Source organism: Salvia hispanica, chromosome 6 (assembly GCF_029641045.1).
Source record: "Salvia hispanica isolate PSC_SH4W2 chromosome 6, Shi_PSC_v1, whole genome shotgun sequence".
NCBI lineage: Eukaryota > Viridiplantae > Streptophyta > Magnoliopsida > Lamiales > Lamiaceae > Salvia > Salvia hispanica.
Genome location: NC_142697.1, coordinates 36,512,483 through 36,627,642, shown reverse-complemented (window position 1 = coordinate 36,627,642; position 115,160 = coordinate 36,512,483). Strand labels below are relative to the sequence as shown.

The window sequence follows — 115,160 nt, the reverse complement described above, 5'->3', positions numbered from 1 at the left end:
TCGAACAACTGCTTCAAATACAGTATCAGGAAGTACTGTTTGTGGAACCTCAATATCCATGGGTTTATTAGCTAAATGACAATTGGCACATACAATACGCCCAGTCGCTTCTCATGGATTTTCATAACCCTGCTGTGCAAAAATCGGATATGCACTTGAAACGGGTGCCCGAGCTATGATATATATCATGAGCGGTACGGAAATAAATTGAGTAATATGTTCCTTTATCCAAGAAAAAGTATTTCTAGTTTGCATGGTCTAATCATTGGTCTGAAAATTTCTACAATAAGTTGGGTAGGTCGCTAGTATAGTTTCCTATCCACGATTCTGCTATTTATTGGAATCATTTTACTGGAATACTATAGTATAACGTATAAAAATAGTCTGAAAACCACCCGGATAGAATGTTTTTAATACTTATGTAGAACTACAAAGTAGGAAACGTTCTAATTGGATTAATATTGGTTGGCGATTTATCAATCATTCATTGAATGGTAAATAACTACAAGTGATGGAGATACATGATTTAAATAACGAAAAATCCAATATTTAAAAAGAGTATCGAGAATAACCGGAAAAGTGGAAACAAGACCAGATATAATTTGATCATTATGACCAAATCCAAAATCTTTGTACACAGAACCAATCATTAGTTCCCAGCCGTGGGGTGAATGAAATCCGATACATAAATCGGTTAATAACAGAATTGAAAAGGCTTTTACTGTATCATTTAAGTTATATAGGAATTCCTGAGCCCAAGAGTTAAGAATAATAAGTTCTTCATTACCTAAAATCGAATAACAACTTAGAATAACAAAACAGATTATATTTGTCGAGAAGTGTAAAATTGTATGGATATGATCCTCGTTGTGTATCTTGATTAATTGGATCGTTTCTTTGTGGATTCCTATAAGAAACTTTTGTAGATATGTCTTCGAGTATTCCTTGATCATTTCTTCCAAGAAGACGATTTCGTCTAATTCTATAAACTTTTCTAGAATACTTTTTTCTTGAATATCAGTCAAAAAAATTTCGGATTGGCCGATATTCGCCCAATTAATAACCCAAGATTCCATACTTTTAGTAAATGAGAGAGAAATCCACCAGGGCAGAAATACTATAGATGCAAGATACAAAAGAGGAGTGAAAGCTTTCTTTTTTGCCATTTTTCGCCTGTTAATTTTTAATTAACCCACTCCATCTGTCGACTTTATATAATCGAATCTTTCTTTCAAACATGAGTTGTAGACAAGGCATCAAACCTATGAATCTATTTGATTTGTGATTTTATTTTGAATCTAGAAAGAATACAGAAATAGACTAAGACTCCACTTGGAATTTGACTAAAGAAATAATACAAGTGTTTCCAGATATCTCAATTCATCAAATTCCAAACAAATGTCTCCTTTCGATGAATGGCCGAAAGAAGTACTTTAAGTAATGAATATTCTTGATATTTTGAGACGAAAGAACCCCTTATTCTATCAAAATATCCAATATTTCCAAAAAAAAATTCCAATGATTCCCCATAGTCAAGAATAGACTAATTGGGAGAAAGATATTGGGATGGTCAAAAAAATGAGCGGCAAAACAAGACAGAACCGGGCCAGTTATCATTAAAACCGATTTTTGGGTAGTAAAGAACCCAAATGAAAGGATAAAAAGATCGATTGAATTTTTTTTTACAAGATATGGTTTATCTGTATCTGTTTATCCTAAAGTATCACTTAGTTATAGAAAAAACAGGATTCTTGCGTTTTTTCCCTCCTGCTGAGAAAGCATTCGTTATTCAGCCCAGTTCCTTTTCTCAAAATACTTCAATCGGTACGCGCAAGAAATAGGCCAATTCCGCGGCTTTTTGTTCAATTTCTCGTGGAGTCAAATTCTCATCAGTACGAGTCAACGGAACAGCCCCCCGGCCTCTGATATCCATATAAAGGACAGGACGAGCAAAAATACCCTCTTTAACTTCTATTCGAACGGATTGAATATCTTTTATAAGGAATCGGAGGAATATGCGACGATTTTTTCCAGGAAATCCCCAACGAAAAATACACACTATTCCTCCCTTTCTATCGAATCGATCATAACCACTACTTACATTCCAGGAGATTGTGCACCACAAATAGGAACTAATAAAGAGACCCGCAATCCCGTAGAAAGACATCACGATCCCCTGTGGAAAAAAAAGGATTTGCTGAGACGGAACAAAAGATATCAAATTTCTACCAAAAAAACTGGAAGTTCCAACCAATAAGAATCCTAATGAACCTAAAAAAACGATAAGGGCCCAGCAAAAATTACTTAGTTTTCGAGACCCCGTTATAAGTTCTATCCATATATGTTCTGATCGCCAACTCATACTTCATCCGATTGCATTTTATTGAAATTGAGAGAATACCCCAAATGATTTTGACTTTACTTTTTTTGTTTCCGAATGAACTTTCATTAACTGGCACTAGTTTGGTGTGAACTAGCACTAGTTTAATGGGAACTTTTAGGGGTAATTCATCAAATTTGTTTAGATCTAAAATAATAACATACCCTTCATATGATCCCAATATACATATTGATATACATATAAATCGACCAACTTTACATTTTAGGCATCCAACGATCCTGATCTATTTGAAACTGGCTAGAATTCAGTTAGCTATAGATCATTTTCTGCAGGCATAACAGCTTTTTCCTTTATGTTTGGCAGAAATCACATGTTCTATTATATTTTCTTTTCTGAAATAAATATCTATGTTATGCTACAAGTATAAGTTTAAAAAAAAAAACGAATGAGATTGGGTCCCCTCAGATCTAAACAATCTTGTTTATTTGAACATGAAGAAATAAAGAAGCCATTGCAATTGCCGGAAATACTAGGCCTACTAAAGGCACAAAAATAGAGGGAAAGTGGAAAGTTGTCATAAAATGGGGTACCTCGGTTTATTATTTGTACCTGTTCTTATTTTTTTTAATATCATATTTTATATTTATACTAATTATAATTAATAATTGTAATTAGTATGAATTCGTAGTTATTATTAATTAATTCAATTTGCAAATTTTGCATTAGAGATATTAAGCATCTAGGTGAGTATATAGAATAAGTCCAAGGAATGGAATATATAACTAAATAAACGGACTTATTCATCTATCTACATGAAAGATCCATATGATAATTCATTTTTGTCTTCGTTTCTTTGTGTTTTGTTCTTGTCTTCGAATTTAATAAAGAAAGAGTTATCCGCAACTTTTGATTTTGATTCTTTCTAAAATTAGATCTTAGGTCGCCAAAGAAAACTCCCCTTTTAGTTACTTTGATTCCGATAAGATTCGGATAAGCTAACTACTTGTTTGCTACAAATAAAATATAAAAATGGAACTTGGTGCACTCTACAAATTCAAAGGAAAGAAGGCGTGGAGCTTAAATAACTCACTCAGAACACTTTTCAAAAGATTACGCGGTACGATTAGGTCAAATAAGCCATTCTGGAATAAATATTCAGCCGCTTGTGAACCTTCGGGTACTGTTTTATTCAATGTTTGTTCAATTACTCTTTTACCCGCAAATGCAATGTAGGAATTTGGTTCGGCAATAATAATATCTCCCAACATACCAAAACTGGCTGTTACCCCACCAGTAGTAGGAGATGTAAGGATTGATACATACAATAACTTTTTATTTGATTGATAATCATATAAAGCAGACGATATTTTAGCCATTTGCATCAGGCTCAAACTCCCTTCTTGCATGCGCGCTCCCCCCGAAGCGCACACTATAATAAGAGGTCGAAATTGATTGGTAGCATACTCAATCAAACGGGTTATTTTCTCCCCGACTACGCATCCCATACTACCCCCCATAAACTGAAAATCCATAACCCCAATTGCTACGGGAATACCATTTAGTTGACCTATGCCTGTTTGAATAGCCTCAGTTAATCCTGTCTTTCTTTGATAAGAATCAATCCGATCTTTATAACGCGCCTTCTCCGAATGAAATCCAATGGGATCCATGGAGATCATGTCTTCATCCATAGGTTCCCAAGTCCCGGGATCAATCGAAACTTCGATTCTTTCTGAACTACTAATTTTCAAATGGTATCCACACTGTTCACAAACATTCATTTGTGATTTCAAAAGTTTCTTATAATTTAATGCATAACAATTTTCGCATTGAAGCCACAAATGCCTGTATTTTTGAGTTGCAGCGAGATCACTAGACCTTTCTGTTAGAGTTAAATCACTACTCTTAGCACGGGTTAGTATACTGGACCCCCGGCCTTGACTATAAGTTTTACGTTTATTAAAAACGCACCTAGAAATGTAACCGTCACTACTATCACTTAGAATGGGCGTATCAATACAGATTCGCGACTGAAGATCACTTAGAATGGGCGTATCAATACAGATTCGAGACTGAAGATAAGCGTCAATGCAACCAGTAATGTGATTATTCCAACTAGATTGAGTATCATACATGTTGCGATAACTAGAAAAATAACTTTGTAGTTCATTCAGAAAAGAATGATTGCTGTCAATCTCAAAAATCTGATTTTCTATATCAAAATAGATAGAATAACTATCTCCATTACTATCCCTAACTAAAAAAGTGTCATCAGAGATGAAATTCCGAATGTCTTTGATGCCAAATAAACGACCAACATCACTGTAACTAGAATTTCCATGACCCCTCCAACTATGAATGTTTTTAGCCCTACCTTTTGGATTAAGATCTTCACTTTCACTGGTATTTTCAAAAGGACTAAGATTGTCCATTAATTTCTTTATCCCATACCCACGTTGTAACTCCTTCTTAAACACCGTTGAATTAAACCAACACCTTTCCATAGAGTTTTCTTGCCCCCTATTTGTACTATATTATATAAAAATACAATAGATGAATAGTCATTCGATCCACAATTCTTTATTTTGATTTGAATATCTTATTTATTATCAAACTAAACATAAAAATTCAATCACTACTAACAGGAAGTGTGAATAGGGATTCTCTTTTGTGGAAATCCGGGGATAAGACTTCACTATAAATATGATATATGAATATGATGGAATCCCTTTTTATTCTTCTGTCTCTTTGCATCGAACAAAAAAAGAAATGTTTGTTCTCTCCTAGAAAGAATTTTTTCGTAAAATCTCGTCTAATAACAAGTAATAAATTAAGACTCTATTCGAACACGGAACGAAAAAGACAATATACAGGATGGGTCGAAAGATTTATGATACTTCGCTTGATTCAGAGAAACTACAGGATATATAAAGAATATACCAATCCCAAGGATCCATAGGTTTAATTGTGGATCCAAGACAACACTAGAAAAATTCGAGTCTTATATTTCTATTTCAAATCTTCTATATCTAGAGATATGTGTATTTATCCAAAATACGTGCAATGCGCTAGAATCTTTGTATTCGGCTTAATCCTTTTAGTAAAAGATTGGGCCGAGTTTAATTGCAATTCAATTAAGAGAACCGAGAGTAATTACTTTTCATTTTCCTTATTTTTATTTATCCAAAGTATCCACTGCTTTAAACTCAAATTTGATTTCTTTCCATACCTCACAAGCGGCAGCTAGTTCAGGACTCCATTTGCAAGCTTCACAGATAATTGCATTACCCTCAGCAGCAAGATCACGTCCTTCATTACGAGCTAGTACACACGCTTCTACAACTACTCGGTTAGCTACAGCACCTGGCGCATTACCCCAAGGGTGTCCTAAAGTTCCTCCACCGAACTGTAGTACAGAATCGTCTCCAAAGATCTCGGTCAGAGCAGGCATATGCCAAACGTGAATAGTCGCACGATCTAATTCAAAAATTTCACCCAATTGAGCACGTCTAGCATATTTTTTCACAGTAGCAGGATCACTATAACTGACTCCATTAAGTTCGCCACCATAAAACTCAACGGTTACACCTACTTGTTCAACACTATACTTAGATTCTGCCCTTCTAAAAGGCACATCCGCTCTAACAATCCCGTCGCCGTCTACCAAAACGACTGGAAATGTTTCAAAAAAGGTGGGCATACGACGTACAAAAAGCTCACGCCCTTCTTTATCTCTAAAGATAGGATGTCCTAACCATCCTACCGCTATTCCATCTCCGTTATCCATTGAGCCTGCCCTGAATAATCCTCCTTTTGCCGGATTATTGCCGATATAATCATAAAAAGCTAATTTTTCAGGAATTTTAGACCAGGCTTCTGATAAACTTTGATTTTCGGCTAGCCCGGCGCTAACTCTTCGATATATCTCTTGCTGGAAATAACCCTGATCCCATTGATAACGAGTGGGACCAAACAATTCGATGGGAGTAGTTGCTGAACCATACCACATAGTTCCAGCAACAACAAAAGCTGCAAAAAAGACAGCTGCGATACTACTGGAGAGTACAGTTTCAATATTTCCCATACGTAATCCTTTGTATAGACGTTGTGGCGGTCGAACGCTAAGATGGAATAGACCCGCTAATATGCCCAGTGTACCTGCTGCAATATGATGAGAAGCTATTCCTCCCGGAACAAAAGGATCAAAACCTTCCACGCCCCACGACGGATTTACAGGCTGTACTCTTCCCCCTGAAGCCACTGGAATAACACCTGGCAGGGAGACCCAATCTTGAGTGAAATAAATACCGCGACTTCTATCTTTTTCAACAAAATCATCACGTAGTAAATCAACAAAGCCTAAAGTAATGTCTTTCTCTCCTTCAAGTTTACCTACTACGGTACCAGAGTGAACATGATCTCCACCGGACAGACGTAACGCTTTAGCTAGTACACGGAAGTGCATACCGTGATTCTTCTGTCTATCAATAACTGCATGCATTGCACGGTGAATGTGAAGAAGTAAGCCATTATGTCGGCAATAATGAGCCAAACTGGTATTTGCAGTGAATCCTCCTGTTAAGTAGTCGTGCATTACGATAGGAACTCCCAATTCTCTAGCAAATATAGCTCTTTCCATCATCTCTTCGCATGTACCCGCAGTAGCATTCAAGTAATGCCCTTTGATTTCACCTGTTTCAGCCTGTGATTTATAAATTGCTTCGGCACAAAATAAGAAGCGGTCTCTCCAACGCAAAAATGGCTGGGAGTTCACGTTCTCATCATCTTTGGTAAAATCAAGTCCACCGCGAAGACATTCATAAACCGCTCTACCATAGTTTTTAGCAGATAACCCCAATTTAGGTTTAATAGTACATCCCAGCAGAGGACGACCGTACTTGTTCAATTTATCTCTCTCAGCTTGGATCCCATGAGGCGGGCCTTGGAAAGTTTTAACATAAGCAATAGGAATTCGCAGATCTTCCAAACGTAGAGCACGTAGAGCTTTGAATCCAAATACATTTCCTACAATGGAAGTAAACATGTTAGTAACAGAACCTTCTTCAAAAAGGTCTAAAGGGTAAGCTACATAACAGATATATTGATCTTTTTCTCCAGGAACGGGCTCAATGTGGTAGCATCGCCCTTTGTAACGATCAAGACTGGTAAGTCCATCGGTCCACACAGTTGTCCATGTACCAGTAGAAGATTCGGTAGCTACCGCGCCCCTGCTTCTTCAGGCGGAACTCCAGGTTGAGGAGTTACTCGGAATGCTGCCCAAGATATCAGTATCTTTGGTTTCGTATTCAGGAGTATAATAAGTCAATTTGTACTCTTTAACACCCGCTTTGAATCCAACACCTGCTTTAGTCTCTGTTTGTGGTGACATAAATCCCTCCCTACAACTCATGAATTAAGAATTCTTACAACAACAAGGTCTACTCGACACGAATGAATTGGGCGTTAATGAAACTTTTCCCAGGAATCTTTCACAAACTTCCTAACTAATACTAAATATTAATATTATCAACTAATCAGAATGTTTGATTATTAGACCATGGTATTTGATTTACCAAACACATCATTATTGTATACTCTTTCATATATATAGCGCAACCCCATTTTTCCTTTTGATCTTTTTTGGAATCGAAATACCTAACCTAACTAATAAGAAATTTCCTCTTGACAGTGGTATATGTTATATATGTAAATCCTAGATGTGAAAGTAGGGCTAATTCATCTATGAAATGATGATGAAAGGGTATAAAAAAACGAAAAGAATAGGCTATAGACCTAAATCGATATGCTGAAATAAAAAGAAAGAAAAGCCAATAAGATATAAATAATGCATCGTAATGTAAATAGAGTTCGGGTTCGAATTCCATAGAATATTTTATATAATATAGATGGGATTGTCTATAATAATAGACAAATGAAAAACGTTCTCAAGATCTTTATTCATCCACTTGAAAATTTTAAAATAGCTTGCTTGAGTTTGAAAATTAACTCATTGAATCATTGAAGAGTAAACGATTGAATTGGATTCGATTGGAGGGCACCACCAAAATTGAGTGCTAACTCCCATTTGTTATTGAATTAACCGATCGACATACTATCGGACATTTATTTTGAATTCGATAATTTTCACAAAAAAATTTCGACTATTTATTTATTTATTATATTATGAGAATGAATCCTACTACTTCAGGTTCTGGGGTTTCCACGCTTGAAAAAAAAAACCTGGGGCGTATTATCCAAATCATTGGTCCGGTACTAGATGCGGCCTTTCCGCCAGGCCAGATGCCTAATATTTATAACGCTCTGGTAGTTAAAGGCCGAGATACTGTTGGTCAACCAATTAATGTGACTTGTGAGGTACATCAATTATTAGGAAATAATCGAGTTAGAGCTGTAGCTATGAGTGCTACAGATGGTCTGATGAGAGCAATGGAAGTGATTGATACGGGAGCTCCTCTAAGTGTTCCAGTCGGTGGAGCGACTCTAGGACGCATTTTTAATGTGCTTGGAGAGCCTGTTGATAATTTAGGTCCTGTAGATACTAGTACAACATTTCCTATTCATCGATCTGCGCCTGCCTTTATACAGTTAGATACAAAATTATCTATTTTTGAAACAGGAATTAAAGTAGTAGATCTTTTAGCACCTTATCGCCGCGGGGGAAAAATCGGACTATTTGGTGGAGCTGGGGTTGGTAAAACGGTACTCATTATGGAATTGATTAACAATATTGCCAAAGCCCATGGGGGGGGTATCCGTATTTGGCGGAGTGGGTGAACGTACTCGTGAAGGAAATGATCTTTACATGGAAATGAAAGAATCTGGAGTAATTAATGAAGAAAATATTGCAGAATCAAAAGTGGCTTTAGTTTATGGCCAGATGAATGAACCGCCGGGAGCTCGTATGAATGAACCTTCCGCTGTCGGTTATCAACCCACCCTGAGTACTGAAATGGGCTCTTTACAAGAAAGAATTACTTCTACCAAAGAAGGATCCATAACTTCTATTCAAGCGGTTTATGTACCTACAGACGATTTGACCGATCCTGCCCCTGCTACCACATTTGCACATTTAGATGCTACTACCGTACTATCAAGAGGATTAGCTGCCAAAGGGATCTATCTGGCAGTAGATCCTTTAGATTCAACCTCAACCATGCTTCAACCTCGGATCGTTGGTGAGGAACATTATGAAACTGCGCAAAGAGTTAAGCAAACTTTACAACGTTATAAAGAGCTTCAGGACATTATAGCCATCCTTGGGTTGGACGAATTATCCGAAGAGGATCGTTTAACCGTAGCAAGAGCGCGAAAAATTGAGCGTTTCTTATCACAACCCTTTTTTGTAGCCGAAGTATTTACCGGTTCTCCGGGGAAATATGTTGGTCTAGCAGAAACCATTAAAGGGTTTCAATTGATCCTTTCCGGAGAATTAGATGGTCTTCCTGAACAGGCCTTTTATTTAGTAGGGAATATCGATGAAGCTACTGCGAAGGCTATCAACTTAGAAATGGAGAGCAATTTGAAGAAATGACTTTAAATCTTTGTGTACTGACCCCTAATCGAATTGTTTGGGATTCAGAAGTGAAAGAAATCATTTTATCTACAAATAGTGGTCAAATTGGCGTATTACCAAATCATGCTCCTATTGCTACAGCTGTAGATATAGGGATTTTGAGAATACGCCTTAAGGACCAATGGTTAACGATGGCTCTGATGGGCGGTTTTGCTAGAATAGGCAATAATGAGATCACTGTTTTAGTAAATGATGCGGAAAAGGGTAGTGATATTGATCCACAAGAAGCTCTGGAAACTCTTAAAATAACAGAAGCTAGTTTGAGAAAAGCTGAAGGAAAGAGACAAATAATTGAGGCAAATCTAGCTCTCCGACGAGCTAGGACAAGAGTCGAGGCCGTCAGTGCAATTTCATAACTAGTTGGTGCGTTCAAATAATCAAAAGAGTTTCTAAACCCTATTTTGATTGCATTCACTCGACAGAATCCAATTCTGATACAACGCAATTCAAAAATGAAATAAATAAAACTATAAAATCTATAAAAAGAGAAAAGGGTGGGGCAAAAAACTTATTAGATACCATCGACTCCGGTATCTAATAAGTTCTACCTACTATTGGATTTGAACCAATGACTCCCGCCGTATGAAAGCAATACTCTAACCACTGAGTTAAGTAGGTCATTTATCATCCTCAAAAGAACCAAATGGAACCCATCCCGTCGATGGATTATAAATATCATATTCTTTATAAGCAATAATAATCGAACCAATACCACTCAAAAATTTAGGATGTTGAATCATAGAATATTCATCTTGACAACAAATTATATACATGATAAAATATGCATCACAAGCACTAAGGGCTATAACTCAGTTGGTAGAGCACCTCGTTTACACGCGCGCCAATGTTTTTTCAGGGGAATCCACCATCCAACCCAAAAAATGGATCTTATTTCGAAATCGACGTCTTACTCTATAATAACTTTAAGAGAACAATAGCCTGACGAGAGGTTCGGTCCTATTTGAGTGCCCTTTTAGGTATCAAACAGACCCCATCTTGAGATATTGATAAGGTGAATACCCGTATATTCAATGCCAGGCATAATGAGTATAAGGCCCTCAAAAAATCTCTTTTCGTCCTATGAACTTGAAGGTGTATGAAGTTTCATATTGGATTTTTTAAGCCGAACGATAGAGACTTCATTTAACTTCAAATTCGAGGCCAAAGGCAGACCTACGTCAAAATAACTTCACCTTTGAAACACTTTGGTAGTGCTCCTGAGTTAGAATCCAAAATAATGAATCAGAGCACATGGAGCCATCTCCTTATTTTTTCTGGCAAGAAAAAAATATGGCGGATTGACTGATATTTCTATCAGTTAATGAAAGAGCCCAATGCAAAAAAAATGCATGTTGGGTCTTTGAAACAGTTCATATCATTTTGATAATAATAAGTTTGGTCTGTTTTACCGAGAAGGTCTACGGTTGGAGTCCGTATAGCCCTAGAGCCCTATAAAAAAATGAATAAAATTCATATTTTCATTTTAAATAAAAAATTGTATAATTTTGATTTCTTCATTCTTGTTTGTTGCTTGTAACTGACCGGTTGGTTCATCGAAACCAAAGCCGACAATCAAGGGGTTAAGCCAGTGATACTCCTTTCCTTTGGTATACCTTACCAATACCCGGCGAAGCAGACCAAAACAAAAAAGGGGGGTGGTCTTCTTTTTCTGTATTCAATCAAGAGAAAACCCCACCCAGATCTAATAAACGGAATATACCAACACTAAGATTAAGATATTTGAAATCCTGAGATGGAAATACCTACCCATTCTCGTACATTTGAATACTTGTTCTATTCTAAATTACTAAGAAAAAAACCCCGACTCTATTCCTAAAAAATGCAAAAATTAAAATACCGAACTCACCTTTTGATAAAGAAAATTAAAATAATCAAAAGAATAAGAAATTCGAAACTCTTAAACACAAAATAATAATTCTATTTGCTTTCTTTAGGAAGAATCTTGGGCGAAAACAAGAAAATTTGTCTAAGTGTAACATCTAGAGTTATACTAACTAAAGCAATTAACTAAAATTGAACTAAAAAAATGAAGTAGACTGGAAATAGGATCCCCATCAAGTCAGTCGATAAATCTTGAAATGAGATATGCCCTACAATAATCAAAGGAAACTAGACACTTTCGTCAAAATGAATTCTTGTTTTGACTAACCAGTTATCGATGACTTTACAACTTCAATTCGACTCAACCAATCCGGTATATTTTCCACGTTAATAGGAGTGCGTCTATGTTTTTGCTTTACGAATATGATATTTTTTGGGCATTTCTAATAATATCAAGTCTTATTCCTATTTTAGCATTTTTTATTTCTGGGATTTTAGCCCCGATTAGGAAAGCGCCGGAGAAACTTTCTAGTTATGAATCGGGTATAGAACCAATGGGCAACGCTTGGTTACAATTTAGAATCCGTTATTATATGTTTGCTCTAGTTTTTGTTGTTTTTGATGTTGAAACGGTTTTTCTTTATCCATGGGCAATGAGTTTCGATGTATTGGGCGTATCTGTATTTATAGAAGCTTTAATTTTCGTGCTTATCTTAATTGTTGGTTTAGTTTATGCATGGAGAAAGGGGGCATTGGAATGGTCTTAGCTCCTGACTATTCAGACAATAAAAAGAAAAGGGAAAAAAGATTGAAAAGTTATGAATTCCATTGAGTTTCCTTTACTTAATCGAACAGCCGAAATTTCAGTTATTTCAACTACATTAAATGATCTTTCAAATTGGTCAAGACTCTCCAGTTTATGGCCGCTTCTCTATGGTACCAGTTGTTGTTTTATTGAATTTGCTTCACTAATAGGATCACGGTTTGACTTTGATCGTTATGGACTAGTACCAAGATCGAGTCCCAGACAAGCGGATCTAATTTTAACAGCTGGAACAGTAACAATGAAAATGGCCCCCTCCTTGGTAAGATTATACCAGCAAATTCCCGAACCGAAATATGTTATTGCTATGGGAGCCTGTACAATTACGGGGGGATGTTCAGTACCGATTCTTATAGTACTGTTCGGGGAGTCGATAAACTAATTCCCGTGGATGTCTACTTGCCGGGTTGTCCCCCTAAACCGGAAGCAGTTATAGATGCTATAACAAAACTTCGTAAGAAAATATCTCGAGAAATCTATGAAAATAGAATTGGGTCTCAACAAGAAAATCGGTGTTTTACGACCAATCACAAATTTCATGTTGGACGCAGTATTCATACTGGAAATTATGATAAAAAATTCCTCTATCAACCGGCACCTACTTCAGAAATCCCTACTGAAAACTTTTTCAAATATAAAAGTTCAGTATCTTCTCACGAATTTGTGAATTAGGCAGGACTCCTTTTTGTACAGAATAACAAGCAGCGGGTCAATTTTCATCAATTTGATCGAGAATGTGAACTATTCTAACTAAAAATATAAAAATGTGGGAGATAAAAAAGATGCAGGGTCGTTTATCTGCTTGGCTAGTCAAGAACGGGATAATTCATAGATCTTTGGGCTTTGATTATCAAAGAATAGAGACTTTACAAATAAAGCCCGAGGATTGGAATTCTATTGCCGTCATTTTATACGTATATGGTTACAATTATCTACGCTCCCAATGTGCCTATGATGTAGCACCTGGTGGACTGTTAGCTAGTGTGTATCATCTTACCAGAATAGAGTATGGTGTGGATCAACCAGAAGAGGTATGCATAAAAGTATTTGCCTCGAGGAGGAATCCTAGAATTCCGTCTGTTTTCTGGGTTTGGAAAAGCGTGGATTTTCAAGAACGAGAATCCTATGATATGTTGGGAATCTCTTATGATAATCATCCGCGCTTGAAACGTATTTTAATGCCTGAAAGTTGGATAGGATGGCCCTTGCGTAAGGATTATATTTCCCCCAATTTTTATGAAATACAAGATGCTCATTGAATGATAAGAAAGCCACTTCCACTTATAAAATTTCAGAGATTCAAGGATTCGACTTTCCGTTCTAGATTAACTAACTAGAATAATTGAGGTCTCTTTTGTATTAGCTTAGGGAATTGTGAATAGGCCAGCAAAAAAAGTAGAATTAGGAATTCGTTGGGATTCTTAGATTTATTTGGATTTCGTATGAGCCGAATTAAGAAATTGAATAGGAACGAAAATACCAAGAAATGGAAGGGTATCAAATTCAATTTATTTGTATTGTAAATGATAGAAAAAAGAGAAAATAAAATTTCATTTTATTTATTTAAGAAACCTTTCCCATCTATTTTAGAGTATTTTATAGATGGGGTATATCTCGCCAAGATAGATAAAAGAAAAGTATGGATTATGATCCATATTCGAAATCAATAAGTATCTCGCTTCATATCAATTACTTTATATTTATAAAAGAAAGATTAAAAAAAAATGAAACCATGTGTCAGGAACCAGATTTGAACTGGTGACACGAGGATTTTCAGTCCTCAGCTCTACCAGCTGAGCTATCCCGACCATTTCCAATGTAGCATCCCACCCTCATTTTAGTAGATGGCTGGAGGTGATGTCAATTAAAGGGACACGGGGGGTTACAAAGTTTCTCCAAGTCCTGTAATTTCAATCAATGGTATTCATTCGGCATTCCTTGCTTCATTTGCAATGTGTCTTCTATATCACGTGTGATAATAAAAAGTCATTTACACCCAAATGCTTTTGTCAAAGAATCCGAAAGATAAGGGAATTTGGAACCCCTAACGAAAAGGGGGGGTAGGGTAAATATTTTAGGGGTCAAATAGGCTTTTTGGGGATAGAGGGACTTGAACCCTCACGATTTTTAAAGTCGACGGATTTTCCTCTTACTATAAATTTCATTGTTGCCGGTATTGACATGTAGAATGGGACTCTATCTTTATTCTCGTCGGATTAATAAGTTCTTTAAAAGATCTATCGAACTATGGAGTGAATGAGTTGATGAATATTCGATTTATTCTTCAACAGGAAATAAATTCACATCGATTTTTCCATTTTCATATTAAAAAACAGATTGGGGTCAACATTAGTCATTATTAATCATTTGATATAGTATTCAATAGGTGCGTTTATCCTTCATCCTTTCTAAAGTTTCTGTGGAAAAATTCCTCTACCGGCGCAGTCAACTCCATTTGTTAGAACAGCTTCCATTGAGTCTCTGCACCTATCCCTTGTTTTTCGTTTTTTGAACCTTTGTTTTGTTTGAGAAAAAAGGATTTGGCTCAGGATTGCCCATTTTTATTAATTCTGGGGTTTCTCTGAATTTGAAAGTTATCACTTAGTAAGTTTCCATACCAAGGCTCAATCTAATTAAGTCCGTAGCGTCTACCGATTTCGCCATATCCCCCTTCTTTTTGTCTTTTGTTTTGAGATTCAAATTTTATTAGAATATTATTCCCTTTTTCTTTCATTTATACTGGAACCTTTGAATTTATTAGATAACGATTACTATCTCGAAAAAGTATTTTTTACTTACCTATAGGAAATCCATATTTGATTGAATCAAATTCAATTTTATCATTTATGTATCGGCAATTCAATATAGATTGATATATATCCTTTATATATCTTTCTCTTCGTGCCTTTTTTGCCATGCAATTGGGATACTTAAAGGGTCGATTCTTTTTTTTTTTTTCTTAACTTCCCCTTTTACGAATGAAAGCTGAGGAATGTTTGATTAGTTATAATTAATCAAACAAATTAGGAAGAAATAGAGAGAAATTTTGTAGGATAGAAAAGGGAGAAGTGTAACAAAAATAATTTCAAATATCATGTGAATTCAAAATAAAAAAAGTTTGACCATCCAATATTATTTTATTCGAATTTAAAATTGTGATAAAGAAATCCAAAATTTTATATCGCTATAGATATCGTTATGTTCTATAATATCCAATATTTATTGGTAATTGTGGATTCTATTCTTTTCTATATTTCTAGAGACACTATACTTATAGTAATAATGTCTTGAATTCCTATGCATAGAAAATTTCTATTACTATAATATGGGCCCGCTTAGCTCAGAGGTTAGAGCATCGCATTTGTAATGCGATGGTCATCGGTTCGATTCCGATAGCCGGCTTTTTCTATTTTTCATTTTTTGATTCCATTTTTGAAAAATGGAGAATCTTCCTTTGAAATCAAAGAATATTGAAAAGTGTCTTCCCCTCTTTCCAATATCCATGAATTTATTAAGTTATAGGGGGAACGCATGACTATAACAGGAAAAGGATCTTATATATTCTTATATATATATAATAATAGAAAGTTTGACTATTTATCCAATTTATCTAATTCTTCTGTATTGTAATAGTACAAGTACACTACTTCAGCAAACTTCGCTTCATTTAGTTCAGTTTGAGTTTAGATTTATTCTGTAAAATAAAAAAAAAATGAAATGAATTCTAAATAAGAATTAAGGAGTCTTTATTTTATGTCGCGTTACCGGGGACCTCGTTTCAAAAAAATACGTCGCCTGGGGGCTTTACCAGGACTAACTAATAAAAGGCCTAAAGCCGGGAGTGATTTTAGAAACCAATCGCGTTCCGGGAAAAAATCTCAATATCGTATTCGCCTAGAAGAAAAACAAAAATTGCGTTTTCATTATGGTCTTACAGAACGACAATTACTTAAATATGTTCATATCGCTGGAAAAGCCAAGGGGTCAACAGGTCAAGTTTTACTACAATTACTTGAAATGCGTTTGGATAACATCCTTTTTCGATTGGGTATGGCTTCGACTATTCCCGCAGCCCGCCAATTAGTTAACCATAGACATATTTTAGTGAATGGGCGTATAGTAGATATACCAAGTTATCGCTGCAAACCTCGAGATATTATTATGGCGAAGGATGAAGAAAAATAGAACTCTGATTCAAAATTCTATAAACTCTTCCCCTTCAGGCGGAAGTGCCAAACCATTTGACTCTTCACCCCTAAGGATGTAATTGTATTTGTATATTTTAAAGTTGAAACAAATTGAAAAAAAAAAGAAATAAAGGAAAAGGACTTGAGGTAAACGGTTTCTGACAGAAACCGGCGGTTTCTACACCCTACGCCTGCATGCCTATACCCTAAACCCTGAAAAGCTACCGGAACCGCCGGTTTCCGGCGAACCGGCGGTTACGGTTCTTGATTTTTCGCGAACCTGAACCGGCCCGCATAAACCGCCGACTCCTATCCGGTTCCGAACCGCCACCACGGTTCCGGTTCACGGTTCTGAACCGCCGGTGACGATTCTAGGCCGGTTCGGACGGGGCTGTTCGGTTTGGTGACGTCTACCCGCAACTTTGTACCAAGAAAAAAAGAATATTCACCGTTATTATTTATTCACAGCATAACAGCTCTAGAAGTATACCAATTATAAATGTGATGTGATTAGAAACTATACTGTTATTTTCAAACCTCAACTGGTATGTTGGTGCAATATATTGTTGTCTACAAAAATTTTGCCATCATTTGTTGATATTTTTAGATGGGCTTAAGTAACGTGATTGTAGATTGGGCTCAGCTCATATTATTTAATGAGTATGGGCCTACTACTTAGTTCTGCTCATACTTCACGTACGCGCATAGCGCAATTCCCTTCCAATAATTTAAATTTTTTAATCATTTAATTTTGTATGATTTGATCCGAATTTTCAATCATAATCATATCACGCGTATTTCGAAAGTCACGAGTAATTCCTTGCTGGCTGCTGCTAGACTCTGATTTTCCCCAAATGCATATGTTATTCTACAAATTATCATAGTACTCGTTACGAGATTGTGCGTATGTGTTTAATGTGCTTTTGCGAATCGATTTTGTTTATCTTTCTTACTATAATCGGTGCGGTTAGTTGGAATTCACTGATTAAATCGATCGGCCCTTTCTCGGCACAAGTTTCATTGAATTTTGAATGAGATTTGTAGGTGAAATTGTGTTTTGGCGTGGAGATCCGTGAGGTTCCATGATCTACGGTCGGCGGCGAATTTGAGGTGCTCAACTACTAAAATTCATCTTCAAATGTTTATACGAATGTGCAATTGATTAGTGAAATGATTTGATTTGACATCTGAGTTGCGTATGTCGATGAACTCTCGATTGCCTTATGAGCTAGGTAATGAGTTTTGATTAGTCTTAATGAAGGTAGAATTTGATTGGTTGAAATCAGAATCCAAAGTTTAATATTTTTATAATACTATGTGATATTGATATCTTAATAAGCACAAGTAAGCATGAAATATGGAGTATTTCACAAATCCAAATCTGCATAAATAAACTGCAGAAAATGATGATGTTTGAGAGTTCTAATTCTTTCCTAGGAAGTTTAGTGAATTATACAATGCTATCATTCTTGGGGCTTAGTATGCACGGGAGGTTGTTTATTCATACTCCATAATATAATTCCATCCGATCCAGATTGAATAAGGCACGACAAATTGTATGGTGTTTGTGGAGCTTCATTGTTCCAATTTTGAAATGCCTGTTTTGAGTTATGTTACATGACCCTTCTGAAGAGGTTCATGCAAATGATCTGTTTGCATAGAGAAACTCGAGATATTTTCCTCTCCACAGCTGATAATATGGAACTGAGATTTCTGCTGCTAAACACTCTTTCCTTACACAAGTAGATTATAAAGTATCCTATCTTCCTTTACTAGAACAAGATACGTTGCTTCGTCTAGTGCAAACTAGAGGCTTAAACAACAGCAATTTATAGGATGAAGAGTTTTTAGGTATCGGCGTCTAAGGGAACAGGTGAGTTCAGTTTCTATAGGAAAATGAATCTATATAAAGATGAAATACTTTGCAGGCTCTTCATGTGCAACCTTTTCTCTTATTAACTATGTAAAGATGATGGGTTGGAGCAGATACTACTTCCATGAATTTGAAAAATATACTATTACCTTTACTTGCAAATCATTCTTTTCTTTTATGGAGTGAGAACTGGTTCATTGATACAGTGACTGGGGATCATATCAAGTGATCCAATGCATATCAGAGCAACACGTAGAGTAATCTTTTAATTTTTTTATAGCTAATTCACCTTTATCAGACTGACAAATAAGTTTGTTTAGTGTAGTTAAATGGTGAGTGACTGGACATCAACTATCTTTATCAAAGGGTTGGAGTTTCGTAGCCAATCTGCTCTCTGTAAAATATTGGTTTTTATCCTCTGTTTATTCGCTATCATAGTTGGAAGATATGGAATTAAATCTTCTATCTGAAAATCTCTCTCTCTTCAGGGTTCGTGTGCTTTGCCACCTAGTTTATACCATGTCACTTCAAGGTTTGATCCTCCTTGGATAGTCTCCCATTAGACGGTTCATGACCCATCAAACGATACTCAAATAATCACTAACAATGTCAGATGCAGAAAGTAAACCTTGAGAAAGCTAAAGTAGAAAATTGTCAATGAAACACAACTCAGTTGGTAAGAGATGCCAATAATATGAATACACGTCCAGGGGTGTAGGTAGACAAAAGGTGCTAAAATAAAATAAAAATCCAAAAAAAAAAACACAAAAAATATAAAGTGAATGTTTTGGGTTGAGGGTACTTCAACTGAACCTATCACCCCTAAATCTGCCACTATATATATACATCGACCATCAATTTCTATCAAACCAATATCGATTCATAAACAGTTTTGATATGTTGTTTGGCACCTTAACAAAAACATATACTCCTATTTTCAATGTATTCTAAAGTTTTGAAATGTTTGACTTTGGTATTAGGTAAAAATGTTGGATCTATATATAGAGTGCTTATATACCGAGTAAATATTGAATTTACAAAAGTGTCACTAATATTGTAGAACACCCCAAATTAGTGGCGTGTCTTGAGGAGACTTGCTTACACTAAACCAATAATAATACTTTAAGGAATAATCTCAACTTGCAAGGAGATGCAACTATTGATGATTCGGATAGATCAGAAGATGCCATTTTTGGTTATGTGATAATAGACATCTCAACACACCAAAGTACACTAAAATATAGAATGTAGTACTATATATATATGGTTTGAAACAAGAATATTTAAATTTAGGGGATGACCTAATGCACAAATAACAATTCACTTGAAACTACAGTAGTCTTTGGTTGGGAAATTTTTCTTGTCGTTACCAAACTTTATCTACTTAATTTAATTTTGTTGTCGATCTCGAGACACTTAAACGCCACTTGTATTTTTTCTATTTGCCCAAATCATAAATGCCTCCAAAATCTTGTAGGATTTGTTTATCCAAGGTTCTTTTCTTGAAGTAAGGTCACCATGTTTTCAGGTGTAGAAATATATTATAATTCTTATCTCTAGCTAGCAAGGTAAGACTTAGTCGTTCACATGCATATGCATAATATATATAGTTAGATTCTATTGTTTGGCATAAATTGAATCTTATAATTCGTTGATTTGTCGATAGATGTATGCCTTTATTGTACTACATTTTTAATCTAATACCTAGTCAATAATATTCCCATAAAAATTCGACCGCTCCATTTGTGAATATAATTAGATCACTAATTAGTGATTTCAAATCAAACTACTAATGCTAATGTGAAAGCATCCTAAATTCCTAATTAAAAAATAAAACTATTGTATCATGCTGATGTGTATATCCTATATTCGACGTGGCAGGATAAGTTGGGAGTTTTGTTAATATAATTGCTGACAAATGACCAGAACCAGAAGTTGTCCACATGGCAAGAGGTGCTTTGTTGAAATACTCCATTATTTAAAAAACCAATCTATCTAACCAATGCATAATTATTATCTTAATTTCTGTTTTTATTAGAGTTTCAAATTGCCAAGACTCCACTTAACTGATTTTGAGAATGGATAACCTTAGCTTTTCTATTATGGCTCATCTTTTAGAATAATTATTTTTCTTTCCTTAAAACTCGAAAATTCATGAATTTGAGTACATCTAACAAGTGTATTTTATTCTAGTATTATATCATATGCCCATCTACCAAAGTACACTTACTATATTTAATCCCGTGGCATGTGCTTGCGCCTCATAACTATTGTATTTCAAATCATCGTGTAACAAGGGTTTTTATGTTGCCGTCTAACCAAGTGTGTCCACTCTCTATAAACAAATCCAATCACATTTGATTTGTCTCATTTATTGACCAGCCCACCCCCAATTGTTTAAACTATATTAGACATCCTAGCTATAGGGGCAACATTGGCCTAAGACACAAAGCTAATTAGAGTAGTACTAATACTATTAGTATATACAATTATAAATTTATGTGTGTTTAAAAGTACAAATATATATATATGGAGTCACTTCACATGACTTTAAAGCAACTCCACCCAACCCAACTACTTGTATATGGATCTTGATTATTTAATCAGATGAATTAATTAGGTTGGTAGTGTAGCTTGGAATACATGAAGAGACTTGTAGTACTATTAATTATTGCAGCAAGATACCACACTGTTTGGACAAAACTCAAAATATGCTTTGAACATATCCAAAAAAGGGGGCTTGCAACTTGAAAAATAAGCCACATTTGGAATCCTTTTGGATGCTTCCAAAGTAATGGCTGAGAAAAAAATAGAAGAAAGGATGATGAGAAAAGGTTAATTAATGGTGTTGATGTTATGTTGTGAAAGGATTATGTCGAAATAATCTTGTGCTAAACCCATGTAAGGATCTCTCATTGGCTCAATTGTCTTGATTAACACGAATTAGTGGGCCATATTGAAGATTTAGGCAATCTCAAGAACATGATAGTATTGGCATCACTTCTATCAACAAGAAAGATTAAAGACATGATTAAAGTCACTTGAAATTAAAGTGTTTTGTATTAGGTGGTGAAAACCATTAACAAGCCCATTAATTGGTAGTCGATGAGGACATTTGTTGATTAATCAACAAGCTTGGAAAAGTTGGATTAGACATGGTAATTAAATCACTTCATACTATACATGTGCACTTATATAAACACTACAGTAATTGTGGACCTACACCTACAAAAATACTTATACCTAGGAGTGCATGAAGCAAAAATGGTTGTGGGTGTTGTATTTATAAAATTATTGTTATCAAGATCTATATAAGATATCATTTCACAATAAAGGAATAAACTTTTAAAAGAATTGATTGGTGGTATTTAAGCCTTCTTTTCTTCCTATTTTATTTTTGACTATTTTTTATAAATGAACCTCATATTTTGTTAACTCATTTCACCCATACTTTATTATAGATTAGTATATAAAAGTAGGACTTATAGTGCAGTAACTTTTTTCATCCGGTTTTATTTACATTTCTTAAAATATGTGCCACATTAAAGTGAGATACTTAATCACGGATGAAGGGAGTAATATATATGGATTCAACGTGGAGAATGTAGAAAGGGTTAGTGAGTTTGTCTAAGGAGGAAGAGACCAATTGTATGGAGAAGCACATGTAGTTTCCCTACAAGAATGGGGTAAGCATGTGCTTATCTCTTTTCTTTCTTTCTTTTTCCTCTCAAACCTTAACTATGTTATTTATGTATCCCTTCTGACATTGTTGTTTCACCGCCGCATGCTTCATTTAAATATGTCAGTGAATTTTTGTTGCCCTTCTTTCCTTGTTTCCCATCAGGAGTTTTTTGCTTTACATTATTAATTTATCACTACATATATTCGAGTTAAAATGCAAAAGTTAGACATAACACTCACTTTATGGTTGTTCCTCTTTGTTTATGCTTATACTGCTGATCTCTAGGCTTTCAGCACATTTTTTTTTTAAGTTTTGATTTTTTATCACGTGCATCTCAAATTCGTATATCATTTTGCGTATGCACCTATTACTATATGATACTCCATATGTCAACATTTAGGAGCCCCTTTCTCCAGTACTGGTTTTAGAAATACGAGTTAAAAGAATAATGAATGCAAGTCCTATTTATATATATTAATTTTATAATAAAATGCGAGTAAATGAGTTTGTGGAATATGAGATTTATTTATCATTTATTCTAAAAGTGAAATAAGATTTTATGGATAGATGGACTAAATGGAAAAACTAAATGGAAAAATTAATAGGACTCCTATTGTTGAAGGGAAGAACTATATTGTATGATGTGTAGGTGGAATAAATTTAACATATATACAAATTTAAAAGACTTGCAAGATTTGTCCTCTAAAATGGATCTCGATTATTATAAACTTTCAAATGTTGTTGCCTTATTATTTGGGAACGGAGGAATTATGTGTGATTCATGAACCTCTTTACTTATAGAAAAAGTTTTAATCACTTGGTTGGCTCCGAAAATACTTCAAAAATGTTATGGCTTAAAAAGATACTCCCCTTACTTATGTTAAACAAATACTCGTTCAATTTCATGGATTAAGTACTGTATTCAATTTTATGAGTGTCTTTTGTTAATGAATTGTCAAACCAAGTTGTTGAGCCCCTATAAAGCGAGTGCCCAAATTATCATCAGGAGTGTGTTAAAGATACACATTAATAAAAGATTTTTTTAAATCGCAGTTAATAGGATCATAGGACCTATTTAAATAAATTATAAACTATTACCAAAAACCTAGTTCACTATGACTTGTAGTTCCGTTAGGGTCTCAATGTTCAAAAATAACTTGGGCCCACGAATAAAGATGCATGAATCTCAGAAAAAATAGGTGCCATCTTATGCAGTTTTTATTTAAACTAATTTTAAGGGATAAAAATAAAGCAAAACTTTTGTCACTAAGTAGATAGTCGGCAAGTGACAGAACAGAATCGAGTACTTCTTAATACATACTCACAATTGATATGTATAAACATAATTCTATTTTTCTGATTAAATACACATACGATTGATACATGACCTAAATATTCTAGTGGGACCCAAATCAAGTTTTATTGGTGAGTAAAATCCTGGAATTAGACCCAAGTTAGGGAATTAGATATAAATTAAGTAGTTGTGATTTACATAGACGTAAAGGGGGAGACAAAGGTGGGACATGGTTGGAGTTGTGGTGAAGACTTTGGAAGCCACTCTGATTAATTTAAAATAATTTAGAAGATTATAACTCATTTGAATCAAGTATAATTAAATTTCTCTCTCTATCATATGATGTAGTTAGTAAGATTCGGGAGATCTTTCCCATGTAAAGCAAAGCTTAAACAATTATAGAGTTGAACGTCAATCACGCAGACATCCTAAACAATAATTCATCATCAACAACAAGTTAATGGTCGCCACCCCACACCGGCCCCCACCTTTATTTGTTTAACACCTCATAACCATTCATTAATTTTTAGTATTTTTTATTTTATTTTTCTCATACTTCAAACTACTTTGTTTATACTTTATACTACGTATACATATATTATTATGAGATCGACCTATCGTTTTGGTTCGATCCAAATTTAGAATTTGACATAAATGTCCAGATTTAGATAGATCTGAAACCATTTATGCTCGAACTAATTCAAACAAAATATGAAAACATAATTGTAAACTTTATCATTATGCACGAGTGAATCAAGCTATGTACTTAATTTCTAGATGTGTATATATCCAACGAGGTATTATAATTATATTGAGTATTAAATGTTGCAGTTTTTTTTAACATATAATTAAAGATGAATATGTGAGAATATCGGTGTACAAATGAGATCATGGAGTGTAACTAGGTCAAGTATAATATGAGTTGTACTAGTATATATATTTATGAGTTGATTATGTATGTTAATTGCTAGAAGTTTAAATCATATAACTAGGGACATGATGTCAGCACGTGGGCCTTGATAATATTTGATTAATTGTTCTACAGCTTAAACGCATATAGAATTATAATGTGATTTTACTTTTGATATTTGAAAGGAAGACATATTTGCCAATGAGGGCATTACAGATTGGTGATTTGACTTTAATGGAGTTTATGAGGGAGAGATGTTTAGGTAGTTATTGTCGGCTAATTAAGCAAGAAGAGGGAGACCTGTTCAACGCCTTAATTTAGGGGGAGCTCCATTTGGAACACTCATTTCTTATGCTATTTATGTAGATTCATCTACTTATATATCAACTCAACTTATACTACAATTTTATTTTTAATTAATTTCTATACATAGTAAATGTTACTACTATTCAATAAATATATAAAGGTCTAATTCAAAACTAAGAAACAAATTCAGGTTCAAATTCTATACACCACCCTAATTCCACAATTGTTTTATGATGGAAACATTTTCTATTCTATATATTTATATCGACAAAAAGAAATTAGAAAATCAATTCGGAAATTTGTCAAGATGATGCCCATTTATAAACATTATACCAACAATGAGACAGTGCATGATTGTGCAACGATTAAAGGTAAGACAGAAGTGAGAAATGGGCTATGGGCATCACGATTACACCATGGGGCTACTAAATTTGCTGTCTCTAATATTTTAAAAAATCGGAATATTATCAAACGTCTATAAAGTTAAGCTATCAAAAGCACTAAAACACTAAATTGGTTATACTTGAGTAAAAAAAAATGCACACCATAGATATTTACAGTACACCTTGATTAAAAATATTCACATGTTCTCACATTGAGAAAAGAATCAAAGATTCCCATTAGAACTTCTCCCTATATATACCATAAACATAGGTTAGTTTAATTGGTGTTTAGGTTAGTTTAATTGGTGTTTGAGCAGTCGATTGAAAAGGGCACTTACAAAGCGCACATTACCACATTTATGTGTTGTTTGATTCTCTGACAACCTATGCAAAGACAGTACATGATATGAATAGAGTATGCCATTTTCATGGTTGCAAAAGTAGTATTCTTATCATTTTGGGGAACACGTTACATTACTGGGATGCATATGCATTTGTTTGATTCCCGATCTACAGACACCCCATCCTCCTCTTATTTACTTATACTACTATAATTCACTTTAGTAGAATTACAAAGTGACTTATCATTTATTTACATGTGAGGTTAATTTTAAGAGGAACAAGCTAAATATCTTTGGTAGCTAGCTGTTTGATAGTAGTATTAAATGATGATTGATGATTATGAAGTGAATGTACAAGTAGTAAACAAGAAAGCAAGACATTCTGTTTTTCAAGAACAAGGGGCAACCCCTTAATCATTTCTTAGTTCAACAACCCTACAATCCTCACATGACATGATGCATCTTTCTCTCTCTCAATTTTTATAATAAAAGTTAAAATCACATGAAAGAATGTTTGCAAGGGGCAATCTAGGAACTTCCGAAGACAATGGAAAGTGGGAGGAAAAATGAGTATGAATATATGAATGATGATCAAAAGACAAGATCAATTCAGTGGGTCCCCATATGTATTTTTAGCTCTTCTTCTCAATTCCCTTCTCACCTTTTCTTTCCTCCTCTTGGGATGTCCGCAACTATCTCTCTCTCTCTTTACAATTTCATGTATACCTTTTTAAACTTGTATAAATAGCAGCAAATATGCAGCAACAACTCCCTTGAAGTTGAAGTTGAACAACACTCCTTTCTGTCTCACTTTCTCTCACTAAAAATAGTAAAAATCACACGTCATCATATTCATATTCATAGTCATATATATCCATCTGTGTTGTGTGTGTGATTTAGCAGTAGCATATATGGCAGAGATAGACTACCAAAACAAAGCATGCAACAATGGCCCCTTAAAGCTATTCGGCTTCAACATGATGATAGAAGACCAAGAAGAGAACACCTCCAAATCGCCGTCTACTTCGCCGGAGTCCGGTGATTTCCCGGCCTCCGACGGGCGGAAGTACGAGTGCCAGTATTGCTGCCGCGAATTCGCGAACTCGCAGGCCCTCGGCGGCCACCAGAACGCCCACAAGAAGGAGCGGCAGCAGCTCAAGCGCGCGCAGCTGCAAGCCAGCCGCAACGCCGCCTCCTCCTACATGCGCAACCCCATGGTCTCCGCCTTCGCGCCGCCGCCGCACCTGCTCGCCGCGCCGTCGTGGGTCTACGTGCCGCGCCCGGCGGTGGTGGCGCAGCCCTTCCAGGTGTCGCACGGCTGCGTCTTCCCCGCTCCGAGAGGAGAGCCGAGCCACGGGCAGCAGCAGAAGCCCATGAGGGCCCACGGAGGGAGGCTTGATGGGCCGTCTCTGAGTAGATTCTCGAGGGTTGAAGATGGGCCGGGCTTTCATGATGGGTTTGGGGTGGATTTGCAGCTCAGCTTGGCTCCGGCCGGCTCCTGAGATCGGACTCGGATTAGATCTGACTAGTCACCTAGATACGAACAAGCCCTGTGCTTTGGTAATTATATTTAATTTAATGGACTATCTGCCCATGTAGTTTTTATTTTTGTATATTTTTTTTCAGATTTATTTTAGTGGAAAAATTTCTCACTAGCATGGATTCCTTTGGGATTTTGTGATTCAGTCTGGTGTTTGATCTCTTTATCATTTTTGACGAGTTCGTGTCAATTTCTTGAGGCGAGGTTTAGTATATGTGTTATGATGTATTTTATGAATATAAATTGACTAGGTTTACTTGTGAAGCCAGCTAAAACGCTGCTGGAAATAGACGTTAACATGATTGAATAAATGCAATTATATGACTAAAATAAGTAATTACTTAATTTCGATAAATAAAGGTTGATTAATTAATATAGAAGGGTATAAGGTGATGGAGTAGTGAAATAATATGGAAGAGAATGGGGCACGTACTGAATCTATAAGATATGTAAGGTAGGGGTTTTGTTTGTTTTCTTTTACAGTGTTACTTTGTTTCTTACTTTAGTGCTTATGGCATTACTCGGAGTGTCTATTGGATTGGTTCTTTTGTTGTTAGTTGTTGTTTTACAATTTTATGGCAAATACTTGTCCGATGATTTATTGAACTCCTGCTCACTAACTTTAGTAATTTGAGTTATTTATTTACATAAAAACATATAGACTAATAGGATAGTGAAGATATATGTAAGGTCATCCGTAGTGGCGCCACATTCATGGCAGTCGCAACTATCCATGTTAGCTGGGAACGCAGGATAGTGAAGATATATGTAAGGTCATCCGTAGTGGCGCCACATTCATGGCAGTCGCAACTATCCATGTTAGCTGGGAACGCACCGCGGCGCCATCCGTGGCTAAAAGTCGGTGAATGGTACTTTTAGGTTTCATATAAGTACTACAGTCGGTGAATGGTGAAGAACCTAAAAGTACTACAATAATCGCAAAGAGAACTTACAAAGAGTTGTTGGGTTATTGAAGATGGTTAATGGGGGTACTAGGTAGTGAATATATAAGATCTACAAGGAATGGCAAGCTAAAATTAAGTTATACTATAACACATATAAAGTTGGAATATTTAAATAAACGTAATTGGTCCGTTAAGTAAAGTTATTTTGTGTATTCTTTAAATGTAAATCTAACTATCATTGATTCCAAATATATGTAGGGTACAGTATGTATATAGGTATATATCTTACATGCACATCATTTTGGATCTTATAGAATTCATGTCACGTAACTTTATAGGTGTGTAATTATGAGAGAGAGAGCAGCTTCTTTATTCAAAGTGAGTTGTACTGTAATTTAATCCTAAGACTAATATTTTATAAATGAATGACGCCTCACACACCCTCTTTATGATATACTACATATATATGCACAAAATTATTACATATCTTTAAAAGATGATTAATATTAATACATTTATAAAGAGGCTGATTGAAATAAAAACTTTATGAGAAATTCTAAGAGTAATAATGAAAGATAGTCGTCAATACATTTTCATTGAAGATACTACCATGGTATTAAATCACTGACAAACTATTAGTGGTGCATATATATATGGTTCTATTATTTTATATCTGCAAATCTTTAATATTTTAAATGTATATACGGATTATTTTGTAACTAGCGTGGGACCTTTATAAGTGAAGACTAGTTCTTTAAGATTTAGGTTTGTTGAATTTTCATTACATTAATTATAATAGTACCTATATTCAAGAATCGGTTAATGTGTTTGTAATTACTCATGACACCCTTATTGTTCAAATGCAACATAGTCAAATAGTACTTTTAGCGATTATAATAATGCTTAATGGGTAGCTGTCCAAACTTTTGTTATATACCTAACCAATATCAATATGAGTTAGATATAGCTATAATCATTTACATTATTGTACTCTTATTGTCACAATACTAAATATCCGGTAATATTATATAGAATTGACTAATATAGTAATGTAGCTGTGTGTGTTTGCGTGTCTCACATAAGAGTAAAGAGTGCAACCCGTTGTCGTATCTTGGTTTAAATGGTAAAAATTGTATAGAATTGACCAATATATGTGGGAAAATTATATGCAAGAGGTCAGCTAAACCAATGGTGTGTGTGTAAATTAATAGGCTGGGGAAGCTTACTTGTAGGCACTAAACAAGATAGTGCAATTCCAAGATCACATATGCACTTAGACTGAAAAAGGCAGCCTACAATTATTAATTAGTACACTGCTACGTACATAAAAAAAGAACAAAGAAGTGAAAATGGGTAAAAAATTTATTTTCGGTGCAAAGTGAAAATTATAGGTGTATGTCCAAAGTCGGCGCTTAGTTCTCATGTATCTCAACTTTAATTAGTACTAGCAATCATGCACGTTTCAAACAGCATTTTACATGAATAATAGTACAAACAGTTAATTTGTGTACTTTTTTATTTATTTTCGGAGGAGGTCGGTTGCTGCTACTGGCCGCCACAATTTACTTGGGTATACATAATTATGTGTATGAAATGTGATCCAAAAAAGGAAAGCATCTATGATTTGGTGTAGATACTATGGGAAGGGTAGTTGGTGAAAGAGAGATTTTCGAATGATTTTATAAATAAACTAAAACAAAATTGATGACTAATTAACCACACACTAGAGAATGAAATAGTATGAGATATATATTTAGGAGCAGATGCTTTTCTTGTCTTTTGAGGGTTTTGATGACTAAGAGTCCATATGTTGGTGAAAAAGAGAAAAGAGGGATTTCGCAGCAACACAAACAATCTTAGGTTTGAAAACTAGGGCATTTGGTGAAGAAAAGTTTCTTCTTACCTTGAAGCTTTTTGATATATGTAAAAGAAAGCCGGAATAGGACATAAAGTGAAGATTATTGCATGATCGCAAGTGGTTCACAAATAATATTATTCAGTCGCAATTTTTAGGCTTTGTAGTGCTAATCGTTGGTAAAATATGGAGTGAAAATTGAACTTGAATGATTGCAAGTAATATATTTTAGATTTTCAAAGACAATCCTCAATTTGTTAATCTTATCAACCCCAAAGTAAACAGTTCATGTGAATAATCAAGATAAAATCAAAGCAAAAGTTACTTCAAATTAGGCACGTCGAAATGGATATCCACACCCGAAAAGGTCGAAATGACATATTTAATCTAATAAAAACAGTAGTAATATTAATTTAAAAATTATTAAATGATTAGTGCAACTGATAACCGACTTCACCATGAATCTACTAACTGAGACCAAGTAGATGATTGATATTGTCGGTTATCGATTAACCGATCGAGTTTTCAAAATGATGGCTCTGGACCTCATTGTATTGTCTTAGATTATTTGTAGAGAATTCCTACTTATATTAAAATAAGTTATTATTAATTTTAAATTTAATCCCTCAACAATCACATATATGTGGTGTCTATATTATTGTTCCATGATATTATGATACCTTTAGTTTAATCAAAATCATCACTGGGCACTTTACCTGGATCTTGTAACGCATCTATATGACTATACGCACATTTAATGAACCTATGTGAAGTTCAAATTAAACTATCTGAATAGCTATAACTTATAACAAAATAAATTTGAAATTTGATTAATTGTGTAGGAGTGGGACTACATGTATCTATATAAACTTATCCACTCAATCGAAATTACTCGCAATTATATTCCAGCTATGAGTAGGCCACATTATTTTCCTTAATCAGTGCATTGAATTTGAGGCAGACAGCCACCTTATCACATAATGAAGAACACCCCCTAAGTGCCCCACCATCCAAACCCCAAACTGCTCATTATCTAACTGCAGTTTCTATGTACAAATATAGAAGTAAGAGAAAGCAATGCCAAATTATAAGTCTTAAACTTTTTGTGATGCTATAGTAAAAGTATAACTATTTGGTGAATTAGACCAACCTAGTTTCCAACAAAGTGCGACAATCATGTCATTTCATGATCAATTGTACTAATTCAATTTTCATGATGCACTCACACACAGATCCCTTGATCTTCAACTTCAGTGTGTGTTTCTTCTTAATCCTAATAGATAGTGACCCTTCATCTTAGGCTACTACATCGTACACTTATATTCAATACATGGGACATAACAAGTGATATACTAGGCCCACATTAGTATGAGGTATACGCAAAAATACACAATAATGACTATATTTGGAAATTAATTGCATGTTACATGATTTTGGAGTGTCAAATTTATAATTTATCATTCCACAAGAAAATAATTCCTCACTCGCTAATGCAATTAACCAAGTGCCCTTTCGTGATCATAGTTTATTTAAAAAGAGAAGAACTTGAAACTATATTGAATATATCAAATACTGAATTTATTAGTAATAATCTACAGCATAAAAAGTAATGAATAACACCAAATAGCAAATATATCCATATTGACCTACAGATTGTGCAGATGGGCCTGAGCTGTCTACTACAGATTGCAGAAATTGAATTTTGCAATTTAAGTAACCAATTCTAATATAATAGGCCCAATTCGTTTAGGGCTTGCTAACTAAGCCACGAAAAATTACCAGCACTATTGGAGGAATATATAGTTTGGATATTTACTTATTTAAAGTGGTCATTATAAGCAACAAAAAGATTGGCCGAAATAATAAACATAAGATATCTATACCAGTTAATGTATGCGCAAAAATAATAGTACAAAAAAGAAAGCTTAAATGGTTCAGTAAAAGATTGAGCTTCTGTAGTATGTGGATGACATTGCCTCCACATAACGAACAAAACACATATAATTTTACATTAATATCTGTACTCCATTTCAAATATGAAGAGCATCACTCTTACTTGCAACGGCAGAAAATATACCTCATGGGCTATAACAGGCCCATTTGAGACATTAAAATGGATTTTGAATTTTGCATTTTGGCTCTTAGTCAAAACTCTTGAACCATCAACCAAATTCTCAAAATGGATCACTCTTTTCAAACTTCTAAAAATGGGTCTTTAATTAGTGCTAAGCGCCTAACATAAGCTAATGAAGCCCGAATTAAAAATGAAGTAACCACTCCATGCATATGATATTAAATTGCAATCACAATTACAAAGAATTTCTCCACGTCTTTATAAAATAGGGTGGAGACTAAAACTCAAAGCAACAACATAAAATAACAAAATCAAACACACATTCCCTCCAAAAGATATATAAAAAAAAGATGTTCAATTTAGAAGCAGCAATTGAGAATTGGATTCTATCCTCTGCCTCCTCATCTCTTGATAAAACCTCTGAATAAATATCTCCGCTCTCTCATCAACTGACTCGTCGTTATCATTATCATTTTGATCATCGTCTTCGGTCGATGATAACTCAGTACCAATCATCGCCATCTCTCCTGCGCAAACCAGCGACGAACTCAATCCCATTTCCAATTGATAAATCTCCTTATTCGATCCCATAACACTCCTGCAAATGAGCACCAAATTGGAGTAGAGCTTCCTCAAGCTCAATCTCCCGTATTTGGAGATTCGACGAAACTCGATGATGGGAGTGGTGGAAGGGGAGAATTCGTATTCCTTGGCGTAGGTGTAGTAGCTGTAGTGCTCCAGCAGCTTCAGCTTCTTCTTCAGCTTCTTTAGAGAGAGGAGTTTTCGGAGCAAGGGCTTTTTCAATTTGGCTAGTAGAATTAGGATTTTGAGCACAAGGGATGAGTTTTTGGTGGCCATTGCAGAGAGAGATTTGAAGTTGTAGTAATGGATTTGAATATGGAGCGTGTTTGAATTTATTGGGGAGGAAAAGGGGAATCTGGTGGAGCTAGGCTGTAAAAGGGATCCCACCAAGTAGCCGTTATTCCGCACCTTGCTTTCTAAGTTTTCAAATTTTCCATTCTACTTTTTTTTATTTAATTATTTTCTTAACTTCGACTTCTTGGATGGGAATTTGAGTTGTTTGTGCTGTTCTATTGCTTCTATGGATGTGGCTACATTGGTTTAGATTTTTGAATTCTTAACAAAATTGTGTTAAATAAATTGGAAAGAAAATCAAGTGCAGAGATGAAAAAAATAAAATAGGCTAGAGATGTAATGTGTTGTTTTTCGTAAAAAAAATTCACTCAATCATAGTTGGACGACGCAAAATGAAATACAACTCAACTACGTGTATGGATGATATTGACAGAAATTTGTTTTCTATACTAAGTTGGTTAGTTATTTTCTTTAATTAATAGAAAGCTGTCTAAAAGTTTGAGGGCTCTATTCATTAGATTTTAACTTGGCCAGAGAAATTTTTAACCGGTGGATTCATATTAAAAGGTTGTTGTTAAAGGGAATTTGTGGGAATGTGTTACCTCTTTTTGATATGTAATTTTACTTATCTATCAAAAAATAATACTCCTACTATTCCTTGTCTCCTTTTGACTTTCCTAAAAAAAATTACCGTCTCTCTTATGGGGTTATAATTTGTGTTCAATTTCGTGGAAGAATATGGTTTGATTTTTTGAATAAGCTACTTTAAGTCATCGGACCTCATAAATATTGATTGCAAGTAAATTTGTAGAAGCCTAATCAAAAGCGCTCAGCTCCGAACTACATTACTAATTATTATGTTTGCGAGGCAAGTTAATTAAGTGGGAAGTTAAATCATGGTTTTTGCATCGTTAATAGAAAAAAGTGGTCTGATTAGGTATTAGATTATAACATATGCCTTGTCTTTCAATTCTCCCATCGAGCTCGTTTTCTTGGATGCGACCTCTTAACTATATTTTCAATTCTAATGTTAGCTTAAGTTTTATTTTATATTTATTGTACTAGTATGAAGTAATGTATACAATCACATTCAAATTTTATTTCGTTATTCAGCACTTATTATTCTAGCATTGGCTCGTTAATAAATTTAAGAGGCCCTACTTTCGTACTTGTGGAATCTATAGTGATAGAATAACATAAAAGCCCATTTCATTTTAAAAAGCAAAAAGGTACTCAAATTACCGAAGTCAAATTCTTTACAATAATTTGCTGGGCAAATCTCCATAAACTTTCTACTCTTCTGGGACACTGTGTATCATTTTACCCTATAAAGAAGTTGTTTAGAATGATATCAAATTTAAATAGTATAAAATTAGTAAAATAGGGGATATAAGATTAAAAAAAAAATGAAAAAGTGCAAAAACATCTTAAATGTAAATACATGTAAGTCAAAAAAAAAAAAATCCATAATAATTGTTTTCAGGATCCACAAATGAATGCATAGCAAAGTTTATGCATATTTATATAATTCCTTGATTAATTAAATAGTTTTAGTTGGTTATAAATTAATTAAAGATAACTGTGTTTATAGTTTTCTTTTTGTTATGATGATTCCACTATGATTATATCTCCTTAACTGAATTGTTTTCAAACTATTGATAAATTAAGACTATTGTTTTAAAAATAAATACTACTATAACTAGCGGAGTCAATATGATTTTACTTCAATAACTTCAAAATTTTGTAGCTTACTTAAATTGTACTTACTCCGTATAGTATTACTGTATTAAGTTTTTCATTGTATTTGATTTTACGAGTAATATCTTTTAGATTCGTTAATGCTTTTTGCTGATAATTTCAGTTGCCAATTCAATATATATCCGGTGAAAGTAAAATGGGAAGAAAATTAAAAATAATAGTACAAAAATAAACAATGAGCACGTTTAACAAGTGAAATCTACGCTTGTGTATGGTTCTTATAGAATCCCAAAGAATATTGCTTCGTTTATAGAGAATAAACCGTGATCTAATTAATTTGTTTTTTTAAAGGTCGTCTAAGATAATAACTATTATTATTATTATTATTATTATTATTATTATTATTATTATTATTATTAAAATTTTAAACAATCTGAATTTTGGGTTCTGTTAATTTGGGTATTGTTCTCAATTACTAATTAAAGAAAATTGGAATTAAGAGTGTTATATTTTTGTTGTATTTCCACATAAAACCAATACATTTGCCTCCCCGGAATAGAGAAACAAGCAAAAATACCAGATACTACTATATAAATAGATCAATATTTACACCCTATATTTTATCATTACAAAAACATATTAATGTTTTATATAAATAGACAGTTTTATATTGACTAGAATAGGTTATATCTAATCATTAAAAGAAACCATTATTTATTAATATTTTTATTCTATATTTTCAAGGACGTGAAATTTCTTTATTTTTGATTTACAACATGCGTTTTTATTCTGATTTCAATATCATGTTTACATCTAGCTATAAATAAATAAACAATGGACGATTACTAATATATTCATTTTAATCTCTCAGATCATCAACGATCGCCAACAAGAACCTAAATGATAAAAACCCTTTTGGTTATGATTCAACAATTAAATTCCTTAATTGTGGCGGTCTAGTCAGTATTGTCCTTCAAAATAAGAGATTAGTTACCATTTAATAATTTATTAACTACTCCTTCAGTCTCACTCTAGATGTCCACATTATTAATTGACACGAAATTTTAGAATGAATTATTGGGTGAAATAAGTAGAAGAAAAAAGGTATTATTGTAGTTGAATATTTTGTGGAATAAGTAGAAAAAAAAAGTACTAGTTGAATATTTTAATAAAGAAAGAGGAGAGAGAGATTTATTTCCAAATATAGAAAATAAATATCTTGAGTGGGACAAACTAATAATGAAAGATGGTCATCTTGAACGAGACGTAGGAGTATATATTTATTCAAAAAGCTTATTGTGTGGGCTGAGGTCATTCACTATAAGAGCATCCACAATGGATCCCCTAGTGAGCGCCCTAGTGGTTGCCACATCAGCATTTCTTAGTCTGCGCCTTCTTTCTGCAATGGTTTCGCCCTTAATGTCTGTCCTATCAATTAAACTCAATTATCATTTAATTTTTAATATTATTACTCCCTACGTCCCTGAAAAATTGTCATATTTCATTTTCTACACTTATTTTGAAAAAATGATAAAAATAGTTAAAGTAGAGAAATGGTAAAGTATGAGCGAATATAATGTAGAAAAGACTCTTCTCTATATTATTATCTCTTTTACTTTACTCTCTCTCCACTTTAACTATTTATTATCATTTTTTCAAAACGAGTACAGAAAATGAAATGTGACAAATTTTCAGGGACGGAGGAAGTATTTTTTATTTTTATTTTAATTACTAAAATACCAAAATATATTATACTAAACACCAAAAATTTTAAAAAAACAACTATATCACCTAATTATAAAAAAAAACCTACATCATACTTAGCTAAAAAAAACTACATTACTAAACTAAATTCATAAAAACCTAACTAGTCATCTTAATTTAACTTCTGGCTCATAATCTTGATCATCCTCTCAGTCCTCCGTCGTTTTTCCGGATCGGTTTCCTGATGAAGGTTGTTTTGTGCATCAAGTATAAACCTATACTCGTACACCTCGCGAAAACCACCGAACTCCTTGATCGTTGAGGCCACAAACTGTGTAGATGGAAGAGGCGTAGCCTGCAGGGGAGCCGATCCAGACGCGGCCGCCTTCGCCTTCCCTTCGGCCTGGGCTTTGGCAGCCTTGGTGCCAATGGGACGTATAAAAGTAGACGTAGGCGTGTCGGAACTCCCTTCTGGCTCAGCGTTCAGATCCACACAGGAGATGGGCCGCTGCTAGTGTAACCGCAAGTGGCGGTGTTCTTCGTCCGCTGTCGAGGATCCAACCGGTACGTACCCCTCCGTTGAACTTCGTGTTGTCCTTCAAGATCGGCCAAACGTTGTAGAATTTGAATTGTCTGTACTCAGACTGGTACTTGGCCATCGACTTTTGAATGACATCCTTCATGCTCTCACTGTTGCCTCTTCCGTCCTTGTTCTTCGTATAGATATATGCGAAGTTGTTGACGTGGACCTTGAGCCGATCCCAACACTTTTGCAGCTGATCCTTGATCCGCTTGTACGCCCAACTCGGTTTCACCGATCGTATCTGGCCTCAATACGATCTGACATCCTACCCGAAGTCTGGTTGGACTGTATCGAATCCTCCGATATATTGACTCAACATTGAGCCACCTTTATGTACTCCTCCATCTCGTAGTCAGTACGCCCTGTGGCGTATTCTTCATTGGATGGGAGTAGGATTGGGACGAATGGTGTTTTTTTTCTTTCGCGCCATCTTCTCCTTCCTCCTCGGCGGCGGCACAAGGGCAGGAGGTTGCCCACAACTGGGCTCCATGTCCTCAACCCGATACGCGTCGGTGTTGAAGAACGAATCGAACTCAGAGTCAGAAACGTAAGTGAACCCTACAAATCCAAGAGTCTTGACCCGGTAGTCCTCGTGGTTGGGCCAACGGGCGGCGCCGCCACCGCCAAACATCGGCATATCGTCGTCGATATTATGCGGGTTTGGAAATTGGCTCGGATCCATTCTTGAAAGTGTGAAAGTGAGAAAAGAGAAGAGTAAGAGAGTGGAGTAGAGAGTATTGTGTGTAAGTGTGTGAAAAGTGAATGAGGGTTTATGGTATTTATATTGGTTTAATAAAGAATAAAAAAAATTACGAAATCCGCGAGATCGGGCTCGGGCACGTCCCTATAATCGGGCGCCTAAAATGGCCCGATCTCGCACCCATCGTGATGCTCTAATGTGGACTGTATACCAACCTTATTTCCATTTTTCATTTGTCAGTATATTATCTTCCAACTTATACACCTGCAATAGCCTGGACAATATATTCACTTTATCTTTTGACAACCATTTTGTATTTCTTTTTATTTTTTGTGTTTCAAATAAAAAGAAGTAGCAAAATAAAACAAATTTAAAACCACAATATGAAAATATTCGTGATATCAAAAAGACGAATAAGTATAACGCTAAAATAACTTAAAAGAAGCTACAAGCAAGTTTCAACCGTTATTACGTGACCAAATTTCTTTGATCATATTGGTTTGGAGGCGCGAATGAGCTTGTTCGTCATGCATTGTAGTCCTTGCTGCTAGAACCTCATTCAAGCCCGGTGGTAAACCTCGAATATGGACCATGTGCTCATAATACCACATACTGTAAATCCAAGAGGGCCCGATCAGTGGCCGATTTAGGACTGTCAAAGTCGCATCATCGCCGGAATTCATTTCACTCGAGTGAGAGAGGAATGAGTTAGGGAAAAAAGATGGGAAGGTGTGAAAAATGAAGGTGAAATTGAGTTATTTATAGAGTGGGAAATGAGAAAAAAAAAAGAAAAGAAAACCATCATCCGAGTAAGCTCTCGGACTATACATAGGGCGGGTGGATGGGATGAGGCCTTGTCGTAGGGATATCAATCGAGCTAACCCGTTCAGGTTTGGGCCAACTCACTCGGGTTGCCGGGCTATTTGGGTGTGGGCTATTCGGGTTATGAATTTTTCTGCTCATAAATTTTCAACCCTAGCGCTAACTCGACGGGTTTTGGGCTAACTCATTAGGCTATTCGGGCCTAAAAACTTTTAAAAATGATCTCTTGTATCAAAATTTTACTCTATGAGATGATTTTAGATTTTAGATAATTTTTTATTCTTAGTTTTGGAATCATATAAAATCTTCAAATTTTCATAGTTTTCTTCAATAATAGTTGGAAAGAAGCATTTCATGTCGATAAACTACAACATCAACAAAGATAAATCAAAATTAAATCAATTAATTTGAATTAAAGCTTGTGTTCGTGTCATTATTTTGGTATTGTTCATAATTAATTCTTTATAAAAATTTAAAATCATATCTTACATGAATCATTATTAAAATGATAAATATTTTGAGATTTTGATGAGTTAGTTCTTAATTTTGTTTTGATGGTGGTAAGACAATAGTGGCAAATGATGAGACGATGGAATAATGAGTTGATGTGAAACTTGAAAGTTGATAGTGTGGGATCAAGTGGAAAAGTGTAGAATGAAGATTGAAGAAGACTAATGATTGTGTCACATGAAATTATTAAATACAAAAAACCCAGAATTAATATTTTAAATTAAAAGTTGCAACCCGTCGGGCCAATCCGCAATCCGTTCGCGCCAACCTGTTTAACCCACCAAATCGTTCGGGCCAACCTGTTTAGCCCGTTTTATATTCGGGTTACAAAATTACAGCCTTAACCTACTAATTTTACCGGGCCGACCCACAAATTCCAGGTTGGATTGACATCCATACATTCCTTGAGGTGGGCATCCTTTATAATGGATAAAGCCCGGATGATGCAGTCGTTCGAACATCCACTGTAGTGAGTGCTCCTGACGGTTGACCCATAGTTGAGTCAAATGGGATTAGAATACTTATGTTATAGTTGAAAAAAAAGGAAAAGGATAATGATTTATTAATCACTTTTTCGTAATTTTGTACATTCGACTTAAATTTAAAATTGATCGAGTGACAAAATTTGTGTGTTGACGTCAATTTTTCATCCCTAAAAGGTATACATTCTTGATTCCTAGTATTCATAAATAATGTAAAAATAAGTATTTGACGAGCAAACCAATAAACCATTAGAATTGCATTAATATGAGTGTGAATAACACATAAATAGCAAGGGGAGTGATCAATTGCTAACTCATTATTTAATTGCAAACTATAATTAATTTAAGGTCATAGGATTTTAGAAAACGTGTGGTCTACAATTTGCCATGTGTAATTTTCGTTTTTATTAATAAAATATAAAAAACAAAAAAAAAAAACGTCAAATTAGGGTTTTAGATGAAAATGTCAATATAGTGTTTCGGAAATATCAACACAATGCTTTGAGAATGTCAACACGATGCTTTAAGAATGTTAACCCATTGCTTATATTGACATTCTACATATATTATATTGACATATTTTATATAGTATGTTGACATTTCTGCTTTACGAAAAAATTGAAAAATTTTCAAATTTTTTTTCAAATTTTGACGTCGAAACATATGCATATATGATATCGTTGAAATCCTTATAAAATTATCTTTAAGTTGATATATGTTATATGAATTTAAAGTTTTGGGATTTCTTTTAAAAGTTAGTTATAACTAAACATGTAGTAAATTGACATTAATACCCCTATTGATATTTTATGGAATTAATCTTATGACTTTGTTGACGTTTTTTGTTGATCGTATTGATATTTCTTGGTTGATGATCTAAGCCCTTAATTTGAATATCTAATGGCTATTATTTAGTTGTAGTTAACAATTAGGTATTGAGTTAGCAATATAACACTCCCCTAAACAGCAATATAATAAAAATCATAAGCATAATTTTTGTTGCTAATATTATGGTATGTTCTATTTTAATTGCATAGAATTGATGCTTATTCATGCTTTATACTCCACCTATCCTATAAAATTAGTTTTTCTTTTTTATTTTAGGGTGTCCCACAAAATTAGCCACCATCTATGTTTGGCAACTTTTTTTTCTCTCCTATTTTCCATTAACAATCCTACAATCACTTTTTCTTTTTACATCTCTCATATTTTATCAATTTTATACTAAAATTCATGTATTTTTATGCGACATAGGAAGCATACGATAATATCACTAGGTTCACTAATGGTAGATGTAAAGAGCTGTAGTTTTGTTGTTGTCATCATGATTTTGGACCAATTAGAGGTGTCTATCAATTGCTGATTCACAGTGAAGAGGGTGTGTGTGTTTTGATCTTTGAGTTTAACTCTTCATGTGACATCAATTGAAATTGAAATTTTGTTGTTGATTTTTGTCACATTATGCCTATACCTACTATAGAGACGATCAATTTTAGAGTTTCACTAGTTGGCTCTAGCATGATACATCAGGTATTTTCAATCCTCGTTAGTTTGCTATTGTATCTGGAAAAATACTGAAACAGTGAAAATATCGATTTATGGTTCAACCAAATAAACTGGTTGAATATTCACCAGTTAAATTAACTTATTGTAGCAAATATATAATTAAATATATACTCCATCCGTCCCGCTTTAGCAGTCTCATTGACTTTTCTGTCCTCTTTTTGTAAAAATGATAAAAAATAGTTAAAGTAAAGAAATGGTAAAGTTAGAGAGACAATAATGTAGATAAGACACTCATCTATATTATTCTCTCTTAATTTACCATTTCTCCTCTTTAACTATTCTTTTTATCATTTTTACAAAAAAGAGGGCAAAAAAATCAATGGGACTGCTAAAGCGGGACGGAGGGAGTATTATGAAAATAAATCAAATGATTAAGAATGACAAATACATAAAGAAAATTAAATTATCAACCCTAGTAGATTTTGGGTTTATTATTAATTTGAAAAGTAATAGTTTGATGATTTTCTAAATATTAAAATTACAGCTTCAAAATTCTTGCATTTTATTAGAAAAATTACAAAAAAATGCAATGATTTACATGACAACGAAAAAAAAAGGCCAAAAATTTGTAGGAATACAATCAAATTAATAAGGATGGCTATTGGCTTCATAAAGAGCATTTGATATTTGATCTCTGAATTAATTTTCGTCTTTATACTTCCACCTAGTTTGTAAAAGCAAACTATATTCAATTTCATAATTACACAAATTAAGAGGTTGTTATGATCGAAAATTATATATGCCCTTCGAATTTAACACGCAAGATATGGATTGCTCTATAATTCGGATATATCTTGAATAATGAAATATTAGAAAAGAAGTAACCTTTTTTTAATCGTTATCAATCCGGAATAAATTTAATATTTATTTCTAAAAGAATCACATATAATATTCATGAATTGTAAAACAAGTTGACCCATAAACATAACCTAAATTGGAAAGGGAAGAAGCGCAGGAGATCATGCTAAAGTCGTGTTGGGGAGAAAAGGGATAGCCGCGCACCCAAACCATAGAGCGGAACTCAAAATGATTAAAGTTGAACGTTACGCGAGGCTCGGATGGTGGTGAATTGACGAAAGTAGCCTTCCACCTCCGTATATAAAAGTGGTTGCTTCCCCTTCCCGGCGATTTTCCCATAATTTCCTCACACCGCAAAATAGGAGATTGGGAGAGAAAACAAGAAAACGTATATAAGTATAGAAGCGAACAAACAAACCCTTGTTTGCTGAGAAATCAATCGAATTGAAGCTTGGGGATTCCCCGGAGTGTGTGTATTTCGTGAAGAAATCTTCATGGCTATGGGGACGGAACGATCCAAGGCGTTGCACAATTTCACGATGCCGTGCGGTCTGCGCTGGGGAAATCACAGGATCCTCCGCTGCATGAGGGTCAACTCCGACGGCCAGACCTCCCCGCTCCGCCGCCACGCCGCCGGATCCTCCGATCACCCAATCCAGCAGCGCCGCACCACCAGGGAGCGGGACCAGGACGGATTCGCGCACCCCTCCTACGGCGCCCGGAGATTCTCCGACGACGCCGGTGACGGAATTGCTGCGATCAGGGAGAAAGTGATGCTCGATCTCCAGACGGCGGCGGATAAGATGAAGGATGCGATTTTCAAGGACGGCCTCGAGGAAGGGGAGGTCTCCGCCTCTCTGCCGCCCCCGCCCCCTCCTCCTCCGCCGCCGCCGCTGCCGGCCGAGGGCGAGGGTTACTGCCCCTGGAATTTGAGGACGCGGCGAGCTGCGAGCAGGACGGCCGCGCTGGGGAGAAGCGGTGGTGGCTCATCCTCCGGCGGCGGGAGCGATGGCGGCGGCGGGAAGAGTTTCCGGTTGGATTTGCCGCGGGCGGCGGGATCTTCTCAGATTCGGGCGGCGGCGGGGTCGGGGCAGAAATCGCCGATGCATAGGAGTGACGGCGGCGGCCCGTCGGCGGCGAGCGGTGGGAAGAAGAGAGAGCGGGAGAAGTTCTCGGTGGCGCTATCGAAGAGGGAAATCGAGGAGGATTTCTACGCGATGGTAGGGCACCGGCCGCCGCGTAGACCGAAGAAGAGAGCTCGGATCGTTCAGAAACAAATGGATGTAAGCATCCTCCAATTTTTCAAATTCCGAATTGAACAAACTTCTTCTTCGCCTGATTTGTGTTTCATTGATCCTCTAAATTACGTGCATCACTGTTCCATTGATTGATCCAATTCTAACGAATTATTGAATTATTGAATTTGGGCAGACCTTATTTCCTGGATTGTGGCTCACCGAAGTTACACCAGATATGTATAAGGTTACTGAAGCTGCTCCATGATACTAAAGAGGTAAAATTGAAATCCTTTGCTTTCAATTGCAAGGTTATGTTGTTTGAAGTCCAGTTCTAGAGTCTGATTCATTGCTCAATTTGCAGTTTTCAATGGAGATAGGATTGTTCTTGCTCGTTACTCTGCTAAAACATGGTTGATTGTGCTAATATAGAGGCCTATTACACCAGCATTGTGAATTTCAGGTTCACGCCAAGTGCTGCATTCATTCCTCTTGGTGTTGAAGGGAAAGGTTTAGCTTCTTTGGGGATTCTGATTTTTGTTTCTTTCACTGATTATAATTGTTCATATATATGTTTCTTTTTTTCTTGGAATAAAGTTCACATAGTGGAAAAGTTGGTGAGGAGTTTTTTCTCTCTAGTTTCTCTTATTTGAACACTTATCCTTTATGATATATCCAATCTCAAAATTCTCGTTTTTAACAAATTGCAAGCCTTCCTTAGTGTCTTTTCCCTATTGATTGGACCCCCATTGTTGACGCATTTGGTGCTTTATGATATACTTAGTGATGATAGCCTGTGATTTATGCACATAGTTGCTCAGTTCGTATCAAATTTCTGAGAAATTTGATTGTTTGTTCCTGTTACATGTTAAGTAGTACTTGTTAGTTTGTGGGATATTTATGGATGTTAATTTGTGCTTGTCATTGGCATTTCTCATCAGAGATGGGAACTAGAACTCCTTTAGGCTTCAATTTCTTAGCAATGCCCATTAAATTCGACTGATGGAGAAGCCTCAAGCTTGTTCTTTTCTTTGTTTCCGCATAAACCCATCCTGATGAAACAGAGTTGAATTAGGCTGATTGACTGAAACTATTCATTCAAGTATTCAACTGTCTTTCCCAGCTACATATTTTGTGCGTTTGTATTGTCGATTTGGTCATCACCAGTGAAAGCTTCATCTCGGAACAGAAACATTTGCTGATAAGTTAGAGATGGACTTTCTGGTTCTTGAGAGTGAGTTTTCTTGATACTTCATATCTCTGTTTCTCCCATTTCCTTCCATCTTCAGGCTTCTGTCAAATAATAGCATTTTCCACTTTGATCCTAAGCCCTGCTTATGTTTCTTGGTGCATCCGTTGCCTAATTTTGCCTCTTCATTGATCTGTTTCTGCACCATTAGTAGATTTCAGATATCATGTTCTGAAATTAAAGCCCGCAAGGCAGAAGGAGGTACGTCGTTGCGACATGGCAGACCGTTGTAGGTGTTTTGCGTAACTTAAAAACATTCCCTCACACTGATTCTTAATTTGATGATCTTTTCGTATAAGATCACTATTCTGAATATTGAAATTTTGGGGTATAAATTTGTCTGTGTACTTTGGTTCCCGCCTTCCCTAGATTTGTTACTAATTATAAATTCGGATGCATCTTGAGTTGATGTGGTTGGATGTGATTTGTTTAACTTTAAAAGGAAAAGAAAAATATTTGGACTGGTAAAAATAAAATCAAGTCTAATTGGTTCGTACTTTTAAACCTAAAAAAACTTATGTGTCAATGTGAAAGAGGTGTTTTTAGTTGATAGTCTACATATGCTAGGAGTATTTATTTTGACTACTGGGAAGCAGTCATGCATTCCACCACTATGTCTATTAAGAGGTGCGCATTATTTTTTGCGTTTATTAGGCTAATCTTGATTCCCAAATTAATTATGTCACCTAATTTTGCTATCATTGATTGATTTATATCTTTCATTCCTAGTACAATTATTATTTGGTGACAGGAAATATGCAGTCAAGTCTCAAATAGCACTATTTTACATTGTTACTATTAAAGTTATTCGCAGTCGATATCCAAGAATGCGTTATCACCTAATAACAAGCATATCACTTCTGAAAAATGCAAAAAATATGAAGATATACATTAGAGACAAACCATAATTATTCAATATATTCGAAAAATTAATTATCGAGCTCGTTAGTTTACAAACCAGTTTGAGCATGATGGTGGCTGAACTCAGGATATGAATTAACCTGTAAGTTTAGGGGTGCCAAATTTATGTGTTAAAGCACATGATTATTTGAATCCCTATGAATGGAGGTGAGGTGCTAGTCAATATTATATGTGAAAGTAGAATTCAATTTATATACAATAAATCAGTGCAGATTCTTTTCTTTAGCGTGTACCGTTTTAAATGCTACGGACATTCATGTAGATTTGGGGCTTATTTAATGCAAATGAAAGCAACGCTAATTATTTCTTAATACTTAAATATTGGGCCTTGGAATGGGCTCTTTTGACCTCAATTGGGATTACCGTTCCAAGTAATTTTATTATTCTAAGGCCCAATTTATATTTATGTGTTACAGTTATGATGACTCAAAAATTGGCGAGAAGGTATTCATATCTGAGCTATCATGTTAACTCTATATTTCTCTCCTTTGTTTTGAACAAGGGAAAATAATTTGGAAATTTAATTTTATTGTCGCCTTAAAGAAATGAAAGATCTCACCATACCGGGGATATATTTGATTTAATGTTACTATGTATTGCATACTGCGTATTATGTTCCATTATTACCGATTCATTAGATATTCTTTAGATTGTATATCATGGAAAAATAAAAGCAAAGTTTTCAAAAATATAGTGTTTGGAAATTAATAAGAAAATACTAACGTAATCAATATTAAATTTAGTTTAAATAAAACCAATTCAATTCAATTCAATTTATGTAGATTTTTCTTTATTATTTATATAAGTATATTAGTATATCATTGTATTGGATGCCTTAAAAAATGTAACACACGATGTAACAGAAGAATCAAGCTATTTGGTGAAATATACGAATTAGTGACAAACTCCTAAATAATTATTGCCACTATATAATTGCCTCTCTCCAAATCGGAAGGAAATTCATTAATGAAAAAATACAGTACATTCAAATTCATACCGGAAATAAATTTTGTAGAATAAACCTTTTAATTGACCAGTCAATGTTGATGTAATTAATCATTCAAGCATAACTTTCTCTACATTGATCATTTTCTTTATTGACTTTATTCCATCCAACAGAAAAATAATTACTACGAAAATAGCCGGCCCTATAGATTTAGCTAATGTGGTATGCTAGGATTTTATTCATTTATTTAATGCATACTATTATAGCATATTATATCAATGATTATATTAACAACGAAAAAGAGAAGAAATAACCAAACGTCTTTATAACTAACTCACTTATCGGTTATCACCCATTCTTTACTTAAATCAGTGGAATTTCAGATTGCAAACCCAAGAAGTGAATGATACAGTAGGGGCGGCGCGCCGGCCGCCCCGGAATCGCCTTAGCCGCGGCGAACTATAGTGGAGGAAGCTTCCGGCGCGGCGTGGACATCTGGGATGGGGCGGAAGGCCCTCCGCCACTTACTCGCCGAGGACGCGCCGAGAGTCGGCTAGCCGCGGCGGTCTATTGTGCGGTGGGTGAGCCGCAGCGGTGCGATTTTGAATTTTGATATGAAAAGTAGGGTTTTGAATGGGTTAATTTTGGACTTTTTTTAATGAGGAAGAATATAGATTAATTTTGAGCTTTTTTTAATGGGTTTTGATTACTTTGGGCAAAATGATTTGGTTTTTGGGCATTAGTTTTAATTCTTTTTTAATAAAATTATTTTTTTTTTTCTAATTTTTTTGGCCAATAATTTTAATATTCATTGTAAAAATAAGTAAAAAAAAAAATAAAGTGAAATGTGGCCAAATAAAGCGTCCCCTATTGCTGTGGAAACTTTTTTTTATAGCCGTGGACAAATTAGAAGTGGCTGAGGACAAAAAAAAGTGGCTTGTCCGGGAAGTGTCCTCCCTATTGTGATGCTCATTTTTTTGTCAAAAGTTGAAGGCCTAAAACATGCAATGCTAGGTCAGATAGGCATAACACTTTTGCAATCATTGATCAGTACAATTTATTGGATCCCATTCAAATCTTGTCTTGATGTACAACACCACACAATTGAACTATACATACACATACTCACTTAAAAGCAAACCAACATATTTTCAACTAATCCAGAAAAGAAGCCCCCATAATTCAAAGCAAAGGGAAGAAAACAACAACTAGCTTAAAAGGGGGATTCAAATTAACCAAGCAATCATAAGAATCCTTTAAATTTGGATGCCCTTTTTCTTTTGGTTGCTTAGTTTTTAAGTTTTACTACTAGTCTAATTTCAATTATTTTATTTGCACATGAGCACAATTAGTGGACAAACACAAAATTATGTGATTATGTTCGATAATAAAATAAAATAATGAGTGAATAATTCTTTACATGTGACTGTGGATGCCCATAATGTCCAGATCAGTGGATATACAATAATTCAATCACAAGAAATATGTACATTTCACAGTAAAACTTTAATCCGTACAAGTTCAAAATTTTAAAAAAATGAAAATGAAAATGAAAATAAAATTATATCATCAATTTCTCTTCTTCTTTGATTTTTTACTGCAAAATAGAGAGCCGATTCCGAATAAACTTACAGTATAATTTGGGGCAATGTTCAAAACGGGAGTAATCCGAACTCCATTGCCGTACGATCTGCTCTTCCCCAACGACGGCTTATTGTAATGGTAGTATTGGTTGAGCCCCGCCGCCGCCGAGGTGCGCCGATTAATCGGCGCTTCCCGCAGCGAATTCTGCTTCTGCATCACTTTCGCCAATCCCGACGGCTTCGGATTCGGAACGGATCCCGTCGAGTTGCTCCGCGTCAGAAACTGCAGCGATCGAAGCAGGCCGCCGCGATCGGAGTTGACGCTGCTGCTGCGGCGGAATTGCCAGAACGATTTCGCGATCGGCTTCCCCTCTTCCTCCTCTTCGGCGGAGAGGAACTCGATGAGCCGCTTCTTCTTGGTGTTTTTGTCTGGATCGCAATCGATTTTTTCGATTTGATTGGGCGGAGCGGTGGTTTTGATCTGGACGGGGAGGATTTTGCCGTTGGCGAAGAGCTCGTCGGCGGAGGAGATTTGGAGGTTTTGGGCGAGGTATGAATCGAAGTCAATTGTTGGATTCAAATGAAGATGATTGTGCGATTCGATGGGGACGAAGTCGAATTCGTTGAGATCGTAGGAGAAGGAGATGCGAGGGCTGGAGATTTCAATGCAGACATCGACGGCCATTGTTTTGATGTGAAGGTTGTTAAGTGAATAAGAAGAGTTATGATAGTTAAGTGATGTAGATTAGAGTAATGAATTGGTTAGTCAAAAAAGGGAGATGGAAAATGAGGAGTGATGGTGATTTTGTGTCGAGTGGTGATGACCAAAATAATGGCAACGCTTCAATTTAAATAGCCACGCCCTACTGCAGGGAGAGAGTGATGACGAAAATAATGTACTTATATAATTTTATTTTCCGTAACTTGGTTTAATTTTTTTTATTCAGGCTGCATTGCTTTTAATTTGGGCTCTACTTACTATAATCGAATCAATTTTTTGAATTTATAACAACATGTGAAGACAATAAATATGTTGGAACCCGGAAAAAAATTCCAAGCATTAACCTACTATTACAAAGCCATAATAAAAACACGTTGATATCATAATTTTAGGAATGAAGTATGGTATGTACAACAAAGAATGATTATATTAGTGGTAGACATACATACGCTACTTGAAATATGTATGGTTAAAGAAAATGAATAAGGATTAATAAATGTAGTTTGAATTTTAAATTTAATAGAATTGCTTTAAAATTAGTTTTGTTCTATAGGAATAAAAAAGTGATACATGAAATTTATGATATATTTTCGTATGATTTCAAGCTTGATTTGAAATAATTATCCAATATTTAATAAAAACTTATTTTTTATGAAATAAGTAGATATAATATTTTTCTAAATTATTGCATAGTAATGTAATTTACTTAAATAAAATGATATTTATAGATTGATTTTCAATATAATTAATTTATTTGTGAGTATACTTTTTTCTTTTTCATTTCCGGCAAAAAATGGTTCTCTAGCGTTTGAGGCATAGATACATCAACTTGAATTATTGCATTTTAAACAAATTAGATATTATTTAATTCAAAACTCTAGTGATTTATTGATGTATTCGAACTGTAACTTGCGTACCAATAATGGTTTTTATTAGAGAGATTGGTATTACTAGATTTGGAGGGAGAGCAACAAAATATTCTAGATCCATCAATATGAATTAATTATATACGATGTACGTGTAAGTGAGATATGGAAATGAGGGGACATACACAAACATGATGGACTAACCTTATGTTAGCTAGGCCAGCTTAAATGATAAAAGTGATTATAATAAAATTACATTACAGTATACTATGATTCTATATTATTTCTAAAAGCAATTATTTAAATTTCATGCACGCATAAAAAACTCTTTAGTTTAATAGTTCATTGGGTGGGCTTAGAAATTAGTCATTAGAGATTGGACCACTTATAAGGCCATAGAAATTACTTTGATAGAGCCTATATTGATAGGTACTTTTACATAGTACTAACTTTATAGTAGTATTTAGATAAATTTAAATTTTTTATTAAATTTATAAAAAAAAAAAAAGTTTCGTGAGAGCTCTAGGCCCTTAACGCTTGTGCTTGGGTCCAGCCATGAGCTCACTAATACCTAATTCCTATTGCTTTTATTTTGGTTGTATTTTAAATTGTAGTAGTACATATTATAATAACATCTACCAGAACCAAAAATAACTAATACTAGTATTCAAGTAACAATGACTAATTTTTACATATATTATTATGATTGTGATCACTTCTTATATTTTCCATGGCAAAATGACTATCTTTAAAGTTGCACAAAATTAAGTGAAAATAGCTAGCTGATGTATGGAAATTGGAAAGTAAAAGGTTTTAGGTTGTTCTACATTAATTTACATACATAAATTAAACTCCAATATATTATATACAAATTAGACTTGGAAAAGCATGGTGTTCAGTTGTCGTAATCTAGGAAAATTATCAAAAATTCCAATTCTTAGTGCAAAAGCATCGCACATGGTGTAACAAGAACAACACTATGTCTAGTATATTGTCTGTCCAAGCTGGACTTTTGCACATATTTTTTAAGCATAGTCATGTTACTTGACCCCTCTAATCACATTGTCTTTGGGAGACATCACTTTAAACATTTTATTTCTTCTACAACAATGATTGATATACTCCAGTATAATATGGTTTTATGCACAATAATATAACGAGTGTGCTCATCCTTCATCCTTGTCATGATAAGGAAACTTCCTTGCTCTATTAATGGATCAGTTTGTATAGATAGCCAAATGCTGCTTCCACGAAAGATATTGATCTATATATGTTCAATGTGATAAATATAATTATTTAGTTTGAAAATATTTTTGAAGCTTATGTCGATCGTATCGACCTAGCTCAATTTTGATAAATGTAATGATCCGAAGTCCATTAAAAAGTAAAAGGAAACAAGTTTGATTGACAAGATTAAAGTAATATATTGATCTACCAAACTGATTGGAATGATAACATGTATATATATAAGTACTAGTATATTTTAAGACCCTTTAGGTTGTGTATGTTGCACAAGATATAATTTTGTAATTTAATTTATGCATCTTACATATATGAGTATGCTGTAAAGGTTGACTATATCCAACAATATTATAATTTTACGATCATAGTATATGTTAGAGTGAGATGGAGATGTGAGCTGCATTATCATTACTGTCTCATATAAATTTATTTTGCATTACCCCTACAAAAAGGAAAAAGAAGGAGAAAAAAAAAAGAACATAGATTTTGTCGTTTAATGCTTTTTATCCATTTAAACATGTTATTTGTTGTGCATCATTAGATCTTGATCATGATTCCAATTTCCATAATCATTTTCTTGATTGATATGAGGATAGATGATCGTGTTCCACAACCAATCATCTGATCACACGTGCTACTTCCAAAATGTACAGAGGCACATATAATCATGTTTGAATTCCATTATTGCAACCATGTCACATTGAACTATAAATTATTACTACTCCTATCATTTACTTTTTAATTAAAAAAAATTAATGATTATATATGAAGACTTGAAATCCTTTATAATTAATTTTTAAATAAAAACCATTTTAGTAGGAGCAATATTTGCACTGATTCGTTTTACTATGTTCCTTAATTTAAGGGACATAATTTCTTCGATAGCTAATCATATACAGTAGTGTTATTATCACATACATGCATGATGATATTATGTTAGCCATATGGTGATGTATAATATTTTCTCACCTAAAAAAGTGTCTTTTTGTGCCATTTTAGTCTTATTAAATTAGTTCATTTTTTATTTTGAATAACTTTTTCTTCACTCATTACACTACCAATAATGTTGATTTTAATATCTAATAACATTACTTTGATTATTTTTTTTCCTTTTCTTTCGTAGTTTACTAATTTCACATTAAAATTCATATTATCTTAAATAAAATTATATGCAATCTCCTGCAATAAGGCCAAAAAAATGCAACAGCGTCATTTTGTGGTCCTCTTAGGTATGATCATAGATAACTAGACTGTAAATACCAAAGAAAATGCCCAAAGTGGGCCTAACAAAATTAACGTTGTATTATGGGCCTCACCAACTAGCATTGTACAAAGTGGGCCTGCAAAATTTAATTGAGGAAAATGAGAAACCCCACAAACAATCTAACTCATTATTTATTGTTGTTGAGATCAGTTAAAGCAATTTTATTGAAGATCTTACAATATTTAAGAGATTGTGGTTGTGCCTTTTTACTGTTTCCGTGAAAAGTCTTCCCTTTAATTTCAAATTACTTAAAAAAGATAAAGTGGAGGAAAATTAATTTTGAAGCTGTTGATTTTGAACCAAATTTTATCCCAGCAGGAAACATTTTCTATGGAATCCGAAAAGGAAACTTAGCGTAAAATCTCCTAAGAATTTTCGAAACTCACGTGCACATTCTTTAAAGACAAAATTTATGGATATATTTTCTTTTCATTGATAAATTTCGATATAAAAAATCACAAGTCGCATTCTTAGTCCCGACATTATAAGTAGAAATTTCCAGTTCGAAATTTGGGCATGACTTGTGTATTAAAATAAAATTTTAACAAAAATGTTATGGATTTTTCAGTTTAAAATTGTGTTCTGTAACTAAAGTACTTTAGAAATGGAAAAGTAAAAGACAATGTGGTGTCGTGTCGCAAAAATTTAAACGGGAGATATAATTAGTTTGGAGTTTACTTTTTCTCTAACCGAAAACTTCGTACAATTAATTTCTCAATCAAGAATATGATGCATTTATTTAATTTTAATAATAGTTGCTAATTTTTTTATATACAAGTGGCTCTCTTTTGTTTCTACGGAGTAGAATATAAATCGTTTAGATTCTATCAGATAACTATTTAATTAACTTTTCTTTAGGAGTCATAAAAATTCTAAATTAGGCCACCAATCTGCATGAATATTTGTTTCCAATTTCGGCAGATTCGAACCATTGAAGCATTATGACTATGATTAATAGATATTTACAAGAAGCTGATCATCATATGTTCGATGATGTCAAGATGATTGACCTTTTGATAATTTCAATTTTAAAGTGACAGTTGCTACAACATATTCTCCGATGGAACTTCATTTTTATGGTATTTTATCCAAGAGCTAACAAAAGAGCACCATATGTAGTGGGAAATGATAGAATTCACTTCAAGTGACCCCTACTACTAGATCTAGATGTCATTCCTCCATCATAATCTCATTCAACTTTTAATAATGTCCTCACGAAAATTTCCTGTCCCAATGGATTAAAATTATATCACAAATATCACTGAACTATAAAAATTGATTAACTTAGTGGAATGTATTATTTACAACTTTTAGATGTGATCAACTAAGAAAAAAAAAAAAAAAAAAAAAATCTCAAGTTTGAATGAACTAATTTTAGGTTTCTTGATAATTGGAATCTAACTTTCCGATTAATAGACAATTTCTTATTACCCCCATTAGTCTTTGGATATGTGGTATAATCATGTTGGAGGGACTTTTGCATTACTTCTATATATTTTTACCCTTTTAACTATTTTTTGAGGAATGGGGAAAAATTGTCCATTGACTATATATCCACTAATATGAATCATTCAAAGGGTATCTGGAACGATATTAAATGCTTCACCGGGTTCCTTCTTTGTGATTTTGGTTGTAATGAGTTTTTACTTATTTTTATTATTTTTCTTCTTTTTCTATTTTATTTATTTTTTTATTCTCTAAATATAAATTTGAAATAAATTAGTTATAAAAATCTGAAACTGCAAATCAATTAAGGAAATTTAAACAATAATGACCAATAAATATGTGAATCGACAACTAATGAAAACAGCAATTCCCTTTTGAATGGTGAAAATTGAAAGTAAAGTGAATTGACTGTAACCAAAGTCACAAAGAATGTAACCGAAAAAGTATCTAATACTATCATTTTAGGTTCCCTTTAAATGATGCATATTAGTGGATATATAGTCAATAGACAATTTGTCACAATTTAAAAATATCTAAAAGGGTAAAAATATCCGGGAAGTGTGATGGCACTAATAAAATTGTCCATGTATCGAAAAGGTTATATCTCAATTGTCCAAAAACCTAAAATGTATAGTTCACTCTTTTAAGTTTAGATGCTCGAAAATTGTGTATAGAAAATGTGAATACACATATATTGTAGAGAAAATTAATATACGAAAAAAAAGGAACACAATCTCCATTGATCCATGATGAAATGGAATATGCGCGTGAGAAATTTGATGATTGCAATAAAAGGAGAATAAACATACATATAACATATTGATTTGATAGAAGAGTTGGATTGGATGCTGGATGGATAATATGCCTCTGATTTCACATGAAACCTTAGCCTGAGAGGATGATATGCCCCCATTAGAATTCTTCTTTTTTCAACGAAGTGACTACGCACACACGAATATCCATCACCTTAAATATATTAATAAAATCATCTTATATTTATATGCAGATGCTGATTCCGTCATTGAATCACGATTCATAATTAATTGACACCTTCTGTGTAGAGGATAAGATAGCATTAGCTTATCAAATCAAATTTCCAATTTTAGTTCATTTATTAGTTTAACGCCATGTTTAAGAATTGTCAACCATTGTATAACCACTTTAAATTCGAACCTAAATCGTAAAACAAAATATAGTCTTTAATGTCTATGTTTGATTTGAAACCTAACAAACCGAATTTGCTAGTGTTAATAATTCGTTTAGGGCATCCACAATGGTGGCCCTCTTGGGCATGCCCAAGCCACCATTTTTTGGGCATGCCCAACAAACTTGACCCTTGCCCTCAAAACTTGGCCACCACAATGGTGGCCCTCCGGGCCACCATTTTTTTTTTCTATTTCAACAATTAAAATTGTTTTTATACATTTTTGGTATATTTTAATATTCCTAGAATAAAAATTATATGCATATAATAAGTAAAAAATGTATAATTAAAAAAAATGCATACTTTAAAAATTACTTAAAACATTTGAAATTTTTAGGGTTTAGAATGGAGGAAGATAAAAAAAATGGAATGAATATAGTATTTATAAATATAATTTTCGAATTTAAAAAAAAAATAAAAAAAAATGGAAATTCGGTGGGCAGGGCCGCGGCTCTCGGCCCTTGCAGTGGCGGGCCGAGCCGCCTGCCCAAGAGCCTCGGCCCGGCCGAGCGCTCGGCTCTCTCTCGTCCAACCCCCCCGAGCCGCGGGCTGCCCTCGCCTCAGTAGTGGGGGGCCGCGGGCTGCCCAAGCCCGGGCCGAGAGCCGCGGCTCCCCCACTGTGGATGCTCTTAGTAGTTCTTCTTTTTAAATTTTGAAGGTTTTTCAGAATACCCAGAAGGGAAATCAAGGACGCGCGGAGCCAATTTAATTTGGTTAGGATCGGCGAATTCTCTGTACTCTGATTTTCCATAGAGTGAAATGCTATGATACCTAGCTTATGTGAGCATATATGTGAAAATCACTCTAATATGATGTACATTGTTATTTGTTTTATTTTATATATTTATTTTAATTTTAATATATTAGGGGTAATATATAAATTTGCAATTGTTAATAAAAATCCAAGTTCAATTATAGAGAAAACGAATAAAATAGAATTTTTTTTTTTAAAAAATTTTATACGGAGTAATTAGAAATGTCAATAACAATTTGTAATATATTAGAATTAACTAAATATATTAGAAATGAATCACTCACAAGGAAGGGTTATCCACTCTTATATAGATAACATAGGATAATTACCAAGTAGATGTAAACAGGATTTAAGATATTTAACACACACCCTTCTTATATACGAAATGGATAAATTTGATGTTAATATATATTTAATTGTATATATGTTGCTCCCAACCAATATTTTCACATGTATTAATGTACTTTTAGTCAGCAGAAAATCATGGCTTCCTCCACTTAGGCACTGCAATATAAACATGAATAGTAAAATTACTCACCTTAAATAAATTTCGAGAATGTTTTGTTGACAATATTTATTATTCTGGAATTCATGAATTTAATTATAGGGAATCTAGAATTACATAGAAGAGGTTTAACCATGATGTCAAATCATGTCTCGTAAAGTTGTTTGCAAACTATATTGACGTAAGAATCAAACGCAGAGTACGTAGTTTTTTACGTAAGAAACTAAGAATTAAGTTAAAGTATTCGAGAATATAGCTTTTACTATTAAATTTAAGTGTGGAATGCGGGGGAGGATCCCTGCTGTGGTGGAAACACAGCAGGGGCTGCTGTGCCAACTAAACGGCACCGTTTAGAGTCAATTACTACACCCCTTTCCATTATCTATTTAATTAGTTACGGTACTTACTTTTACTACACCCTTTTTCATTGTCAAATTTTTTTATTATGCTTATTTTATTCAATTACTCAAGTTGCAACTTTATTCTTCCCAAATAGCTTCAATATATTTTAGGTGGTTTACGTTGAATAATAATTTTCTTCAAATAACGATTAATTAGAACTACATTACAATTTATGAATTATTTAATTTACTATTTATAGTTTCATAATTTTCTATTCAGTTGCATGATCATTTAAACTTTATCTATTAACTATTAATATTATGATAAATTAATGCAATATTAATAAATTATTATTTAATAGTATTAGAGTTGTGATAGCAATTGGAGGTTACCAAATTCAAAAAGTCATTTATATTAAATTTTATTAATCTAAATCACTAATTGTATTATTCCTTAACTTATTTTTAGGTTAATATTGTTGAGAGTTAATATCATAAGGTATTTTTTTGGACTTCTTATTGATTTTATAAATTGAAATATAAAATTATAGTAATATTTTAATTTTTCTTAGTTGTCTCACATTGCTAAAAATAAAAATTAACATGAAAAAAAAAATCAAATATGATAAAACAACAATATAACATGGTCTCTTGATAGAGTGATGTTATTATATTTGGAGTGTTAATTAAAACATGTTGATGTATAAAAAATGATACTATGATTTTTTTTCATATCATACTTTTTAAATTTATTTTGTTATATTAGTTCCAATTTCACCATTATGGAACAATTAGGAAAATTGAAATGTTATATTCGATTAATTGAGTTCCAAAGTTATGGAAATGGCCAAAAATTCAATGAAGAATTATAATTTAATAATATTTATCCCTAAATTCAAAAATAAAATGAGTTTTCAAATTTGATAAATTTTTAATCAAAAATATATTAGAATTGTAAAAGCAGTATTCAATATATAGATATTACATTTATATAATACTCGATATAAGTTAAAATAATTTTAAGTGATAAGATTTATTTACTAAAAGTTAATATTCCACAAAGTATGATTACTCCTATGTAAGTAAAATCAATATTCAATATATTATAAAATAATTGTGATTTAACCGCCTGTGTGGGCAATATAGTAGTGCAATATTAACTTAAACCATTGATCACATAAATCATGCAGCAAGTGAAGTTAATTTAAAAAGTAATCATGTGTAAGCTATTATCCAAAATATGTTGAAGCTATTTGGGAAGAGTAAAGTTGCAGAAGTTAATAAATGAAAAAGTAAGTACAGTAACGAATTAAATACTTAGATAATGGAAAGGGGTGTAGTAATTGACTCTAAACGGTGCCGTTTAATTGGCACAGCAGCCCCTGCTGTGTTCCCACCACAGCAGGGGATCCTCCCCCGTGGAATGCTTCACAAAAGAGAGGGTAAAACAAATTGGTCTTTACTCTTTAACCTCAAACTCGATTTCTGTCGCACTAACTAAGAAAAAATGATTTCGAATTATTTCTCCATATCGAAATAATGATTAGACAACACCTTCATCTTGTGATGTGAACATTCACTTCAAATGTTGTTTCCACGACTGACTCCCCATTTTATCTTTTCCATACCACTATTGTGGTCGTGAATAATACTTCAATAGTCGTCTTTCAACACACATATGGAGTATATATTGTGTAATAATCATTAAAAATGTCTATATTTTTGGAACACTCTCTACGTCAATTGTTAAATATCTTGTGGGTTTTGAGAAATACGGTTAGTATAATCGTGTGAATCCTAATTTTATATCACTAGTACGTACTCCATATTGTCATAATAGAATATAAATATAATTAAGATTTATCTATAATACTTAATTAAGTACTGTAGTAAAATAAAATGAGACATTTAATACGAGACATATATTTTTTTCATACTTAGGGTTAAAAGCCATGCTGGCAATAAAAAATATATTGATAAAGATACCAAAAAGACAGTTCTACATATATATTCCCACTTATAATGATCATTTTACGATATCCAAGTGAAATTATTCTAAAAGAAAATTGTGATAAGTAAGGAAGTACATTTTAAATATTTTTAAACATTTAAAAAGTACTAGAAAGAGATACTAGTACTACTCTAGATATATGTAAGCAGTATTCCCTCCGTCCCACTATAGTAAACCGTTTTGATTTAATTTTGAGCACTCGTTTTGAGAAAATGAGTGCTCAAAACAAAACGTCTCTACTACAGTAGGACGGAGGAAGTATGATATTAAAAACTAGAAATTGATGATGTACAATGTACTAGATCAAAATGCAGTCCTGCCGAGTCAAAATAAGCGAACAAGCATTAAAGTGAGACAAACACTTCATGTGAGAACAAAGTTTGATTAGACCACACAAAGGAGAAAAAGTAGAAAGCCTTACATTAAAGATTAGAGAACACCCCAATCTATTACTACTACATAGTTAGAACTAATATAAAACCTAAGTTCTTGATTAAACCTAATATACATCACTTAATACAGACCTTTTTGTTGGCCCTACTAAAAGCAAGAGCCACTTAATTACCTATCAGATTAATTAAGAGACTTCCTAATTAGGTAAGTAGAAATATCTATCTACATGGATCTTCCCAATTCTGATCACTTCCTAAACTGCCACAACTCATCCGTGTTCCAAAAGGTGCTGCACAGATCCTCCCCGAACCAATCAATCTCCGCCACGTGGCAGTCTGGGACAAGGATCTCCTGCCCCTGCATGTCATCGTAGCAGCTCGGAAATCCCACGTTGTAATAACTTTCCTCAATTGGAATTTCCGGCTGATTTTTCACCGCCGTTAAGTTCATAGAGGGGCTTGAGATTTGCTCGAGCAGGATATTATTAGTGTCTGAAATTTTCACCGGATTCAGACAGAGAGAATCCGGAGGCGCCAGCTGGCTTATGGCCGGCGATGAGGGGACCGCGAAGGGAGGTGACATTGGCGGCGAAATTTGCTCCATTTTCTCCATTAATCTTGGCATCCAAAACGTGCGGATTGCTTCGAGGAATTTCTTGCTGTTGGAATCCACTTTGAGCTGTCGGGCTTGCTTCTGCACCCTTGTTCTCCAATAATTCTTGATCTCGTTGTCTGTTCTTCCTGGCAAATGCTGTGCAATTTTCGACCACCTATCATTGTAATTAAATTAAAATTATATACACAACAAAATTGTCAAATTCGAATTTATAAATGTGTTAGTATGTCAAAAAATGAGACCTATTTCCCCATTTGGAGTGGAGTTCAAGAATCAAGAGCTGCTCATGAGGGGTGAGGTTTCCTCTCTTAATGTCAGGCTTCAAATAGTTGAGCCATCTTAATCTGCAACTCTTTCCTGTTCTCTTCAGCCCTGCACACAAAATACATATGAAAATAAATTATTTATTTTTAGTCTTTTCATAAAGTTTGTATAGAGATTTAAGGAATGATGAAAAATACCAGCAAATTTGGCTAAGGAATTCCAGCGGCCTTCACCGTGAGAAGAAACATACTGGATGAGAAGATTGTCTTCTTCAAGAGTCCATGGCCCTCTTCGTAGCTCGCTCTCGCATTCATACATATTCATGTTGCTTTTTGAATTACTGTTCATTTTAGCAAAATAGAATGAGTTGTGATGAGGTAAGGTGGTTTTCAGCCCAGACCCCACAACATATTTTTATAGTGTGGTTGGTGTTTTAATTGAGATTTAAATTAAATTAAAATTAATGAGGTAAAGAAAAGATCATGGGTAGACCCCAGTTGAAAAGATATTATTTTGTTTTAGTATTAGTAGTACTAGACTTTGGAGATAGCCCACATAGTAGAATTTTCTATGATTTGAACTGAAGAGGAATACTCTTTGAGTGAGCATCTAAGTCGGCGGAAACTCCACCTACTTTATTGGAATAACTAATTGAATATCATATATGAGCGTGTATTAATTGGATTTTATTTATTCATGAGCATCGATTATTCAAAGAAATAACCAATTATAAAATACTAACTTGAGATTAATTAAGCAAAGTGTAGAGAAATTGGGTTTGACTGAAATCAATGATAATTGGTTGAATTTGAATAATCCTAAGAAAATTAAGGATTGCATTTCATTTTGTATATTTCGATACAATCAATACTTTTAAATTTACTAGATATTGGTTGGTCGGTAAAATCGTGAAAAGGGAACTTTAAAAAATTTTAAATTAAAAGGTAAGAACAAAGGCAAATTAAAACCACACACCAAGGGTGGGATTTATTGCGTGATTAAACAAGCTGCACGCTATTTGTGTTTATCCGGTTAAAGTGACATTTTATGTGATGAGAAAATAAATTATGTTGAATTAATGTATTGAAGTCAGCTGTCACATTCTTGTGGATTCATTTTTCTTCACTTCTTTAGATTCTAATCACCTCAAAATATTTTTGATGCTTAAGTAAATGTGGAAAAAACGAGGCCTTTAATTTGGTCCAAGAGAATAAGGATTATTTAATCTAGGAAATATATGTTTGATTTATATTTTTTGCACTAATGTTAGATTATTGACATTTCAATACCATGTTTTCATCTTTATATCATCACTTTATCAGAATAAAGTATTCCATTGGGAAATTAAGGTAATAAATATGTTTAGTATTAATCTCACAATACAACGTACGAGTAAATGTAATATACTATAGGGGAAATTTTGAATAAAAAATAAATTTAGTTGAATATCTTCATTAGAAATCCTTTCCCATAAACAATTGTATTAATTTGACTCTTTTATACTCCACATTTGAACTACTTAATTATACTAATCTACGTGAAAGCTTTGACGTAGAAGATTAAAAAAAAAGATGGTCTTACAAAACACATCATAGAGAAATTAGCACATTACTATAGTAATCGAAATTGTGCATTAATTGAATGACATTTATACACACACATACCTCTGAGATTGATTTGTCAACTCATTCAGATAACTGATCAAAAAACGACAAGCAAGATTTGAGTCCAACATAATTATATTATAAACGAATCAATATGGAATGATGATGTACATTGTATATAAATGTATGCCGCAGCCTCTCATTAATTAAAATGGAAAGAAATAACAAGGAAATGAGCAGGAAAAGAAAAAAAAATGAATGTTTCTAAATGAATTTGTTATGTCGTTTTGTGAAATCGATTTCTGTGGCTCTTCGTATGCAGGGAAATTCTACTTCAAAGAAACGTCCTTGACTAGCTAGTCCGGTTAAGTCTGTATTGTACCTTTTTAATTCCACAAACAACGTGCTATAATTCACGTTAATGAGTTCTTTCTGTTGACTATTAATCATTAATTAGATTAACTACTCAATTAATGGCGTATTATATTAAAAATTCAAATTAAAATCATTTACTATTATGAGAATAAGAACTATTTTCAACTCTTTGATCATGAAATTTACGTTAAAATACGCCCTATATTAATGTTTCTTAAAATTTATACTATTAAATAGGAGTATATATTTATATTTTTATACATGTAATTAATTTCTTTTATGTTGGTGCTTCTTGTATGTTAAACAATTTTATACATCACGTGTATTTTTATGAAAATTGTAGATCATAGAAAGATCAATAGGACTATAGGAGTATATTAATTGCTAATCTTAAATCGACTTAATTTGGCGATGTTCAACGGTTGTCTTAATCATGGCATCATGCTGTTTTTTCGGACTCACATTTTGAAATAAATGAAGTATGATGCGATCTATATAGAATTTTGTGTCATGAGAAAATCATGAGCTGAATCAGAAGAAAGTGAAGCAAAAACTTTTATTTATTTGTATCCACACCACATTGCATTTTGCACGTAATTGTATGAAATCTTATACCCAACGTGCTTATATATGGAGTTCCAAGCATGTATCAAAATGTGTACTTAGGTGTAGAGATCTCAATTAACAAGACACACCATACTTTTATTAGATGAGTATAGCCAGAAAAGAATGAGAAATATGAAAACTCTTAATTTCTATTGATAGATTTGTCAAATTTGACCAGGATTGAACAATGAGCAGGCTTAGCCTGACCCTACCCAAATCAAAAGGCTTCGGTCCACAAACCACCGTTAATTAGGTCGCACGACAAGACGCTCAGGCTCAGAGGCTGAGCCCAAACTTTGACACCTCAAAATTGTACTTTAACTAAATAAACCAAGGATGGAAAAGTTGAAAATGGATATATAACTAAAAGTGAGAGAGGATGAGAATCAATTATTGATGTGAGATAGCTTGACTTGATCAACATTAAAGAAGGAGTTTTCTAGTTTAGGTAGTAGGGTATGTGCACTGTTGAGATTGATGCTTTGTTTTTTATCCATTTACATCTCTTATGGGAAATTGATACTTTTCATGTGGCCTGGGAAGTGTATTTCTTGTATATGATTCATATTCCTGCAAATTTCAATAATTGATTCAGTGGAGAAGATATAGGTGGACAATGTAACGTGTATGGTGGAGTCCTTGGATATGGAGGATCAGATAGTCGAAAGTTTTTAGGTTTCCATCGCAGCGATGACATATTGTCAGGCGGCTGTCGACTTTAATAATGTGAAAATTTTAATACACGCATGATAAACAATTTTGTCCTTTTTTTATATAATCTATTTATGGATATATGGAAGGTTGATACTTTTCATGTGGCCTTAGAAATGTAATTCTGGTATTCATTCAAATTGCAATAATTGATTCAATGGAAAAAGATATAGGTGGACGTTAATGTAACATGTGAGGTGTAGTAGTCCATGGATATGGAAGATCGAGTAGTTGGAACTTTTTCCCTTGTTCATATCGGAATGATGGCGCTGTCGGCCGCCTGTCGATAATAATAATGTGAAAATTTTAATACACGCATAATATCGATCGTATCATAATACAATCAATGAATGTGTACAATCTCGAGCTCAACAAACTTTATTAGAAGTCTACTGAATTATTAGCAACAAAATGTATATGAATTCAAACAAATAAAGTAACACATTTGATTTGAAATATAGTGAGGTAATTCATTGCACCTGTTAAAAGATGTTGAACACGTTCACATATTCAAAGAAAAAAAATGAAATTACGATGGCTTGTACGGCAGTACGGGTATCATTTTGCATTTATTTGATTGAGCGTTGGTTGTGGTGACTTTAGAGTTGAGACTATAATAATTAATAAAGCTCTTCTTTCATAATTAATAACGCTGTCACACACACTGAATGCGACAAAAAGTATGATAATATCATATGGTAAAATTTCTTGCACCCAATGCGGTTTAGTGAAACAATTGATCAAGTTACTCAATCATTAGTTACTACTTACTACACATAAATTAAATCATAATCGGCTTCTAATCTATAAATAAACAAATAAAATAAAATTACATAAAATAGTTCGCGAAAACCTATGTTTAATACTTAATGTTGCTACTGTTTTAATGAAATCAAGATCGATGAGAGAATTGAGAAATAGCAAACGAAAGAAATCAATTTAAATTTAAAATTATATGGAGTATATCAAAAATAGAGATAAATATAGAATATAACTTTATACTATAAAGAGTTGAATATAGTATAGTGAAAGCATCATAAGTTTAACACTTAAAATGTACTATTAATTTCAGTATTTTTTCACATTTCGATTCATTTTTCTATCAATGAGTCATATATACGTAGTAGTTATCAAAGAATCATAATAGTACTACAAAAAAAAGAGGAGATATATATTGTGCGTGAACCAGCTTGATCACCAAAACATCAAATATAAAAACAAGCCTAAATAAAAACATATGGTAATTATCTAAATAACAGACCGGGTATAATTGATTGAATATTCAATTAACCAATAATAATCGAAATAATTAATCGATTAACCAAAAATAATCGAAATAAACTTTTGAATTTGTTGCTTGGTTTACCGGTCCCTCTTTATTATTCAATCTGCCCTCTTTCCTCACTATTATTGATGGGGGAAACTCAAAATTCAAAACATCCAACTGTACAAATTAAAGACAATTCTTCCAAGGTAAGAAGTTCAATATGCAAATGAGGTTGTTTTGGCTCAATTTGAAACCGTCCCACTTTTAATTCTCAACATCGATTCTTTACTTTGCATTTTTAACCCATTACTTGAAATGAATATATAATGGTGAACATTGTGACATTTTAAACTTTGAAGCAACACACTCAAACAATTCCACCACATGCCATCTTGATACATTCTAACATATGGAGTAGTACTTATTACTAACATTTTAATTGTTTTATTCAGTTATGAAGTACTCCATTAGTTATTGATTATTAACTTTAACTGATTTTTTTTTTTTTAAATAATCGGAATCAAATCAAAATCAAAATGTTAGCTAATGATTAATTGTTAATTATCTTATTTGGTTTGATTATCTGTTAATTAGTAACTAACTAATTGCATATGAAATACAGTATATTTGCTTATAGTCATTAATTGTTACTCCTATATAACTAGGCTGACACACAATTGTTTTTTTATTTATTATATTTTCAATAAAATAATAATTAGTAGGGGTGTGTACTTTAGTGGGCTAGAAAAAAAATTTAAATATTGTTTGGTTAAGTGTGTTGGGTCCAATAGTAAATCTAAAATAATGTTACACATAATTAATGTTGGCATATAACAACATTAATTCGCAACAATCTCAAGTAATATACAGCCTTGTTAAATTTTGGAGTGAACTGCAAAAATAGTCCTTAAACTATGCGTTTATCTCGCTAGTGAATTCTATACTTTAAAAATATCCCAAGACAGTCATAGACTAAGCGTTTATCTTGAAAATGACCCGTTTTCACTGTTTCGTGACGAAAATACTCTTTCACGGGGTTTTGGAGGGTTTGGGCAATTTGGTATTTTTACAATTTAAATCTGATATTATTTCAAAATTATCATTCTTCCTCCATTTTGTCATCCTTCACTTTGTTTCTTTATTTCAATATTATATTTAATTTTATAAAATTAAATTTTAAATTTCGATTCTTAAATATCAATAAAAAAATTTAATTATTAAAATTACTATTAAATAATAGATTAATAGTTTTAATCAATATTTGATAGCGTCTAATATTTAATCAATAAGGTACGACGACACCTTAGTTTTAATCATAAATAGATCATATAACACGATTTATTCCGAATAAATATGCATCTAATGTAAGACTAATATAATTTTCGTTTATTAATTTGAAAACAATCAAAATTAACTAGAAAATTCCAAAAAAAATTCTCATATATCAAATTTTTAGTCAACTTCATAATATTTTTAGTCAAATTCTCTTATACATTAGATGCATATTTATTTCAGAATAAATCGTGTTATATGATCTATTTATGATTAAAATTATTAATTATTGATTAAAACTAAGGCGGCGGCGTACCTTATTGATTAAATATTAGGCACTATCTATGATTAAAACTATTAATTTTTTATTTAATAGTAATTAAAAAAATTATTGATATTTAAAAATCAAAATTTAAAATTTAATTTTTAAAAGTAAATCTAATATTGAAATAAAGAAACATAGTGAAGGATGGCAAAAGGAAAGAAGAATGATAATTTTCAAATAATATCATATTTAGTACATCACAAAAATAATGCTATCAGATTTAAAATATAAAAAGACCAAATTGTCCAAACCTCCAAAAACCCCTCAAAAGGGTATTTTTGTCACGAAACAATGAAAAAGGACCATTTTCGAGATAAAAGCTTAGTCCAGGTTCGTCTGTGAATATTTTTAAAGTTCAGGACACATTGACGAGATAAATATATAGTCCAGGGACTATTTTTGTAAGTTCACTCTAAATTTTGTAAGCCCGAAACTTTTTGTCTCGCTACACACCCAAATTCTAACAGAAATGGACTGTTTAACCAATGTGGGCACGCACGTGCCCGTGCAACGCTCACGTGACAACTCCGTCGCCGTTCACTATTCGCGGCCCTCTGTATATTTTCCGGCCGATCCCCGGCAGAAAAACAGCCTGCCTCGTGTCAGCTTGTCCTACTCACGGGTGACGAGCTGCAATGCTCTGCCGTTTGACTTCGGAGGTGGAAAAGGGTACTACTCACAATTTCTTTTCCTCTTCTAATTTAATTGCTGTCAGGTTTCTTTTCCTCGAGATCGATGGCCTGTTATGACTCAATTCTTGATTTGAGATTCCTGGTGCTCATTATTCTACTCTATCTAGTCTTGATTGTATCGAAGATAATTAGATTTTTGCAATGCTCTTAATTTCTTGCTGTCTAATATCTGCAAATTTTGCTTCTATTGATTGTGCAACGGTCTGTCCATGCTGCTAATTTCGTCTTTGTATTTCAGAAGAAAATCTAAATGTTGTGTTAAAACCACAATTGGGGCAAAGTTCAATTTTTTGGTTCATTTTAACTTAATTTCATGCTGTGTTGGCAGTGGCTTATCTGGCAATGCCTAAGTCGGAAATCTTGATGCTTTACATCATTTATGTTTCCAGAATGCAAGGGTTCCATGAAGTTGAACTGAAAGTTCGAGACTATGAGTTAGATCAATATGGTGTTGTGAATAATGCTGTTTATGCAAGTTATTGCCAACATGGTGAGACTGCTTTTCTAATATCACTGCAAAGTTATAAGTATTACATTGGTTACTGCAGTGCGCATCCCTCATGTTCGAGCAGTAAAGGTTGAGGCTTTTTAAAGACTAAGTTAAAGTTATAGAACAAGAGTAATTTAGTCGACATGCTTTTTAGAAATAAACAATCGGACACACTAAAAGGTTGTTTGACTGAGCTCCAAAACAGCTTAAAAGCTATTAAACTAAGCTTACCAAACTCCTTCTAAGATAGAATTGTAGAAAGTATTATTTGGCTTTAAGTAGCTTGCCTTTGCAACACATAAGCAGGTCGTCATGAGCTTCTGGAGAGGATTGGAGTGAATGCGGATGAAGTGGCACGAACTGGTGATGCATTGGCTTTATCAGAATTGTCACTCAAGTTTCTTGCTCCTCTAAGGGTATGATATCATCTAAATATTATGGTGTGTTTCATGGATTATGCATTTTTTCCGCCACCAAAATGATGGTTGAATTTGTTTTATAGAAAGTAAAAGAATGAGTCACTAGCATTCTCATTATGGTTGAGAAGCTTATAAACCACTTGCCATTTGTTATGCCAATGTGATTTTTCTAATCATACCTTATATGTCGTATTTTAACAGAGTGGAGACCACTTCGTTGTGAAGGTGAGGGTGGCCGACTCATCTGCTGTTCGACTCTTCTTTGAACATTTCATCTACAAAATTCCTAGCCTAGAGGTATCTAATATGTGATCTTTTTTTAATCATTATTTGATACTAGCATTAGCTGGAAGCTTTCCAAGTGGCTGTTATTAATGCTCTAAACGTCTCTGCCCAGCCTGTTGTGGAGGCAAGAGCAACAGCAGTTTGGCTTGACAAAAACTATCGTCCTGTCCGAATCCCTGCTGAACAGAGATCTAAGTTGGTTCAGTTTCAAAGGCACGAAGAGGCAAACTGAACTTGGTGGAATCCATTATTGGAATTCATATGGGATGTCAATTGTGGGAAGAGACAGCTTACAACCAATTGTTTCATCAAATTTAACCTTTTTAATTATGTATGATGCTATTTATATTGATGACTCTTTGAACTCTTCTTTGAAAATTTGAAATAAATAAACTGTGATAAATTTGAATTGATCAGAACTTATGACATTCTTGCAATAAAATGATTGTTTGGGACTATCCTCAAATGGAAAGCTCCTTAAAACTGTAACAGAATTTCACCAATTTATCTGGTTGAAGGCAAAGTTTAAACATAATCATCCAAATATTCGGTTGAGCGTGGCTGCCAAGCGAACTCCGCCTTGAGCTAACCGCAGATTGACCACTGGCCTACGTGACAGAAAGTAGTCGTCTGCACAAGTAGCAAAAATTATTATATGAGGAGGATTACAAAAGATCGTTGCAGGAAAAACAGGTATGTATGTGCCTACCTCCAAGCACTGAATCTTCCTCGACGCCTTTGTATGCCCAGTCACATGCTGCTTTGATACCTTCAGATGCATATCTGCATTATAACCAAGTGTGTTCAGTTTTTAGTTTGTGAAACATCTGTTGTTTCAAAATTGATTTCCAAGGCATTTGTGCTTGCACTTACACATCTGGGCAAGATATTTTGCTGCAGGCTCCCCACGCCTTAGCTTGGTTGGACCATACGGTCTGGAATATTTCAAGGGACAGAGTGTCAGCACGACTACATAACATTGACAGAAATGGTGGGACTCTGGTAAGGTAGAATAAGGTTACTTACTGTTATGTTCTTGTCGAGTGCACTGATTAGTTCATCCACTTCAGAATTGTAAAATGTTTCCTCTGCTGTCTCAATAATGCTAGAATCCCACACCTGTAGAATTACATTGAGTGCATTTCTATGTGAAAAATGGGATCTTGAATATGCGGGTGTGTTTCGTGGAAAACTCACATGATGAAGATTTGCTTTCCTCTTGTGCCAATGAACATCAATAGTGTTAGCCCCTTTATCTGAAGTAAATCCTACATGTAGAGGCTGCATGTTTTCGGGAACGAATATTTAATAACATCGTATATACTGTGAGCTCGAAAAGAATGAAGTGGCAGCAATTACCTGATGAATGTCCCCCATGAAATGTGACAGGAAAAGAAGTGCTTCTGTCAGATTATCTGAGGATTGTAGAGTTCAGATCATTACATATTCAAGAAAGGCAAGTATTGAAACTCAGAATTTTTTCAATAGAATTACATGTAGACGAAGTATCTCGATAGCTCAGGAGCTGAGTGGTGTAATTGTTGATTGCTCCTGCCACACATATGTCTTGTATTCCATCTTCATCCTTGCAATCCCCTATGTGCAGAAAGAAAATTTATTTCATTCACATTTCAAGAATCTTTTCCTGATGATAACAAAAGGGGCTGGAATTTCATGCTCACTGTTGTACTGATAGTTGCAGAGATCGTCTGGGGTGTTGATATAATGGAGTGGCGACGACCAGTGATATCTAAACTTGACACGGTCTGCCCACGAGCACAGGCTGCCGAGATCATTTTCTGCATATGATGGCAAAAGTTGTGATACAGCATCTTCTGCTGCTTTGCTCAACCTTGGCTGCAACAGAAACACAGCCATTGAGACGGGGTTTTCGTGTCATGAAACTGAGTAAAAGGTGAAATTCAGGAAGGTAAGAACCTGTGCAAGTTTGCAGACAATGAGATGGCCATCGATTCCCCAACAATGGGCAATTGGTATGTAGAATACAAGTACTGCAAATGCTAATATCTCAATTTTGCATAAAGCCATTTCTTAAAACTGTGTCTTAAATTTGAGGTGTATGCAGCACCTTTATAACAGAGTAGCAAATAGCATAATAGTAAATGGTTTACACCAAAATTAATGTTTTAGGATTTAGTATTCTGTAAAAGTCCAATTTGAATTGGAAGATTATTTATTAAAATGTCATTAAAATAGTTTCCATAATCTTGGACAAAATTTTAGCCCCAAAATATGCAAATCCACCTTTTTTCTAATTCAGGGGTAACGGTAAGAAAATTAATTAATGCGTTCCTATTGTCACAAATTTGAAAGTTGCAAAAGGATCTCCGAATTTAAAATCAAAATCTCCAATATGAGATGGATATAAAGGATCCAATTAAAATCAATAAGTATCCTTGGGATGGTGTATTAATTGAATTTGTTATGTATTTATGCATTAACTAGTGTAGATGGATACGTCTTAAAAATCTATCATAATCCAGGTCAATAGCACTAATCACAATTCTAAACAACATTATTCACATGTTTCTTTAAATTAATGAATATGATCTTATGAATAATTATAAAAATTAGACTTTGAAATGTGGAGGAATTTTATTGGGCAATGAAATGACGTGCTCTTACACGCCACGACCTGAGAGGCTCAGTGTGCTCTATGTCCTACAATGTCGCTGGTATAGAGTAGTCCGATATGAGCTTCAAAAGTGCCGTGTTGTGCATGATCTATGCAAATAATTTTCTCTTGAAATCATAAAATAATCTACATTTGACTCGTTTTGATTGCATAGCATTTGAATTATAATTCTTTTTTTTTTGCGTAAATGAACATAAATTTAAAAACCGCGCTACGGGGGGACTTGAACCCGAGACCTTTGGCATCAGGCATCAACATCTCTATCGTTTGGCCAACTCACACACACAATAATGATTCTATATTACATACAGTGACAAAACCTGTAATATAAACAAGTCGGTATTGAAAATTTTATTATAATAATAATAATAATAATAATAATAATAATAATAATAATAATAATAATGAAATATTTATTTTACATGTAATATATGTACAATTTTTAGCTTTTTACGATATACTAAAATGATAATATTGACGAGTCAGTCGTATCTTGAAATTTTCAAAGAAAAATAAATAAATTTTGAAAACACTAAGGGAGAAAGATGATGTTATAATCAATTTCATTTGAATTGCTAATTTGCTAAGAATTAAGAAACATAATTTTATCGGGAGAAAACATTTGCTTTTCAACATCCTCAATATACACTAATAGAACAAAATTAAATTATTTAGAGGAAAACAAAATTTTGATGAATTTGGGCTTCAATTACTTCAACTTCCAAGGCTTTATTCACATACTCGTTAATGACCCCAACAATCAAATAGATAGTGGCCCAAAATTAATAAGCCCAAATACTAAAGATTAATAAAACTTTTTCGACTTTAGTTCATAAGTACATCATTGATCATTGGAACAAAGATTATAAAACTCAATATCAATGAACAAGAGTAGGAATAAATTAATAAAAATCTCTCTCGATTTGCTCGATCGAAATGCCGAATCCTAATCTTAATTCACAAAGCTCGATTTAGTAGTCCAAAGCAACATGTATATTTTTAATATAATTATATATCTAAGGCCTTCAATTTCTGGATATATATAGGTCGAGACACTCACAAAATTGTTTTAGTTTTATTCAGTCTTCAAATAAAGTTTACTACTACTATAAATTATGATCACAAAAACTATTTATGAACAATAATTTGTTTTAATAATAAGCAAATGCAACAAAATTGGTGGTCGTCCTCTGCCACCAGCAGCCTCGTCTCCGCCCCCAAAAGTTAATAAACTATAAAAATCCGAATTGAACAAAAACAATAATTAAAATGATAGTAGTAATAAAGTATTAGTAGTAGTAAGTAGTAGTAGTATATTCCAATTTAGCTATTCCCCCATCAAGAAGCGCTTCACAATATTCCTACTCGGTTCGACCACCTCTCTCTCCCAATGCTCCGCCGTCTTCCGCCCGGCCATCGCCGCCCTCAGCGCCTCCGTGGCGTCAACCCTCTTCAAGTCCCACCCGGCCGAGTCCCTCAGCCTCAGGATTTTGGCCAGCTGCCTCTTGGCCAGCTGACACGTGTTGTCCTTGATGGCCCGCACAGCCTCCACGTAGGCCTCCCTCTCCGCCACGTCACCATCCCCGCGCGCTTTTGTCTGGAAATATCTCCTGAATTCGGGGACTCCAATCGCCCTCCCCAGGCCGCGCCCACTCACCGAGTCCGACTCGCCGCTGCCGAAAAACTCCTCCAGCTCGTCGAGCATCCCCGCCTCCATCATCTCGTCCACCCGGCTGGCCAGATACTCGGTCAGCACCGCCGGCGAGGCGTCCACCCAGATGAAGCAGCAGCGGTACCTCAGGCCTTTGCAGATGGGTGAGTTGGAATGGGTGAAGACGTCCGAGTCGGGGCGGAAGGACTTGGCGAGGAGTGCGTAGATGAAGGAGTTGGATCCGCCGACGATGATGGGGGTGTTGCGGCGGGAGAGGATTTGGGAGATGAGGGAGGAGGCGGAGAGGCGGAAGTCGGAGGGGGTGAGCTCCGGGTGGGAGGGGGAGGACTGGAAGGAGCCCAGGAGGTGGTGGGGGATTTGGAGGCGGTCGGAGAGGGGGACCTTGTTGGTGGTGATGGGGAGGCCGCGGTGGGTCTGGATTTTGTCGGCGTTGATGATCTCGGAGGAGGGGAAGAAGCGGGAGGCGAGGTCCAGGGAGAGCTTGGTCTTGCCGCACCCGGTGGGGCCCATTACTATAACTACCTTCTTGTGGCGGCGGGATGCCATTTTGCTGAGTTTGTTACTTGTTTGTTATTAGGATGAATGAATGAATGACACTAGTGTGTATGGAAAAAGGAGTTTTTTGTCAGAGGTTGGAATCATTTGCGGTTACATTTATAGGACTAACTTCTGCCGTGGAAACAAGGACAGATCCCTTCATTCATTCAGATCACTCAATTATGGACAATCCAATCATACACACACAACATTATATATATATATATATATATGCTCTTCTTCTTCATTCATACATACGCATTCTCAAACTTCATAGATTCAACTTTTCCCATTGTTTTTAAATTCTGTAATTCTATTACGAATCATTTAATTCAACAAGCTTAGAAGATATGATCTCTGTTTATAACAAATCAAAATAAGTCCATCGACGCATAAATATTGTGGATTCTTAATGGGCTGCTTTTGTAACAAAGTTTGTACTAGTACAACAATGATTTCACCGACGGAGACACGATGGCGCATGGACATGGAATATTAATAAAACAATATTTTTGTAATTTGAACAATTAAATAATACTTTCTCTGCTACCTATTAATTAATGTCCCATATTTTATTTGTGCGGGCTTTAAAAATTATTTGAATTTATCAAGAAAAGTGGGTGATAAAAGTTGGTGGAATGTGGACTTTTTTTATAATAATTGTGAATAGAATGATGTTGGGGTTCAGTGGTGCACACCCGAACTTCACCCTCATGGTTTTACTCTTGGGGTACTTTCCAAAATGCCTCATACTAATGGAATTGGAATGACACATATATATACTTGCAACTCTTGTTCTTTCGCTAATGTGGGTTATTGTTTGCCCCTATAAATGAATTAGGAGAACGGAAGGTGAAATGAGATTATTTATCGGAGATAATCCAAATAATCTCGAAATAAATTACTAAGATTAAACTCCAGTTATTAAAAAGAGGAAGTCTCATGTAAGCGCGTGGTGATGGTGAGCGCATCCGTAAACATCAATTGTTTGAACGTGAAATTTATGGAGAAAACAAGAATTTTTAGTAAATACTAAGTGCCTATAACTTCAATTGCAGTGCATAATTTTAAGAATTTCAGTCAGCATGGATCTCATGTCATCTTAAACGTCAAACTTAGGACTAAACGTTGAATAATCTACGAATTCCATGAAAATGGTCCTAGTTTAGGACCTATATATATAACTAACAATACTAGGAGTATTATTTAGAGAAAGTGACTGCTGCACCTATTACAGTTTATTTGACATTTATTTCATGTCACCAAAATTCAATAAAAAAGATAAGATTTGGAAAACTAAAAGGCTAATTAATCATCGATCGATATCGATACAATGCCCAGGACTTTTAATTCCACGCAACCTAATATATATGGTGTATGTGGTAGAAAAGTATATACTCCATCTGTCCCAAGGAAAATGACCCCTTCCTTGGGCGGCACATGATTTTATGCAACTTTATGCAACTAAAAAGGAAAGTGGATCATCTTCAGTGTGACGGAGGGAGTACATGATTTAGGATATAATCAGATCCTAATCAACTCGATGTGTTGTGCAGAAATAGTTATTTTGTTCAACTTTTTAACATCTAGAAGATCTTTGAGATGATTAATTACTATCAACTTATGTCTTAAACATATTTGCGTGTCAAACATAAAAGGATCATAATTCATTATGCTTATCTTTAGCTAGGGTTCAAGACTTTCCTTCAAATCACGTGGTCAAGAGTTAAATTAATGTACTATTATTGAATGGTTCAGACTTCAGTCCACTTCAAAATGTTCAAGCTGTGCATGCATTATATGATCAACGATAAAGTTGAAGTACAATTAAGGGTTACTTATATAACAAAATCATAGTCGTTTCGATTAATTGCAGTTTTGACAGACTTCTCGTGAGAATGCGATAATCATTTTCAGCCCTCGGATTTCAAATATTTACGTTAGATCATAGATCATATGCATATTTTTATTTGATAAATGTGGAATTGAAATCCGTTCGAATTCTAAAGGTGAAAAAGTATAGTTAATTTTTTATTGAAAGCAAATATTTTGTGTGTTCAATGTACTCAGATACAGTATAATCAATCTCCTAATTCGGACATATCAAATTATAGTAATTAATTATAACAATGTTTAATTATACGTAATTCATCTTTTTTATGTACGGTGGGTGCCTTCACTGCTACACATGAAACCTAAATTCGTTCATCGTCATATTGTTTAGAGTATAGGTTTGTATTAAAATGACACTGTGACATCACTTATATAGCAATATTATAAACGCTACACAGCAATATTACAAACACTACACAGCAATCTATAGATTGCTGTATAGTGTGTCGGATATTGCTGGACAAGAAAAATTGCTGGATAAAGAGCAACGAATTGCTGGCCGTTTTTTTCAGATTTTTTTTTTTTGCCACGTGGCAGCTTATTATTCGTCCACGTGTACAAATGATTGGCTAGAAATAGTGGTATGGTGTTATTTTAAGGGATGGTGGCACCCTAACATGCCCCTATGGCCCTATGTGTATATATATATTTTTCACAAATTATTTGCACACAACCAAATGTCAAAATCTAACTACTATAACAGAGGAGACTTTAAGGCCGGCTACGATGCCGATATCATCCCATTACAAATGTTCACAAATAATAATAGAAGTTGTTTTTCTCACTCTCACAATCACAATTCAATATCAATTCAACAAGTAGGTGAGCAAATACAACTGGCATGAATTGGCCGACTGAATAAAGATCCATGTTTTTTATCACGTCCCTATATTTTTATTTAGGGATATTCGCGACTAATATTATGTAATTTTAAAAAAGTTGGATTTTTCCCAAGGATTTTGAAATTGACAAATAATATCACAAACTTTATTCCGATTTTATTATTTCTCACCAATAAAAAAATTTAGGCTATATTACTATATTGAAGAATAAATTTAGAGGGTGTGCTACCGTGCTTCAAGAAAAACTATTCTCAAAGATTGAAAATCTTGAAACTCTCGAAGTTGTTGTCGAGAAATTACGAAAAAAATGATATTATTTGCCGGAATTTTTTCATTGGTGGGAAATAACAAACTCAGGCAAAACTTCGTGATATTATTTGTCAATTTCAAAGTTCGTTGGAAAAATCCAATTTTTTGAAAGTTACATGATATTAGGTGTCAATATCCCTTTTATTTAATACTAGTACATCGTTAATATTTGATCTTTTATTATACTTAAGGATTTAGTTATTTATTAAACACTACCATATACTTCCTTCGTTCCATAGTAGTTGAGTCATTTTGGTACGCCATAGTAGTGGAGTCATTTTCCTTTTCAATAAAAATCAACACATTTCTTACCACTTACTTTTCTTTCTCTTACTTTATTCTCTCTACTTTTTCTTCTCTCCTATTTTATTAGTATCTTTTTATTTAATACGCTACACATATTTTTCTTATTTAATACACTACACATATTCAACATGACTCACATTATTTATGATTTATGAGCATATATCATGAACACCCCGATATTAAGTCGGCGCCAACATTTTTTTATTCTTTGGTTGATGCAATTTTTTGGGGTATAGATATTTAAAATTGATTGTGTAGTTAATCAACTGAACGAGAATGAAAGTACTTCATCCGTCTAACAAAATTGTTTAACTTTGATCGGACACGAGTTTTAAAAAATATAATAAAAATTGAGTTAAAAAATTAATAAAACATGAGTCCTACTTTTATATATTAATTTTATAATAAAATATGAATAGACATAAGTTAGTGGAATACGTAGTCCACTACCAAAAATAGTAAAAAGTGAGATGAAGACAAATTTTTAAAATAGAAAAATGGGACAGATTTTGTGGGACGGATAAAAATGGAAAAATTGGACACTTTTTGTTTTAAAAAAGAAAGAATAAAATAAATAATTTAAAAGAGAATATGAGTAGAAGAAAATAAAATATGAGTGATTACACGTGTCGCTTTTTGTTATAAATAAATTACTTAGCTACGAGGGAAAACAAAAGGTTTCTATAAATGCAATTAATACAATCATATATTCTAAAGTTTGCACACTATACAATCATCTCAAACCGACAGTTGAAAGATATCGACTGATTAATTCCTTATTCAAAGTTCAAACTGTTCTATTCATCAACTTAATTACTAGCAATTTTTGTTGACATTTCAAATTCAATTGGATTCAGTTGACGCGTCACTGTTTCTTTCTGGGAGAAAATTCTGACACTGTAACCAATATTCTCCTACAAAGACGACTCCATTTATCACTGTCGATCAAACTAGAATATACATATGTAAATTAGGGGTAATATATTATATATGTGTGTATACCGTTGAGAACACTCATTCTAGCTGCTTGTCCTATAACGACTAAGAAAGGATTCTGTTTTATTTACTATTGTATAACTTTAGATAACTCTTCTCTTTTAGGTCTTTTAAGGGGTGTGTGATTCATTTTCATGGTATTAGACCAAGTTCGAGTTAATGTTGTTGAATTTTGGGATCATATATTCATTCAACTTGTTTAATTGTGAAGGGGACTACACGCCTAAATAGCCTTAGGGTTAATTACATATGGTAAGATTTACCCTAGCTGCAAATCAGGAAAAGAATAATTACAATTAATTATGAATCAATTCTCTAATCTTGCGTATCTTCTTGATTTATTTCCAACACTCCCCCTCAAGTTAAACAATGGGATCACCCATTTTCAACTTGCTCAATACTCCATGAAAACTTCTTGAATCCACTGCTTTAGTGAGGATATCTGCTAACTGATCTTCTGACCGAACAAAGGGAAGATCTATCACTTTTGCTTCTATGTTTTCCTTGATGAAGTGGCGGTCTACTTCAACATGCTTGGTTCGATCGTGTTGCACTGGATTTTCAGATATACTGATCGCTGCCTTGTTGTCACAAAAGAGTTTGCACGGTTCCTTAGACATCAATCCAAGTTCTGTCATCAACCTCTTCAGCCAGAGGATTTCAGTCAACCCACTCTTAATTCCACGAAACTCCGCTTCGGCACTTGATAGAGCTACCACCTTTTGTTTCTTACTCCGCCAAGTTACAAGATTTCCCCCCACAAAGGTGAAATATCCTGCAGTCGACTTCCGATCATTTGGGTTTCCAGCCCAATCTGCATCAGTGAACCCATGCACTTCCAAGTTCCCATGATTCTCGAACAAAACTCCATGCCCAGGAGTCCCCTTTAGATACCGCACAATTCTCAAGGCCGCTTCCTAATGATCGACTTGAGGCTTATGCATGAATTGACTAACTACCCCCACGGCATAGGCAATGTCTGGCCTAGTATGAGAAAGGTAAATAAGCTTACCCACAAGCCGTTGGTATCTAGTCTGGTGTGTCAGTTCAGCTCTTCTGTCAGTCGAAGGCCGTGATTCTGCACCATTGGGGTCTCTGCAGGCTTACAGTCAAGCATTCCGGTTTCCGCCAAGAGATCCAAAACATACTTCCTCTGACTTATAAATATCCCCTTATTGGACTGCATTACTTCAATTCCCAGAAAATACTTTAGGAGACCCAAGTCTTTCATTTCAAACTCGGTAAAAAGGTTCTTCCTCAACTGACTTATTTCCTCATCATCATCCCCTGTGAGAATCATATCATCGACATAAATGATCAGACATGTGATCTTTCCTCCTCTCTGCTTGAGAAATAGGGTGTGATCTGAATTACTCTGCTTGTATCCATATTTCTTCATCACCTCAGTAAATCGTCCAAACCATGCCCTTGGTGACTGCTTCAAACCATAGAGCGTCTTTTTGAGTTTACAAACCTCCCCTCCCTTGAACTCTCCATCAAACCCGGGTGGGGCCTCCATATAGATTGGTTTGGTAAGCTCGCCATGTAGGAAGGCGTTAGTTACATCAAACTGATGTAGTGACCAATTCTTTGTTGCAGCAATAGAGAATAGCACGCGGATTGTGCTCATCTTCGCTACTGGTGAGAAGGTCTCCGCATAATCAACTCCATATGTTTGCGTGTAACCTTTTGCTACCAATCTTGCTTTATAGCGTTCAATCGATCCATCTGGTCTTCTCTTGATTGTGAACACCCAACGACATCCCACTAATCTCGATCCCTCGGGTCTCATACATACTTCCCATGTCTTATTTTTAATTAGTGCCTTCATCTCTACAATCATCGCCTCCCTCCAATGTGGAATTCCCATTGCTTCCTCGGCAGTTCTGGGAAGCTCTTCATCATATAGGGCAGCAGAGAATGCCCTTGCCATCTCTGTCAAATTAGCTTTAGCCAGATTTGCCACTGAATATCTACTCCTCTTCGTGACACGCTCTGGACTGTATCTCTTTGGTGGAATACCCCTCGTGATCCGATTTGGGAGTATATATTGCCCAGTATCCCCGTCAATCGCAGCACTCTCCTCTGATCCTGTGGCAGAGTCATTAGGAACAACTGTACTATTGATGCTGGTTTCAGAAATTACCTCAGACATCACTGGAAGAGGACTATCAGGCGAAGACGATTGAGGAGGCTCTGCTGCCGACAAGACAGGCTCGGCGGGAGTGCTAACTGTCTCTATTGGTTCCACGGCAGAGTTGCTTGGTAGTGGCACAAACCAGCTTAGGGGTCCACTCGACCTATCGACAGTTCTACTCTCCCCCTGGCCACTAAGGCTGGTGTAATAATATTCGCACTCCAAAAAATTACAATTCATAGTAGTTATTATCTTCCTAGACGAGGGATCAAAGCATCGATAACCCTTTTGATTGATTCCATACCCCAAAAAAACACATTTTATAGCGCAAGCGGAAAATTTTGTTCTTTCGTGTTTAGGAACATGAACATACACAGAACACCCAAAGACTTTAAGTGGTAGTGTAAGAGGTTCGGGTACTTTGGCTAGAGAAGATAAAAGTTGGAGCGGAGTTTTCATATTCAATATTTTTGTAGGGAGCCGATTTACCAAATAAACCGATGTAGCAACTGCCTCGGGCCATAAAAATTTTGGGACTTTCGAGTCAAAAAATAAGGCACGAGTGATTTCTAGAATGATCCTATTTTTTCTCTCAGCAACTCCATTTTGTTCGGGGGTATACGGACAAGAAGTTTGATGAACTAACCCTTTATCTTTGAAAAAATTTGACATTTCTCGATTGACAAACTCCCTCCCATTGTCAGACCTAAGCACCTTGATTTGCGTCTGAAACTGAGTTTGGATTAATTTGTAAAACAAGACAAATTTTTCATAAACTTCAGATTTATTTTTCAAAAAATATACCCATGTCATCCTTGAACAATCATCCACAAAAAGTAAGAAATATTTAAAACCATGATCACCAATAACGGGTGCAGGGCCCCAAACATCAGCATGCACCAAAGAAAAAAGACTCTTAACACGAGTTTCAGTAGACTTAAAAGATTGTCTGTGGCTCTTCGCCAAAACACAAGATTCGCAAGAAATATCCTTAAGATGAGAAAAATGAGGAAAGGGTAACTTAAAATAACCATGAGATGGGTGACCATAACGTCTATGCCACAACCAAGCTTCTCGAGTCGCAGATCCGTGAGCTAGCATTGCGGCACTACCTTGGTGAGCCATCTCATCAACATAGTAGAGACCTTGACGCTCAGTGCCACGCCCAATTATCCTCCTCGTCCTGATATCCTGTAATACACAGAAATTAGGATGCATTAATAGTGTACAATTTAATTCCTTCGTCACGTGGCTAATTGACATCAACTTATGTGACAATTTGGGAACATAGAGGCAATTCGACAATTTTAATGTAGGTGAGATCTCAATTGTCCCACTACCCTCTACTGATGTTAATTCCCCATCTGCAGTCTGTATATGACTTTTCATGGAATCACTGAAATTTACAAAATCACTCTTATCATGTGTCATCGTATCTGTTGCCCCACAATCAAAAATCCACCCTTTCTCCTTATCACTAGGTCTATGTTGTACAGTACAAGCAATAGGTAATTTTTGCAGAATTTCAAAACTATTGGGACCAAAAAACATATTATCACATGATATAGGGTCATTTTTTGAATTATGCAGAGTATAAGGTCTAGATTGTAAGGCATGGGGTATCTGCTGCAATTTTTGAAATTTAGAGGGACTAGGCACTAAAGTATAAATTGGGCTAGGTTGTGTAAACCCTAGCCCATTACCTCCTTCACCAGACATGGCGCCGCCGCGCCCTCCTCCGATTCTGCCGGCGAGTGCGCCACGCCCTCCTCCGATTCTGCCGGCGAATGCAGCCTTCCCCACCTCCTCAATCTGTCTATCACCGCCGCTGGATCGGCTCCTCTCAATTGCGATTCCGCCGCTTACAGCAGCATTCTCGGCGGTGGAGTGTGGTGTCTGCTCTCCGGTGCGCGGCGGCGCTGATAGAGGGAAGGGGCGTTCGTTCCGGTCTCCAAGTCCAAAGCCCACTCCGCCCGATGATGATGAATCTCCGTTTGTTGCGCCGGTTTGGTCGGGGTTCGCCGGCGGCATGATTTCCAGCCGTGTGGCCTCCCGTTTCACCCAGCCGTACGCGACGTCGACCGGAGGCGTTGGGCTTTTTTTGAGAATGTCTCTTCTGATTCCCTCATATTGAGAGTTTAATCCAGCCAAGAACTTGTATAATCTCCGTTGATTGGTGATGTCTCGATACTGACATATTCCTTTGTCGCAGTGGGTAATGGGTCTGCCTTGGCAGCGGTCGATCTCGACCCACACACCGTGCAAGGTCCTCCAGTAGGTTTCCAGATCCGTGTCCCCTTGGACAATCCGGCTGACTCTGTCCTCCAAGTTATAGATCAGATACGGGTCCGACGTACTCTGGTACATCTCGGCCAAGCTAGGTTTAACGTCTTTTTCCTCTCTTGACATTCTGCAGGTCTGGGTTGTGATGAATTATTTTCTGAGTCTCTGATTATCCTGCTCTGAAGCCATGTTGAATTTTGGGATCATATATTCATTCAACTTGTTTAATTGTGAAGGGGACTACACGCCTAAATAGCCTTAGGGTTAATTACATATGATAAGATTTACCCTAGCTGCAAATCAGGAAAAGAATAATTACAATTAATTATGAATCAATTCTCTAATCTTGCGTATCTTCTTGATTTATTTCCAACAAATATGAATCTCTTTGTCTGTGCGTGTAGAAGTCTGATGCGCTTTCCGACCCACACATACGGGGGAATGTTGAAAACCTTCACTCTTGTGACCTGGTCCCACATTGATTTAATAATTATCCTGTCTCATTTATATAATTTTGGATAACTCTAACATCTTAGAAGCCCTTCAAATATTGAGTGACTCATTTTAAATATACTACATCCATCCCATAAGAATATGCATTTTTGGTTGGACAAGAATTCTAATGTACAATTAGTAAAATAAGAGAGAAGTAGAAAGAAAAAGTAATTAAAATATTTTGTTAGTAGAGAATGAGTATTACCTTATTAGAGAGAAAAGAGTTTTCAAATTTAGAAAGTGTATATTTTTGTGGAACAACCTAAAAAGAAAAGAATGCATATTCTCGTGGGAGAGAGTATATTGTATTAAAACCTCACCATTGTGATTGCAACGCAATGACCATTGGAAAAACTTATAATTGTGACTAGTGCTCCATTATTATCTAATAATTTGATGAAAATCACTTAGGACTTGACAGTGGGTTCCATCAAATTAAAGTGGGAGATAGTATTGATATAGATTTGGGAGTTCGGTAATTACTTCTCTCAATCATTAATGATTAATATATGCATATTTAAGATGATAAATGTGCGCGTGCGAACTCGACTCGAAATTAAAAAAATTTATTCTTCTCTTTTTTATGGTCCATTAGGCATTAACAGATATATATATATATATATATATATGTAAGGTGGATTAATTGAATGGGTGCCGAATTTAATAAGATTTGAACTGAAAGAAGCCTTGAGTTTTAGTTGGAGATGCTAGCAAAGATAAGATTAATTACAGACTCGTATAGTATCGTTATCAAATCATTAATCATGAGATGAAAACAAATTAAATAGGGTAAAGTCAAATCAAAAGATCGATATCTCCTACGGAGTATTATTGAATTAATCATACTGGCATCAAATATTAACAATTAATGGGAAATCTTGTCATGATTTTGTGCTTAGACGGTTCCTTTCACCTTTCATAAAAATAGAAAAAATCACATAATTTGACATGAAAGATGCAATACTGTACAAAAAAACATGCTACCGCTAAATAAACAAAAATGTGGTAAAATAACTAACGAGCATATATTTGATTTGATTTATTTTAATAAATTATTACAAAAGCAATAGAAAATAATAATAAAAATATAATTAAGTGTGTGCAATAAATAAACGAAGGTAACTTTATTACAGCGTTTAGAAACATTGTATCAGTATTCATGCAGTCATGCTTTATTGGACATTTGCAAGTTTCCATATTCTGAAAATTATTTTGATTTTATTAGGCCTATAACGTATGTCCATGTTTCCAGTCTCTGGTCTAGCCTGGTTTCTACTAGAGGCCCATCTGACGGGCTTTGTCAGCTCCGTTTATGAGTAAGTTCGGTCCATGTTAAATGGGCCCAATCACATATAACCAGGCCAGCACAAATGTTACTCCCTTCATCCCACAAAAGATGTCACACTTTTTTTTTAGTTTATTCCATAAAAGATATCACATTTCCCTTTTTGGAAAAAGTTCTCTCTCATATGAATATAAAAATTATATTTTCCCTCTCCATTTAACACACAAAATAAGATCTCCTAAAATCCTGTACCGTCCCACAAGTGTGACATCTTTTGTGGGACGAAGGGAGTACTACTATTCGTATGTAAAAAGGCCCATATTCTTTCCCTTAATCAAAAGTACAGGAATAAATAAATTTATACTATAAAATATTAAGTGGGTCCCTGTTCTTGAAGAGTGGATCTCAATCAGAAACGCATCTTTTGGATCCAAAAAGAAAGTGTTAAAAGAAAATTTACACTTAAGCTGTATCTTTCTGAGAAATGGATCTGAGAAGAAAAATATTCTTTCAAGTTTTCTTCTTTTTATTTATCTTTTTGTTTTGTCATTTTTTCTTCGTTATCTGAAGCTGACCTTTTAATTTTCTTTATAAGGTAGTTTCCTGAAGTAATTAGGCTCTCTAGTATTTTCCTTCCTCCGTCCAACAAAAAAACGGAAAAAATTATAAATAACATCAGTTTTAATATGTAATTAGTAAAGTAGAAGAGATAGATGAAAAAGATGGTAAAAATATTGTTTCTAGATTGTATGATTCACATTATTAGCATGTTTAAAATTTTCTACTTTTAGAATTAGTCTAATTTTGGTGGATGACCTAAAATAGTCTATTTTTTTATTTTTTTTTTTCGGATATAGGAGTAGTATATTAGTAGTAGGTTTGGGTTCAAATTTGCTAGTCTACAATCTGCAATCTAAGATCATTGTACAAAACTATCTAAGTGCTATATTCCTCTTCAATTCAATTAATAATATAGACATGTTGGAATCTAGGGTTTCGGTCTCAGGTTACTGAGAAAAGGAAATCTAGGGTTTAGTCATGAGGTGCACTGCACATTTAATTATTTCTTCAAATGTAGATTAGTTCCAAAAGTGACTATTATAAACCTCGAAACATGATCAAGGAAACATATATAGGTGATTTGATTTGATTTGATTGTATTTGATCTTTGCATATTTGAGTGCTCAAATATATGGACCACGTATCATTACGAATCTAAGACTACAATATATTTTGTACAACCTTTCTACATTTAAATGTTGTTTCCTTTTCAGCAATGAGTAAAACATATACTTTTGTACTACAACATTTCTAAATTTCAAAGCAGAGTCAAGACTCTAAAAGTCTCCAAAAAACCTTTGATCAATTGGATCGTTACAAACCTATGGTAACCACAATATCAAAACATAAGACCAAATTAAAGTCGTATATCAAAATTGATAGTACGAACTTATTATAGAGCATACCAAGGGTTGAGTTGTTCGTATACAAGTAATAGAAAATAATACGGGAGCTGAGTTTAGAGCGCCATCGGGGCCGAAAGTACAAAGTTGGGAAACGACCAAATGTAATCCGGATAAAAAAGATATGAGTAGTCCTCTAGGTTTTTTTGGGTTTTTGCAGCTGCAATGAATGACAAGCACAGGCATGCTTGCAAATATAATTAATTAAATAATCAATACACTCTGATGCATTTGTTTCAGCATAAAGCACACGTCTGTTTCAAGACAAAATACATTAGGTTAGATCAACTATCTAACAAAGTACCACACTACAAAAACATGATGCATATATTTCGATGCAAACACAACATGATACCATTAATAATAATAGTGTCATGTCAGCAATTAAATTGCTAACAAACTCGTGTACTATTTTCTGTCTCTTGACTTGAATAACAACTGCTGGTACTTATACCAACCAATTATTAACAATTACTATAGAAAAATTAAAGGAGCCAAATGTATCTTGAGTAATTAAGCATCTGCTTGCATGATTATAGTACTAATAAACACGAATTGAGAATGTATAAACTAAAATCGGAAATTAATAAACCCTAATTGAGGTGGATGCATACATGAACAAGTTTTTTCCAACTAAATAGAGTCCTCCATTTTAAGTCTATATATATAAAATGCAACATGTTGAAAAAGCGGAGAAGAAATCAAAAGAGAAAAACAAGAGAAATGAATGGTGCCGTGTTTAATCAAAAACCTAGAACACAAAACTAGTACAGAGTGTGGCTGTATATGAGATTAAAAAAAAGATCATTTTGGTGAAGGATTGAGAGTAGGGCAGAATAGTGCCAAAGTTGGATATAATAGGTATACTTATTCTGGTTGATAAAGTGGCATTGGTTTTGGCTAAACAGAGAGGTACAATTATGGGAAGAGAAATGTATTGTAATTGGTCACATAAAGAGGAGAAATGGAGAAAAATTATGGTACATGAAATAGCAGCTTTAAACATGTCTACAAATTGCAACACATCTTTGTAAGCTAACTCTAATATAGGGTTGTTGTCTTTTTGCTGCTGCTCGCCTACTTAGCCTACTTTTCATAGCTTTCATATAAATCATGCTGAAAAAGATGCCACAACCGTAAACCTCTTAAAATATCACAACACTTCAGGTCTTGTTCCTTTCACACATTAATTCTCAACATTTCTAGAGAGAGAGAGTGAGAATAACGTGGACATCTCTCTTGTTTTCTTCTAGTTTAACAGTAGATCCATTCTTCAGGAAATTCAAGTTTATGAATATAATGTGTGTGTGATGAGACACATACACTGATTTTTTATTCCACTAATTTGGAGCTTCAACTTTTAATTTGTTGTTTCGTTGGGGAAATTGTGTAAGAATTCGTTGAATACTCAACTGCGATACAGATGGTCTAAGTAGGTCATTGCCAAACAACATACACAAACAATATAATTTTATGGACAACCTCAGGCATTGTCGCAACGATTTCCGATTAAAATATACTATGCGGTTTTAAATGGCATACATTGGATCTTGTAATTGGATTCTTGATTTTGTGGAATCTTATGTAACCCCTTCGTCTTTCCAAAATTATACTCCCTGCGTTACAAGATACTAGTAGTTGAGACATTTTTTTGGATAGTAAGATTTAATAAATAGATGTGTTAAAGATTAAAGTGAAGAGAATAAATTTAGTATGAGAGACTAAAGTATGTTTGCTAGAAATGACGCAACATTCTTGGAACACTCCAAAAAAAATACTCTCTTCGTCCCTCTGTAGTAGAGACATTTCTTTTCAGCGCATGATTTAAGAAATTGTATTAAAAGTGAGTTAAGTGAAGGAAGAATAAAGTAAAAAAGGAAAAAGATAGAGAAATGAAGAATGAATAAAGTAAGAGAGAATAAAAGTTGGTGCTTTTTACCAAAATAGGAAATGACTCAGCTACAGCGGGACAACCAAAACAGGAATACGACTAAGCTACAGAGGGATGGAGGGAGTACGACTTAACTATCCTAAGATGGAGGGAATATTAAGTAGTGACGTTGAATATGTGATTTATGACTGATTACTTTTTTAATCTATGAAGAATGTTATACATGCAAATTGTAAATTTATTAGCCATCTTAAAATTCCCTCGATATAAGAACGATTAAATTGAGAGTTCTTATGTGATGTGCGCCAGAAACAAAGATGTGTTTTGTTAGTATAAGTAACACTTATCAAATCATTTATTTCTCTCTGGGATGTTGCAATTCATTCATGCCCACATCCGCTTAAGAAGTATGAGCTACTCATTTCTGTATTAGTGCACCGACGTTCACTCTCTATTTTTTTTCTTGGAACGTTACATTCACATCAACTTTGACTTGGTTCATCCCCAAACCAAACCGTACTATGAGAGGTTCGGCTCTAATAGTAACCCGACATCCTAACTTGCGGTTGTCCCCAATGACCATGACAAGTTTTTTCAGTGTGTTTTTTCCTCACTCACACGCTCCTGAGAATTTCTCAATGGGTCATCCATCATAGAATTGTCTAAGGCTAATCATGCTCAACTTTGGACTTCTTATGAGATTGGTGCCAAAAAAAAAAAGAAGGATACTGTCTTGTTCGTATGATTAACATCAATCCAGCCTATTAATCTCTTTTCTGTGTAGTCTTAAACACGTAGATTCTCAGAAAAAGAATTTATGTTTGGATTCATTCATATTAGAATATGTATATGATTATTATTCGCAAGTAGCATTTAGTGTTCATTTGTCTCAATAAAAAAGTTGGAATATACATGATTTTGAATTGGACAAATTAAATTAAACTTTTGCACATCCCAATGCACCTTGCATTGTCTTAATACGATTCATCAATTACCAATTCAAGTTTATTAATTTCAAATTTTAATATTTTAGTTGGAATTGACGATGAATGCTTATATATGGTAGAACAACTTATGTACCGTGGCTTATTTGGATGAGATGGATAGTATATAAGAGGAATATTGGTGGGAAATGGTTGTCGGAGCATGAATGATTAGGGCACAGAAATATGGACAAAGAAACAGGCAGCATAACCTAATGTATACTAGTGTAATAGATTAGGATAGACTGCTCTTTAATTATCTCCTTAATTCTGTTAACATAAAGACTGAGTTGACCTGCCAATTAGAGTTCATTCATATATTGTTTTTGCACTTCTAGGTACCTCACTTTCATCTGCAGCTTTACGCCGAATTCTCTGCCCTCTCTCTCTCTCCATTCTCCAACTATAAATTCCTCCACTAGATTTTATGCTGAGCGATTATGCAGCCCTAGGTTTTACTTTATCTTTTAATTAATTATTTAATTAGTATGCAACCTTTAAGCAATAATGTACAGTTAATCTTCTTTTTATGGAATAGGTTTACTTTCTCATCTACTTTTATACGTGAAGTCATTTTTTATAATGCTTTCTAGTCAGTGTTTAATCTGTATTGGATTAATCTTGACAATGCAAATAATGGCAATTAATTCAGTACATTTAATCGTGTAATTAATGCTCTGGATAAGAAACATTGTAAACTTGCACCTATTTGTATACACATGTGTAGGGGTGTCAAAATGGATATTGAGTATTGGATACCCGATATCCAAATTTGAAATATCAGATAATTGGATATCCGATACCCGATTTTTCAGGTTTCGGGATCAGATTCGAGTATAAGATTTTTGGATTATTGGATATTGGATTACCCGATATCCGATTGGGTATACCCAAATTACCCGAATTACCCAATTTTCTAATTTTATTTTAAAATTTAATAAATTATTTATTTATTCTATTATTTTAAAAATTAAATAATTACATTTTGGTAGTTTTTTTTTCTCTTAACTTCGAACTACTTCAAATTTGTATCAAAATTCGAACTACAAGTTGTATTTCTAAAAGTTTGTAGTTAGTTTTTTTTTAAATAATTAAAAAATAAAATAAATTTAAAATTGTGACTGGATACCCGATTTTTTGGGACTGGATACCTGAGTCGGGTATCCGGGTACCCAAAATAATATTCGGATCGGGTATCGGGTATTAGATTTTGAGAATTTTGGGATCGGGTACCCGAAATTTTCAGATCGGATATCCGCGGGTACCTGATTTGACATGCCTACATATGTGTAGTAGTTTTATTTTTTTAAAAGAATTATATTCACGAGCTTTTGCACTAGATAAAGAAAGATAGGGATGACCGTAGGAAAGATAATACGGCTCTGTTCGACATTATTGAATTGCATGCGGAATTGGAATTAGAGCCTTCAATCCCGAATCTAAGAATTGGCACCCAAAAAATTTAGAATTAGAGAATTGGATTACAATTCCAATTCCTCCCAATTCCATAATTTGGATTCCATATCAAAGGTAGATCATTGGAATTTAAAATAGTTATAAAATTGGACACCTCACCCACTACACACAACACACACATGCACACACACTATATAATTTCTTCAAATTCAATTTCATATCAATTGCATCATTTTTACGGAATTGAAATAGAATTATAATTCAATTCCTTCAAATTCAATTTTAATGGAATTTTAATTTCAATTCAATTTCAATTCCATGTACCGAACAAACCCTAATGGATAATGCAAGTGGGAGTAAATGACTACCTTTTTTAACTAACAAGTTTCTACCCCACGAGTTCCGTTTGCTGGATTCGTAATTCCAACCTAAACATAAAAGCACTTGCGATTACGAATTTCAGATTCACCCTGAAAATGATAAAGATCCAAATGAATAAGTTAAGAAAGATCTACTTCACATTCAAATCTGAATAAAAAAGGAAGTATTGTACATGACGTGATTTATCTTACTTTGCAGATGATCAAAAGTGCAGTAATTATAAAAACCATACATAAATAACTGATGACAAATTTGAATGTGATTTGAAGCTCATATTTTGCAGGTTCCACTTGCACATATCTAATGATTGATCACGCATGGTCGACCACTCATGATTTGATCCAATAACCCATCAGACGACACTTGCATGGACTCTTTTCCAGATTTTCTTGAAAAGTTTTATGATATTCTACTAACACACAAATTTTGAACAATCAAATCTGATACAAATAAAATACAACTAAGAAAATTAAATACAAATAGAGAAGAAAAAGAAGAAAGAATTGTGAAATAGAGATTTAATAAAAAGAGATCAGAAAATGAGACGTCAGGAAAATAATATTTTATTCTTCATTCATTGATTAATAAACTAAAAACATGGCCATATGCTTGCACCAGAGCCCCATTCAAGCTTTGCTGCATCCTCAAACCCAACCATGTAATTTCTCACATCTGCCCTATTAATCTCTCCGATCACCCATTAATTCTGCACTTAATGGCACCATAATCCGTGATTGGGTAATTTGGGAAAATGAACACTTAAAAAAACGGCTAAGGACCATTTTTTATGCAGTTCAAGATGTTAATTTGTGTTTCTAACAATATCATCAACACTTCAAAAACTGTTCATTCTTGGTGTACCAAACAAATTTAGGAGACACAATTGAAAACGTACAAAAGATTAAAATAATTTGTCTTCAAGGTGGGAGACTAGGAGGCGCAAATTGTGGTTATATTTCAAAAAAATTCAACGCAAGCAATTACGTCTCTATTTTCGTAGCATGAGTTGCTGACTATCTCTTCTTGTTAATAGACTCTATTGTTGAATCTTGTAGTGCTTTTACATTGGGTTTTTTGGTAAGAGACAAGATAATTATTGGTCCATGTGATCGACATTTCTATGATTCCATGTTAAATTGTATTGGTACCAATACTATGTTGGACTGAATTGACATTAAGCATTGAATCTAAGTTTGTTTATGAACCCATATTGGATTGAAAATTTCTATTGTATTGTATTGAGTATTAAACTCTTTATTAGAGTTTAATTTTACTTTTACAAGAAAGTAAATAATACACTAATCCCAATCTTTAACTCATTCATATATTAATTACTTTCGATTTGTTATATTGATTACTTTTGATTCTAACAATTATGAGTATAACAATATAAAGAAATTGTATCAAAACTCAACTCATAGCGACTTACGTCTGATTAGAAAACAAAACAAATCTTCAAGAAAATGAAAAATGAGATATTAAGCTATCATTTCGATTAATATGGAACTAATGATTAAAAGAGGCAATGGTATAGGGTATCAAAAACAGAATTTTTCATCATAGAATTTTATAACTTCAAGGACCACATGTTTTAAGACAAGAGCGGACCCATTGATTCGACGGGTCTCTACAAATCGATCTTTTTCTTTATGTCGAAACCAATCTGGATTTGTTATTCAATGCTGTATGATCAAAAACTAGAAATGTAGTTGGATTGCAAAAACTGTACAGTGTTCGAATTAATTGGCTTAAATTAGTCGCCTCCGAGTTATATTATACTAGTAATTTAAAAAAAGCAAAACTGTTTCTAAATTTTCATTTGGAGGTGGATAAGTTATCGGCTAAAAATAAAATGCTAAGAATTAATTAATTGTTAGTGTATTTTACATCAAAATGTAAAGTTATTGTGCATTTCCAGTGGAAGACTATACCATCTGTTATATGAACAAAATGAAATAGATGGATGTGACCGATTTAGCCTATAGGTACCTCCAATAGCTAGCCCTTGATTTCTTCATAAATATTCCACTTAGCTAGCCTGCACAGGAGAAAACAAAAAGTTCATCAAATACATTCAATATGAACATTATCATGTCTCACCGTTAATTTCTAAATACATGTCACATGTATTCGATATTGTCTTCTTATAAGACTATATCTTCAAATTGTTACTTATCTATCATAATACGCAAATTCACTTGCTAAATTCACATCACTTGATAAATTTAGACACTAGATATCAATATTAAAGTAATCATAAGGTATTTTGAAACAAATATTTTCATTACTATTATTTTTATTTTAAATTAAAAGATAATAGTATCATTTTCATTCCATTTTTCATAAAATTATAGGAATAATGAAGGCATTTACCATATCAGTTTCTATTTCGCCAATTTGATCTGATAGGTTTTCTTTATGCTATATACTCCTACTTATTTTCAAAATTATTCTTAAAAAAATCTTTCTTGCATGTCCACTTAATGTGTATATTACTCTCACAGTGAAAAATGAGTAGGCATATTATGGTGCATCCACTTTAACTATCCAAACGCACTTAATAAATTCCAATTGTGGCCAATATACCATGAATCCATATATAGCTACACTTTTGTGTTAAAAAAATAAAGCATAACATACGATTATGAAAATGTAACAAAAAATATCAGACACACCAAAACATCAATTAAGTGTATAGAAGGATCGTGTTTGTGACGATCACGCATATGATATAAGTGGCGTCACCAATACACAGATGAAATGCAAACTAACATACCTTTTTTAATCAAAATAACATATTTATTTCATGTGTAAATAACATTCAAAATCATATTATTCCATGGACAAAACTGTTTGAGTTGTTGGAAAATGGTTTCTTCCTAAGTTCTTGTCCACCTTCAACTACTACATACCTATCCCCACCAAATAACAACATTCTTCTGCACCAAACAAATTAATTGCAATGCAAAAAAAAACATAAAAAAACACGCACCAAACACACACACAAACTCTCATTCAGTCCATTAAACTATTGATGAGAGCTGAAAAAAGGGTGTTATCCAAAATCCAGAACTCTTCCTCTCTCTCTTTCTCTTGCAGAACAACAACACACACAGAGAGAGAGAAAGCCAAAACAAACCGAGAATGGATCCTTCATCTACTTCCGGCCCCAATTGAGCCCCTCGTGATCCTGATTGTTGCCTCCGCCATCGAGCTGGCCCCGAGGGGTAACGGGGGCGCCGACGCAGGTGTAGTAGCTCCCGTTGGTCGGGGGGCCGCCGTAGCACGGGTTGGGGAGGACGTGGCCCACGTAGTAGTCGTTGTGAGGCGGCGGAGGCACCGGGATCAGCTGCGGAGGAGAAGGGAACCCGTACGGCGCAGGAGAAGTGGGGAACATTCTAGAAGGTGGATACATGGATCTGAAACCATCGTCCATGCTACTGCTTCCTTGATGATACCCTCCTTGCTGAATTGGCTGCCCTCCACTAAATATCCATCCCAATATTTAATTAAAGTGATTTTATTACTACTACATGGGACTTGATCGAATCTGAATTTATTACCTCGAGACGTAACCTAAGTGGGGCGGAGGTACATCGTTGCTGAAAACAAGCTGTCGAGCCTTGTTCAGTGTTTCTGTCTCCCTCTCTGGAACACAAAATACCAACTAATTCAAAATCAAAAAATGATTAATTTCAACAATGGCGGAGTGTTCTAGACCACATATGACCTAATAAGCTATTAGTATTTTAAAAAATTGAGACTTGTGCAACTAATTGTGGTAAAGAAAGGGGAATTAATGGATGAAAATTTGCCTTGGCGGTGGCGATTCATGTGTCCCCCAAGGGCTTGAGATTTGCAGAACTTGAGGGAACAAAATCTGCACTCATAGACTTTCCCAGCTTCATCTTTTTCCTCATCAGCGCCGCTTTTCTTTTTCCTGTATCCGCCTGTAAATATACTAATTTAAGTAAATTTCGTGACACTCTTTTCATATTTGTATTCCAACCCTAATTTCCCCTTTTAGTCAATGGGTATTCAAGTCACCATTCTTTTTCTCTTTGTCTCATTATTGTCTAGGGTTTCTTTTTCTTCTCAAATCCCCAGAAAACAATTTAACATTAACCAAGAATTGATTTTTATTCATTTTTACACACAAGAAAAGCATAAAATAATCAATTTGAGTAACAAATTCCTTGAAGTTAATGTACCAGCAGATGAAGAGCTGTCGCCGGAGACCTGTAAGCCGTCTCTGGTATAATCTTCAGGTAGATTATTGAGGTCTAATGAATTTGCTTCTGATCTCCTGAAAAAAAAATTAATGAAAGAGGGAGTTAGAACAAAAAAGAGGGTCCAAGAAAAGTGTAATGTTAAATGAAAATCAATGAGATGCAGAGATAAAAGGGGGTTTCAGTGGGGTGAGGTCTACATACATGGAACCGACAGAGAAAGACAATTATAATAAATATTTATCAAAAAAGGGGAAATTGAGATGGAAGAGAAGTAGATAGAGAGCTTGGGAAAATTGTAAGACTTTGAGTTAGGGGACTGAAATGTGGAGAGGGCTAGTTGGAGTGATGGTGAAGAAAGTGGGCTTGAAAGTTTTCTATCAGTTTCTTCTGCCAGCAGACATATCCCCTTACTTTCTCTCTCTTTCTTTCTCTAGAATTGAAAGAACAATAAAGGGACAGAGGGTCTCGTGACTTTTAAAAGGAGGGAGTGAGGGTTTTGTGTGGGTAGGGTGCATGCTAGTGTCATTTGGTTTGTATTGAGGTGAGGAGAGAGAAAAATGAGAGGGACGTTGCCTTATTTCATTGGCTCAGCTAAGGTAGCCAGGTTTATCGCCCTAGACATACTAGGGCATCATGCACAATGACAAACAACAATAATCTCATAAACTTTGTAGTAGTTGTAGTGTTATTTATTGTGCAAAAGTGAGGCATATGTATACGGGCCTCCTTGTGCCCAATTCCTTACCACACGACCCAACAACTTCACACAGCCCAGCCTCAACCTCTCCAGCTAGGGGCGGAGCCAAGGAAATCATCTTGAGGAGGGCAAACTTATAATACTAGTATAAAGAATTTGAGAAGAGGCATTTAGTGAATAGATATGTGACATATGTTTAGTAATGAAAATAAAGATCAAATATATATGCCCCTCCTGCTAGTACATTGGATCCGCCCATGCCTCCAGCCATGATCGAGCCAATCACCAGCATCGACCAAGTCGAGCCTGATCCGCAACCATCTCGACCGAAACAGAATATCACGCGCGGCCTCCATCAAGATATATGGATTATATTGGAAAGATATGTGGAGATCTTAATCTTATATCCCTTTGTCTGCCATTAATTGTCACAAGTTGACCCGACTCGGATTTTAAGCAATGTAAGTCCTATTTTTATATGTCGATTTCATAATAAAATATGAGTTAAATGAATTAATAGAATTTGGGGTCTATTAGAATTAACTAATAGTAAGCATGACATGTATTGATAGACGAAGAGGGTATTATAATCTTTCAGATATTATTTAAATTTTGTAATTAAAGTCTCAAGGAGATTGGTAAAATCTCTTAGAAATAAAATATTGTTATTCTCATTCCAGTTCTAGACGATTTAATCCCTAGCACCTAAACTAGGGTATCACAATAATTTGCCGTGTTATTGCATGACAATAGCAGCAGAATATTTATGGGTTTAGGATTAACGGTTGGATACATGCATTATTATTTAATAGTAGGAGTAAGTTGTTTTTATTTTCGTATTTTTATTTATATTCGAAAATTATAATGTAAACTTTGACTTGATATATACAGACTCCATAGACATAGTCATATTGCCTAACCAATCAAGTAATAATTCTCTTTGTGTTCTTTATTAATTTCCGTGATTGTGTATGTTATATTGCAACATAATCATTGGAATTGGTATGTGAAATTTGAATTTGAACTGGATTGGTATCTACTGATCATAAGTTATGCAAGTTGAAAGTAATGAGCATCTGCAGGCTGTGCGGTGATCTAGGTTTTTTTTGGGGCACATTTTCTTCATTTGGGCTTGATGCATTATTTTTTATTAATTGTATATAGAAATTGAAGTAACGCTAGCTAGGTAGTGTCGTACTTGTGGAGATGAATTTGGTGACTGATTCTCGTATATTTCAATTGATTAAAGTAATTGTTTTATGCTTCAATTTGTAACAACTCTATGCACATGACAAATGATGAGCATGATCACGCTATGTAGGGTATTCGTGTGAATGAGAGTTTATTGTGGTGAGGGGGCATGGGAATGTGAGCTATATAAGGTAGTTGGTGGCCTAACAAAGAATATGGCGCAATATACCTTATGGAGCTTTGGAGACAAGGATGTTTGAGTGTAGTCTTCAAGAGATGGTGGTGGTGGAGATTATTATGATTCACAACTAGGCTATATTTTTGAGTTGTTTCTATCAATTAGTTCTTGCAATCTCTTCGGACCTTAACTTTTGGTAATTTATCACTAATCAATGATTGTTTCAAATCAATCCAAATATCCATATTTTCGGGATACACTTAAGGGAAGATAGTTTTGTTAATCGAGATGTTTAGTGACTTTCCAGTTATGTTACTAGAGATGCATGATACACACTTTCAATAGTTACGTACGGTTGATTTGAAAAGTTATTAAAAAAAACTCTTAAACTCCTTTTGGAATTGAGGATATATAAATTAGAATTGGAATTTTCAATTCTAAATATAATGTTTAGTACATAAAAAATATTTGAATTACAATATAAACTCACACAATTTTACAGTTTGAATTACATATTCAAACTAAGAAACTTGATATTCCAAAAAAATAAAATATTTAGACGTTTTAACACACTGCACACCCATGTGCTAGCACACATCCACCCATTACACACACTCACTGCATACACATACAGATTGCACAAACGCACACAACACACTATACATACACTCACAAACAATACGGACACTACACACACTCACACGCATACACAACATACATATTGCACACACACAATCTTACACATAGCATGCACACAGAACACGTGTATACATATATAATGCACGCCTACACACACTACATATCCACATTGCAACGCACATACGGATATAATACATACAATTAACATAAAACACACAAGTCACAAACTGTGCACCCTCACACATAGCCTTCACATACACACACTAAAACAACACACACACAATATTCACATTGTGACCACATAAAAGAAGCTAAGTCTTCTCTACTTTAATTTTACTCTTACTTTATTCTCTCGTCATTTTAACTAGTATTTAATTTCTCTATTCTAAAACGCGTGCAAAAATGAAGTGACTCAACTACCTTCGGACAAAAGGAGTTTTTTTTTTTCTACTTATAGGGAGGGCTGATAATTTTCTACAAGGCACGAAAACACACAAATTAACGAGTTTGGGTCAATTCTATTGGATTTTTGGTCTAATCTAGTTAACTCATTAGGAACATGATAATTCTGGATTGGGTTCGGGTTTGGTTGAATTCGGATAACTAATTAAAATAATACTAATAATAATTCTTTAATAATTAAATTATTAATATTCACTTTAAAAAATAATACGTACTCTAATTTTATTCTCTAGGTTTGTGTAAATCAAGTTTTATTCATGTTAATCATATTTAAAAATCATGTTTAAACATGTAATATCGGATTTTTATTGTGTAATATCATATTTTAATTGTGTAAATCAGGTTCGGGTCGTTATCGTGCAATGTCATCTCATATTATATCATGTCGTTAACAAATCTGTGTCGTGTGTGAATTGTGTTCAAGTTTAGAGGTAGCAGGCCATGTTTGTATTTCTATTGAGAATTCTTTAACATGACGCAAGACTTATTAGATTGGATCTTATTATATTAATCCAATAACAACTCCGTGTGATTTGCCACCCATATCATATCGTGAATTTGTACCATATTAGTAGATATAATAATTACACAAAGATGCAATATACAAATATTTTTTTTATCTAAATTAGATATTTTTCATTGGCCGGCGAGCAAGGACTAACTTTATCTTGAACCAAGTGTAAAAATATTAAATTAATAATCCGTTATTTCATTTTCCATTACATGCCCAAACTTAAGTGTAGTCCACCCAGCCCACTCACTTTAAGCCCAAACGACAACGATTGTTCAGCTTGGCCCAAATTACCGGACCTGATGTAATACCTAAGTTTGACCCGAGTTTGATCTTTAAGTAACACACACTGTAGTAATACCATATGCTTCGTCCATGAGAATGACTCATTTTTTTTGTCATATAATCTCAACAAAGGTCATTTATTTTTAAAAATAAAAAAATGAGACATTTAATAGGTGATACCACAAAATAAAGAAATAGGACACAAAAGTATCATTTATATTTATAATTTCCTTTTTATCTCTTTCAAAAAAAAAAAGAATAATAAGGAGTATTTAGTAATGTATCACTAAAAGCCCATAAAGCTCCAAACCAAACCAAAATGAAATTTTACTTTATATTTTGGGTGTAAAGTGAACCCAGTGAAAGAGAGAGAGATTAGAGATAGGGACACCATATTTGAATAGGATTCGAATCCTCTGATCGATGTGGAAGATACAATTTTCAATAAAGGAGATTGTGCATAAGAGCATTTGCAGCAGTGAAGGCTGCGGTGCTCGTCCGTCCGTGTCGCTGAGCACGGTGCAGTCCGTCTGCCGATGATGCTCGTCCGTCCATGCCAGCGGCACGGCGCTGCTCTTAGCTAAGAGCATGTCCATGCCGCTGAGCAGCACACGTGGCGACATCTCATTCGCCAACGGCATAGCCGTTGGCTTATTTAAATTTTTTTTTTTAAATGCGAAATTAATTGAAAAAAATGTTTTTAAATAAAAAAAATATTTTCCCACTTCCCAAAAAAAAAATATCCGTTTTCTTCTCACTTTTAATTTATTTTTCAATTTTTTCTCCCCAAAATTCACATTTTCATCTATAAATACCCCCACTTCAACACAAAAAAATCACGTTCTCATCTATTCTATCATCATCTACATTCTCTCATCTTTTTTCCTCATACTCTCTCATCTAAATTCCCACCACACTACACAATGTCCGGCTCCGGCGATCACCCCTCCGGCAGTCGCGGTTGGAACTACGATTGGTTCGACTCCGAGGCCGGATTTAGTCCGGAAACGCAATTTACGGCCCCTCCTCAAACCCAAGGTTCGCAAGCTCCAGGTGGCTACCGCCCTTACCCGGTGCACGACCTAAACGCTTCCGGGTTCGGGTGGGCACCCGAACCTGGATCGGGAGGGAGCAGCAACTCTGTTCCTACTCCTACTTCTACTCCTACTCCTCCTGTTCGTGGCACCCGCATCCCATACACTCCGGGCGAGATGATAGCGATGTTCAAAGCCTATTTGGCAGTCTCCGAAGATCCGGACGTCAGCACGAACCAAACCGGGGATACGTATTGGTGGCGCATCACTCACCTCTACAATGAAACCCGCCCGGATGGAACCATCTATCGCAATGATAGTATGGTGCGCAATTGCATCTTCAGATGCAACTTAGAGATCGGTAAGTTCCAGGGGTACTTCCAACCGGAAGAGCGGGCGGCGGGGAGCGGCAAGAGCGAGCTCGACATCATCAGTGCCGCCTTGGCGACATACCAAAACTTGGAGTTTAAACCGTTCAAGTACCTCGCTTGTTGGCAGGAGGGGCGCCGACATCCGAAGTATAGGGGTGGCGTAGTTGCATCCTCCTCCAGCTCCTCCAGCAAACGGTCTAAGTCGGTAGCCCTATCCGACGGCGCCTCCGATGATGTGGCTACCCAGCTTGCCGGAACTAACTTGGGTAGCCCCGACGCTGGCCCAAGCAGTTCCCGCCCGCAAGGAAGGAAGAAGGCGGCGGCCAACCGCCCCCGCTCTCGCTCCCGCTTCCGCTCCCTTTGTGCCTCCTCCACCCCCGAACAACTCGTTGTGGACCCTCTTGGGCCAATTCTATTTGAACGATACGTCTAAGATGACTCCGGAGCAACTTGCAACACATGAGCAAATGATCCGGGGTCTCAAGAGGCAATTGGGGTTAGAGGAGTAGTCTTCCACGTGTGTAATTTTTAATTTGTAGGATTTTAATTATGTATTTTTTTATTTTCTAGGATTTTAATTATGTATTTTTATTTTTTAGTATTTTAATTATGTAATTTTTATTTTTAGGATTTTAATTATGTAATTTTTATTTTTTAATGTATTTTTATAATGTAGAAATGTTTTTAATAATTTGAGTATTTAAATTGAATAATAGAACGGTGGGACCCTTGAGCTTGTCCTTAGCTAAGAACACGGATGTGGGTGTTGTGCTCTTAGCTAAGGACAAGGAGTAAAAGTGGGTTCGGGCCCACCTCCGTGCTCTTAGCTAAGAGCACGGATGAGGATGCTCTAATTTTTTATTTACTTCAGCTTAAACTCGCTATTTTCTTCTAAATAAGTCTGCACGTTTTAATAATCTTAAGTGATGTTCGGTTGCCAAGATAAAATAATACTAAGATACAATCTAGGATTGAGTTGTGAAATTATTTTAGTTATAGAGGGTTAGCTAAGACTAATAATCTCATGATTATCCATCTAGGATTGAGTTATTGGATTTAATCTCATGAACCAAACACACTACAAATTTAATCCTGGATACAATCTTGCAAACCGAACACCCCCTTAATCTACATACTTAATTCAAATCATATTCTTTTTGTTTGTTTCACTTGTCCAAGAAACTCACTAACATGATGTTTCCAATAATGTTGGATGTTTGAAATTTGTTCTTATCCATCAATTTTAAGAAGGGAAATTGGTCTCTAAAATCATGAACTTTGCCTAAAATTTAGTATTTCCCATGAACTTTGAAATTGGTATATAATATCACGAACTTTGCATTTTGTTTGGTATTTCTCACGGCATGTTTATTGCTATATTTGACTAACTTACGAGACTTTTTTATCATACTTGGCACAATTAAATCAACGTGGTTTTCAACGTGACTTTTTATGCTACATGTTATGAACTTAAAAAGTGGTTTCAAATATTATAAAACATATCAAGGTTGCCTATGTTAAATAAGATTTTGATGAAAATATATTATTTGAGTGAGTTTGGGAAATACCAAACAAAATGTAAAGTTCGTGATATTATATACCAATTTCAAAGTTCATGGGAAATACCAAATTTTAGGCAAAGTTCATGATTTTAGAAACCAATTTCCCTTTTAAGAATTGCATAAAATTATTACATAAATGTTTACTGCGATTCATATTTTCTATTATTATTCTAAAACTTCAATCTTATAGTATTGAATTTTCAAGACCATCGTTAAATGTAAGCTTAGAGCATCCGCAGCGGTGAAGAAGACGCTGCTCGTCCGTCTGTGCCGCTGAGCATGGTGCCGTCCGTCCGTCCGCTGGAGCTCGTCCGTCCGTGCCCGCGGCACGGCGCTGCTCTTAGCTAAGAGCACGTCCGTGCCGCTGAGCAGCCCTACGTGGCACGCTCTGATTGGCCAACGGCATAGCCGTTGGCAAATTCGTTTTTTTAGTTTTTTTTTTTAAAATTCGAAATTTATTTAAAAAAATGTTTTTAAATAAATAAAAATATTTTCCCACTTCCCAAAAAATTATATCCGTTTTCTACCCACTTTTAATTTATTTTTCAATTTTTTTTCCCAAAAATTCACATTTTCATCTATAAATACCCCCACTTCAACACAAAAAAAAAAATCACATTCTCATCTATTCTATCATCATTCATCTACATTCTCTCATCTTTTTTCCTCATACTCTCTCATCTAAATTCCCACCACACTACACAATGTCCGGCTCCGGCGATCACCCCTCCGGCAGTCGCGGTTGGAACCACGATTGGTTCGACTCCGATGTCGGATATAGTCCGGAAACCCAATTTACGGCCCCTCCTCAAACTCAAGGTTCGCAAGCTCCGGGTGGCTACCGTCCTTACCCGTGGCACGACCTAAACGCCCCCGGGTTTGGGTGGGCACCCGAACCCGGATCGGGAGGGAGCAGCAGCTCTACTCCTACTCCTACTTCTGTTCCTACTCCTCCTGTTCGTGGCACCCGCACCCCGTACACTCCGGGTGAGATGATGGCGATGTTCAAAGCCTATTTGGCAGTCTCCGAAGATCCGGACGTCGGCACGAACCAAACCGGGGATACGTATTGGTGGCGCATCACTCGCCTCTACAATGAAACCCGGCCGGCGGGAACCATCTATCGCAATGATAGTATGGTTCGCAATTGCATCTACAGATGCAACGAGGCAATCGGGAAGTTCCAGGGGATTTACCACCATGAAGAGCGGTCGGCGGGGAGCGGCACGAACGAGCTCGACATCATCACTACCGCCTTGGCGGCATACCAACGGGAGGAGTTCAAACCGTTCAAGTACCTCGATTGTTGGCAGGAGGGGCGCCAACATCCGAAGTATAGGGGCGACATAGCAGCATCCTCCTCCAGCTCCTCCAGCAAACGGTCCAGGTCGGTTGCCCTATCCGACGGCGTCTCCGATGATGTGGCTACCCAGCTTGCCGGAGCTAACTTGGGTAGCCCCGACGCTGGCCCGAGCAGTTCCCGCCCGCAAGGAAGGAAGAAGGCGGCGGCCAACCGCCCCCGCCGTCGCGCCTCGACTCCATCCGCCCCCGCCGCCCCTACTCCCTTTGTGCCTCCTCCACCCCCGAACAACACGTTATGGGCCATCTTGAGTCAACTCTATATGAACGATACATCTCGGATGACTCCGGATCAACTTGCAACACATGAGCAAATGATCCGGGGTCTCAAGAGGCAATTGGGGATAGAGGACTAGTCTTCCATGTGTGTAATTTTTAATTTGTAGGATTTTAATTATGTATTTTTTATTTTCTAGGATTTTAATTATGTATTTTTATTTTTTTAGTATTTTAATTATGTAATTTTTTATTTTTTAGGATTTTAATTTTGTAATTTTTATTTTTTAATGTATTTTTATAATGTAGAAATGTTTTAAATAATTGGTGTATTTAAATTGAATAATAGAATGGTGGGACCCTTGAGCTTGTCCTTAGCTAAGAGCACGGATGTGGGTGTTGTGCTCTTAACTAAGGATAGGGAGTAAAAGTGGATCCGGGCCCACCTCCATGCTCTTAGCTAAGAGCACGGATGAGGATGTCTTATATAAAATGGTTTTTTACACCCCAAACAAAAAACGATTGAGATTACTAACATTTGAGTTATACCGCTAATTTCAATTGATCAATTTAAGTTTAACTAAAATTTAATTTATATAAATAAGTTTTCCACATGCTATGGTCATAATTTAATTCTTTGTGTAAAATAATTAGCTACTCCACTAAAGAATTTTGGTAAATAAAATCATTTTATCACTCGATTGTGCAAGAAATGTGAGCGAGAAAAATAATTTAAAAAATTCACAATTAGTTTATTAAATATATTAAACTTAGTTTAATGTGAGTAATAAATCAATATAATTTGAGTTGAATTTTTGTAGAATAAAAGTATAAGTAAATTTAGATTATAGTAGTAGTAAAAATTATCGAATCTGGAGTACAGAAATGGATTGAGATTTAGTGTGTCTATTAAAAAAGTGGAGGATATTGCAGCTTGAATTTATTGATAAGAAGATAGAAATGCGAGAGTAAACTAATTTGTTCAGAACGGCGTCGTTTTGAGCCTCTGCTGTGTTTCTCCCAAGGCAGAAAATCGTATCCAAATTGTAAAAAAACTGAAAACATTAACATTATCTTGTTTCCATGGCTGCTTCCTTACTCTCCATATCCTCCTCCACCCCTTCCACAGCTACTCCTCTTCTTCGCTTATTCTCTTCCCATTTCAAGGTATTTTCTCCATCACATTCCCTAAACAACAAAAGTTGACACTTTTTTCAAGTTTAATTTTGTGTTTTTTTCAATTCACAGGGCAATGTAACAACTCTGAGGGCGAACCCATCTCAATTTCCGTCCATAAGCCTCTGCCAACACAAGGCCAAACCGCGGAAGCCGCTTACTGTTCAGAATTCCGCGGCTTCTGCTGCCCAAGAAGCTTCTGGAAGTGCTCGATTTCGGCTGGATAACTTGGGCCCGCAGCCGGGGTCACGGAAGAAGGCGAAGAGAAAGGGTCGAGGGCATGCGGCTGGGCAGGGGGGAAGCTGCGGGTTCGGAATGAGGGGTCAGAAATCGAGGTCCGGTCCCGGCGTCAGGAGGGGATTTGAGGGCGGCCAGATGCCCCTCTATCGAAGAATCCCCAAATTGAGGGGAATTGCTGGAGGTTTAATTTCTCTTTTAACTAGTTTCGCATGTGAATTTTCCCAATTGTGTTTAATTCTGTGATAAATATGACTATTATCGGATGATTCTGATAGGCTTTGAGAGTTTGTTCTCAGCTTGGTTGCTTTGAATTTACATAGTGAAAATTAAAAATAAATTGAAATTGCTAGTGACACAATAGAAGAGTGGATTATTTTTGTTTTCCTCTGGAATTGAACTTTTCATTACATTCACAACTTTTAAGGGTAGAGTATAAGCAATGGCGTTGCTTGATTTTTTTTGTTTAAGGTCATCTCAAGTACTACAGTCTTAGACTGAGTTCCATATCATAATCTGTGTGTGTGGAGTGGACAGTATTCAGCATTGGGGCTAAGTTGAAGAGGGCTTCCTTTTCGTTCGACTTCTTAATAGCAAAAATATACTTAGGATAACGTTCTTGCCTAATATGTATATATTAGTTTTCTAACTCTTGTTGAGAATCAAAGTAAGAGGATAGATGATATTTATGTGTTGGTTGGTTACCTTGATTCGAAACCTTCTCCGAACTTTTTGTTTAAGATGTGTTTTAGTTTTTACAAAGAGTAGCCTGTGAGTGCATTCACAGATACAAGTTGCAGGTGTATGCAATCAGGGTATGCTTGTCAATGATTGTCTTTTTTGGCTGTATTTTTGTTTCAAATGAAGTTTGGGAATAGGTAGTTGATTATCTTTATTCAACTTGTTGGAAGTTGGTTGCTTGATTGGATTTAATTTAGCTACTTTCTTCTGTGTGTTCATTACCATGATTTTTGGATTCCATGAATGCTTATTAAGCATTCTCAATTTTGGACACTACTATTCATTTAGCCTGTCGTTTCTAGTAAGCTAGTGCCATTCAAAACTTTGTTTAGATATCAGTTTGCAATATCTGAAGCTTCATATTTGATGACCAATAATAGTGCATGAAGCATCCTCTGATACACTCGACTGAGACCATTATATATTTAAGTTGTGCTGATACTAATATGGGGTTGCTTTCATATATTCAGGCATGCGTGCTGGACTACCAAAGTATCTACCGGTGAACTTGAAAGATATTGCAGATGCTGGATTTCAAGATGGGGAAGAGGTTTCCTTGGAGTCCTTGAAGAAGAAAGGTCTAATAAACCCATCGGGTCGGGAAAGAAGGCTCCCTCTCAAGGTAATGTACAGTTATATGCTAAAATGTTGGGTAATTTTACTTGAAGAAGTTATACAAGTCTTTCGAAATCGTCTAAAACAGCATACTAATTTCATCTCTTTCATGATTACTGGATTTGTAAAGGAAGCAACGTATGTGGTCCCTTATCATATAGTATCTGCATATTATGTGATCTATATTATATTACTCTTGTTTCAGATCTTAGGAGATGGGGACTTGACTGTGAAGCTCGACTTCAAGGCCCGAGCTTTTTCAGCATCAGCAAAAGAGAAGATTGAGGCAGCTGGTTGTTCATTAACCGTGCTTCCTGGGCGAAAGAAATGGGTGAAGCCATCTGTAGCGAAGAACCTTACCCGCGCTGAAGAATACTTCGCCAAGAAACGGGCCTCAGCTGACTGGGTCGACACACCTTCTGCTTGAGCCTCAATTTTGCCAGCAACATAAGATATGTAAAGCAACTATTCATTGTTGTATGCTCAAATGTTAACTTTGTTAGTTTTCGACCAAATCCTAGTAATTGTTGAATCTTTGTAATTGAATCATTGGGTTCATACGGCAGGGTATTTGGTACTATGTTGGAACGACCTTTTTTGTTTCAGATTTCCACTTCTCTCTAAGTTTATTAAGAATATATACCTTTTAAGGTATTGAGGGTATTTTCGTCTAGAAAAAACTTAGAAATAGTAAAAAAGTACTTCAAATGATATTGACCCACAATTGATGGACCTCAAATAATATTTTCAAAGTTCACGGATCTAAAATGATATTTTGGCAAAGTTCGTGGACCAAAAAAGATGTTCCCTCTTTTTTTTTTGAGATAAGCTTTACATTAAGAAAAGGAGAAAGAAAGGTTTACGTGGAATTTTTTGTTTTATGAAGTTTGCTTAAACAGAAACGGTGTCGTTTGTGAGTGGTCGTGGCATTGTCATTATTTCCACCTTATTACTTCCTCCATCCGCGAATGGGAGTCCGCATTTGCCATTTTAGTCTGCCTGCAAATAGGAGTCCGGTTCACTTTTACCATAAATGCTAATAGGGTTCCACCTTCCACTAACTCATTTCACTCACATTTTATTTAAAACTAATATATATAAGTGAGACTCATATTCCATTAATTTTTTGCCATCCACTTTTTTTAACATTTCTTAAAACTCGTGTCCCCAACAAATGGAACTCCAAATGGCAGACGGAGTGTGTAATTTTAATCGCACCAAAACATATCTGTTTCCGTCAAGGTTGAATTATTTTTATTGACCAACTATGTACTTCAATAAATAATTTGAGAATTTAATAAAATTCGGCAACTAAATTGCATTCAAATGTGGCGCGTCATAAGATTATGACATGAAATTTGATTGCTGGATTCAACGTGAATTATCGCAAATTAATAGCTCTATTATGGAGTATCAAAATTTCAACACTTAAATAATTCTTTGATTTAAAAGTTCTTTATAATTATTGGGTCCATGTCTTAGTCTGGGTTGGTTCATAAATTCAAGATTTCCAATTTTGTTAGAGCAAGTTTTCAGAAATTCCTTTTTCAGTCAATGGAAACAGGGAAAGGGCTCATTTAATTCCTTTACCATATTATATCATCCATATTGAATTATATAGATAGTTTTAAATTATTAAACTGTAGAGGTGGCTATTCTTGACTTGATGTATTAATATAATAAGGATATGATGCATTTAATCACTCCTAGTGACTTATAGTCATTTATCACATAGTACATCGTAATAAGGATATGATGTATTTAATCATTTCTAGTGACTTATAGTCATTTATCATATAGTACATCATAGGGAATGATAACCATATTTATGGTGATAACTTATTTTATGGGTTAAAAATATCATTTTTATTAAAAATGATATAAAAATGATATTTGTACACTATAAAATGATATTTTTTCAGCATGCACAAAATGATACTTTTAAGATATATTTCATCCATAGAATGATAGATTATTAGGTTATCACCATAAATATGAGTTATCATAGATCACATCCCAATACATCATATATGTAAATGGCCAAAAGAACATTCAAATTTTGGTTTAATCTATAATTTTTAAAAATTGTTAATTGATATTTTCACCAATTATTTCATAATCTATGATATGGGGGAAATTATAGACATGCTTTTGGCAAATGAAAAATATCATGCGAATAAAACATTCGGCTATTTAAATGACGTTATAAATGCATTTAGTCAGTTATGTCTTTAAATTTTACATATGTACGTATTACGTTTATAATGTTAGAAACATGGTATGGTGAAATGTTTTGCTATGAGATAATTGAGAAAAATGTCAAAGTTAATATAATTGGCACATCTGAAAATTGCGGGATAAACTAGAACTTGATCAAACTTCATGGCTTTTTTAACCATTTAGAGCACAGTAACGTTGATGACCCAGACTCGTCTAGCCAAGACGAACCTGCATCGAACCAGCGTTCCAGTCGTCGCGTCTCGCAGAGGGGCTCGCTAGGGGGGGAGGGGAGTTGGCGAGCCAATAGTGTTGCCGGAAGCAGGAGTTTGGTGATTGGAGAAGAGGCCGATTATGGAATTGAACTAGTTAGGACGTTGGATGATAGATCTATTTGCCGGAATTCCTTCGTAAGGTCTATTAAGAGCATCTCCAGTGGGCGGATGTCCCCCACGGACCTCCACTAGTACTTTCCAAAAACACCTCCTGCCACGTCACTAGGACTTCTCGAACCACTGCCACATCACTAGGACTTCCCCTGCACAATCCGCCCTTCCCATCGCCCTTACCGTGAGGACTTCCCGCAGTAAAAAAAATCACAATTATTTAATTACGCTACAGAATTAAAATTTCGACATGGAATATGGGAAAATTGTGAATGCTTCATTAAAAAAAACTTACATAATAAAAAAAAAATACATAGTCATAAAAAAAATGCAACCCAAAGCCAGTCTCGGCTCACTCTGACTCCTCCGCGTTGTCCCCGTCGCCCGTGCCGCCCCCGTGGTCCCCGTCGCCCCTGTCGCCCCCGTCGCTAATCTCGGCGCCATCATCTCCAATAGGTGGCATCCCCAAATCGCGCCGACATCCATCGATGACATCCTTAAACATCCTTTTGTACACAAGATCGGTCGTGCTATGCCACCTATGCATGGTCCGTATCAAGCTAGTTGTTAGCTGCGCGCGGACGAGACGGTCATACTCTTCTGGGGGATCAGGGGCCTCCGATTGGACCTCGAAGGACCCGCTGCGGCTGCTGCTTCCCCTAGCCATCCGCTGCGCAGCCTTTTTCCTAATCGGGTGACGACGACAGTGGGAGTCTGATTGAGGTAGCGGGGCCACTTCCTCAGCTTCGGGGAGCTCGTGCGAACCAGCAGTGCCGATGTACTCACCGGAAGCGTTGATCTTCGTCCGCTTCGGCTAGCCCGCTTTGACACCCGCACAAAACTTTTGGGAATCCTTCACCACGAGATAGGCCTCCCACTGGTCGAAATCTTTGAACTTCAAGGCTCTGTCGGGGAACTGCGCCAAGGCACGGTTCTTCACATCCTCCTCGGACATACCGCTGGTTGCCTGGCGGAGGTTGTTTTGGTAGAGGCCGGCAAATCGACTAATCTTAGGCCTCAACCGCTCCCACTGTTTCCGGCATTGCTCTGGACTGCGACGCTTCCCCCCAACCGGTTTGTGTGTGAGGTAGGCTTCACTAATGCAATGCCACATTATGTCAATATGCTGGTTAGCACCGACATAGGGATCCTCGACTACACCGACCCAGGCCTTCGCAAGCGCGACGTTTTCCCACGCGCTCCAGACCGTCCTCTTTCCCATCTCCTCCTCATCCTCCTCCTCTGCCACCGTTCGCAAGGAAGAACCCGGGGCTTTCCCCTTGCCCTTGCCCCTGCCCCGGCCCCTGCCCCTTGCCGCTGGCCCCACCTCATCGGGAGTCTCCCTGACTGGAGATAGCCCCAACTTCTCAAAAGAGAAAGTTTCGATGCCGGTGAACTGAGTCTCCGGAACAGTACTGGAGGGGAAATCACTAAACAATAAATCCATATATGGGCGATAGACATTTTCCCCAGGTGTCTGAGGGCCCTTGCCACCCCCTCCCCCAGGCATGGTCTGCATCATTCCCGGCATCATCCCACCCATCCCCATCCCCATCCCCATCATATTTGGTGTCATGCCCCCCATCCCCGCTGCCCCGGGCATCATCCCACCCATCCCACCCGCCATTTGGGGATGCATCCCCGACATTGTCAGAACCGTTGCCGCATTTCTGCTAAAGTTTTCCTCCAGCCCGGCGGGAAACGTCGATGTGTGTGACTCGCTCGTGGCGGGGGAGTTCCTGTCGTTCTCCATTCAGTAGAAATGAAATTTGTAGATTTAGAGAGAGACAAGTGGTGTGAATGAAATGAAGTTCAATGAGCCGTATATATAGAGTTTTTTTTTTTTAAAATAAATATTAAACTCGGACGTCCGCGGCTGACGTCCGCGACATGCCACAATGGCGGACGTCCGCCCGCCCGTCGCCCTTACATCCGAGGATATCCGGTGTCCTCCCTGGAAGTCCGTATCCGCCATGCTTCGTTCCAATGGCGGACGTCCCCGGCGGAACATCGCGGAAGTCCGACCGAACGTCCGCCATTGGAGATGCTTAAAGGAGATTTTACAAAACTCCAAATTTTGCTGCCGAAATGCTCTAATTGTGATTTGTTGACCAAATTCCATTTGAGATTTTTTTTTTTTTTTTTTTTTTGCGATACTTTTAAGCGAAAATTAAACATTGAAAACATTTTTTGCAATTATCCTAAAATTGAAACATTTTTACTGAAACACCTCAAGGATTGGCCAAAATTGAATATTTGGTCCTCTAATTTAGTGTGAGAATAGCAACACATGCAAGAAGATGTAGGCACCAGCTTTCAACTAAAAAAAGTTGGTGTAAAAATGTGGGGCACACGCATTAAAACAACTTCAATCTAACAGCATAAAACATGACAAAAACATAATTACTTATGAATATTCTATATCAACATACATATGAAAATTTTCAAGCATCCCAAATTCAAATTATTACCGAGAAACACCGTCCACGCTCCACCCCAAAGTCACAGACGCCGGCAACGTTGGACTATTCTAGAATACTTGAACAAATAAAAGATGTTCAATCAATGGCGGATCCACAACATGGATTCCGTGGGGTCAAATATAAAAAAATAAAAATTAACTACATAATATATAAATAATTATTAAAATTAAATATCAATATATTTTAAGTAGTCATTGAATATCGTATATACATTAGCAATTCAAAATTTTTAACACCAAATATTTAATACTCCCTCTATTCAACAAAGTTTATCCCAATTTAATTCGACACAGGTTTTAATAAATTGTTTGACTTTGTATTAAATAGAGGTGTGTAGTGGAATAAGGGTCCTACGTTGGGAAAATTGAAGGGTATATTTAATATCTGGAAATATCTGAATTGGGACAAACTTTATGGAATGAAAAGAGTACTTGATAATTTAGAAAAATAATTAAATAATTTATAAATATAATGAAACTGTAGTTATGAAACGAAAATTATACTCCAATTAAGTAATTAATATCTACTCCATATTGCTATTCTCTTATTCCGACCACTTTCCTCCACTGACTGAATGAACAGTGAACACGTTTTAAAATACTTATAATGCATTTGATTATTTAATGGCAGAATAAAGTGGTTTAGTTTCCACTTTGTCCATCTGCTCTGCATCAAGATTCCCCAATCCCATGGACCTCGCGCTCGCCTCAACCTTCCACCCTCGCCTCCAATCTACCCACTTTCGCCGGAATATTCCGCCCAAATTATTGCGCCAAAAAGTGATCCAGGCGGCTCAGAAAAAGATCGATGGGGTGAGCGACGAGCTCAACTCCATCGCATCGCAGAATTTGGATCACGCCCCCGCCAGAAGGAGGGTGCGATCGGCTTTTGCCAACGTTCAGCAGCAGCTCGATCATATACTCTTTAAGGTTTTCTTTTCTTCAAATTCAAATTTAAAAAACACAAGTCTTTATTGGTAGTAGTACTTATTAGATTACTAAAGATTGTCAAATATTGCTTTGTGTGCAGATGGCTCCAGCTGGGATCAGAACCGATGAGGTGAGTTGTGATCTTCACAAAACTAATTACAACAACTCCTGAGCTGAAATATTGTTAATAGTAGTTTTATTGAAAAGATTTTACTCTAGAAGCCTTTTCTAGCTACATTTTGTTGAGTTAAACGGTATCATTAATTGATCCCTGCTGCTTCAATGTCATAACACTCTAATCAACATTCCTGTATTTGCATAAAGGCTGAAAATTTGATGCTTGGAAGTTGAATTTCCAACTGATAAGTGTATGGTGATGATTTGATTCTATGTGGTTTTGATTAGTTGGCGAGATATGAAACTCCATTTTGTGACATCAAACAGCATGTTTTGTGTACTGTCTATTAGTAATGGAAGCTTATTCAAACAGCATTGATGATGACATGATTAACTTTGATTTAGTGGTATGAGGTGAATTCGGAAGGTCAAGAGATTTTTTGTAAAAGCTGGTTGCCAAAGCCCGGTGTACGGATCAAAGGAGCCTTATGTTTTTGTCATGGATATGGTGACACCTGCACATTTTTCTTTGAAGGTTTGTCATATCTCAAAAGAAGATTAGCCACTTTGATTTAGTGAGCTTTTCTAATACTATATGGAATCACAGGCATTGCCAAGCACATTGCTGCCTCTGGTTATGGTGTGTACGCCATCGACCATCCTGGTTTTGGCCTCTCTGAAGGATTGCACGGCTATATCCCCTCGTTTGATGCTGTGGTCGATAATGTCATTGAGCAATTCAAGATAATGAAAGGTAAAATCTACCAGATTCAATCAATTGGACTGTGCTTATGAGAAACTTGCTTACTCCTAATGTAAATTCAAAGTCCAGTTATTAATCTTGTGTTCTGATGCACAGGAAGGCCTGAGATTCGTGGGCTGCCCCGTTTCATATTTGGTCAGTCCATGGGAGGAGCAATTGCTATCAAAGCACTTCTAAAGGCACCAACGGAATGGGATGGCATAGTGCTTGTTGCTCCAATGTGTAAAGTAACCATCCCTCTTTTCACTACTATAATCTATATGTACCCAAATTTATCATATGGATTGGACATGAGATGTTTATTTGTTGATCTTGAGAGTTGTGTGTTGTTTCTGTTTAGACAATTTGATGAAATAATTGACCATATAGTTACATACATAGGTTGATATTGTGACAATGTGAGTATAATCTATTTACTAGTTGGCATGTTCTTCAGATATCAGACGAAATGAAGCCCCCCGTTCCACTCCAGCAAGTACTCATCTTCCTATCGAAGCTCATGCCACAGGCGAAGCTCGTGCCCCAGAAAGACATAGCTGACTTGGCTTTCAGAGAATTGAGCAAGAAAAATTTGGTACTATATATATATATGGCCTTTTTCCCTTTGTAGAATAACAGCGTTGTCGTTGAGCTTGCAAAGCATTTCCCTGACTTCCTCTTGCAGGCTCCATACAATGTGATCAGCTACTCAGACCAGACGCGGCTCAAGACTGCTGTCGAGCTCTTGAATGCCACAAAGTACATCGAGTCTCAGGTCGACAAGGTGAGTACTATATAAACTCGAAACCACTTTGCCTCTGTGTTGGGGATGATCATTTATGGGATTAGAATCCATGCCAGGTCTCGACTCCAATGCTGATTCTTCACGGGGCTGCTGATAGGGTGACGGATCCCCGGATTAGCCAGTTCTTGTACAACAACGCATCGACCAACGACAAAACGTTGAAGCTATATGAAGGTGGATTTCACTCTATTCTTGAAGGGGAACCGGATGATATAATTTTGACAGTTCTCAATGACATTGTTTCATGGCTTGATTCTAGGACAACTTTAAAATAGATTTCTTTTATTTATTAGTATTAGTTATTTTAGTAAAATCTAATTGACATGGGCTTTGATATTTTTAACTATAGGGCCGAGAGAAATATGAATGTGTAGCTTAGTTAGTTATGGAATGTGATGATTTATCTTTTTGTGCAAACCCCTCACTTTTACAAGGAACAAACTTATTTATTGAGTCTTAATTCGGTGTTCCTCGAGCGGAGAGGATAACCTATGGCAAACCCTAATTCATCTTTTAATACATACACACGTACATAATAAATGATGGTGGGGTCTATCACTCATGTATGTATGTATGTATTAGGAGATGAATTTGAATTTGCCGGAGGTGATCCTTTCCGTCCCTCTCGAGTTGTTCCAGCTTTAATAAGACAATATTTTTGTGACCATTTGGTTACATGTATTCGGATATAGAGTATTTATTAAAAGTCCAAGAAAGTGCTTCAGTCAAAAGGCCCCCAAACATGCGTAATCCAACTTGGAGCCCATTACTTCGATTTATTAATTTATTTGGAGCCCCACTCACAGCTTCAGTCAACCTAACTAAACTTAAATTATGGAGTACTACTATAATTTTCAGATTTTAATTGTATATTATTAGATTATTGTAATTTGGACAGAGTGGTAAAAATATTAGGTTAATCTCCTAACAGTTTCTAAATCAAGTCTGCTTTTTAGATTTAACATTACAGTATTTAAAGTAGAGTTTTCTCAAATGGAAAATTACAAACTGCCATGATGTTTTTGTGTCGGTGAAAAAATGAATACAGAAATATTTTACCAATTTACCTTTATATAGTGTTCAATTTCTTCAAGAATTTGGGGAGGTCCCTTGTTGGATTTCATATAGGATACTCATTTTAGTACTAAAAAAATATGATTACTAAACAACTGTCCAAATTAGAACGACAAAGATTAAAAAGGTTGATTGAGAAGTTAGAACCAAAAAGACTCTGGTGCAATTCTTGTACTACTACTAGTAACTCCTACATCTACACAATGATTTTTTTAAATTCTATCATGAATATTGCTATTTTTCACTTGTACAATAACATTATAAAAAGTTAAATACTCATGCACAACGATTAACTCAATTTGCTTCTATATATAGCTACATTCATTTTGGTATAAAAATCAAATTATTATCCTTTTAGCAATGCGCATTTTTGCTTAATTTATTTCTCTTATTAGTTATTGCCGCGTATCATGCAATGTTTTGGTACTCGATCATTAATAATGGATATCATATTTCGATATATATGTAAAGCAAACTATTGATTATTGTATTCCACCAAAAAAGGCTATATAAATATTTTTGTAAGTAAATTGCATTTGAATTCAATCGCGTAATTTAGTTAAATCCACCAAATGAAAAATTGTGGTCCAAAGGGAAAGTGTTTGGTATTGCAGCAACCTATCAATTTCAGATTAAAAGTCCATTAAATGATCTGCTGCGCTTTACCATTTTCTGTGGTTGCACATGCACTATTATTCCACAAAAATGATTTATGAAAATTGATGTCATATGTGGGATATCCTTATTCCTGAACGTGAAATTTCTCTCTATTTTATTAGTCTATACGTGTACTCCACCATTTAAAATAATGGCAAATGTAGATTTCAGACAGTAATTTTAAGATTGTATTTTATAAAAAATAAAAAATAGCGAGAGAGAGAGAGAGAGGATTCTCCGCCCTGACTTAGATAAGAGTGGGAAATTACATCATAAAACTCTTTATGATAGTTATAATTTGAATTAACCTGTATATAAAATATTTTTTTATCGTTTGATTGTACTTTAAATTAAATCATGCTATATAATCACTAATGAGTAGTAAGTGTAGTAGTATCAATATTCTAAAGAAAAGATCCGTTTGTATAATGACGTATTAACGTGTATGTTATTAATGTTATATAAATTTATAACAAGTTAGAATGGTTTAATTGAGACGACAATTGAGATTAATTGTGGTAGACAAGAGATTGTTTTGACATACTACATAAGTCTCAACCACAAATATATTTCCTCGATATTTAATTTTAACATGCGGTGCCTAACTAAGACAGCCAGTCTCTCCCACCTTAAATCAATGCCTAATCACCAATCAAAAATTCTAAGTGGAAATCATGCAAAAACATCTCATCCAATCAGTGGCGGAATCATCTAAAATTAGCCCAATATACATTTCAAGAAAAATAAAACGTTGAGGATTTTATAAAAACCAACCAACTATATATTTCAAGGATATAAACGTTGAATATACATTGAAAACTAATGGCTACTAAGTAGCAGCCAATGTGACATCTCACATGTCGATGGGTTATTAAATTTATGTATTTTGGTAGATTTGACAAGTCGATGAAAATAATTGAAGATATAATTTTAATGCTTTATCATAGTGGTACTCGTGTTTGGTAGTATTAATTATTAGGCTATATATATCATAGTGGTACTCGTTTTAATGGTAGTTCAGACCTTAAAGAAATCTACCCTAATCAACCTGAAAGTTTTAAAATCAAAGAAAAAAAAATCATATGTGCATAAGATGGAGCATGAAACCATCTCATAAACTATGATACACCAAGACCACTTTGAAGTTGGAACGAAGATCTTTGGTGAAAGAAGATCAAGAAGCCCAAATTATCATAAGAAAAAATATATTGAGAAAGTTAATGAAGTTTGGTATTAATCTGGTTAAAAATATTAAGTTACCAACATTTTTTTGAGTAAATACCATTGTTAAGCTAAAATAAATGGAACAAATGTACTCCATGTATTGATATAACATAAGAGTTGTTGGAGCACCATCAATGTATGCCACGAACCAGACTTCGAATCATATAAGGACTCGATCAC

The 115,160-nt window shown here is 35.1% G+C and overlaps 10 protein-coding genes, 2 non-coding genes and 1 pseudogene across 14 annotated transcripts; 6 read left to right on the top strand and 7 right to left on the bottom strand.

Annotated features, from left to right (window-relative positions):
• Positions 1–14,335: 14,335 nt before the first annotated feature.
• TRNAF-GAA (transfer RNA phenylalanine (anticodon GAA)) lies at positions 14,336–14,408 on the bottom strand. Its single transcript has one exon. It is a non-coding gene; the product is annotated as a tRNA-Phe (tRNA).
• A 1,521-nt stretch (positions 14,409–15,929) lies between these two features.
• TRNAT-UGU (transfer RNA threonine (anticodon UGU)) lies at positions 15,930–16,002 on the top strand. Its single transcript has one exon. It is a non-coding gene; the product is annotated as a tRNA-Thr (tRNA).
• Positions 16,003–26,243: 10,241 nt separating this feature from the next.
• On the top strand, positions 26,244–27,261 carry LOC125204917 (zinc finger protein GIS3 pseudogene; annotated as a pseudogene).
• A 4,873-nt stretch (positions 27,262–32,134) lies between these two features.
• LOC148923744 (cotton fiber protein) lies at positions 32,135–32,872 on the bottom strand. Its single transcript, XM_089059847.1, has one exon. It carries the CDS (start codon positions 32,806–32,808, stop codon positions 32,305–32,307), a length of 504 nt encoding a protein of 167 aa, XP_088915973.1. The 5' UTR covers positions 32,809–32,872; the 3' UTR covers positions 32,135–32,304.
• A 9,014-nt stretch (positions 32,873–41,886) lies between these two features.
• LOC125204372 (uncharacterized) lies at positions 41,887–43,628 on the top strand. The gene is made up of 3 exons (XM_048103022.2): positions 41,887–42,972; positions 43,121–43,202; positions 43,289–43,628. The coding sequence occupies exons 1-2, from the start codon at positions 42,184–42,186 to the stop codon at positions 43,190–43,192; spliced, it is 861 nt and encodes a 286-aa protein (XP_047958979.1). The 5' UTR covers positions 41,887–42,183; the 3' UTR covers positions 43,193–43,202; positions 43,289–43,628.
• Positions 43,629–47,473: 3,845 nt separating this feature from the next.
• On the bottom strand, positions 47,474–48,455 carry LOC148923743 (uncharacterized). Its single transcript, XM_089060705.1, has one exon. It carries the CDS (start codon positions 48,306–48,308, stop codon positions 47,610–47,612), a length of 699 nt encoding a protein of 232 aa, XP_088916831.1. The 5' UTR covers positions 48,309–48,455; the 3' UTR covers positions 47,474–47,609.
• A 9,888-nt stretch (positions 48,456–58,343) lies between these two features.
• Positions 58,344–59,654, bottom strand: MYB62 (myb domain protein 62). The gene is made up of 3 exons (XM_048107601.2): positions 59,447–59,654; positions 59,228–59,357; positions 58,344–59,139 (listed from the first exon to the last, which is right to left on the bottom strand). The coding sequence occupies exons 1-3, from the start codon at positions 59,595–59,597 to the stop codon at positions 58,617–58,619; spliced, it is 804 nt and encodes a 267-aa protein (XP_047963558.1). The 5' UTR covers positions 59,598–59,654; the 3' UTR covers positions 58,344–58,616.
• A 6,180-nt stretch (positions 59,655–65,834) lies between these two features.
• Positions 65,835–67,706, top strand: LOC125204379 (acyl-acyl carrier protein thioesterase TE3, chloroplastic-like). Of its 2 annotated transcripts, none has more exons than XM_048103035.2 (5): positions 65,835–66,078; positions 66,491–66,591; positions 66,898–67,007; positions 67,212–67,307; positions 67,408–67,706. In XM_048103035.2, the coding sequence occupies exons 1-5, from the start codon at positions 65,879–65,881 to the stop codon at positions 67,525–67,527; spliced, it is 627 nt and encodes a 208-aa protein (XP_047958992.1). In that variant the 5' UTR covers positions 65,835–65,878; the 3' UTR covers positions 67,528–67,706. The 2 variants fall into 2 exon arrangements, with proteins under 2 accessions (XP_047958992.1, XP_088916066.1); XM_089059940.1 differs by having other exon boundaries at positions 65,897–66,078; positions 66,430–66,591.
• Positions 67,705–69,344, bottom strand: ENDO2 (endonuclease 2). The gene is made up of 9 exons (XM_048105994.2): positions 69,234–69,344; positions 68,978–69,152; positions 68,790–68,891; positions 68,655–68,710; positions 68,493–68,576; positions 68,322–68,414; positions 68,169–68,230; positions 68,005–68,078; positions 67,705–67,925 (listed from the first exon to the last, which is right to left on the bottom strand). Exons 1-9 carry the CDS (start codon positions 69,342–69,344, stop codon positions 67,831–67,833), a joined length of 852 nt encoding a protein of 283 aa, XP_047961951.1. The 3' UTR covers positions 67,705–67,830.
• A 1,663-nt stretch (positions 69,345–71,007) lies between these two features.
• Positions 71,008–72,340, bottom strand: LOC125208033 (adenylate isopentenyltransferase-like). The gene has a single exon (XM_048107576.1). The coding sequence runs from the start codon at positions 72,167–72,169 to the stop codon at positions 71,279–71,281; it is 891 nt and encodes a 296-aa protein (XP_047963533.1). The 5' UTR covers positions 72,170–72,340; the 3' UTR covers positions 71,008–71,278.
• An 18,458-nt stretch (positions 72,341–90,798) lies between these two features.
• LOC125208344 (zinc finger protein JAGGED-like) lies at positions 90,799–93,548 on the bottom strand. 2 transcript variants are annotated; one of them, XM_048107933.2, is made up of 6 exons: positions 93,274–93,548; positions 93,052–93,146; positions 92,656–92,790; positions 92,404–92,488; positions 91,980–92,325; positions 90,799–90,878 (listed from the first exon to the last, which is right to left on the bottom strand). In XM_048107933.2, coding segments are annotated over exons 1-5 (645 nt in total). In that variant the 5' UTR covers positions 93,276–93,548; the 3' UTR covers positions 90,799–90,878; positions 91,980–91,997. The 2 variants fall into 2 exon arrangements, with proteins under 2 accessions (XP_047963890.1, XP_047963889.1); XM_048107932.2 differs by lacking the exon at positions 90,799–90,878 and having other exon boundaries at positions 91,699–92,325; positions 93,274–93,546.
• Positions 93,549–102,586: 9,038 nt separating this feature from the next.
• LOC125205676 (large ribosomal subunit protein uL15c-like) lies at positions 102,587–104,951 on the top strand. Its single transcript, XM_048104741.1, has 4 exons — positions 102,587–102,744; positions 102,826–103,174; positions 104,202–104,353; positions 104,552–104,951. Exons 1-4 carry the CDS (start codon positions 102,661–102,663, stop codon positions 104,771–104,773), a joined length of 807 nt encoding a protein of 268 aa, XP_047960698.1. The 5' UTR covers positions 102,587–102,660; the 3' UTR covers positions 104,774–104,951.
• A 5,105-nt stretch (positions 104,952–110,056) lies between these two features.
• LOC125205675 (alpha/beta-Hydrolases superfamily protein) lies at positions 110,057–112,442 on the top strand. Its single transcript, XM_048104740.2, has 8 exons — positions 110,057–110,361; positions 110,462–110,491; positions 110,884–111,013; positions 111,086–111,232; positions 111,338–111,468; positions 111,678–111,815; positions 111,906–112,004; positions 112,082–112,442. The coding sequence occupies exons 1-8, from the start codon at positions 110,122–110,124 to the stop codon at positions 112,298–112,300; spliced, it is 1,134 nt and encodes a 377-aa protein (XP_047960697.1). The 5' UTR covers positions 110,057–110,121; the 3' UTR covers positions 112,301–112,442.
• The last annotated feature ends 2,718 nt before the right edge of the window (positions 112,443–115,160 follow it).

Coding starts and splice junctions, on each gene's coding strand:
- LOC125208344 (XM_048107933.2), bottom strand. Junction 92,791..93,051: donor CGACAGCTCTTCATCTGCTG/GTACATTAACTT, acceptor GTATATTTACAG/GCGGATACAGGAAAAAGAAA. Junction 92,326..92,403: donor CACTTAGGTTACGTCTCGAG/GTAATAAATTCA, acceptor ATGGATATTTAG/TGGAGGGCAGCCAATTCAGC.
- LOC148923743 (XM_089060705.1), bottom strand. CDS start 48,308: ATGGCCGTCGATGTCTGCATTGAAATCTCCAGCCCTCGCATCTCCTTC.
- LOC125208033 (XM_048107576.1), bottom strand. CDS start 72,169: ATGGCATCCCGCCGCCACAAGAAGGTAGTTATAGTAATGGGCCCCACC.
- LOC125205675 (XM_048104740.2), top strand. CDS start 110,122: ATGGACCTCGCGCTCGCCTCAACCTTCCACCCTCGCCTCCAATCTACC. Junction 110,492..110,883: donor CTGGGATCAGAACCGATGAG/GTGAGTTGTGAT, acceptor ACTTTGATTTAG/TGGTATGAGGTGAATTCGGA. Junction 111,014..111,085: donor CTGCACATTTTTCTTTGAAG/GTTTGTCATATC, acceptor ATGGAATCACAG/GCATTGCCAAGCACATTGCT.
- LOC125205676 (XM_048104741.1), top strand. CDS start 102,661: ATGGCTGCTTCCTTACTCTCCATATCCTCCTCCACCCCTTCCACAGCT. Junction 102,745..102,825: donor TATTCTCTTCCCATTTCAAG/GTATTTTCTCCA, acceptor TTCAATTCACAG/GGCAATGTAACAACTCTGAG. Junction 104,354..104,551: donor AAAGAAGGCTCCCTCTCAAG/GTAATGTACAGT, acceptor CTCTTGTTTCAG/ATCTTAGGAGATGGGGACTT.
- ENDO2 (XM_048105994.2), bottom strand. CDS start 69,344: ATGGCTTTATGCAAAATTGAGATATTAGCATTTGCAGTACTTGTATTC. Junction 68,892..68,977: donor CTGCAACTATCAGTACAACA/GTGAGCATGAAA, acceptor TTCTGCACATAG/GGGATTGCAAGGATGAAGAT. Junction 68,577..68,654: donor TCATGGGGGACATTCATCAG/GTAATTGCTGCC, acceptor GAAAACATGCAG/CCTCTACATGTAGGATTTAC.
- LOC148923744 (XM_089059847.1), bottom strand. CDS start 32,808: ATGGCCACCAAAAACTCATCCCTTGTGCTCAAAATCCTAATTCTACTA.
- LOC125204379 (XM_048103035.2), top strand. CDS start 65,879: ATGGACTGTTTAACCAATGTGGGCACGCACGTGCCCGTGCAACGCTCA. Junction 66,079..66,490: donor GACTTCGGAGGTGGAAAAGG/GTACTACTCACA, acceptor TTATGTTTCCAG/AATGCAAGGGTTCCATGAAG. Junction 67,308..67,407: donor ACAAAATTCCTAGCCTAGAG/GTATCTAATATG, acceptor GTCTCTGCCCAG/CCTGTTGTGGAGGCAAGAGC.
- MYB62 (XM_048107601.2), bottom strand. CDS start 59,597: ATGAACAGTAATTCAAAAAGCAACATGAATATGTATGAATGCGAGAGC. Junction 59,358..59,446: donor TTCCTTAGCCAAATTTGCTG/GTATTTTTCATC, acceptor TTTTGTGTGCAG/GGCTGAAGAGAACAGGAAAG. Junction 59,140..59,227: donor CACTCCAAATGGGGAAATAG/GTCTCATTTTTT, acceptor TTACAATGATAG/GTGGTCGAAAATTGCACAGC.
- LOC125204372 (XM_048103022.2), top strand. CDS start 42,184: ATGGCTATGGGGACGGAACGATCCAAGGCGTTGCACAATTTCACGATG. Junction 42,973..43,120: donor TCGTTCAGAAACAAATGGAT/GTAAGCATCCTC, acceptor GAATTTGGGCAG/ACCTTATTTCCTGGATTGTG.